Consider the following 141440-nt stretch of genomic DNA (forward strand, 5'->3'; position numbering starts at 1 on the left):
TACATGTATTTTGATTTCCCTAGTATGTAGAGCACATTTTGAGACGTTTTGGGGGACTAGATTAAAATTTGGTCAAAATGACACCCCCGGTGTTCATATATACACATATACATGAACTTATGGTAGCAATTTACAGACTATGCTTCAGACTACATACATGATTAATATATGCATGTTAAATGTATAGAACAGAGTGCGTCCCTTAACTCTAACTACAACTAGATGACTCAGGACAAATTTATTATTATTGAACAACAGTGCAGAGTTATCTAATACACGCAAACAACGATACAAACGAGACAACTGGTATTGACCAACGATACATTGAACAATAAAATATAGCTATCTGCTGTACATGTGTAGCTTATCTACGATGGCCGATATCCGCCGTCAAGTTACTCCCATTTATGTGATGCGAGTAACCTGACATAGTAAAAATCACATGACGGGTTACTCTCATGTGATGCGAGTAACCTGACATAGTAAAAATCACATGACGGGTTACTCCCGTGTGATACGGGTAATTGTTCGTAACATATTGAAGTAGGTGACAATACACATGCAAACCCATTAACATTCCAGGGTTAACACGTGCTTCACAATAACATAGCAAATCAAAACCTATCTTTGATTATTTGTGTTGCATACAAAATCTCTTGTCTAATGTCACTCAAGAATATTATATCGGGCTTCAAATTTAGCCAATTAAGCAATTTCTCTTATTTCCTCAATTCTTTTTGGAGAATAAAACCATTTCCCCTAATTAAGATTCTCGGGGAAATTGTTCTACCACATAAATATGCAAATCTACAGGAAAAATCAAAAAGAAATTCTGCTGCAATTAGTCTGTGGTCAATTCATGAATTGACTAGACTACACGAGCTCCATTGTAAATCAGGAAAAACAAAATTGCGTAGATATTCAACTGTCGCCGTGATAGCCTCTTTTGAAAGGTCTAGTAAAACTATACACTGGAATGTTAATGGGTTTTGTAAGTGTACAGTCATCTCCTTCGCGACTGTGTACAGTTACTCGCATCACACGCTAGTAACCTGTCAAGTGATTTTGCCTATGTCAGGTTACTCGCATCACATGAGAGTAACCCGTCATGTGATTTTTACTATGTCAGGTTACTCGCATCACATGAGAGTAACATGTCAAGTAATTCAGCCTATGTCAGGTTACTCGCATCACATGAGAGTAACCCGTCATGTGATTTTTACTATGTCAGGTTACTCGCATCACATGAGAGTAACATGTCAAGTAATTCAGCCTATGTCAGGTTACTCGCATCACATGAGAGTAACCCGTCATGTGATTTTTACTATGTCAGGTTACTCGCATCACATTAGAGTAACATAGTCACTTCGGCACCTGTAATTCTGACAGACCCTTCACCTCGGCACCTGTAATTCTGACAGACCCTTCACCTCGGCACCTGTAATTCTGACAGACCCTTCACCTCTGCATCTGTAATTCTGACAGACCCTTCACCTCGGCACCTGTAATTCTGACAGACCCTTCACCTCGGCACCTGTAATTCTGACAGACCCTTCACCTCGGCACCTGTAATTCTGACAGACCCTTCACCTCGGCACCTGTAAATCTGACAGACCCTTCACCTCGGCACCTGTAATTCTGACAGACCTTTCACCTCGGCACTTGTAATTCTGACAGACCCCTCACCTCGGCACCTGTAATTCTGACAGACCTTTCACCTCGGCACTTGTAATTCTGACAGACCTTTCACCTCGGCACTTGTAATTCTGACAGACCCTTCACCTCGGCACTTGTAATTCTGACAGACCCTTCACCTCGGCACCTGTAATTCTGACAGACCCTTCACCTCGGCACCTGTAAATCTGACAGACCCTTCACCTCGGCACCTGTAATTCTGACAGACCTTTCACCTCGGCACTTGTAATTCTGACAGACCCTTCACCTCGGCACCTGTAATTCTGACAGACCTTTCACCTCGGCACTTGTAATTCTGACAGACCTTTCACCTCGGCACTTGTAATTCTGACAGACCCTTCACCTCGGCACCTGTAATTCTGACAGCCCTTTCACCTCGGCACTTGTAATTCTGACAGACCTTTCACCTCGGCACTTGTAATTCTGACAGACCCTTCACCTCGGCACTTGTAATTCTGACAGACCCTTCACCTCGGCACCTGTAATTCTGACAGACCCTTCACCTCGGCACCTGTAAATCTGACAGACCCTTCACCTCGGCACCTGTAATTCTGACAGACCTTTCACCTCGGCACTTGTAATTCTGACAGACCCTTCACCTCGGCACCTGTAATTCTGACAGACCTTTCACCTCGGCACTTGTAATTCTGACAGACCTTTCACCTCGGCACTTGTAATTCTGACAGACCCTTCACCTCGGCACTTGTAATTCTGACAGACCCTTCACCTCGGCACCTGTAATTCTGACAGACCCTTCACCTCGGCACCTGTAATTCTGACAGACCCTTCACCTCGGCACCTGTAATTCTGACAGACCCGTGATCGTTTCACTCCTACTGCTTTGCACCAAAAAACCTTACTGACCCTTCAACTCGTCCCCAATAACCCTGACTGACCCTTCGGTTCGCCCCCTTAAACCCCGACAGACCATTCGGTTCGCCCCCAATAACACTGACTGCCCCTTCGGTTCGCCCCCTTTAACCATAGCTGACCCTTCAGCTCGCTCCCTTAAAACTCTGACTGACCCTTCGGCTCGCCCCCTTAAACTCGGACTGACCCTCCACCTCGGTTTTATACTCTGGTAGACCCTTCACTTTTCTGACAGGAGGCTAAGGTATTGCTAGTTTAAGTTTGATTTCGGTATCTCATGAAAGTCATTTATTAGAAAAATAAACCTGATAATTATAGATTCGCCTTTATCCATTATTGTCCGAATAGAATTATGTTGGAGTCTAATCAGGAAAACAAAATGGCTGACAAGTAGTAAACTGTAGCCCTCTAATAATGAAAGTGAAAGTAAATATAGCCTGTTGTATTTCTGATAACTAAAAAAATCTCCATCTGCCTTACTGCCGTTTAAGTAGGTTTCCCGTAAATGGCTGACTGGTAAACTGTACCCCTCTAATACTAAAAGTGAAAGTAACTGTAAAAATTTCCCATCTGCCTTACGGCCATTATATCAGACGATATCTAGCTTTATAGGTCATCCGCCACAGAGAGGTGTGTTGTTGACGGGAGTAGTGAATACTACACATGTGAGGTATACGGACAACAGGTACTTATACATTTTATAGTTCTGTGTATGTGATTCTCTCTGATGTCATACATATCTCAAGCCGGCAAGCTTTAATATGATTACAACACCCTTTGGGTCGCCCCCCTAAACACTGACTGACCCGTCGGTTCGCCCCCTTTAACACTGACTGACCCTTCAGCTCGCTCCATTTAACACTGACTGACCCTTCAGCTCGCTCCATTTAACACTGACTGACCCTTCAGCTCGCCCCCTTTAACACTGACTGACCCTTCAGCTCGCCCCCTTTAACACTGACTGACCCTTCGGCTCGCCCCCTTTAACACTGACTGACCCTTCAGCTCGCTCCATTTAACACTGACTGACCCTTCAGCTCGCCCCCTTTAACACTGACTGACCCTTCGGCTCGCCCCCTTTAACACTGACTGACCCTTCGGTTCGCCCCCTTTAACACTGACTGACCCTTCAGCTCGCCCCCTTACACTCGGACTGACCCTCCACCTCGGTTTTATACTTTGATAGACCCTTCACTTTTCCGACAGGAGGCTAAGGTATTGCTAGTTTAAGTTTGATTTCGGTATCTCATGAAAGACATTTATTAGAAAAATAAACCTGATAATTACAGATTCGCCTTTATCCATTATTGTCCGAATAGAATTATGTTGGAGTCTAATCAGGAAAACAAAATGGCTGACAAGTAGTAAACTGTAGCCCTCTAATAATGAAAGTGAAAGTAAATATAGCCTGTTGTATTTCTGTTAACTAAAAAAATCTCCATCTGCCTTACTGCCGTTTAAGTAGGTTTCCCGTAAAAGGCTGACTGGTAAACTGTACCCCTCTAATACTAAAAGTGAAAGTAACTGTAAAAATTTCCCATCTGCCTTACGGCCATTATATCAGACGATATCTAGCTTTATAGGTCATCCGCCACAGAGAGGTGTGTTGTTGACGGGAGTAGTGAATACTACACATGTGAGGTATACGGACAACAGGTACTTATACATTTTATAGTTTTGTGTATGTGATTCTCTCTGATGTCATACATATCTCAAGCAAACTTTAATATGATTACAACACACATCATACGGTGACCATATTTACATATCGGCTCACAAACAGACATTGAGACAGCCTGGTAGATTGTGGAAGTCTTTATTATCTCGTATCGCGCGATCATACAAGTTGTAGAATTTTGACGTACTGTACTAATGTATAATGCATTATACAACACAATCATATTGGACAATGCACGTGTCACTAAACTACATGTAGCCGACACAACTTGAGATAACAGGGGCTCACGGTTAGGTCCGGCCATAGAACGAATATTCATACCCTACACTGTATGAATTCCTCCCATTGCCGATAGTGTAGCAAGCGTCGATGTGATTCACATCTGGCAGTATTTAGCTGTGGTTAAAATTTTCTCGGATAAAAAAACACATGTAAATTGATGACTCTGGTATCTATTATCAATATTCAAGCCACAAACCTGCACATTACGTCAACTGTTTGACAATAAATAGTAAAATCCAAAACGATCAAGACACACGGAGATATTAGTTCAAACAAAGGTCAATTTCCTTATAAGGAAATCAAAATAAATTGATGTTAATGAGATTTCCCGCGAGATTTCAACAGAAAAACAGATTCGGAGTTATATACCTCGGTGAAGAGGTCAATTCATTCTGATATTATTTAATTACGCAAAGTATGATTCGCTTTCTTCACAAGAGTTACAAAACAGTGGTTAAATATCTCTGATTATGTATTTGCTTCATCCATATATGGATCACGGGTTCCATATTTGGGTTAGAATCCTCGCGAGAGTTCTTCGAGAAGTATCATGGCGGATCACGGAGACAACTCCGAGCAGTATGATATCAGAATATGCGAATTAAAGATTTCTAGATTAGACGGTAGGCTAATACATTGCAAAATTGTATTAGAAATGTTTAATTATACGAACTATTACTCCAAAGTTTTTCGAGGTTCACTGTTTTGCTACATTACGAGCAATGGGAGGGAATCGTAGCTCTTACGACGACCATCTGTCAGAAATTGTCCGTCCGTCGTCCAGAGCTACGTTATCGCAGCTAGTCCGGCCAGAGAACCATATACAGCACCGCGCCGAAAATGTCACCATTCGAATCCAAGATGGCTGACAAAAATAGAAACGTCACTTTTAAACGGCGGTTACTCACCAGATACAGACGGAATGTCCCTAATACTTCGTTATACTGGCCTCTCGGATGATCACTTCCCTACAACGCCTTGGCAAGCTGTTATACTGCTTCTATACATACATTTAAGGCCCATTTCCCCAGATACGTCAGAGTTCGGACGTTTTTGACATACTGAAGCCTCAGTTTTAAAGCCTTTTTCACGAGGAGTCAAATGTTTTTGATAGGAGTTAGGTCAGGACTCTGTGATGGTCATTGTAACACAGGTACTCGTTTGTAGACTGTGATCGGTCATCCGTGTTTCACACAAGCGCGATTAGTGACAAGAAACATTGTCTTCCTGAAACAGGTAATGTTTGTCACCGATATTTTGTATTTGAGGGGGAGGGAAGCTAGCGCGCCGCCATTTTGTTTGGGTGATGCTGGGACATTGAATTGGACCAGCAGCCTACACAGGGACTTGAGAATGTATTACAGTCTACATGTATTTTGATTTCCCTAGTATGTAGAGCACATTTTGAGACGTTTTGGGGGACTAGATTAAAATTTGGTCAAACTGACATCCCCGGTGTTCATATATACACATATATATGTAACGTACCAAGTTCTACTTGGATCCATGTATGAACTTATGGTAGCAATTTACAGACTATGCTACAGACGACATACATGTACATGATTAATATATGCATGTTAAATGTATAGAACAGAGTGCGTCCCTTAACTACAACTAGATGACTCAGGACAAATTTATTATTATTGAACAACAGTGCAGAGTTATCTAATACACGCAAACAACGATACAAACGAGACAACTGGTATTGACCAACGATACATTGAACAATAGAATATAGCTATCTGCTGTACATGTGTAGCTTATCACTAAATATGACAGCTATAAATCACCAAACAGTACATGTGCATACGACACGGTACAGCCACTCGGGCCCACAGGCGCTTGCATAGAAAATGAGAATTTAAAAAAAAATATGATATCAGTGGTATGTGTACCGTGTAATACGGGCCTTGTGCTTAACAGATTACACATACCACTGTCAAATAAAAAAAAATGAAAATCACATTTTCTATGCAAGCGCCTGTGCTCGGGCCCTGCTATCTATGAGCGACGTGTCGTGAGTGCATGTAACACTACTAGCCCTACTCACAACCTACTACTTTGAACAACTATTGCCTAGCAGAGAGTGTGTGCCTCTTCATATGCCTATTAAAATAAGGCCTCCTTGATTTTTGAATAGTCGTACTCAGAACAACTAAAGGTTTTCTCCTCAATTGGCAATGTCGCAATCAATGATGTGTGACCTCCATATCGGAGACTCGAAAGGAACACGTTTTAGTTTTCGCCATGACTCCTGAAACATACAAAGTTAAAACTACTTTTACTTTTTTCAGTTACAAAGACCTCACTCATCGTCGGTAACAAAACTTGCTTGGTAGAGTAAACCATGAAACTACCCATGGAGTTTGACCGATCATAATCAAACACCATTCAGTATCAAGCGACCGTTCTGAAAGTCGAGACCCACGTCTCTCTTTCGTGACATCTAGTCCTACATGTAGTATACAACCCGTATTAGCCCTTGCTACAACTGACCCAATGTCAATATCCTTGAAGGCTTCAAATCGGATAATAAAACTACCACGACCAACGACATGTCATAGACCAGTTGTTGATCCTTTGATTGCAATGTATATCATGAATTTGATGCGAGATACTTAAATAATCTATTTCACGACACTACTACTACTACTACTACCACCACCACCACCACCACTACTACTACTACTACTACTACTACTACCTACTACTACTCCTACTACTACTACTACCACCACCACCACCACCACCACCACCACCACACTACGACACGACACGACGACGACACGACGACGACGAACGACACGACACGACGACGACGACGACACGACGACGACGACGACGTACAACGAACGTACATACGCCGACACACACGACACACGACACTACGACGAACTGACAACGACCCACCACCACCACCACCACCACACACGACCACGACGACAGACGACTAACTACGACACGACCACTGACTAACTACACGACGACACCACTCCACACCACCACACTACACAAACCAACACACTACCACACACACCACCACCACACACCAACACTACGACACACACACGAAACGACACACACGAACCACCACACCCACCCACAACGACGTACGACTACTACGACACGACTACTCACGACAACACACACACCAACACACACACACACCACCACCACCACCACACACGACACGACACCACGACGACACACCACACAGACCGACGACGACACCGACGACGACTACGACACGACACGACGACGACCACCAACGACGACGACGACAGACGACGACGACGACACACACACCCGACACCACCACGACACACCACGAGTACGACGACGACGACGACACACGAACGAAGACGACGACCACACACGAAAGAACGACCACGACCACCGATCCACCCACACACGACCAGACCACCGACGACGACGACACGACGACCACCGAGAAGACCAAGACACCACGACACGACACACCACGACGACACCGACACGACACACACGACACACGACGACCACGACGACGACACACCACGACCACGACACGTACACGACGAACGCACGACGACCACGACGACGACACAACCACCACGACCGACGACACCAACACACACGAGACACGACCGACGACACACGACGACAGACAGACACGAACGACCACGACCACGACAGACAGCACAGACGACGACCACGACCACACACACGACCACGACGACCGACACGACCACACCGACGACGACCAGACAACGAACACACACACGACCACGACACACACAACGACGACACAGAACACAGACCACGACAACCACACCACCACGACGACACAACGACCACGACACGACCCACGACACCACACACGACCACACCACGACGACGACCACGACACACCACCAGACCACCACACACGACCAACACCACGACAGACACGACGACACCGACGACTACCACACACGACACACGACACACGACACCACGACCACCACGACGGACACGACACCACACACACGACACACACGACGAACCGAGACGACACCAAGCCAACCACGAACACACGCACGACCACACGACGACACACGACACACGAACCCACCAACACACGTACACACACCACCAGAACCGACACGACCACACGACACGACGAACACGACCACACGACGACACAACCACACACCAACGACCACACGACGACGACGACAGACACCCCACGACCACCACTGACACACAGCACACACGACAACACACCACACACGACACAACATTACACACCACACCACTACAGACTACACTACACACACTACCACGACACACACACGACGAACACACACCACACAGAACCACGACCACTACACGACACACACGACGACACACACTACCACACGACACACACAGACCACGACACGACTAACGACCACGACACACACGACCACACCAACCGACACTACGACTACGAACACACACACCACACTGACACTGACACCACTGACACACACTACACAACACTAGACTACACGACACTACAGACTACACTACCACTACTACTACCAGACACACCACACACGCACGACACGACACTACACACGACACACACGTACACTACACCACACACTACCACTACGACTACACACCGACACATACCACACACACTACCAACTACACCGACACACACTACACTACTACACTACCAACCACGACGAACGTACAACGACTACTACTCACACACGACTACCGACACGACTACTACCACACACTACTACTACGACGCATACCACGACTCACACCCACTACACCAACACACGACACACACCACTACCACACGACGCACCACAACACGACAACCGACTACACCCACACACACACACGACGACGACCACACACACGAAGTACGAACGACACGACCGACGACAGACAACACCACGACACACCACACGACACACGACGACTACACCACACACGAACCAACACACACACACACACGACACCAACGACAACCACGACACCACGACCACGACACACTACGACAACACAACACACGACTACACACACACACACTACGACACGAAGCCGAGACCGAGACGAGAACGACGACGACGAGACACTGACGACGACGACAAACGACGACGACGAGACACGACACGACGACGACGACGACGACGAACGACGACGACGACACGACGAGACGACGACGTAACCACCACGAACGACAGACGAGACGACGAGAGACAGACCGACGACGCGATACGACGACGACGAAACGACGACCACCACCACGACGACGACGACTACAACAACTAATACTACTACTACTCTATACACACTACTACTACTACTACTACGACTACTAACATACTACTATAACTCCTACTACTACTACCACCACCACTTACTTACTACACCACTCCACTACTGCTACTACTAACTACTACTTACTTACTGCCTACCACCTACTACTTCTACTGCTACTACCACTACTACTACTACTACTACTGCTACTGCTACTACTACTACTACTACCACCATCACTACTACTACTACTACTACTACTACTACTACTACTATACTACTACTACCACTACTACTACTACTACTTCTACTACTACTACTACATGTACTACTACTACTACTACTACTACTACTACTATAGGGGAAAAAAGTGTATAAAATTATCTATCTTCTAGACAATCGAATGTTCTGCACAACGGAACATGAAAACAAAGGGATGAATATGAATGGAATTCTTCATAATATGAATATAACCATTACCACACCAAACGACCAACACAATGATTTTACTTTTCATTTCGCTTTCGTTTTCCAAAACAAAAGCATTCCATGGTATTTTAACTTCCGTATTCGACAACAGTTTTCAGAAAATTGACGATACATGAACATCAATTATCCGAGTCTTGGCAGTCTTACTTTATCATCATTTTCACTATTTCCATGGATAATGTTTATTTTTATTATTATTAATTATTATTTGATTGTCATCTCCAGTTGAAAGGCAGCTCACGATTATCATGTTAATACAAGAGCTCATTACATCCTCATGGGCATTAAAAATACCAAGGTGATTTCATGTTCACCTATTAGCTAATAGATGATAATCAGCTTTAGAGGTTTCAAATGATTTGCCCGCAATGTTTTAGGTCAATGAACCAGAACAATGATCTACAATCTGGTTTTATTTGGTTTTAGAAATTTTCGTGCCTCTGAGAGATATTTATCAAAATAAAAGATCAATAAATAAATGAATGAATATATCAAATCAAGTAAAATGAGGTTATAGCTTGTCTGTAAATAATACAATATATTTCATAATATATCTGTCTCACCCCTAAAACTCTTGACTGACTAACGTCAGTCAACCTTCGCCTCACACCCTACATGTATAACTCTGACAGATCCTTCGCCTCACACCCTACATGTATAACTCTGACAGACCCTTCACCTCACACCCTACATGTATAACTCTGACAGATCCTTCCCCTCACACCCTACATGTATAACTCTGACAGATCCTTCGTCCCACACACTACATGTATATCTCTGACAGACCCTTCCCCTCACACCCTATATGTATAACTCTGACAGATCCTTCGTTCCACATCCTACATGTTTAACTCTGACAGATCCTTCGTACCACATCCTACATGTATAACTCTGACAGATCCTTAACCTGACACCCTACATGTATAACTCTGACAGACCCTTCCCCTCACACCCTACATGTATAACTCTGACAGATCCTTCCCCTCACACCCTACATGTATAACTCTGACAGATCCTTCACCTCACACCCTACATGTATAACTCTGACAGATCCTTCACCTCACACCCTACATGTATAACTCTGACAGATCCTTCACCTCACACCCTACATGTATAACTCTGACAGATCCTTCACCTCACACCCTACATGTATAACTCTGACAGACCCTTCCCCTCACATCCTGCATGTATAACTTTGACAGATCCTTCACCTGACCCCTACATGTATAACTCTGACAGATCCTTTGTTCCACACCCTACATGTATAACTCTGACAGATCCTTCGTCGTACACCCTACATGTACAACTCTGACAGACCCTTCGCCTCACATCCTACATGTATAACTCTGACAGATCCTTCGTCGTACACCCTACATGTACAACTCTGACAGACCCTTCGCCTCAAACCCTACATGTATAACTCTGACAGATCCTTCCCCTCACACCTTACATGTATAACTCTGACAGATCCTTCGTCCCACACCTTACATGTATAACTCTGACAGACCCTTCGTCCCACACCCTACATGTATAACTCTGACAGGTCCTTCCCCTCACACCCTACATGTATAACTCTGACAGATCCTTCACCTCACACCTTACATGTATAACTCTGACAGATCCTTCACCTCACACCCTACATGTATAAGTCTGACAGATCCTTAACCTGACACCCTTCATGTATAACTCTGACAGATCCTTCGTCCCACACCCTACATGTATAACTCTGACAGATCCTTCACCTCACACCCTACATGTATAACTCTGACAGATCCTTTGCCTCACACCCTACATGTATAACTCTGACAGATCCTTCCCCTGACACCCTACATGTATAACTCTGACAGACCCTTCGTCCCACACCCTACATGTATAACTCTGACAGATCCTTAACCACACACCCTACATGTATAACTCTGACAGATCCTTCCCCTCACACCCTACATGTATAACTCTGACAGATTCTTAACCTCACACCCTACTTGTATAACTCTGACAGATCCTTCCCCTCACATCCTAAATGTATAACTCTGACAGATCCTTCCCCTGATCCCTACATGTATAACTCTGACAGATCCTTCTCTACATTTCAAACTTCTCAAGTTCCACTTGTTGGATTCACCTCTGACTTACCTGAAAATGATTCTGAAATGGTCCTGACCAGGTGTTGTTATTTTCGTGTTGGTCAGAAATCCAAGATGGCCGCCATAGTAGCCATATTGAAAATAATTATTTTAAACTGCTTCTCCAGTTCTACTGGTGCCATTGAGCTAAAAAATGGTTAGGATGTTAGGAAGGGGAGCTAAAAAGTGTTATTTTTTCAGCCTCGTAAAATCTTTGACATGGTAGCCACCACAGCAGCCATTTTGCAACATGATTGCGCAACCATGGTTTTCCTGAACTACACCTATTTCAAACCTCTTCTCAAGTTCTAACAATGGCATTCAGCTTAACTTAGCTACACTGATCTTGAGATGGTCCTGACCAAGTATTTTTCTGGTCGATCCAAAATCCACGATGGCCGCCATGGCCTTCTGTGCTTCTATACTTAATGTTGAATATATACTACGGTAGTGCAAGTGTCTTCAGAGCTAGATGACCGTTAAGGCCCATGGGTCTCTTGTTAACATAATGAAATAGATATTAAATAAGTAAGATTAATCTCAAATCCAGATAATGTGTCATTATTTAGGTGTATAGCATCAAGTACCAGATCAAATTAGGTTTTAGTTCTACATGCTTCTTGTTTCTGTATTCGCAGTTAAAAGTATCATGCCGAGAACGTACGTAGATAACGCATCTAACCGAAGTCTAGGAAGGGTAGGCATGTCCGTCGGGAGCATGCCTGTGTCACGTGGATCATCCGGGTCTTCATTTGGTGGCGGTGGAGCAAGTTCTGGTGGATTCAGCTTTGGAAGTGGAAGTACTGGAGGGTCATCAACCAAGACTTACGTGGATAACTCCTCTAACCGAAGTCTGGGAAGGGTAGGCATGCCCGTCGGGAGCATGCCTGTGTCACGTGGATCATCCGGGTCTTCATTTGGTGGCGGTGGAGCAAGTTCTGGTGGATTCAGCTTTGGAAGTGGAAGTACTGGAGGGTCATCAACCAAGACTTACGTGGATAACTCCTCTAACCGAAGTCTGGGAAGGGTAGGCATGCCCGTCGGGAGCATGCCTGTGTCACGTGGATCATCCGGGTATTCATCTGGTGGCGGTGGACCAAGTTCTGGTGGATTCAGCTTTGGAAGTGGAAGTACTGGAGGGTCATCAACCAAGACTTACGTGGATAACTCCTCTAACCGAAGTCTGGGAAGGGTGGGCATGCCCGTCGGGAGCATGCCTGTGTCACGTGGATCATCCGGGTCTTCAGTTGGCGGCGATGGACCAAGTTCTGGTGGATTCAACTTTGGAAATGGAAGTAATGGAGGGTCATCAACCAAGACTTACGTGGATAACGCATCTAACCGAAGTCTAGGAAGGGTAGGCATGCCCGTCGGGAGCATGCCTGTGTCACGTGGATCATCCGGGTCTTCAGTTGGCGGCGATGGACCAAGTTCTGGTGGATTCAGCTTTGGAAATGGAAGTAATGGAGGGTCATCAACCAAGACTTACGTGGATAACGCCTCTAACCGAAGTCTAGGAAGGGTAGGCATGCCCGTCGGGAGCATGCCTGTGTCACGTGGATCATCCGGGTCTTCAGTTGGCGGCGATGGACCAAGTTCTGGTGGATTCAGCTTTGGAAATGGAAGTAATGGAGGGTCATCAACCAAGACTTACGTGGATAACGCATCTAACCGAAGTCTGGGAAGGGTAGGCATGCCCGTCGGAAGCATGTCTGTATCTCGTGCATCATCTGGCAGCGGGTCATCTCAAAACACCTACGTAGACAATGCGCAAAACAGGAAATTAGGAAGAGTTGGAATGGAGCATGGAACAGCAGTGGTATCAAAATCTTCTTCATTGCAAAGTTCATCTCCAAAGACATACGTGGACAATGCACAAAACAGAAAATTAGGAAGAGTTGGCATGCCTCATGGAACAGCAGTGGTCTCTAAGAATTCTTCCCAGTCTCCAAGCTTAAAAGTATACGTTGATAATTCATTCAATAGGCGTGTTGGGCGGGCTGGTATGCCAATCGGCTCTATGCCAGTGTCGAGGAATTCGGGGTCATCTGGGGTGCCAAGTACTACAGAGAGAAAGAAGAAGGGGGCGAGGCCCAAAAAAAGCAAGAAGTCGGGGGATGTAAAAGGACTGATAGACACATTTTTTCAGGTATTTATTGTAATACAAATGGCTTGTTATTGTATACATGTATGTATATGCTGCCAAATATTTGTCACCACTTGTACTTAAAGATACTACATCTTGGAAATTCTATTAGACCCTATATTTATATTTGTCTTTCGGTTTGAAAGGCTCACGCCTTTTTTTTTCTTTTTTTTTTTTTACTTGTTTGTGCAAATTATATATTCATAATATGGGTGCCATTTATGTAATTTGGTGGCCAGCAGTGTTTTTAGATGGAAGCAATGTCGGACTGATTGTAAAGCTTTTGTGTGTTCAGTGGATATATCCTATCTCTAGGTGATCATTTATTGAAACTATTATGAAAGAAAGAACACGATGGTGAATCAGCTTGTTATTACGCGTTAGTTTGTTCCATTCAGCGTTTCTGGGTTAAACTAGAATACTTTTTATCAAATACCTTTTGTCCCTTGTCTACATCGGAGTGTCTATAAAGTCCATCTGATTCTACACAAGTCTTGAATACCATATTATGTTTCACCGTGCATTTTCTCCTTTAATTTGGAATATCTTATGTTAATATTTTGTTGATTTGAACTACAATGTTACCTGTATAACATTAAATATGCATTTCACCTTTTGCCCAGGGGGAAGATATCACAATCGACGACATGTATGATGACGCTTACTACGCTGACGAAGTTAGCGAACAAGCAGCTGACCTCATCAACCGTATGAACCAAATCCGATTAGAAAAGGAATCACAAAAGAGCAAAGGACCATTGACGTCTACCGAACTCCTTCAAAGCTATCGTGGAGAAATTATCAGATCTGAAGAGCTAGATATGGGTGAAAAGATTGGCCATGGTGGATTCGGAGATATATATTGTGCCAAATGGAGGGGAACAGTAGTAGCTGTAAAGAAGCTTAGAGTCCAGAGAGTATCGCAGAAACGACTCCAGGACTTCACTTCGGAAATCAAGATATTCTGTACTCTCGACCACCCGAATATCGTGCAGTTCCTCGGGGCTTGTTGTGTCACCCCGAACATCGCTATCGTTATGGAGTTCATGGAAGGATGTCTGTTTCAGATGCTTCACATGGATGAGGATATCTCGCTGACAGAAGACGACAAACTTAGCATCATTATCCAGATATCCCGTGGTCTTGAATATTTGCACTGGAATAACATCGCCCATTGTGACGTTAAGTCCCAGAATGTCCTGATGGCCTCCGGTGAAGCTGGTTATATAGCAAAGATTACTGACTTCGGACTCAGCATGATGAGGAACAATTCTGACACGTCTTCAACAAGGCAGGACCAGGTAAATCATATCAGCTCTCATATTCATTCTTAAAAAACACTACTGTTATAAAAATAAATGTATTTTAAAAGATTTTGATGTTATGTTTATATCTGTTGTAACTCACGTATCATGTAAGTTTACGAAATACAGAATATATAGGAGATTGAAATTGACACCAGTTTTGATAATTGATAATTTGTAATTGCGGCAAACCAGGTTGAGTTTTTCTGCTGGTATTATCTCAATTCGCAAGTAAAATTAATAGCTTAATCACATCCTCCTATCCTGGTTCAACACACATAAAGAATACGGTGTGTTTTCTTTAACTTAGAGCAATGAATAATGACGAATAAATGAATACCTCATTAAAACATAACGATTCCCTTTAAATTGTAACGATTTACCGGTACTTATACCATTGTATGTGATGACTGTAGTAACTCCCATTATTCTGAATGTAACAATTTAATGGTTAATTTCTCAATAAATTTTCATTGATTTAACATTTTTATCAACAGGTTCGCAATATCGGAACCCCTCGTTACTCCGCGCCAGAAGTACTGCGCGGGGAGCTGTTGGACCGGGCCGCTATGATGAGGGCTGATGTATACTCTCTCGGCCTTGTAATTTTTGAGGTCATATCCGAAGACGAACCATTCGATTCTCTCAACGCCAAACAAATAGAGCGTTATGTTGGAAACGGGGACGAAAAGCCAGTGTTCGGGAGTGACGTAGAAGAAAATGTAGAGGAAGATGTCAAGTTATGCTGGAATCGGGATCCGGTTGTCAGACCTTCCGCGTTCATGTTCCGTGAGTCGGTTGAAAAGTGGGAATCTCTCTACATGTGAGGCATTTTGTCGACTCTGGAACAACCTCAGCATCCCATTTCTACAAATATGATTGTTTGTTTAGTTTTGAGAAAAATCCATATATTGCAATCAAAGAAAATTTCACGATAGACAATTCCTGTAGCGGAATTCTGAGCATATTTCACTGAATCGTGTTTGTATTCAATTGTGTTTCATTTTCGTGAATGCATTTATTCGTTTAATTGATATTAGATCGTCTGTTTCCTGTATTTTGAATATAATTTAGTTAGTTTTAGTTACAACCTACTAACGTCAGTTTGTGCAATGTTATCACAATACAATCGATGGTGTTACAATTGTGATCTTATGATGTAATGGAATCATAACATAAAGTTCCTTCTGTATAATATTTCCAAATTTATAGAAACATAACATACAGTTTCTTCTGTTATAATTTTTTCAAAATTTATAGAATCATAAGATAAAGTTCCTTTACACATATGGATGGTATTGACAGTCAGCTGATATGCATTAAGTGGCGATCACAGCATCCTAGTGGAATGATTCCAGACTGAAGACTCACTAATAGTCTGAAGTAGAGACGAGCTTTATTAGAGTGCTTCGGTATCTATGCATTACTTTGAGAGGATATGGAACTTCTGTAAATATTGCTGGTTGTTTAAATAGTATAATTGGTTCTTGTTATTGGTCGAGTTTTTTGTGGAGTTAATGAAGCGCCGTCTGCTGATTGGCTTATAATTACCATTATTTGTTTTTTTATTTGGTCCAATTATTAATGTACATTTTATAAATACAGATATTCATTAGCGTTGTGGTAATTGAATGTAACGTTTCCAGGGTGAAATGTGCTTAAATACTACTTTCACTTAAATACATACGTTTACAGTCAATATCATGTAATTTGTTTTTCAAGTTCCTACTGCTTTCATTATAATGTGACCAGGTGGTGTGACCTGCTTGATTTCTTCAGTAGTATGCTTCAGTAGGTAGCACTAAAGTCCTACTGCTTTCAAAAATTATAATGTGACCAGGTGGTGTGACCTGCTTGATTTCTTCAGTAGTATGCTTCAGTAGGTAGCACTATAAAGTCGACATCAGATTTGTGCTATCACAGGGAGACAAGCATGAATATATCACAGCCTTCCCAAATACACACCCACTCACCACAGACATACATTTCACAACACTAAATCCAACATACCTTCACACTCTGGGACTGGTGATAGAGCAAATTCAATTTAAATTGGCTTATTTCTCTTTTCATAACATAATGCATAGAGAAAACATATTTACAATATTATATACAATCATTATTCGTGTAGTGTTCGTTTGTAGATATACAGCACTTTCATAATATACATAACTTGTTTTAAGGAGGACAAATAATATTATTGATTATTCTTATAAATGTACACAATTTTTTAAGTGTTTTTATATTAGTAGCATTCATAAGTTCATTAAATTTAATTACATTCGGTCGTAACCAAAAATACTTGTCTATATACAAATTTCTTTCTGTAGCTAAATTTGTACATTCAAGTAAGTAATGAAATTCATCACCAATCTGTTGACTAATGCAATGTGGACATTTTCTATCAATATATTCAATCTGGTGCCATCTGCCTGTTTCAACAATAAATTTATGATTAGTTGTTCGAAATTTACAAAGAGTGATCCTGTCTTTATCATCTAAAATATCTAAATAATCTTCAAAATTAAAATTATTTTAAAAAATTCTATAACATATAGATTTTGATGAGTTATTAACATCACTCTCCCAGTTATGTAAGTACTGGTCATTTAGTCTTAGCTTAATAACATGTCTAATCCATACAGGATTGCATTCGGATGTAAACTGGTTATTCCATAAATAGCTCATTCCACATTCGTTAAGTATAGATTTAACAAAACTGACATATGTAACAGGCCTATTTTCAATATGATGACAGTAACAAAGGAGTTTGTATAAAGTTATATTATATTTACTATCTTTAGAATGTGTCAACTGTGACCAATATGATATTAGTCTTGTTTTAACTGATATTGCAAGTGGGGTAATACCTAACTCCCCATATATCATGTAATATGGTGTACTGTTTTTTAATTCAAGTAATACATTTACAAAATTTTAAATGTACACGTTCAATTGATTGAAGATTAGTAAAACCCCAGACTTCACAACCATATAATAGAACTGGTTTAACAATCTTTTCAAATAGATCATATATACAATGGACTGCTAAATTGTGTTGTCTACCTTTCTTAATAACAGGGGAGGCCGTCATTAAATGGCCATAGTTGTTGATATGACATTAAACACTACACCAAAAATATTCATTCGATTTATCTTAATGGTGGTTATTAATTTGATCATCGATGGCTGTTTGTCCAGTTATTCTGGAACACCGATATATTGACCAACTATTTAGTTAGTGATGAATATTGACCTAGATTTGAATTTTGAGGACAATGATACATCAATCTACCAGATAGATTTATTGTGTTATATCACCTTAACCCTTACAATTTGTCCTCCTTTTTATCTTATCGCCTGCGATACATTTTTTGTTTTTCAATATTCAATGTCTTTCTTATATCTTAGAACAAAGATGAAGTTTATTTTTATTATTTTACAGTATACAGTATACACATGCTATTGATACTCGGATATTTTTGTATCTCCCATAGTTCCATTCACCAAAGTGGTACGTAAGTTTGCAGGACTTGTATATCCCATAGTTCCATTCACCAAAGTGGTACGTAAGTTTGTAAATTCTCAGCAGGACTATGGTTCACAGCATATGCCTTCTCCGCTATGCTGCATATACTGCATATTACGTTTGACAAGCAATAGTTCAATAAAACATATAATAGTATAATATATTGTTTTCAATTGTTCTTCAACTGTACATACTTTCAATTTGTTTAATGGTTTATCATATATTGTCTTTCTTTTTTTAACTTCTTTTTTGAAATATAAAATAAATATTGGGAATCCTGAACAACAATATAAAAAAAATAAGTTGCCTTTTTAAAGCATAACATTTGTTAGAATAATTTTGAAGGTTACTGTACAAAGAAGTCAGACCCAAAAGAGAGCCTTTCACTTCTTTGTTTCTTTATACTGCACGTGCTATATAATGTATTAGGACAACACGAGGAAATACTGTTAGTGCTGTGTGATGGTAGTGGGTAATGAAGTACGTGGTGTTTGTTTGTTTTTGTTTGATTTTTTTTCTTCTTTTTATTTTTTTTTAATTTTGTGTGTGTGTGTGGGGGGGGGGGGGGTGTATTTTTATTATTTTATATGTGCTTGCTAAGAGAGAGTATAACACAATCGTATCAAACTTGGTGGAAGGTGATAAACTCTATATACGCTCATGATTAGTCTGCTAATAAATTCCTTGAAATTCAATGAACCCTATATGCTTGTTTATATGATAATCGTCACTTCTCTTATTGGACTGATACCAGCTGGCCCTGTATATGGTTTTGATTAGGTATAATGTTGAATATTTGAACTTATATTAGCAGACCCGGGTTTGGTCTCATACGTTTCAGAAGGCTACTACTCCTTTGACGATAGAAGCCCTTTGACGTCATCCACCCTTTGACTATACCATCATTTTGATGACACCCGCCCTCTGATGATACCCGCCCTTCGACGACACCCTCCTTTTTTTGACAACCTCCCTTTGACGACAATAGCCCTATGACGACACCCTCCTTTTGACAACCTCCCTTTGACGACAATAGCCCTATGACGACACCCTCCTTTTGAAAACCTCCCTTTGACGATGCCCTCCTTTTAATGACACCGGCCCTTTGATGTTACCCACCCTGTGACAACACCCGCCCTTTGACGATACCCACCCTTTGACGATACCCACCCTTTGATGATACCCGCCCTTTGACGATACCCACCCTGTGACAACACCCACCCTTTGACGATACCCACCCTGTGACAACACCCGCCCTTTGACGATACCCACCCTGTGACAACACCCGCCCTTTGACGATACCCACCCTTTGACGATACCCACCCTTTGACGATACCCGCCCTTTGACGATACCCACCCTTTGACGATACCCGCCCTTTGACGATACCCACCCTTTGACGATACCCACCCTGTGACAACACCCACCCTGTGACAACACCCGCCCTTTGACGATACCCACCATGTGACAACACCCGCCCTTTGACGATACCTACCCTGTGACAACACCCGCCCTTTGACGATACCCACCATGTGACAACACCCGCCCTTTGACGATACCTACCCTGTGACAACACCCGCCCTATGACAACACCCGCCCTTTGACGATACCCACCCTGTGACAACACCCGCCCTTTGACGATACCCACCCTGTGACAACACCCGCCCTTTGACGATACCCACCCTGTGACAACACCCACCCTTTGACGATACCCACCCTGTGACAACACCCGCCCTTTGACGATACCCACCCTGTGACAACACCCGCCCTTTGACGATACCCACCCTTTGACAACACCCGCCCTTTGACGATACCCACCCTGTGACAACACCCGCCCTTTGACGATACCCACCCTGTGACAACACCTGCCCTTTGACGATACCCACCCTTTGACGATACCCAACCTGTGACAACACCCACCCTTTGACAACACCCGCCCTTTGATGATACCCACCCTGTGACAACACCCGCCCTTTGATGATGCCCGCCCATTGATGACACCCTCCATTTGACATCCTCCTCCCTATGACAACACCCGCCCTTTGACAACACCCGCCCTTTGACGATACCAACCCTGTAACAACACCCGCCCTTTGATGATGCCAGCCCATTGATGACACCCTCCATTTGACATCCGCCTCCCTATGACAACACCCGCCCTTTGACGATACCCACCCTGTGACAACACCTGCCCTTTGATGATACCCACCCTGTGACAACACCCGCCCTTTGATGATGCCCGCCCATTGATGACACCCTCCATTTGACATCCTCCTCCCTATGACAACACCCACCCTTTGACAACACCCGCCCTGTGACAACACCCGCCCTTTGACAACACCCGCCCTTTGACGATACCCACCCTTTGACGATACCCACCCTTTGACGATACCCACCCTGTGACAACACCCACCCTGTGACATCACCCGTCCTGTGACAACACCCCACCTTTGACAACACCCGCCCTGTGACAACACCCACCCTTTGACAACACCCGCCCTTTGACGTTACCCGCCCTGTGACAACACCCGCCCTTTGACGATACCCACCCTGTGACAACACCCACCCTGTGACAACACCCGCCCTGTGACAACACCCACCCTTTGACAACACCCGCCCTTTCACGATACCCACCCATTGATGATACCCTCCCTTGACCCTTGACGACACCTGCCCTTTTTCTGATCATTTACAGGTTATTTTCAGCAAAGGTCAATGTATACCTGTAAACGATTCATATGACGTTGATGTCACTGTTATCTATGGCATATGCCATATTTGTTTTACAAACCCTCATTAAGAAGAAGTTACGGAAAAGGGAAAAACTTTATTGTTGTTTTGTAGATTTCAAAAAAGCTTTTAAGTAGAAGCAAATTGTGGGATCAATTGACAAACCAGGGAATACGTGGGAATTTTCGAAAAATTCTATCTTTTTTTACGAAAATGTCAAATCATGTGTAAAATACAATGGCCAATTAAGTCCGTGCTTCCCTTATTATTCCGGACTCTTACAAGGGGAAATATTATGACCTGTGTCATTTCCTTTGTATGTAAATACTTTTGAAATTAACTTTATTAATGACAATTGTCCAAGTATTGATTACAGATGCTCAATCTTTTCTTGCTAATGTATGCCGACGTGGCTTTATTTGCTAACCGCCCAGAAGATTTACAAAGTATGTTGGATTCTTTATATGAATGTACCAGAACATGGAATCTGGAGGTCAATGTTGATAAAACTAAAATCATGGTGTTTAGAAATGGTGGACAAATAAGAAATAAAGAGTCATGGAAAATAATAGTGGCAATATAGAAATTGTTAACTGTTTTAAGTACTTGGGTATGCTGTTCAACTACAATGGGAAGTTTTACAAAACACAAAAAACATTTTGCAGAACAAGGCAGAAAAGCTTTATTTTCTTTGACAACTTCTCTAAGAAATCATTGCTTGAATGTAAAAACTTATTGTTCTATTTTTGATTCGTATGTAAACAGTATTTTATGTTATGCATCGGAAATATGGGGATTTCATAAAGCACCGGATGTCAAAGCGTACATTTGAAATTCTGTAAAAAAACAACAACTGAATGTACCTAAATCAACTTGCAATGACTTTGTTTACTGTGAATTAGGTAGATTACCATTAATTGTTATTGGAAAATTAAGAGTGTTCAAATATTGGTTAAAGTTGAAACCATCGGATAATTTGGTATTGAAAACATGTGTTAATGAAATGGTAAATGAGAATGACGTATGGATATGTAACATTAAGAATGAATTAGCCGCTTTAAGAATCGAGTATATGTTTGATTCTAATTTACCAGTAGACTATACTTTTAAAATCATAGAGCAGAGATTGACCGATGTTACAAAACAAAACATGTTAACAGATATCTGGTTCTTCGAAAGGTAGATTATATCGATATCTGATAGATAGCCACTGTGTACAGTTTTATCTACTTAAACCTATAGAAACTAAATATAAATGTATGTTAACTAAGTTTAGACCATCCTCACAAAAATTGAATATAGAAATAGGTAGACATTAAAATATTACTGGAAGAAATAGAACCTGTAACAATTATGAATTAGGTGATATCGAGGATGAGTTTCATTTTATTTTGATATGTCCATTATATACAGATCTGAGGGTAAAATATATAAGCAAATATTACTACAAAAGAACATCTATTTTTAAATTAATCCTCATTTTATCTGTTAATAATGTTAGAGAGTTGTCAAATTTAGGTAAATATCTATAGTTGGCTAACAAAGGACAAAATTGATTAGTGAAGATAATTTTATATCGAACAATTTTCATGTACATGTACATGTATTTAACACTTACGTTCACATTTGTATTGCATATACTGTTGAATTTTATATATCTTGTATACTTATAGGCCAGAGGGCTTTTGGTAAATAAATAACTTGTTTTATCAAATGTGTTATTTTCTTTATTACTTCTGTTCAAAATTATGGTGACAACGCATCATATATCGAAAGATACTGACTTCGTTTAGTTTTGCACAATAAATAGTGAAACTGCGAAAGGTGATACTTTCCTCGGCCCAAGATCTCGGGGAATATCATCTCAGGTTACCAATTCCATGTTTAACCTAAACGAAGTCAATAACTGTATAATGTTAAACGCTTAACATATGGTAATATATTGCGTATGCGTATGTTACACGGTAAACAGATTGATGGATTTCACTTTGAATGAACATTGTAAAAATAATGAATCATCACTAGTTTCGACGTTTGATATGTATTCACTGCCAGCTTTGATGGAGATGCTAGAGTTTTGGATAGTCATGGAAACCAGCGCAGGACGCCTCTTTTTCTTTCTGAATAACCCTAATTCTGATATCATAAGAGGTGTTATAATACCATGACGTCACAATAAGTGTTCCTACGTAAAGCAGTCGTTGACAGGTCGCATGTTCAGGTGTGATGTTGTTTCCATAATATACACTTAATCACGATGTGTCATAAATGATATGAAGTTTTAATTAAGGTAGAATGCCATAGTGATCTGCAGTACGTATGGGGCAAACAATTTCTTTCTGTTCTTCTGAGTGTTGGGAAAGTCTGTATACAGTAGAAAAGTGGCGAGGCCCAATTTCAGAGAGTGACATGACATTAATCCTACATGCTTTGTAGGTTAAGCGAAAAACAAAAGTAATGACCTGCAGTATAACGTAACACTGAGGACAACCAATCTCGGACATTGTTTGTCATATAACGGTGCATCATTTTAAATTATCCGTATCCTGTTAAGGTTTGATAAGCTTATTATAATACTAATGATGACTTTGTTTAAACCCTTCAAGATTCCATAACTTTTTGTATCGCTGACGAGTCCTACAAGGACAAAACATGTGCACGAAATCTAAGATGCTGTATTTACGTTTATTTTTAAATTATGAATATATTTTATTACTACGTCAATTTGGCAACATTGTTTCAGTAATATAAAGATCTACGTTATTCAAGTGAAAACTATATATATATCCAGGTTTGAGAGAAATAACAACTCGCAGGTGAATAAATGAACTTAAATAAATGCCTTACATCATTTTGTTTTCACTATAATCATCGACATATTTACGATTGTGTTCCGCCATTATTATCGTACCAATAATCATCACCTACCTGTGTCTACATCAAACAAATGGCATTACTTGCGTAAAAATCAATATAGAAGTTCCAGACGTTTTTCATTACACATTGTATAGGTATATCAATTAATATAAATGATGTTTTCGTGAGGAAATATTGTATATCCCATACGTTAAATGGTTTTAACATGTTGGATTTATTTAACACAATATGAATATCATTGATTTAGAAATCTAAAAAAAAAAAAAAAAAATCAGAGTGAAAAGTATATCATTCGTCAGCGCTGCTTATCGTCTAAAGTGTTGATACCTGTTGACGACGGTGGTACGGGAGAAAGGTTAAAGTCTATTCAGGCCCATATGTACGTAAGAACAAGGAAGTTTATACATCTCAACTTAACAAGGGATATGAGGTATGCTGACATCAACCACGACTTACAGGCGTGTGAGGATTTTCATCCATTCATCACACGACGCATCATGGCGTATCACAGGTAAACACGAAACATGTGGTCAGGTTTTACCTGGAGAACAATGCCTCTTCCGTACGAAAACGGGAGTAAGGTTACCTGGAAACTCGTCTTCATGTATAAAAAGGAAGGTAGACTTCACTTACATCACTTTAAGGAGAAGATATTGACTTCATAGGTATATGTAAATTGACTTATTCACAATGATGTTGATATGCATTCTGATAATTACAGCTCTCAGTGTATGCGGATCATTAGCAGGTAAGAAAATGTTTATTAATTCTAATAACAAACTACAAATACATACAATAATAAAACTATCATTGTCAATAATACTATATATGTTGTTTTGATAATTACATGGTGTTAGATTTTACTTTTTATTTGTTTTATACAAATATATCGTGGATATCAATAACAGGCTATGACTATTATATTCACAAGACCTGATGTAGATTTATATAATCCATTGGTTAATTTACCTACACTGTACGTTGTTATTACATACGGATTCATTTTATTGTAGAATGAGTTCGTCAGTATCTCCATTATATATACATCTTAGGGTAATTTATATTTCCGAGTGACATATAAAAACATCAGACTTTAATGAGAACATGTACACTAGGAGAATTTTATATCAAAATCAAATCTTAATTGCATTACCTATATATTATGATTATCGATATATGTGTGTTAGAGTATGATTTATTGGAATTGATCGCAAAGTAGACATCATCAATAAGTTAAGCATGTCGTGGAAATAATTTGCCATTGTCTTCTGGAAATCGTTATAAATCGATCATGTTTATTTTTTTGGTTTCTGTCTGAAAACAAATTGAGCAAGAGAAACAAGATAGCCTGCTTTGATTTTCATAGAAACTAGAAAAATGTGTATTGGAGGCACAGTTGTCTTATGGTAGTAATCGACACCAGCGCTGTGTTATATCCTTGAACAAGATACTTTATTCCGTTGTGTTCTAGTCTATTTAGCTGTAAATGATTATGTAGTAGGTCAGTGTAAGAAATGTCGTGCGTAAGCTGTAAGCGCCTAGATAGCAGCCCCGACTGAATGCTCCAGAAAGGAGTAGGGAAAGTTATTGACTGGTCACTGAATGCCAAATATCTACGGATAATAATTTGTTAACCTCTTTGAGACGGCTATGTTGCTGTGGTAAAGCGGTATATAAAACTTCATCATTTATTCATATTTATGAACGGCACATTGGTTAATAGCGTGAAATTTTAAACACCAATAATACAGTTAATACCACTAATAAAGCTAGGGACCAACAAATATATGGAAAGCTGTATCCAGGCAGGAAAAGTGGACCAGTCAGTGTTAAAATACAAAGTGCGCCTCGTGACATTCGCTTATGCTGGTCTCTCTATAGTTCTGATTAATGTCTGTTTATGCTCTCTCTTAATTGTTTTGGCGTCTCCTATGTCTAATTATTTGTCTTCCATTTTGTTACATTTTCTTCTGTCGTCCATTTTGTTTCGTTATTCCCTTTGTAATCTGAGATTTGGTTATTTTGACTATATTTTAATTTTCACTTTCTAATGAAACATCTTTACTGACATCAATATCCGCTTAATTTACAGTTTCGCCACCTTTCCCACCTTTTCCGTTCAAATATAATCCAGGATCGAGTGGTAAGTTGATCGAAATAATATTTTAAAAAATAATGATAATAACTAATCGAAGAACTGTATTATTTACTTCTTTTACCATTTATTTTTCCAACTACTGCTTTATTGACTTTGTGTTGACGAACATACATATGTATATGTTGATTTGTTATCAATCTTATAAACAGATATGTACAATATACACTAACTTCACTGGACATTATTTTATCTGATAAAGGTGAAGTCGCCGAAACATCACGTTCAAAGTCTAATATTGGTTGTGATATACCATACATTCATATTTAACAACCATACAGCACTATTTGTATAAAGTAGATAACAAATTGGAAGGTAGAAATATGGATCAACCACAAAAACAAACATATACCGTCAAAATGCAGACAGTTAAACTGCCTGTAGCAAAAGGATAGGAATGATCAATTATTTCTAAATTTAAAGCTATTTGTTTATCGTTTTAACTGCAGTGTTTTCTGTCTGTCATCTCTCATCATGATTTATATTGAAAATATATTATAATGGAACATCATATGTAATAGGCATACCTTATAAGACAGGCAATCCATACTTTCGGATCAATAAGTCTTGGTTGAAAGGATATACCGTATTTGAATTCAGTCTATAACGATGACGAAGGAGACATTTTGTCTGCGAAAAGTCGCTTTCGAATTAAGGGTGTTAGTCTCACTGCGATATAATAAATGTATCCAGTAAGATGGGAATATTAGACTTTTTATGGCGAATCAGACACTCCATTCCGTATCAGCAGAGACGAAATATTATATTTGATGACATCATAATACTATGTATGTTTTTGTACTATTTACTTATGAGAGTTATTTACCTAAATAAAATTTATGTAGCGGCGGGATATATGAGGACAATTAAGTCAGAAAAGCACACTGATGCATTTAATGCGATTTTCCAGGAAACCTAATGTAGAGTGACATAATTATATAATATTATATATTATTTCATTTCATATATTATATTATATTACATTATTATATTACATTATATTGTAAGTAAAGGGAGAGGCTTATATATCTTGTACTATATTGATATATTAAGCATTAAATGACGTCATTTTTAAGTCGAACACTAATGACAGTAAATCTACAATTGATATTAATTAGTATTTTATGTTTATATGTATAACTCACTCTGCAGATTCACGATGTCCTCAAATGGGCCGTTTCGGAATATGTGCATTCACATGCAGCAGTGGAAGCTGTGGTCCAGGTAAAATTTTCTCTAGTGTCCTACAAAGATATTTTCTGTTATAACATGTCGGCTTGGATTTGGCTTTGACGTGTTTTATTGCCATATGGCAAATCCATTGTAAATTTATTAAACATTGTATCAAAGTATCCAGTACCCTGTTATTCAAATTAATATACAATACGCCATTGATGGTTTATCACCTGGGCCCGTATTCATGGAACGATATTCATGCTTAAATACACATTTTGTGCCAAGACTCAAGTACTTTTTTGTGGTAAATCTGTTTTCTGATTTAACAATATCCCATGATTTGAAGGAATTATTGAAAGTTTTTAAGTGACATTTAATTTTGAATTTGGGTTTTATTAAAAGATATTTCACGACTTAAGCTAGTATAACGAAAGTTGGAATACATATTTCATGTTTGAGCATGATAATGGTTTCATAGATACGAGCCCTTTTGACATTTTATCAAACATAACGTAACACATTACATATTAATATCAGTTTTAGCGTCTCATTGTTTTATCTTTAAACAGCAGCAAGGTACACAGTAACAACAGCTTATCGGTATCACAGAGGATATAGGCAATTTAAAATACATAAAAATATCTAGCATCAAGATTTCCTGTTGATGATGCTAATAATTTCAAATTTCACTAATCTTAAATTTGCAAGTCATATTAAATCGATTAATTTCTTCTTTAATTATCAGGCCGAGTCTGCTGTCCAACCGCATGCGGAGGAACAACTTGCAGTAAGTTTAATTAAGGATTGCTAATTGATGGGGCCATTGATGTAATGGGCCCATTGATGTATACGTATACACCGTAATGACTCTTTGTAAAGTACGATAAGGGGCTGATTCGGAGTACACAATTTTCGGAATAATTTTCGTATTTGTTGTTCCGGTTTAACCAGAATGGCCGAATATGTCCGAGTTTGTTTGATTATGTTACCGGACATAAACAACTGGTGCATTCGTGTTCACATTGCAAGTCAGGAACATGATGTGATGCACAGATATCTTGCACAAGGTATTATGTGTTAAATGATTTAAAAGTTAAAGATAAAGAGACATAATATTTGTGCCATCATTTTGTTTATGAAATGTGCTTTTACTAGTCTGATAAATTGAGATGTAGTAGTAATGGATTTGAATGTCTCGTGAACGCTGAGGGGGGGGGGGGGGGGGGGGGGGGTTGCTGCCCAAAGAGAATTGTTGTATGTATGAGAATGAACGAGAAGAATTTCAAGTCCACCATTATAATTATATATACATATTACTATACTCACTTGTGAGCATCAAGAAATTAAGTTTATAGCATATGTTATGTATGAAATGAGATGGCGGCCATAATTGTGTAAAGTTGCAATACCTTACGATGTACTTCAATATGCTTGTGTTTTACAGAAACGCCTCGTTCCCCTCCGGCCCCGCCTCCTATATCATCTCCCTGCCCTGAAGGTGTCCCTATGCCGTCATGTACCTTTGTTCCTTGTGAGAGAGAGACATGTCCCAACCATCCACAGGCGACATGCGTGTAAGTATTTTATACGGATCGGATTTGTGTCGCTCTTGCTTTTTTGCATCCCAAATAATCTTGTCGTCGTCGTCGCGTTGTTGTTGTTGTTGTTGTTGTACACAATATATAGTGGTCATCGTTATGTGCTTATGATAAAAGCCGAGGTAGTTCGTTATACCGGTTTGTAACATGGCCGCCATTATCATGATTCAGGGACAACTATTGTGGTGGCTGCAACGCAAAGTTTTTCCTTGGCCATCGTGAAGTTACTCAAACATGCAAGAAACTGTCACCTGTTCCTACTGGTTGTAAAAACGGAGAACCTATGGTGAAATGCTTAGTAAACCCCTGTACCGTGAAAACCTGTCATCGACATCCACATGCTACATGTGTGTAAGTATATGTGTTTAGTGCTGATACAAAAATATTCTGCGGTATTGTTTTTTATATAATCCCAGCACAAAATAAAACATTCAAACACATATGAGTTGTATATAGTATAGCATACACGATGTATAATTATATTTGAAATAAACTGAATACAGACTGAAATCGAAAAAAAACTATAAAAAAATACAGATTTACACGCAAGTAAGACTAGAAATTTCGGAAGGGTTAGTCTCCTTTGCTTATTTGAAGTCACCCGCTGTGTAAATCTACGTCATATCCGGGTCATATCCGGATCATATCCGGGTCAAATCCGGGTCATATCTAGATCATATATGGGTCATATTCAGGTCATATTCAGGTCATATCTGGGTCATATCAGGGTCATATCCGGTTCATATCCGGTTCATATCCATGTCATAATTTGGCCATAACGGGGTCATATTCAGGCCATGTCCAGGTCATATCCGGGTCATATCCTGGTCATACCCAGGTCGTATCCAGCTAAGATACGGGTCATGCTCTTAAACTGAGAACCGTTTGTAGATAAAAGAACTGAACACGCCCAAATTCATACCACATAAATCTTAATTTGATGGCGTAAGTTATCAGACTGACGGATGAACACTCCTTAATTCAAAACTTTAATTTTCTTGTTTAGGGCCGACTATTGTGGCGGCTGCAACGCAAAGTTTTTCCTAAACGGACATGAAGTTACTCAGACATGCAAGAATATAACACCTTCACCTACGACTTGTAAAAATGGAGAACCTCTAGTTAACTGTCTTGTTAACCCATGTTCTGCACAAGGCTGTCCTCGCTATCCAAATGCTAAATGTGTGTAAGTATAAAAAAATGTTTGTGCTATCCAAGGAAACGTTTCCCGATTCTAAATAATTTTCTTTTTTAGAATCACTATAACGCATTGTTATTATCAAATGCAAATACATGCAGATTTCATTTCTACCCGATATAAGTACCATGACGCAATCTGTTAACATAACCACTATCTGAAAACTTATTGTTAGAATTGAAAAGTGATAAAAAAACTTATCTTGCTGGGGCTTGAAATTAAATATATGATTGGATTTTTGTTCTACAGAGCTGACTATTGTGGAGGCTGCAACGCAAGATTTTTCGTGAAAAGCAAGGAAGTCACCAACTTTTGTAGGGGATTTCCGCTATCGTACCTTTTCAAGTAGACATATAGACGGAGCGGATGTGAGGGTGGAATTAAATTGGATTTGTAAATACATAGTACCTGTATCAGACAACTTCTTAATCTCTTATTTCCCTGGGCTAACAGATTATTTTGACTGCAGGATAAAAACATGTTTATAATTATTATTTGAGGTGAAATACGTTATTTCCTTATTCTATAACATTTTAAAATAACGGTTGGCTGTTAATGACATCAAACTGTTATCAATACAAATTTGACATCTCTATATTGACCTTCATGTATGTATGTACATATTTATAGAAATACATATATCATTATTTGCTTCACTTTCTTCTAAACTATTAACCTAAATTTCAATTCAAATAGAAAAAAAAAGATGAATTATAGGTTTGTGTATGGTACAATTTGTTGAAATGAAATAAAGACACAAAAACATCATTGCGTGTAACTTAATAACAATGGATTGGGTTGCTTCGATGTCATTTCCAAGCCAAATAGTCTCGTTTGACCGAAAATTTAACCATCGAGTCCCTAACTGGAGTTGTTTTTTTGTTGTTGTTTTTTCTGATGCTTTTTTTTTTGTTTTTTGTTTTTTGTTTTTTTTTATTTGTATTTGTTTACTTTTTTTGGGTGGGGGAGGGGTCATTTACTTATTTATTTATATAATATATAATATCAATATTTATATATTGTTGAAATATCAACATACATTTATATATATATCATATCATACACTGAATATGTAACTACCGTAAAAAGCCAGTGTTCCCTGTGAAAATGCATACAATGTCACCATCCACCTGGTGCGTTGTGTAGAAGATTAAATAATTTTGTCTGTCTTACAGGCTGATTTACATTATAAAATATCAGAAAGGCAAAGATCAATCTGGTAATCGATACGTCTCATTTAAAGCGACTCTAACTGTACAATGGAAAGTAGGAAAATGTTATCGTGCGGTATGATTTATTAAAAAAAAAATCCATATAACTAAGACTTTTCCGTAATTACGAAAATTAAAAATGTCCGTATCCAGATTTTGGAATTATCTAAATCATTGCAAAAAATAACATTACAATTCAGTAGGCCCTACAAGAATGCATACAAGCGCTCGTAAGCAGATTGCTGCGCATGCTTAAGCTGAATATTATCCCTCTTCTGGCCCAGTAAATGTTATCATCGGTTGAGGCTATGTAGTTGTGTCACGATACTTATAGACTATTAATCTGTTACATCATAAAACTGATTTCCAATCGGGAATACATAGGTCTGGCAATGAGAGACAACGAGTATCATCTTCCTCGTGTGTCTCTCTTAACACTTACCTTGTAATCCATTTCTATTTGAGGACAGTAATGGCGCACGGACACCTGACCACGTGGGCACCTACGTCACTCTATTCGGCTTCCTCCGTGAAATAACGTTTAATCGTGGTAAACAATGCTTTAACAGGCGTAAACATACATCGTATATTTATACAGCATTTTTACTGTATAGACTCGAGTATTGACATATATATCTTAAACCTATTTTACCATTTATAAGAGGAAATCATCATTAAGGGAAATCTACAGTTATAGACGCTTTAATGAGTATGAGATCTACAGTTATAGCCGCTTTAATGAGTATGAAATCTACAGATATAGTCGCTTTAATGAGTATGAAATCTACAGATATAGTCGCTTTAATGAGTATGAAATCTACAGTTATAGCCGCTTTAATGAGTATGAAATCTACAGTTATAGTCGCTTTAATGAGTATGAAATCTACAGTTATAGCCGCTTTTATGAGTATGAAACCTACAGTTATAGTCGTTTTAATGAGTATAAGATATAGTTATAGTCGCTTAAATGAGTATGAAATATACAGATATAGTCGCTTTAATGAGTATGAAATCTACAGTTATAGTCGCTTTAATGAGTATGAAATCTACAGTTATAGCCTCTTTAATGAGTATGAAACCTACAGTTATAATCACTTTAATGAATATGAAATCTACAGTTATAGTCGCTTTATCAATATCAAATTTACAGTTATAGCCGCTTTAATGAGTATGAGATCTACAGTTATAGCCGCTTTAATGAGTATGAAATCTACAGTTATATTCGTTTTAATGAATATGAAATCTACAGTTATACCGCTTTAATGAGTATGAAATCTACAGATATAGTCGCTTTAATGGGTATGAAATCTACAGTTATAGTCGTTTTAATGAGTATGACATCTATAGTTGTAGTCGCTTTAATGAGTATGACATCTATAGTTGTAGTCGCTTTAATGAGTATGACATCTACAGTTATAGCCGCTTTAATGAGTATGACATCTACAGTTATAGCCGCTTTAATGAGTATGACATCTATAGTTGTAGTCGCTTTAATGAGTATGACATCTATAGTTGTAGTCGCTTTAATGAGTATGAAATCTACAGATATAATCGCTTTAATGAGTATGACATCTACAGTTATAGCCGCTTTAATGAGTATGAAATCTACAGTTATAGCCGCTTTAATGAGTATGACATCTACAGTTATAGCCGCTTTAATGAGTATGACATCTACAGTTATAGCCGCTTTAATGAGTATGAAATCTACAGTTATACCGCTTTAATGAGTATGACATCTACAGTTATAGCCGCTTTAATGAGTATGACATCTATAGTTGTAGTCGCTTTAATGAGTATGACATCTATAGTTATAGTCGCTTTAATGAGTATGACATCTACAGTTATAGCCGCTTTAATGAGTATGACATATACAGTTATAGCCGCTTTAATGAGTATGACATCTATAGTTGTAGTCGCTTTAATGAGTATGAAATCTACAGGTATAGTCGCTTTAATGATCAAGGACTGTACGCACTATTAAATTAAGTGTTTAATTGTCCAATCCATTCAGAGGTACCAATTTCTCAATGTGTCCATACGGAATCTTTTACAAACAAAGACGATCTTATTACAGTTGTACACAAATAAACCATTAATGAACCATGAACGTTTTACGATTTATTTTATATCCAGGCTCTTACATGAGTGAAATACTCATTTTCATACCCAGGTGATCATGATTGCCGCCTCTTGTTTCCATGTCAACCTATACCCGAGGTCGGTCAGATTATATTCTCGTCGGACAAAAACTGAAGGCAGCATTCTGAATTGACTTTTTTTATTGAGCAAAGTCATGTCATAATAAGTATGCACAATTTGAAACGGTTTAAAGTTCTCTGAAACAACTATTAATGATAGGAGACAAATAAATGTTGTACAGAATGATACAGGTTTATCTTTGGGAACTATCGTAGATTGACTTTCTGTACATTGAATTGACAAGAGAAAGGCGAATAGTTATCGTAAAATTTGATGATATTATGTATAAGTATTAATAATGCTTTGATATCTACTCTTGTGAGCAGGTATTGATTGTTACGTCATCTTTTTGTGAGATTAACGTCATCAATTTGTGAGAAAACGATGTAATTTTCTCACGCAAACTAATGACGTACCAATCAATACTCGCTCACAAGAGCAGATTTACTCTGCATTATGAAAAGACGGAATATTTACTTCTGATTGAGTAAGACACGTGTGCATAATATTTTCAGAAGATAAATGCAACACTCTTTGTGTAAATTCCATCTAGCAATCTTAAAAGATATTGATTCGACACATAAAATATTCATTAAAAAACGAAGATTGCACCCGAGTGTCAAAAATACTTTCTTATACACACATTGGTTCAGTGGCGTCTCCAATCAATCCTGAAACGAGAAGAATAAATATGACATTTATTTATTTGTTCGGCTAAACAGTTATGGCGGTATATATCTATTAGGATAAATAAAACGTACATCTCTGAATATAAAATCATAATAGACAGTTGATAAACAATATTTCATAAAGCTGCATCATACGGTCGTTTTAGCTAACTTTTAATACACTTTTTTATATGTAAATAATATCGGTGCGTTAATTCTTTATTGCGTTAATCTATTAAAACTTGAATTGCGGTAAAATTTGAGCTCGCCAAAATTAGAACGTTTCAAGTATCTCAAAAATTGAAACCGGTCGAAACTTACGTCCACCACTAGAGGAACGACTATGTACCCTATGTGAAGAAAATGCAATCGAAGATGAGACTCACTTTGTAATAGTCCAAGAGTTTTATTCAGATTTTTACATTTTAGAGCAGCATCGGAATTCGAGCTAGCTTTTATGAATTGTAACTCCAATATGAAAATAAACTTTTTAATGAACCGTGAAATCCTACAATTTTTAAATGGTTCCACAATATGTCAGAAGTTTAACCGAAGGCAATCCGTAATATAGAACAATAACTGGTTAACTACTTATTTTTACAATGTATCATAATGTATCATACATTTAAATGTCTAGTTTTATACCAGCAGTGTCTCATAAGCTTATCCTGACTGGGTCTCAGTTCTCAATATACACATATTTTACTCTACACTTAATAATAATTTGTCTATGATGTAAACATGTATAATTTTATATGATATGCCACGAACTGTGATACGTGACACTTTAATAAAATAAATTGTATTGTATATTGTATGCTTATCTTAACTTCCTTGGATGATCACCTAGACACCATACATTTTTTTCCATGATATCACTGACAAATTCTAGAAGGACGAGTTTCCTTTACTGAATTTTGACTATACTTGTGTTTGTTTTTGTATTATGCTCATGAAGTGAAATAAATTATGAACTTGTTAAACTGGATACAAATTTATGAATCAGTAAGAATATTAATAGACATCATCAAACATGCTGCATTTATGCAAATCATATACCTTACAACACGCAATACAATTTATACAATTTTATAAATACACAGCCTCTTTTTCAGTACGTACCAACAGCAGGTTCCAGCTGCAGTATCATCTCCCCTACCGGAAAGCACCAGGCACACCAACCGTCGCACGCGGCTGTCACGTGTGCGTTGTTGTTACTCCGGTATACCGTCTCAAGCCTACCTCCATATCCGTAGGACATCCATTGTAACTAAAACAAATAATATAGTGGATAACTTATCTGGATATTAAAGTTTCCCAAAATTATGCAATGCTGTTATTTGAAGCCTCGATCACAACCGGAAGCACAGATTTTATAATTGTGCTCCCTCTGCGTTTTTGACAGTGAGAGTCATAGAGGTTGTGGAGACAGAAAAAGGTAGCAGTCAATTTGTAAATTGGGAGCAGGAACAAAGTGTGTCGTGCTGACAGCAAGGACAGACGCAATAAGCTCTCACCAACACGAAGGAGATTCCCACGTGTCTGCTTCGTTAGAGATAGTAAGGATGCACGTACGACAGACGCACGAGTAGTAAGGAACGCTCGGTGAAGGAGCGACGCCCGTGTTGTATCCCTAAGGCTCTCTCACTTTTAACACTCGTGCAGACACGATGACCGCACTACCTCCTCTCGTGTTTTGTACATGTTTGGTTTAGGATTTACTTATATAGGTAGAATGGCCTTTATCGTTATCATATCTGTACAGTAGGAGATCCAACATGGACATACCTGCTCTTCTTCAACGTCTTTATCTTAGATACAGCTTAAGGTTCAAGTGACATTTATTCAGATTGAAAATCACTATTCTTTTGCAATTAAACAGATGTAACTTGAACAATTGTTAATATATGTCATGGCTATCTATGGGTCTTAATTTTGACATATAATTTGTTAAGCTGCCTGTTAATTTCGACAAAATAAGCTTAAAATGCAAGTTTTATGAGAACAAATAAAGCTCATATAGATCAGACATGTTCCACAAAAGAACTTCAAATAAGGTCAAATGAGAATCGACGTTTATGCTTTGATAAAATGAAATCTGGTCAAACAAGTGCTGGCACTACCTGCTATAGACACTTTTGACCATAACGGCATAGTTATTTTGTGCAATATGACTGATCCACATGAGCTTTATTTGTACTCCTGAAACATACTTTTTATGCCCGTTTTGCCAAAATGAACAGGTAGATTAACAAATAAAATGTCAAAATCAAGACACATGGAGAGCCATGATACATGCTAACATTGGTTAAGCCACATCTGTTTAATTGCAACAGAATAGTGATTTTAATCTGGATAAATACCGCTTGATTTGCTATTTACATGAACCTTATAGAGGAAGTTTTTAACTCGTAACATGTTTTTAGTTTTCAGTTTTACAATGCTGTTTTACATGTTTTGTAGATAACAGTTTTACAATGCTGTTTTACATGTTTTGTAGTTAACAGTTTTACAATGCTGTTTTACATGTTTAATAGATAACAGTTTTACAGTGCTGTTTTACATGTTTTGTAGATAACAGTTTTACAATACTGTTTTACATGTTTTGTAGATAACAGTTTTACAATGCTGTTTTACATGTTTTGTAGATAACAGTTTTACAATGCTGTTTTACATGTTTTGTAGATAACAGTTTTACAATGCTGTTTCACATGTTTTGTAGTTACATTGTAACAGTTTTACAATGCTGTTTTACATGTTTTGTAGATAACAGTTTTACAATGCTGTTTTACATGTTTTGTAGTTAACAGTTTTACAATGCTGTTTTACATGTTTTGTAGTTAACAGTTTTACAATACTGTTTTACATGTTTTGTAGTTAACAGTTTTACAATGATGTTTCACATGTTTTGTAGTTAACAGTTTTACAATGCTGTTTTACATGTTTTGTAGTTAACAGTTTTACAATACTGTTTTACATGTTTTGTAGTTAACAGTTTTACAATGCTGTTTTACATGGTTTGTAGATAACAGTTTTACAATGCTGTTTTACATGTTTTGTAGATAACAGTTTTACAATGCTGTTTCACATGTTTTGTAGTTACATTGTAACAGTTTTACAATGCTGTTTCACATGTTTTGTAGTTAACAGTTTTACAATACTGTTTTACATGTTTTGTAGATAACAGTTTTACAATGCTGTTTTACATGTTTTGTAGATAACAGTTTTACAATGCTGTTTTACATGTTTTGTAGATAACAGTTTTACAATACTGTTTTACATGTTTTGTAGATAACAGTTTTACAATACTGTTTTACATGTTTTGTAGTTAACAGTTTTACAATGCTGTTTTACATGTTTTGTAGTTAACAGTTTTACAATGCTGTTTTACATGTTTTGTAGATAACAGTTTTACAATGCTGTTTTACATGTTTTGTAGTTAACAGTTTTACAATACTGTTTTACATGTTTTGTAGTTAACAGTTTTACAATGCTGTTTTACATGTTTTGTAGATAACAGTTTTACAATACTGTTTTACATGTTTTGTAGTTAACAGTTTTACAATACTGTTTTACATGTTTTGTAGATAACAGTTTTACAATGCTGTTTTACATGTTTTGTAGATAACAGTTTTACAATACTGTTTTACATGTTTTGTAGATAACAGTTTTACAATGCTGTTTTACATGTTTTGTAGTTAACAGTTTTACAATACTGTTTTACATGTTTTGTAGTTAACAGTTTTACAATACTGTTTTACATGTTTTGTAGATAACAGTTTTACAATGCTGTTTTACATGTTTTGTAGATAACAGTTTTACAATGCTGTTTTACATGATTTGTAGATAACAGTTTTACAATACTGTTTTACATGTTTTGTAGATAACAGTTTTACAATGCTGTTTTACATGTTTTGTAGTTAACAGTTTTACAATGCTGTTTTACATGTTTTGTAGATAACAGTTTTACAATGCTGTTTTACATGTTTTGTAGATAACAGTTTTACAATGCTGTTTTACATGTTTTGTAGTTAACAGTTTTACAATGCTGTTTTACATGTTTTGTAGTTAACAGTTTTACAATGCTGTTTTACATGTTTTGTAGATAACAGTTTTACAATGCTGTTTTACATGTTTTGTAGATAACAGTTTTACAATGCTGTTTTACATGTTTTGTAGATAACAGTTTTACAATACTGTTTTACATGTTTTGTAGATAACAGTTTTGTATGTTTTGTAGTTAACAGTTTTACAATGCTGTTTTACATGTTTTGTAGTTAACAGTTTTACAATACTGTTTTACATTTTTTGTAGTTAACAGTTTTACAATGCTGTTTTACATGTTTTGTAGATAACAGTTTTACAATGCTGTTTTACATGTTTTGTAGATAACAGTTTTACAATGCTGTTTTACATGTTTTGTAGTTAACAGTTTAACAATACTGTTTCACATGTTTTGTAGATAACAGTTTTACAATGCTGTTTTACATGTTTTGTAGTTACATTGTAACAGTTTTACAATGCTGTTTTACATGTTTTGTAGATAACAGTTTTACAATACTGTTTTACATGTTTTGTAGATAACAGTTTTACAATGCTGTTTCACATGTTTTGTAGTTAACAGTTTTACAATACTGTTTTACATGTTTTGTAGATAACAGTTTTACAATGCTGTTTTACATGTTTTGTAGTTAACAGTTTAACAATACTGTTTCACATGTTTTGTAGTTAACAGTTTTACAATGCTGTTTCACATGTTTAATAGATAACAGTTTTACAATGCTGTTTGACATGTTTTGTAGATAACAGTTTAACAATACTGTTTCACATGTTTTGTAGATAACAGTTTTACAATGCTGTTTTACATGTTTTGTAGTTAACAGTTTTACAATACTGTTTTACATGTTTTGTAGTTAACAGTTTTACAATGCTGTTTTACATGTTTTGTAGATAACAGTTTTACAATACTGTTTTACATGTTTTGTAGTTAACAGTTTTACAATGCTGTTTTACATGTTTTGTAGTTACATTGTAACAGTTTTACAATGCTGTTTTACATGTTTTGTAGATAACAGTTTTACAATGCTGTTTTACATGTTTTGTAGTTACATTGTAACAGTTTTACAATGCTGTTTTACATGTTTTGTAGTTACATTGTAACAGTTTTACAATGCTGTTTTACATGTTTTGTAGTTAACAGTTTTACAATACTGTTTTACATGTTTTGTAGATAACAGTTTTACAATGCTGTTTTACATGTTTTGTAGTTAACAGTTTTACAATGCTGTTTTACATGTTTTGTAGTTAACAGTTTTACAATGCTGTTTTACATGTTTTGTAGATAACAGTTTTACAATGCTGTTTTACATGTTTTGTAGATAACAGTTTTACAATGCTGTTTTACATGTTTTGTAGATAACAGTTTTACAATGCTGTTTTACATGTTTTGTAGATAACAGTTTTACAATGCTGTTTTACATGTTTTGTAGATAACAGTTTTACAATACTGTTTTACATGTTTTGTAGTTAACAGTTTTACAATGCTGTTTTACATGTTTTGTAGTTACATTGTAACAGTTTTACAATGCTGTTTTACATGTTTTGTAGATAACAGTTTTACAATGCTGTTTTACATGTTTTGTAGTTACATTGTAACAGTTTTACAATGCTGTTTTACATGTTTTGTAGTTACATTGTAACAGTTTTACAATGCTGTTTTACATGTTTTGTAGTTAACAGTTTTACAATACTGTTTTACATGTTTTGTAGTTAACAGTTTTACAATGCTGTTTTACATGTTTTGTAGATAACAGTTTTACAATGCTGTTTTACATGTTTTGTAGATAACAGTTTTACAATGCTGTTTTACATGTTTTGTAGTTACATTGTAACAGTTTTACAATGCTGTTTTACATGTTTTGTAGTTAACAGTTTTACAATACTGTTTTACATGTTTTGTAGTTAACAGTTTTACAATGCTGTTTTACATGTTTTGTAGATAACAGTTTTACAATGCTGTTTTACATGTTTTGTAGATAACAGTTTTACAATGCTGTTTTACATGTTTTGTAGTTACATTGTAACAGTTTTACAATGCTGTTTTACATGTTTTGTAGTTAACAGTTTTACAATACTGTTTTACATGTTTTGTAGTTAACAGTTTTACAATGCTGTTTTACATGTTTTGTAGATAACAGTTTTACAATACTGTTTTACATGTTTTGTAGATAACAGTTTTACAATGCTGTTTTACATGATTTGTAGATAACAGTTTTACAATGCTGTTTTACATGTTTTGTAGTTAACAGTTTTACAATGCTGTTTTACATGTTTTGTAGTTAACAGTTTTACAATGCTGTTTTACATGTTTTGTAGTTAACAGTTTTACAATGCTGTTTTACATGTTTTGTAGTTACATTGTAACAGTTTTACAATACTGTTTTACATGTTTTGTAGATAACAGTTTTACAATACTGTTTTACATGTTTTGTAGATAACAGTTTTACAATGCTGTTTTACATGTTTTGTAGTTAACAGTTTTACAATGCTGTTTTACATGTTTTGTAGTTACATTGTAACAGTTTTACAATACTGTTTTACATGTTTTGTAGATAACAGTTTTACAATACTGTTTTACATGTTTTGTAGATAACAGTTTTACAATGCTGTTTTACATGTTTTGTAGATAACAGTTTTACAATGCTGTTTTACATGTTTTGTAGTTAACAGTTTTACAATGCTGTTTTACATGTTTTGTAGATAACAGTTTTACAATGCTGTTTTACATGTTTTGTAGTTAACAGTTTTACAATGCTGTTTTACATGTTTTGTAGTTAACAGTTTTACAATGCTGTTTTACATGTTTTGTAGTTAACAGTTTTACAATGCTGTTTTACATGTTTTGTAGTTACATTGTAACAGTTTTACAATACTGTTTTACATGATTTGTAGATAACAGTTTTACAATGCTGTTTTACATGTTTTGTAGATAACAGTTTTACAATGCTGTTTTACATGTTTTGTAGATAACAGTTTTACAATGCTGTTTTACATGTTTTGTAGTTAACAGTTTTACAATGCTGTTTTACATGTTTTGTAGTTAACAGTTTTACAATGCTGTTTTACATGTTTTGTAGATAACAGTTTTACAATGCTGTTTTACATGTTTTGTAGTTAACAGTTTTACAATGCTGTTTTACATGTTTTGTAGATAACAGTTTTACAATACTGTTTTACATGTTTTGTAGATAACAGTTTTACAATACTGTTTTACATGTTTTGTAGTTAACAGTTTTACAATGCTGTTTTACATGTTTTGTAGATAACAGTTTTACAATACTGTTTTACATGTTTTGTAGATAACAGTTTTACAATGCTGTTTTACATGTTTTGTAGATAACAGTTTTACAATGCTGTTTTACATGTTTAATAGTTAACAGTTTTACAATGCTGTTTTACATGTTTTGTAGTTAACAGTTTTGTATGTTTTGTAGTTAACAGTTTACAAGGCATGTACAAGATATTTTCACGTTTGTAGTTTGTCATTGTTTATGTCAAGCCTACATAGATACAAAATCGCGATAGCCATTCCTCCAGGTTTTGAACCTTGATCCATATCTTACACATGCTGTCATGTTGTAGAGAAATCTTGCCCGATCACTACAAATGGATCATGTATGTGATCACTCAATACTATTTCAATGTCATGAATCATTCAGACAAACATTAAACTGTTTGCGCTACTCTTTTTTATGTAACTTCCGTTTCCGGTTACGCGCCATACCTCGGGATCAACTATGAGTCCAGTTCCGGAAGTATCTATGACGAATCCGCCGGGAGCAATGCAGTTCCGGTAGTTTCGGTACACGTAGTCCCAGGTACAGCCCCCGCCAGCACCATACTTGGGCGGCTTCCATACATTCGGGTCTTCTTCCATAATGTCTGCATATGTGAAGTCATATCTTTGTACGGACATATCCTGAAATACCAAGTTGGTGTTGTTAGTTCTCAATTTAGCAGTGTGCTTCAGTGATATTTACATATTTGATGTGTCGTCACTTCCGCCTGTAAGTGAAACTGTAATGTAGTAATGTATTTAAAACGCAGTTAGAGTATTTACGAAAAAGTTATTTGCGGATACTACATTTGATGACACTGATTTATAATCTAAAATTACGATATTTTCACTCCGTGCCACTTAAACAGGGTAAAAGTCACGTGACGTGTTACAATGTGAACCTCAAGCCAATCACTCTGAATCATAGTAAAATTAGAGAAAGGGAAAACATTGATATAACTGAATTAATACATTAGACAGAATGAGAGAGAATGACAGCAGATCAAAAATGAAGCTCCCGATAATATTAATTTTATCAACATTTCTTTAATTAACGAAATCCATCAACAAGAAACTTAGAAAGCATTAACGGAAAGTAAGACAAAAAATAAGGAAACTTTAAAACTTTTCTTAAATTATGTTTATGCTTGGGATCTGTTTAAAATGCTGACGTATGTGGAAATCAAGTTCAACAAGTTCAGCAAATAAATTAAGGGTCACATAACCCAATCCTAAGGCAAACAATTTTGACAGTATGTGATTATATATGATGGCCATCCTGCTCTTTACAACCCCAAACGTTACCTGGACATCGAGCCGGATTTTACGGAAAGTAGATACAGCATCGCCGACTCTGTCTCGGAAAGTACAATAGTCGTTATCAGTACGGAGGGAGTAGTTGTAGGTGCCGGTATTAGTGTTGTGAAGGGTGACATATTCCTTGGGGTCAGGACCAGCCATCCCGCTACAGAAGACCTTGACCTTTCGACCTCCCAGTGCTCTCGGATAGATGAAGTACTCGCCGTCTTCGTATTGTCTGTTGCAGGCCTTCACTTCATGGCAGTCAGGCAGGTCCTTGTAAAGAAAACACGTAATTATTGTAATTATATTAAGTCACCTTGTAGAATTGTTATATAGAGTAACAAAGTAGTTTAGGTAATTGTTTTAGCAGAAGGATATGGTTATTTACTGAGTAAGGGGTAAGTTTAACTGCCATCGAAAACAACCTACATATAATTTCCACGTGGTTGTATATTATAAACCCTTAAGAAGACTGTAGTAATGCTGCAGTTTCTTGAAGTTGATGAATTTTGATTAACAATCACAAATAGTTTTGGAAAATAACCAACCTTAAGGAAGATCTAGTGATAATCAAGCGAGGGTTGCATTTTATAAAATTTCGTAAATGCATCGAAATGTTTCTTACACGTTTACCATAAAGTCACACTCAAAGAATGATCCTTTAAAACAGATTTTTATAACATTTCAAACAAAGGTGTTTTAAGAAATCTGTCAACAATATCCGAATCAACTATTGACTGATATCTAGAAGTTAATGTATTTTGATAGGAAGTTATTAAACAAAACTACAATTTTCAACTATTAACTGAGATTTAGTAAATTTGATGTTTTCTGTAATGTTGATCTAGGACATTTATAGGGATGTACAGCTGATTACCACTTTATTTAAATACAATAATAGGTTCTAAAGGTTTAATCATTTGAATGAATTTTGTAGCCTTGCATACTACTAGTCCAATAGGTCACTGGTCTCTGGGTTATTGAGAAGTCGCCCTCTGGCTTTAAATATCGGTCAAGGTCATTAATTTGAACAAACATGGTAGCCCTTCACTCCAGCATGCCACAGGCATAATATCAAGTCTCTGGGTCACTTCGTTATTGGGAAGCCGTTTTAAGATCTTAGCTTGTTTGGCTCATGTGACCTTTAATTTAGGTCAAGGACTTTCATTTCAGCAAACTCTGTAGCATTTAACCCTCAGCAAACTACATTGTCTCTGGGCCTCTTGATTGACGGACAACATACTGGCAGACCAGGGCATAATCTCACTGGCTCTTCGGGAAGGTGAGCTAAAACTCAAGGAGTTTACGATCCACTACATATATATTTATATGGAAAATGTTCCTCAATTAAAATGTAAGTTTGCACCTTGTGAATCGACCATCTTTATATCAATGAAGTTCAACGCTTTTTTGTGGATTACTGTCATACAAAGTGTACCCCTTAATATCCTAAATACAGAGGGTGCTGAATACATCTAAACTAAGCAGTTACGAGGTAAGAACTAACCCGCACAGGGATCTTATAAAGGGCAATACATTAACAATACCACTGTGTATCTACAGAGTATATAAGAATACGTACTTGTAACATCCGGATCCACGAGACTGATGTCGCTGGCTCTCTCACTGAGGCTACTTACAGATCCACTCATCTCGGCTAGTTTACTTGACATTTCATTCAGGTCACGAAGGAAATTCTCCACATTCATGGTGTTCTGTTGACTTTCGGATCGTTCGCGAAGAGTGGTACTTATTCTCTTCTCAAAATTGGCATGCGCAGTTGACATCTTATCCATGTTTGTTCGTACATCTCTTAGCTGGTTCATCAAATCACCAAGGTCGTTCCGTATTCGCTCATTACCTGAGTTTCCGGTTCCGGTTTCTTCAAACAACCCGTTCAGCATGTTGTTGGACTCAGTGATAAGATGCGTTTCAAGACTAGCTAAGTTGTGATCGAAGAGGTACGACCAATCAGATTCTCCTGAATTTCTCTGCATCTTTGTCAACATGGATTTACTCTTTTGAGGTTGACCTGACCGGGAGCGTTTAGCTTCAGTCAGCCAGTTACCATCTGCGATGTTTATAAGTAACAGTACAAACAAAATTGGCACTGGGCTTAAAAATAAGACCTCCATCTTGTCGTACCAGCGGCCTGGCCTCTAACTGCTGACTGCTTGTCACATCCGTTTTATATACAACCAGACATGCCAATGACTTTGACCTTAAAAACGTAAAATTTGTGCCAGGGCAGTTTTCTCCCTATAAAACATTTATTATGTGGAACACATACTTATCATCAACAGATTAATAATCTACATAGCCTCCATTTGCTCCTTAGTTTTGAAACTTATTGCAGGAACAAAATTGCTGCCTGAATATAATTCACCTCTGTACAAATGGGGCTATCTTCATATATTGTTCATTATAATAGGTATTTTATTTTATTATGTAAATAGTAATTTTTCTTTCTTCTCTTTTCTTATTTTCATTTTCCTCGAGTGGTCTCTTACAACTTTGATTATATTAACGTCTTGATATAATTGATGGCTGTGGAACTTCCTTTTTCACATTGTACTGAAACTTGTAGCTTATAAATTTAATATATATGGCAGAACATTTTCTTTGAACCTGGATTAAGAGACCACCTGTGACCTGTTTTACTGACTCCCTTGGAAGGTCACATATGACAGGTTCGATTGTATATCTTGAATATAAAGATGCTATTTGGATATTCCCGACAAAAAATCAAGTTCGCGGAAACAAAAAAAAATCAAAACTTCAATGAATAAATTCGATCGTTATAACATACCACATAAATTGCTGTAAATTACACTGACCATTTTTATTTCATTAATACGGTAGCACTAATATATTTTTTTGTGACGTCAAAAATACACTTAATATAGTGACGTCAGACAAAACGACATTATTCAGTGACGACATTACGAATTTTATATTCATAACGCTAAACAAATGGCAGTTGTTAAGATTTATTTGTTAACATGCTACAATGCAGAGCAAATGGAAACAAAATTGTGCAAGGATTAAATAAACCGCGAAATGGCCTATACTACGAGTTCACTTCGCTTTTGTGTTATGACTGCATAACATAAAACTATATCCAATAAAAATCTTATACATACAGAGAATGTAGTCTAATCTACTCTACCATGTCAAAGTCTACTTTTATGATGGACTAGTTTTTCTTAATAACTAATACACTGCTGAATCAGCAAATCGAAACCGACACTACGAACGCCGATGTCATTTTCATTTTTTGTTTGTTTACTGTTATGTTTTTGTTTTTGTTTTGTTTTTCTTTTTTATTATTGTCTATCAATTTTTCACTATTATTTTTTTTTTCATTATTTTTTCTTCTTTTAAAAAAAAAAATTGATAATGTTATTTTTTAAATAAATGCAAATGCCTGTTGCAAGCAAGATTAATTTATATATGAATTGGAACATTGGAATTAAGATTGGTCCTCATACACCTTCACAGCACTGTCACCTGAATTTCTCTAGTGTGATGATATCTTTGAAAGTAGGGACAATGTAAGATCTGCATTTTGAGCACGGAAGAGTTTTGTTTGTGTGTGAGTGTTGGAGAACTAGATATTGATAGCGTTATCAAATTTGTTGCTGAGCTTATCTCTCCATGCCTACAATCTATACCAAATAAGTACAGTTTAATGATTTAATATTGTATAGTTTGTCCACATATTTGACAAAATTATTTTTATGAAAGAAACAAATCATTGAAACCTTTATTACAAATTCAAACCTACAACAAAATGCTAGGACAAATTTCAACAGGGACTTTCTTCAGATCGCACCGTAACGTTCTCCCTATGAGCATTTCAAGTGGAAACTATCAAATTAAGTACTTATATATAACCGCTTTCATCCTTAACAAATGTTTATACACGACTACATATATCCTTGATACAATAATTAAATACTATATTTTACAACTCGGTAGTATTTGCGGGTTGCATGTATATGATATACAATTTTTAGATTCTTCTGTTTTATTTTAGGGGTTTAAGTCAATGTAACAGAGCGCATGATTAATTAAATCTAAATCACTGCCTCCGCTAGTGATCGAACCCGGGATCTCTGGCTTACTAGTCTAATGCTCAACCGATCGAGCTAAAGAGAAGATCTCTGCCACCATACTCTAGCCAAGCGGTATATTTACATATTTACATATCGAGCTAAAGAGAAGATCTCTCTAGCCGAGCGGTATATTGCGGCTAGTATTAACCAGGGTCACATCCTCATACCACCAAGAGTCATATGAGGACGTGTGTCATGGAAACAAAAACAGCCAGGGTTATATGAGGACGGGTGTTAAGAAAACGCCAACAGCCAGGGTCATGTGAGGACGTGTGTTAAGGAGACACCTACAGTCAGGGTCATATGAGGACGGGTGTCGAGGAGACATCAACAGCCAGGGTCATGTGAGGGCTGGTGTCAAGGAGACACTAACAGCCAGGGTTATATGAGGACGTGTGTTAAGGAGACAACTACAGTCAGGGTCATATGAGGACGGGTGTCGAGGAGACATCAACAGCCAGGGTCATGTGAGGGCTGGTGTCAAGGAGACACTAACAGCCAGGGTTATATGAGGACGTGTGTTAAGGAGACAACTACAGTCAGGGTCATATGAGGACGGGTGTCGAGGAGACACCAACAGCTAAGGTTATATGAGGGCTGGTGTTGAGGAGACAACAACAGCCAGGGTTATATGAGGACGTGTGTTAAGGAGAAAGCCGGTTATATGAGGATGGGTGTCGAGGAGACACCAACAGCCAGGGTCACATGAGGACGGGTGTTGAGGAGACAACAACAGCCAGTGTTATATGAGGACGGGAAGTTAGGACAGGGATTAGGGCAAAGAGAGTTGAGGCTTTGAGGGGTATGGTAATGAGGGTAGGGGTTATGGTAGGGGTTATGGTAGTGAGGGTAGGGGTTATGGTAGTGATGGTAGGGGTTATGGTAGTGAGGGTAGGGGTTATGGCAGTGAGGGTAGGGGTTATGGTAGTGAGGGAAGGGGTTATGGTAGTGAGGGTAGGGGTTATGGGTTATGGTAGTGAGGCTAGGGGTTATGGTAGTGAGGGTAGGGGTTATGGTAGTGAGGGTAGGGGCTATGGAAGTGAGGGGGTTATGGTAGTGTGGATAGGGGTTATGGTAGTGAGGGTAGGGGTTATGGGTTATGGTAGTGAGGGTAGGGGCTATGGCAGTGACGGTAGGGGTTATGGTAGGGGTTATGGTAGTGAGGGTAGGGGTTATGGTAGTGAGGGTAGGGGTTATGGGTTATGGTAGTGAGGGTAGGGGTTATGGTAGTGAGGGTAGGGGTTTATGGTAGTGAGGGTAGGGGCTATGGCAGTGAGGGTAGGGGTTATGATAGTGAGGGTAGGGGTTATGGTATTGAGGGTTGGGGTTATGGTAGTGAGGGTAGGTGTTATGGTAGTGAGGGTAAGGGTTATGGTAGTAAGGGTAGGGGTTATGGTAGTGAGGGTAGGGGTTATGTTAGTGAGGGTAGGGGTTATGGTAGTGAGGATAGGGGTTATGATAGTGAGGGTTGGGGTTATGGTAGTGAGGGTAGGGGTTATGGTAGTGAGGGTAGGGGTTATGGTAGTGAGGGTAGGGGTTATGGTAGTGAGGGTAGGGGTTATGATAGTGAGGGGAGGGGTTATGGTAGTGGGGTTGGGGCTATGGTAGTGAGGGTAGGGGTTATGGTAGTGAGGGTTGGGGCTAGGGTAGTGAGGGTAGGGTTTATGATAGTGAGGGTAGGGGTTATGATAGTGAGGGTAGGGGTTATGGTACTGAGGCTAGGGGTTATGGTAGTGAGGGTAGGGGTTATGGTAGTGAGGGTAGGGGTTATGGTAGTGAGGGTAGGGGTTATGGCAGTGAGGGGTAGGGGTTATGGTAGTGAGGGTAGGGCTTATGATAGTGAGGGTAGGGGTTATGATAGTGAGGGTAGGGGTTATGATAGTGAGGGAAGGGGTTATGGTAGTGAGGGTAGGGGTTATGGTAGTGAGGGGTAGCGTTATGGTAGTGAGGGTAGGGGTTATGGTAGTGAGGGTAGCGTTATGGTAGTGAGGGTAGGGGTTATGGTAGTGAGGGAAGGGGTTATGATAGTGAGGGTAGGGGTTATGGTATTGAGGGTAGCGTTATGGTAGTGAGGCTATGGATTATGGTAGTGAGGGGAGGGGTTATGGTATTGAGGGTAGCGTTATGGTAGTGAGGGTAGGGGTTATGGTAGTGAGGGTAGGGGTTATGGTATTGAGGGTAGGGTTATGGTAGTGAGGGTAGGGTTTATGATAGTGAGGGTAGGGGTTATGATAGTGAGGGTAGGGGTTTGGCTCGTGCGGGCCGGGGGTTATGGTGTGGGGTCGGGCTTCTGGTCGTGCGGTCGGTTCTGTAGTGAGGGTCGGGGTTCTGGTCTGCGGTCCGTTCTGGTCGATGCGGGTCGGGTTTGGTCGTGCGGTCGGTTTCTGGTCGTGCGGGTCGGGTTCTGGTCGTGCGGGTCGGGTTTCTGTCGTGCGGTCGGGGTTCTGGTCGTGACGGGTCTGGGGTTTGGTCGTGCGGGGTCGGGGTTCTGGTCGTGCGGGTTCGGGTGTTACTGGTCGTGCGGGTCGGGGTTCTGGTCGTCGGGTCGGGTTCATGGTGGTGAGGGTCGGTTTCTGGGTCTTGTGCGGTAGGGTTCTGCTCGTGCGGGTCGGGTTCTGTCGTGCGGGTCGGGGTTGGTCGTGCGGGTCGGGGGTTATGTAGAGGCTAGGTTTTTGCAGTACGGTCGGGGTTATGGTAGTAGGGGTAGGGATTATGGAAGTGAGGCTAGGGGTTATGGTAGTGAGGGTTGGGGTTATGGTAGTGAGGGTAGGGGTTATGGTAGTGGGTTGGGGTTATGGTAGTGAGGGTAGGGTTATGGTAGTGAGGGTAGGGGTTATGGCTGCGGGTCGGGTTCTGGTCGTGGGGTCGGGTTTGTGTATGAGGTGGGGTTATGGAGTGCGGGTAGGGTTTCTGGTGTGAGGGTAGGGGTTATGGTAGTGAGGGTAGGGGTTATGATAGTGAGGGTGGGGTTATGGTGGTGAGGGTAGGGGTTATGGTAGTGAGGGTAGGGGTTATGGTAGTGAGGGTAGGGGTTATGGCAGTAAAGGTAGGGGTTATGGTAGTAGGGGTAGGGGTTTATGGAAGTGAGGGTAGGGGTTATGGTAGTGAGGATTGGGGTTATGGTAGTGAGGGTAGGGGTTATGGTAGTGAGGATTGGGGTTATGGTAGTGAGGGTAGGGGTTATGGTAGTGAGGGGAGGGGTTATGGTAGTGAGGGAAGGGGTTATGGCAGTGAGGGTAGGGGTTATGGTAGTGAGTTTAGAGGTCACGGTAGTTAAAGTAGGACTCACGGTAGCGGAGTAGAGGTTACGTAAGTGAAGGTAGGGGTCACGGTCGTGAGGTGAGAGGTCAAGGTAGTTATGATGATATCACAACCAAAGGACTGATGATCGAGTATTAAACACTCCGTATTCAGATCATCCATTAAAATAGATGAAATATAACATTTTCTAGCGAAAGTGAAGGTTAGGTAGTGGCAAGTGTTACTTTTAAGTGGCGCCGGAAGGTCAATTTATCGATCGGGATATGAAGAAATGTTGTTATTATTTTTTTTCACACTATCATTTTGTGCTTGTTGACTGGCGTTTGAATAAAAGTTTGAACGACATTTCATCTCTGTAACCCCCTCGGATGGGTGACCGCTCTGTTGTATTGTTTGTTTGTTTGTTTGTTTGTTTGTTTGTTTGTTTGGTTTATCGCTCCGTGAACAGCCAGGGTCATTTTGAGGCGGGGTCATTTTATATGCTTTATACATTTCTATACATATATATCATTATGAACACCACTACGTAACCACACTCGTATTTGTACGTAATTGCCTTTGGCTGTCCTCGCGGTGTATCAATATACATATATATACAGGTATACATTACACATACAATAGTTGCCCTTTGGCAATTTGTAGCGTAATCAAAACAACAGAACGCATAGTGAAATGTAAAACTGAATATGTCGTCAATGTGAAATGTAAAACTGAATAGGTCGTCAATGTGAAATGTAAAACTGAATAGGTCGCCAATGTGAAATGTAAAACTGAATAGGTCGCCAATGTGAAATGTAAAACTGAACAGGTCGTCAATGTGAAATGTAAAACTGAATAGGTCGTCAATGTGAAATTATAAATATAAATAGTGAAATGGGCCTGAGAAAAGGTGTTATCTGTGTCTATCCAAGCTGTTTGTTTGTTGTTGTTTTTTTTTTTGTGTTTTTATTGTTTTTTGGGTTTTTTTTTTTAAATATATGTTTACACATTGTTTTCCTTTGGTGATGATTGTAAAGAATAATACACGGACAAAGCCGAATGGAGTCACATTGTTGGGAGTGATAAGTCTGCAGCATTCTGACATGTACATTCGTGTATGACCTAGTGATTGTAATGTTACCGACTTACCCTGGTGTAGGTATTCATAAAACACAGTGGCGGATACTTTTATTTTTCGTATTGAAGTTTTCTTTATTTTCTAATGTTTCGCTTGATAACATTTTCCAACAGTGATTTTTACAGTAAACGTCAGTTTCTGAAATTAAGACAGATGTATATATTAACATTTTGACGCTTAAATAAAATAAATCTTGAAAAACTAATAAACTAACTCGAATACCGTAAACATATTTAAGTCTTTCATAACATTTTTCGCTCAATATAGAAAGGCGTTTACTAACTGATTAAAAATGTCATTAATTGTCAAATAATACAACTATAATTAAAAATAACTGCTTGTTTTATAAAACACGGGTAAATAATCAGATAACATTGAAAACAATGTCCAGCTACTTTGCTCAGTCTGGAACCTACTGCCCCCAGCCATCACACTCAGTCCTGATCTAATACCATTCAAGACACACATGATGTAACTCGACGCACTTAATTTTTTTAAGATACCGATATAGATTTACATTTCCGGTGTGTGTTCGTTACATAACCATTGTAAGCGTCAATTTTGAAGCGTAGAAATACAAGCCGGACCGATGCGCACATGCGGAATTGGTGTGAATTCGCAATGAAAATTTTCGTTTCTGTTTTGATTTTTCCCCCAATAAAATGCGAATGGAAGGTGGTAGAATTCATAAAAATATAACGATAAAGAAATAAAATGTTTGAAATACGTTACTGGAATTGAATTTAAAAAATAAACGATGTTACTGGGGAACTATATTTTGTTTATTCCTGTAGCTGACAATCTTTCCCGCCGAATTGGAATCAACAGTTTAGCGATTCCATTAATTGTCCGGCTGTTACGTCTATTCGTATAACGTCGGGGAAAGAATGCTGATTTAATTTTTAAAAACATTACATAAAAAAAACTGGTTAAAATATATATACATTGTATACGGAATAGTTTTTGTATTTTATCGTTTACTGGTGTGTAAACATATTTTTTTGTACAAATATTTCAACATGAATAATGTTTCATTTAAAATGTCTGCAAAAAATGCAGTTAACACACCAGTAAATGATAAAATACAAGAATTATTCCTTAAATCAAGCTTTTAACTACGATCTTCTCCTCGAAAGTACACCAATGTATAATCTTTGGCACAGTGGATGACACATTCAGCTTATATTGTGATGACAATGATGTTGAGAATGGATAAGCAAAACATATTTCATGAAACATATGTAAATCTGATTAGATTGGATTTGACATGAAACAGAATATTATGGTCTTAGACTGGATAAACAAAAACCTATTTTCATGAAACACATGTAAATCTGATAAAATTGGAAACTTACATGAAACAGAATGCTATGGTCTTATTGCCATTGTTTCATAAAACAAAACCTACACATTCCTGGAAAATGAGATTGACATTTAGAGAAAACTTATGTTAGAACATCATTAACAAAAACACGAAAGAAATGCAGCAGCCATTTTGGACTAAACAAATACGAACCTTCCTGATAAAAATGATAAATATCTTACGGGTGATTGATTACGTCAATTAAATAAACACTATTAACAAACAGGTGATTTACAAACTTTACTCCGAGGCAAACAATCCTTCCAATCAAGTATTCTTTCCTTTATCAGTTCGCTTTATTATACCTATTCCAGCCGCACACACACTTACTTTTATGACGTCATAGCGATCAGATACAAATACATTAGCCCGTCCTGCCTATTACAACATTGGTACATAAGAGATAGGCGCCTATGACGCCTGATGGAATTAAACACGCACTCCCTTAATTGTTAATGACTCGGAGTGTTTAAAACACCTGCGGGTATATACTAGTCACAGGTTTCTAATCATAGCTTTCGAGTTTCAATCAGTTTCTATCTTTCGGCCTATAACGGCATACTTGTTGAGAACCATGGACAACTACAGGATTCTAGTCCTTTTTCTGTCCATTTTTCGTCTTAGTTTTGCATTTTACGACAGTAGCAAAAGCAAACACATCGGTAAGTTTATTGTTTATTTACCCTGTTTTTCTTACCATAATACGATATCAAGCTGGATGATTCTACATACACACTGAAAATATAAAACAAATATTTTGTAATGTTGGCAAATTATAAATGTATTTTTTATTATCATTAGTACATAGTTGTGAATTGTACGGGATGATTTTTTGTAAAACTGCCATTAAAAATAGTTGCATTTCTGATCGTCACAATCTTTGTTGAGACTGGACGCCAGATCTTCGTACAGACTATCTGCCCGTTGAAAACATGCTCCTCTACGAGCGACTCGTTTTTTGCTGTCACATAGAATAGATTATATTGAAGAGTTTATCAGAATAGATAACAGAAATCATGCAATGTCCTTCATTTTCAAGTTTATTGACCATGTCGATCGGGTATACAAAGGAGAACATGAATTGAGTGACATTTCAGACTCTTCAACGTTAGTCGGTTACCTCGATCGTACAACTTTACCATAACTAAGCTGTATGATAAATGTGATGATATCAATTTCCCAATTGTTAATTTTCCCTTTCTGGATAGTAACATCCCTGCATCCTTTATCTGTGTTGTTTATGGGTTTTCCGTGACACAGATGGTGACTACTGACAGAAACAATTACAAAAGTGTTATGGTCGACATGTGACAACATTTTGAAATATTCTATTTCATTATGCGATATAAAGTCAGACGTGTTTGAGGATTGTTGATATGCCCAGTGATTCCATTGTTACCGCCCCAACTCTCATTTGAGATTGTGACTTAAGCTGGATTTGACCTAGATTTGTATGGTGTGTCGTCTATGAAGTAGAAGACGCTTACTCTTCTTGAACATCTGGTCGTATTCTCTTTGTACCTTTCCAGAACTCTCCCTGCTGCAAATCCTTAATTTTGTTTGTATTTTGCCCTCGTTTATTCCATTCTTTTTTAATTATGGTTTCGTTATGATGTCGGTATTCTTTTTCGTTTTTGCATTTCTGTGTTGAAAAATGTATCTGGTTTTTTTTATGTGTTAGAAATATTATTATACATGAGTAGGGTTCGAGTTGATGTCCAGACATGCCATATATGAGGTTATACGTAAAAATCAGTCAATCAATAAAATATTTTTGATTTATTAATTCAATAATTTCCAATACATGATATCGACGTGTTTATAGATATATTCAAACATTGACAAAATCCCTCAGTGAAATACAATCTGCAATAATATCGAATAGAACAATAACAAAAGATGCTAATACATTTATTTATGCAAATACGATTTAGAGTTCCCTTAGAATTATTTGCATATGTTCGAAATTTATAATAATTTTCTCGATAATGACTTCCCATATCTCTTGAGCAATGATTTAAAAACATATTTCAAAATAACCGAAATGGGGATAAAATACTCCGTGCATTTAATCAAATTTAATGGATCTTAGGGATTACATCTTAAACAACAAACGGGCTTATTAAGCTTAAACAACCGTTATTACTATGCTCATTTGTGTAGACAGCCGAAATAATCATGAAACAAAAATGTTTGTCGTTTTGACAATTAAAATCATAGGATCTGTGATATTCGCGTGTAAAATATGTGTCCTGTTTTCATGGGAAAATATCTCAATGTGAGTGAATTCATGAATTAAAAAATAAACTTTCATTGTTTTGTCATGACCAAGAAGATACTGACAGTTGTGTATCGCCAAATTATTATTATCGTACCGATACTAATTATCTACCGATTTTCAGCAAACAAAAAAATATCGTAGAACCTATGTGTTTAAGTCAACAGTAAAATACCCTTTTGAATTACTCAGACGGATGTATTGTTTAATACGTTCTTGTTGAAACAAAAATCATCCAAATTAAGTGTAAAGCATGTCAATAAATTATCAATGCGCAACGTGAGGAACCACAACGATAAAAATATCACGAGGAAATATGTCAGTTAAAGATGCAGAAATATATCAATTAAAATTGCAGAAATATGCCAATTTCAAATGTAGATATATTTCAATTAAAAAATGTAGAAATATGTTCATTAATATGCAGAAATGTGTCAATAACAAATGTAGAAATATGTCAAAGATGCCGAAATATGTCAATTAAAAATGCAGAAATCTTTGTAAATATTAGTTGTAACACCTCACCACTAAATTCATGTAATAAAAAGAAAAGAAAAAATGAAGTTATAAGATATAACTAAATGATGATAGGTGACAAAAAAGATATTGTTCCACGAATTTGACCGTCAAGTCCCCTCAGAATTATTTGGACATAATTCGACATTCAGAATAATGAAAACATTTAAAAATGACAATCTAAAAATAAAAATATTTTAATGAACATTAAACACAGATGGTAAATAATATTAAATTGACATTTGTATTGACGTATTTCAATGAATATCTAACAAAAATAAATTGACTTGTTCAGTGGTATATTTTGATGAATATTTAACAAAAATAGATTGACTTTTTCAACAATGTGTTTAAATGAGTATTTAGCAAAAATAAATTCACTTTTTCAGTAATGTTTTTAAATAAAAAAAAATAGCAAAAATAAACGACTTTTTCAATAATGTTTTTAAATGAATATATTAATCAAACATAAATTGACATTTTCAGTAATGTATAAGTGAGAATATTTTAGTTATGTTCGTTATGTAACTAAGATCTCAGACATGTTGTAATCATAATCAATGAACTGCATTTTTACTCCAGTTATTTGCCTAATGATGTCTGCTATTTCCTGTTGATGTCATTGTGATCCACCATTGTTCCGCCGATATCTGTTGAGTGAATCTCTGTTTAAATATCTGTTTAAATAGACTGTAGGCTAACAGTATGGTACAAGTTATGAAGCTTTAACCATACGCCTGGGGTAGTCTATTACCGATAAAAGATCACACGGGCGTTTTAAATATACCTAACAATCATGGTCATACAGAAAATTTGACTGAAGTTTTGATATGGCAGGTTTTTTAATTTTCAATATTTGGTTTGGATCCGTTCTGATATCAAATATCGTTACTGTAATGCTAAATTTCTGTGAACAGCTAAAAAAATGAATGATTTGAGACAAAATGGTTTTTCGCTGGTATTACAAATGAATATGAAAAATAATCTAAAAGATAAATCTTTCGGATTACACAGATGATTTTAATGTATTACTGCTGAAACAAATGATTCACAATAAAACACCAAGCTATCTATGTTCCTTTGTACTTTCCTTACACTCAGATCTTCATGATTATAGAACCAGACAAGCTGCTCAGCACTTATCAGTACAGTAAAAAAACATTTTATCATAAATCATCTTTCTTACCGTCAGCTGTAGAATAATGGAACTCTATGCCTTCAGAAATAAGAGATAACCTTAATAGTCGGCAATACCTATCCTACCGCCAGAAGGTGACATATAAACAAATTATATTCCCAGGGTGTTTTAACCATGCTTCAACGACGAACGTAAAAACAAATAAAATCTGTATAGAAATCTTCCACGTCCTCCTTCATACAGAAACTTTGGAAAACATAATTGCAAATTCCCTGCACGCGATCTCGCTTACATTGCAGTACATTAAAAAATGTTCAATAGAATCTTATCTGATAGCCTGTTTTGTACATATGGATATATTGAAGATAACTTCAATTTCCTCTTCGTTAGTGAAAAACATCAAAATCCATGAGAACAGTTGATTTCAGCCCAGATACGGACTTGAACACAGATATACTACTATTATCAGGACACCAGGACTTATCTGGCGAAGAAAATGAAATGATTATTGCTAAGAGGCAAAAATTTATTTTTTATTATTCTTAAAGGTTTCACTTAAAAGAAACTGAATCGATATCATTGTTATCCCCAGAAACAAATCAAATACAAACTAGAAATTGTTGGTTAACAATTTGACGGGCTTTTCACTACTTAGCAAAAATGACCTGAAGACTTGGTATTTCCAAACATAAAAAACTATTTTAGAACACTTGATAGGTCATCTACATTCTAGTTTTGAATTAATCTGGCATCTGAGATATAACTTCTCAACAAAGGAGTTGGACGAGGGGAGATAACTCGTACAGCTGTATCAAGTTCCTAGGCCTCTTGCAATGATTGCGCAATCATAAAAAATCAAAATGGCGTACAACTTGAACCGGAAGTGCTAAATAAAAACCGAAGGTACCAAACTGATCAGAAAGACATACTGCATTCATATTTAAAATAATTTTGAAAATAAATAAAAAAAATTTTAAAAAATCTAAAAATAGCAATTTTTGACTTCGGCTATGTTGGCCATCTTGGATTCCGGACCGATCCAAAAAAAAATAACTTGGTCAGGATTATCTGAGAATCATTTCAGCCAAAGTTCAGCTCAATCAAACTGACGGAACTTGAGAAGAAGTTTAAAATGTGTTTTTAAGATGGCGGCTGCGGCATCCATGTTGGATTTCGGACCAATCCGAAAAATAATAACTCTTAATTAAAAACATCTCAGGATTAATTCTGGCATGTTTTGGCTCAATCACACTGTTGAAGCTTGAAAAAAAAGTTTGTTAAATAAAAGAAATTAAAAAATAACTCATTTGAACCCTGTGACCTTGAATGAAAATCAAGGTCATTTCTGTTAACATACTTTGTAGTCCTTTATGCAATCTTGCTATAGACCAAATACCAGTTATCTGGGCCTCTTGGTTCATGAGGAGTTGTCCTCTAAAGATTTAGCAATGATTGCGCAATCACTGAAAATTTCAAGATGGCGTACTGCCTTAACCGGAAGTGATATTAAAACACAGAAGGTATGAAAATGATCGGATTGGCATACACCATTGATTTGTAAAAGAATTTTTCAAAAAAAAAATATAACGAATTTTTTTTTAAATAGCATAACTTTGACCTCCAGCGAGCTTTTTTGTTTGACCTCTAACCTCAAAGCCGTAAAAGTATGTAAAAGTTGGCCCCAGATGAATCCTACATATATATACCTTTTAATATTTTTAACCTCATACCGTTTTTGAGTTGTGGCTATTTAAGCAAAATAAGCTTTGACGTCATGGCGGCCATGTTGGATTTTTCGACCTACTTAATTTTTATTTCCTGCACCCCTTCAAATCATTCTATAATAAAGGCTGAAAAAGAAATCTGAATAACTTTAACCAGTTTGGCGTTACAGTTTCTACAAAATGAAATGCAGAAGATTAGGAAGACTAATAATAAGAAGAAACAGAACAAAAACAATAGATCTTTTCACCACAAAGTGAAAAGCCCTAATTATGTATCAATGTATAATATTAAACAACTCGCAACATATTTTCGTTATTTATGTTCCACCAATGTTCTTTAACCTGTCAGTTCATTCCTTGAAAGTACATCTGATGTTTTTTTCACATTGTCATTTATACAACTACATATATAAATTGTAAAATGATTAAGAAGTGTTGTGTTTTGACCACTATGACAGATTATTCTGAATTTCTGAGAGAGTTGGATTGATAACGTCTTAAGCTTGTTTCCAGACCCTTTGCAAATCATGAACTGGTCTTTTTGTATTTTTGTATGAAATGTCTATGGATTAAATGAAATACTGTTTTAAACTAATAATCAAATAAATAACGCGAAAATGATATTAATATGTTACATGACGAACTTCAAATAACCACAGCATGAGGGAATATGTTAATTAAAGATGTAGAAAACCAAATTCAGTACATGTTCACTGTGATACATTACCACTAAGCCCGTCAAAATAAAATAAAAATATAAGAAGAAAATATAAATCCCTTTTAATATTATTTGTTGTGTTATATGATGTTTTTGCAAAGGTTATTAGCTAAGCATGTTAATATAGCTTAATGGCGATAATCTAAACAAACATAAAAGTTTTTCTTTTTCCTCAATATTTTTAAATGGAAAAGATATTTCCAATGATACTTTGAAACGGACAATAACTTAATTTATCCTATCAATAAACAGCGAAAGTGAAACGTTGAATATGAAAGCTTTTACAGAAAACTAGTCATCACTTATCAATTCAGTCAAACTCTACTGAACGGGTTTCAGGAGAAAGATTGGAATTATTTGATACAATTGATATATTTATATATATTCTCATAATATTATCATAAAATAAATATCACAGCAGGAAAATCTACATGTATGTTGTCCAAGAGAAAGGCCATGTTAAGCTAATGTAAGTAAAATTATATCCGTATTTCTGTCTAACCTTATATTTTATAAAGCATGTCTTTCTCCTACCTATACAGAGAGGGTGACTTTGACGGAATTGTCAAAACCACAGAGAACAAAAAGATCAGCAAGCAGCTTCCCTAGTGAGCTTCCGCTTCAATTGCAGCTGAAAGGACAAGACGTCACTATCAATCTTAAACGTCGCTCCCTCCCTAATACATTTCACTACTCTACTGGTGATGACGTCACACACAAAGTCGACGTGGAAAAGGTGAGTGGTGAATACACCATTTAGTGAACTACGTCACAGTTTCTAGTGTCCATTTAATCCAGGTATTCGATGACGTAGGCTGGGTTGGTTATTTATATACTTGCCAGCTTGTCATTTACCTATTTGGGTAACTACATTTGCAGTTAAATGCTTGTCAGCTTGTTGCCTGCATCCTTGATTGGTTTTTTACATGGTTACTAGGATGTTGTTGGCCTCATTGATTGGTTGTTCTTGGCCTCCTTGATTGGTTGTTTACATAGTTACTAGCTTGTTGTTGACCTCATTGATTGGTTGTTTACATGGTTACTAGCTTGTTGTTGACCTCATTGATTGGTTGTTTACATGGTTACTATCTTGTTGTTGGCCTAATTGATTGGTTGTTGTTGACCTCATTGATTGGTTGTTTACATGGTTACTAGGTTGTTGTCGGCCTCAGTGATTGGTTGTTTACATGGTTACTAGGTTGTTGTTGGCCTCATTGATTGGTTGTTTACATGGTTACTATCTTGTTGTTGGCCTCATTGATTGGTTGTTGTTGGCCTCCTTGATTGGTTGTTTACATGGTTACTAGGTTGTTGTTGGCCTCATTGATTGGTTGTTGTTGGCCTCATTGATTGGTTGTTGTTGGCCTCCTTGATTGGTTGTTTACATGGTTACTAGGTTGTTGTTGGCCTCATTGATTGGTTGTTTACATGGTTACTATCTTTTTGTTGGCCTCATTGATTGGTTGTTTACATGGTTACTAGGTTGTTGTTGGCCTCATTGATTGGTTGTTGTTGGCCTCCTTGATTGGTTGTTTACATGGTTACTAGGTTGTTGTTGGCCTCATTGATTGGTTGTTGTTGGCCTCATTGATTGGTTGTTTACATGGTTACTAGGCTGTTGTTGGCCTCATTGATTGGTTGTTTACATGGTTACTAGGCTGTTGTTGGCCTCATTGATTTGTTGTTGTTGGCCTCATTGATTGGTTGTTTACATGGTTACTAGGTTGTTGTTGGCCTCATTGATTGGTTGTTTACATGGTTACTATCTTGTTGTTGGCCTCATTGATTGGTTGTTTACATGGTTACTAGGCTGTTGTTGGCCTCATTGATTGGTTGTTCTTGGCCTCCTTGATTGGTTGTTTACATGGTTACTAGGTTGTTGTTGACCTCATTAATTGGTTGTTTACATGGTTACTAGGTTGTTGTTGACCTCATTAATTGGTTGTTTACTAGATTGCTGTTTTCCATCTTGGTTAGTTATATTATTACCAGCTTACTGTTTGTGGTATGTAATATTTCAAGCATTTCATAGCGTTTTCGTGTTGATGTATTTTCGTTTTAATCCTCATTTTCTATTTTCGCGTGTTACTGTCATTTTGTTTTTACCTGAATATCGAGTTTTGTACGTTGCCGTAATTTCTCTTCAACATAAATTTCCGGTTTTGGTTGCTGTGGTATTGCTTGGACCCTTAATTACCTGTTTTGTATGTTACCATTGACAGAGTTTCGGAGCCTACCAGTCGGAAGATGGCGCTGCAATCACTCTTGCCTGTGAAGACGACAGGGACCAATGTACCTATGTAAGTATAGATAGACATTGTAGACTGGTTAAGATGGACAGCGCATTGAAGTGATGTTTTACACAAACATCATTTCATATTTCACCAAAATCACAATTGTTCAGGGGTTAATATTGGTCATATCATTTTGGAGTTTCATTCGTCTATAATAACAGACAGTACTGTTTAAATTCAAATTTGTGATTTGACCATGATAGCTTTTTAACGGTAGGTTGAATTTGAAACTAAATTAGTAAAAAAAAAATTTTGAGGGCATAAGCTGTTGTACCATATTTTCACTGAAAAACAAACAAAAAGTGTTTATAACATTTCGTTAAGACAACAAATTTAGTTGCTCTTTTAAATAGTTAATTTTGTTTGTCAGCAGTGGATAAATATGAAGATAATAAAAGTAAGGAATTTTCCAACTCAAATCATGACGAATCATGAGACAACTGTCTGTTAATACCGTTTTTAACGTTGATCCATTACAGAGTGGAATATTTCCGTACGAGGGTGACTTCTATAGAATCCAGCGCCTTAGGAACAGTGATAGCGCGAGCTACGAGGTATTCCATGTGGCTAATATCGCCGACGATAGCGTGTTTCCTTTACCCCTAGCTCGTGCAGGTATGTAATTTTCATTCAGTAGACAATAGACAGAAGGATTGCTGTCATCATTTTAACACGTGCGTTATAAGCACGAATTTGCACGTGTCTTTATACATACTAGTATACCATTGCATGTTTTTTTAAATACTCTTTTAAACAGATATCCCCACGTCTTATAAGCATGTATCGGGAAGTGCCTTTATAAATACGCGCTTTGGTATGTCTTTAAACATGCCATGCATAATGTGTCAACATATTTTCATTTACATGACAATGTCATTACAGAAATATTGTAAATAACTTTCATCTTGTGACAATGGTGATACCAGCGTACATACTTAAGCGATAGTTTTGTTCAGTTTTGTTTTATTGCGCTTGAAGCGTTGCTCTAAATCACGGTAGCGAGTTTTGCATATCCTTTTACATATTGTTTCTATATAAACTAATTTTGGCGCAGACAATTCATTTATGCGGAAATCTGTTAAAATTTCGAAATGGGTTAAGATTTCAGTGTGGTATATTAAGGACGTTAACAGTTTATTAGATTACAATGTACTAACAACAACAAAACCTGTCGGGAATAACACATTTGTTCTGTCATTTATATCACGTTTTTATCTTCTGTTGCCATTAGTTACAAATATGGGCAATTATTACCTCGATGAAATATTTGTGATGTAACGAATATAATATAGATCCATTTTTTGTTGTGTATTAGCCGTTTCGTGTGTATATTTGTGAAATCTACATTGTTTTGTATAAGTCTGTACTATGAACTGGTGAGCTAATTAGCTAAAAGTAATTAAGAAGTGGAATTTCACTTGATACCGTGAGTAGATGAACATGGCCGTTTTTGTTGTTGTTGGTTTTTGGAGGTTTTTTTTTCTCTTTTTATTATTACGTTAAATTACGTTATATTTTTTTCTAAATATACTTTCACTGCCTATTAAACGAAGTCATTTTTAGTGAAAACGTTGATCTGACATGAACTTTTAGATTAAACTGTATTTTATTTGTCAATTCCAAAGAAACAATATACATGTATATACAACATATAAATTACACAAAAAGGAATCCGAAACAAGTGTCAAGACGCATAAATCAGTTGGAATTTGATAAAAAAAAAACTCAAATATATTGTAGATAATAAAAGGAAGAAAAACGTGAAAATGATATTTGCTGACATTGACATTTGGTATGGAATGATAAGAAGTGTATTGTATTACTTAGTTACAGATAAATCCAGAGAGCACTACAGGAAGAGGCGGACAGCCACAGATATAGGAGACTATTTGATCGAGGCGTACATCACTATGGGACCGGAATTACGCTCAGTCTTCTCCACGTAACTTCTCTTTACAATCTCTCATAACGGGGACATATTTCTAGATATAACTTGCGATGTTGAATTATCAGGAATCCTCAGTAAAACTTGATTAAGATTCCAGTAAATATTTGCGTAAAATAAATGTGACCTTTCAACCAAAAACAAAAGTCCTCGCATTTACACTGTACCTCAAACAGAGAACTCACCAACGTTGTTTACATTCAACTGATTCTTGAGAAAATCGGTCTTTGTCGAGGCGTATTGCTTAAAAAGGTATATCAAAGGATTTATTTATTTATTTGAATATTTATCTATTGTTGTTTTAGCGTCTTTGGCAGAGTAGCTTTTGTTCAGGGAGTATCAAACGAGGTAAGAGTTTAACATGTTTGTGTTTTGTAAAGAGTCGCTCAGCTGAATTTAGATATTAATTATCTTCCCCTAGTTTGAAACTTATCAGTATCAGTCTAGAATCAAACATGCCGTAGATACCAAAATCAACAAGCTTGATTTTACTTTCAGTTTTAAAATTCTTGAGATAGGGAGCCAGTCTTTGTTTGCATGAACACCATCCCTTACTGGTCTTAAGAGAGGACAGTGACAGAAGAACTTCTTTTTTCACAAGTGGGTTACAGTACCGGAGGGTTATCTAGTGGGTTACAGTACCGGAGGGTTATCTAGTGGGTTACACTACAGGAGGGTTATCTAGTGAGTTACACTACAGGAGGGTTATCTAGTGGGGTACAGTGCAGGAGGGTTATCTAGTAGGTTACAGTACATGAGGGTTATCTAGTGGGTTACAGTACAGGTGGGTTATCTAGTGGGTTACACAACAGGAGGGTTATCTAGTGGGTTACACAGCAGGAGGGTTATCTAGTGGGTTACAGTACAGGAGGGTTATCTAGTGGGTTACAGTGCAGGAGGGTTATCTAGTGGGTTACAGTACAGGAGGGTCGTCTAGTGGGTTACACTACAGGAGGGTTATCTAGTGGGTTACAGTACAGGAGGGTTATCTAGTGGGTTACACAGCAGGAGGGTTATCTAGTGGGTTACAGTATATAAGGGTTATCTAGTGGGTTACAGTACCGGGGGGTTATCTAGTGGGTTACAGTACAGGAGGGTCATATAGTGGGTTATTATACAGGAGGGTTATCTAGTGGGTTACACAACAGGAGGGTCATCTAGTGGGTTATTATACAGGAGGGTCATCTAGTGGGTTATTATACAGGAGGGTCATCTAGTGGGTTATTATACAGGAGGATGGTAATATGGATTTGAGTCCAATTTAATTATTTAAATGTACAAACAAGCAAACTACAATATATTATAGATATGCCATAATTTCATCATGTAATCTTGTTTTGATGATTTTCTAGGTTGACTCGATATTCCAGAGTCTTTCCTGGTTTGGTTTGGATGTCAGAGTGTACTTTCCGGGATTTGTGGAATGCGAATTTAGTACAGTAGACGTAGGTATCTTTTACACTCCACAATGACTGTACGTATCTGATACACTGACTACAGTAAATGTACGTATCTGATACACTGACTCTACAGTAAATGTCTGTATCTGATACACTGACTACAGTAAATGTACGTATCTGATACACTGACTACAGTAAATGTCTGTATCTGATACACTGACTACAGTAAATGTACGTATCTGATACACTGACTACAGTAAATGTCTGTATCTGATACACTGACTACAGTAAATGTACGTATCTGATACACTGACTACAGTAAATGTCTGCATCTGATACACTGACTACAGTAAATGTCTGTATCTGATACACTGACTACAGTAAATGTACGTATCTGATACACTGACTACAGTAAATGTCTGTATCTGATAGACTGACTACAGTAAATGTACGTATCTGATACACTGACTCTACAGTAAATGTCTGTATCTGATACACTGACTACAGTAAATGTACGTATCTGATACACTGACTACAGTAAATGTACGTATCTGATACACTGACTCTACAGTAAATGTCTGTATCTGATACACTGACTACAGTAAATGTCTGTATCTGATACACTGACTACAGTAAATGTCTGTATCTGATACACTGACTACAGTAAATGTACGTATCTGATACACTGACTACAGTAAATGTACGTATCTGATACACTGACTCTACAGTAAATGTCTGTATCTGATACACTGACTACAGTAAATGTACGTATCTGATACACTGACTACAGTAAATGTACGTATCTGATACACTGACTACAGTAAATGTCTGTATCTGATACACTGACTCTACAGTAAATGTACGTATCTGATACACTGACTACAGTAAATATACGTATCTGATACACTGACTACAGTAAATATACGTATCTGATACACTGACTACAGTAAATGTCTGTATCTGATACACTGACTACAGTAAATGTCTGTATCTGATACACTGACTACAGTAAATGTCTGTATCTGATACACTGACTACAGTAAATGTCTGTATCTGATACACTGACTCTACAGTAAATGTCTGTATCTGATACACTGACTACAGTAAATGTCTGTATCTGATACACTGACTACAGTAAATGTACGTATCTGATACACTGACTCTACAGTAAATGTACGTATCTGATACACTGACTACAGTAATTGTACGTATCTGATACACTGACTACAGTAAATGTCTGTATCTGATACACTGACTCTACAGTAAATGTACGTATCTGATACACTGACTACAGTAAATGTCTGTATCTGATACACTGACTCTACAGTAAATGTACGTATCTGATATACTGACTACAGTAAATGTACGTATCTGATATACTGACTACAGTAAATATACGTATCTGATACACTGACTACAGTAAATGTACGTATCTGATACACTGACTACAGTAAATGTACGTATCTGATACACTGACTACAGTAAATGTACGTATCTGATACACTGACTACAGTAAATGTCTGTATCTGATATACTGACTACAGTAAATGTACGTATCTGATACACTGACTACAGTAAATGTCTGTATCTGATACACTGACTACAGTAAATGTACGTATCTGATACACTGACTACAGTAAATGTCTGTATCTGATACACTGACTCTACAGTAAATGTACGTATCTGATACACTGACTCTACAGTAAATGTCTGTATCTGATACACTGACTACAGTAAATGTACGTATCTGATACACTAACTACAGTAAATGTCTGTATCTGATACACTGACTACAGTGAATGTCTGTATCTGATACACTGACTACAGTAAATGTACGTATCTGATACACTGACTACAGTAAATGTACGTATCTGATACACTAACTACAGTAAATGTCTGTATCTGATACACTGACTACAGTGAATGTCTGTATCTGATACACTGACTACAGTAAATGTACGTATCTGATACACTGACTACAGTAAATGTATGTATCTGATACACTGACTACAGTAAATGTATGTATCTGATACACTGACTACAGTAAATGTCTGTATCTGATACACTGACTACAGTAAATGTCTGTATCTGATACACTGACTACAGTAAATGTCTGTATCTGATACACTGACTACAGTAAATGTCTGTATCTGATACACTGACTACAGTAAATGTACGTATCTGATACACTGACTACAGTTAATGTACGTATCTGATACACTGACTACAGTAAATGTACGTATCTGATACACTGACTACAGTAAATGTACGTATCTGATACACTGACTACAGTAAATGTACGTATCTGATACACTGACTACAGTAAATGTCTGTATCTGATATACTGACTACAGTAAATGTACGTATCTGATACACTGACTACAGTAAATGTCTGTATCTGATACACTGACTACAGTAAATGTACGTATCTGATACACTGACTACAGTAAATGTACGTATCTGATACACTGACTACAGTAAATGTCTGTATCTGATACACTGACTACAGTAAATGTCTGTATCTGATACACTGACTACAGTAAATGTACGTATCTGATACACTGACTCTACAGTAAATGTACGTACCTGATACACTGACTCTACAGTAAATGTACGTATCTGATACACTGACTACAGTAAATGTACGTATCTGATACACTGACTCTACAGTAAATGTATGTATCTGATACACTGACTACAGTAAATGTCTGTATCTGATACACTGACTACAGTAAATGTCTGTATCTGATACACTGACTACAGTAAATGTACGTATCTGATACACTGACTACAGTAAATGTACGTATCTGATACACTGACTACAGTAAATGTCTGTATCTGATACACTGACTACAGTAAATGTACGTATCTGATACACTGACTACAGTAAATGTACGTATCTGATACACTGACTCTACAGTAAATGTCTGTATCTGATACACTGACTACAGTAAATGTACGTATCTGATACACTGACTCTACAGTAAATGTACGTATCTGATACACTGACTACAGTAAATGTACGTATCTGATACACTGACTACAGTAAATGTATGTATCTGATACACTGACTACAGTAAATGTCTGTATCTGATACACTGACTACAGTAAATGTACGTATCTGATACACTGACTCTACAGTAAATGTCTGTATCTGATACACTGACTACAGTAAATGTACGTATCTGATACACTGACTCTACAGTAAATGTACGTATCTGATACACTGACTCTACAGTAAATGTACGTATCTGATACACTGACTACAGTAAATGTCTGTATCTGATACACTGACTACAGTAAATGTCTGTATCTGATACACTGACTACAGTAAATGTCTGTATCTGATACACTGACTACAGTAAATGTACGTATCTGATACACTGACTACAGTAAATGTACGTATCTGATACACTGACTACAGTAAATGTACGTATCTGATACACTGACTACAGTAAATGTACGTATCTGATACACTGACTACAGTAAATGTACGTATCTGATACACTGACTACAGTAAATGTCTGTATCTGATACACTGACTACAGTAAATGTACGTATCTGATACACTGACTACAGTAAATGTCTGTATCTGATACACTGACTACAGTAAATGTACGTATCTGATACACTGACTACAGTAAATGTACGTATCTGATACACTGACTACAGTAAATGTCTGTATCTGATACACTGACTACAGTAAATGTCTGTATCTGATACACTGACTACAGTAAATGTACGTATCTGATACACTGACTCTACAGTAAATGTACGTACCTGATACACTGACTCTACAGTAAATGTACGTATCTGATACACTGACTACAGTAAATGTACGTATCTGATACACTGACTCTACAGTAAATGTACGTATCTGATACACTGACTACAGTAAATGTCTGTATCTGATACACTGACTACAGTAAATGTCTGTATCTGATACACTGACTACAGTAAATGTACGTATCTGATACACTGACTACAGTAAATGTACGTATCTGATACACTGACTACAGTAAATGTCTGTATCTGATACACTGACTACAGTAAATGTACGTATCTGATACACTGACTACAGTAAATGTACGTATCTGATACACTGACTCTACAGTAAATGTCTGTATCTGATACACTGACTACAGTAAATGTACGTATCTGATACACTGACTCTACAGTAAATGTACGTATCTGATACACTGACTACAGTAAATGTACGTATCTGATACACTGACTACAGTAAATGTATGTATCTGATACACTGACTACAGTAAATGTCTGTATCTGATACACTGACTACAGTAAATGTACGTATCTGATACACTGACTCTACAGTAAATGTCTGTATCTGATACACTGACTACAGTAAATGTACGTATCTGATACACTGACTACAGTAAATGTACGTATCTGATACACTGACTACAGTAAATGTCTGTATCTGATACACTGACTACAGTAAATGTACGTATCTGATACACTGACTACAGTAAATGTCTGTATCTGATACACTGACTACAGTAAATGTACGTATCTGATACACTGACTACAGTAAATGTACGTATCTGATACACTGACTACAGTAAATGTCTGTATCTGATACACTGACTACAGTAAATGTCTGTATCTGATACACTGACTACAGTAAATGTACGTATCTGATACACTGACTCTACAGTAAATGTACGTACCTGATACACTGACTCTACAGTAAATGTACGTATCTGATACACTGACTACAGTAAATGTACGTATCTGATACACTGACTCTACAGTAAATGTATGTATCTGATACACTGACTACAGTAAATGTCTGTATCTGATACACTGACTACAGTAAATGTACGTATCTGATACACTGACTACAGTAAATGTACGTATCTGATACACTGACTACAGTAAATGTCTGTATCTGATACACTGACTACAGTAAATGTACGTATCTGATACACTGACTACAGTAAATGTACGTATCTGATACACTGACTCTACAGTAAATGTCTGTATCTGATACACTGACTACAGTAAATGTACGTATCTGATACACTGACTCTACAGTAAATGTACGTATCTGATACACTGACTACAGTAAATGTACGTATCTGATACACTGACTACAGTAAATGTACGTATCTGATACACTGACTCTACAGTAAATGTCTGTATCTGATACACTGACTACAGTAAATGTACGTATCTGATACACTGACTACAGTAAATGTACGTATCTGATACACTGACTACAGTAAATGTCTGTATCTGATACACTGACTACAGTAAATGTACGTATCTGATACACTGACTACAGTAAATGTCTGTATCTGATACACTGACTACAGTAAATGTACGTATCTGATACACTGACTACAGTAAATGTACGTATCTGATACACTGACTACAGTAAATGTCTGTATCTGATACACTGACTACAGTAAATGTCTGTATCTGATACACTGACTACAGTAAATGTACGTATCTGATACACTGACTCTACAGTAAATGTACGTATCTGATACACTGACTCTACAGTAAATGTACGTATCTGATACACTGACTACAGTAAATGTACGTATCTGATACACTGACTCTACAGTAAATGTATGTATCTGATACACTGACTACAGTAAATGTCTGTATCTGATACACTGACTACAGTAAATGTCTGTATCTGATACACTGACTACAGTAAATGTACGTATCTGATACACTGACTACAGTAAATGTACGTATCTGATACACTGACTACAGTAAATGTCTGTATCTGATACACTGACTACAGTAAATGTACGTATCTGATACACTGACTACAGTAAATGTACGTATCTGATACACTGACTACAGTAAATGTCTGTATCTGATACACTGACTACAGTAAATGTACGTATCTGATACACTGACTACAGTAAATGTCTGTATCTGATACACTGACTACAGTAAATGTACGTATCTGATACACTGACTACAGTAAATGTACGTATCTGATACACTGACTACAGTAAATGTCTGTATCTGATACACTGACTACAGTAAATGTCTGTATCTGATACACTGACTACAGTAAATGTACGTATCTGATACACTGACTCTACAGTAAATGTACGTATCTGATACACTGACTCTACAGTAAATGTACGTATCTGATACACTGACTACAGTAAATGTACGTATCTGATACACTGACTCTACAGTAAATGTATGTATCTGATACACTGACTACAGTAAATGTCTGTATCTGATACACTGACTACAGTAAATGTCTGTATCTGATACACTGACTACAGTAAATGTACGTATCTGATACACTGACTACAGTAAATGTACGTATCTGATACACTGACTACAGTAAATGTCTGTATCTGATACACTGACTACAGTAAATGTACGTATCTGATACACTGACTACAGTAAATGTACGTATCTGATACACTGACTCTACAGTAAATGTCTGTATCTGATACACTGACTACAGTAAATGTACGTATCTGATACACTGACTCTACAGTAAATGTACGTATCTGATACACTGACTACAGTAAATGTACGTATCTGATACACTGACTACAGTAAATGTACGTATCTGATACACTGACTACAGTAAATGTCTGTATCTGATACACTGACTACAGTAAATGTACGTATCTGATACACTGACTCTACAGTAAATGTCTGTATCTGATACACTGACTACAGTAAATGTACGTATCTGATACACTGACTCTACAGTAAATGTACGTATCTGATACACTGACTCTACAGTAAATGTACGTATCTGATACACTGACTACAGTAAATGTCTGTATCTGATACACTGACTACAGTAAATGTCTGTATCTGATACACTGACTACAGTAAATGTCTGTATCTGATACACTGACTACAGTAAATGTACGTATCTGATACACTGACTACAGTAAATGTACGTATCTGATACACTGACTACAGTAAATGTACGTATCTGATACACTGACTACAGTAAATGTACGTATCTGATACACTGACTACAGTAAATGTACGTATCTGATACACTGACTACAGTAAATGTCTGTATCTGATACACTGACTACAGTAAATGTACGTATCTGATACACTGACTACAGTAAATGTCTGTATCTGATACACTGACTACAGTAAATGTACGTATCTGATACACTGACTACAGTAAATGTACGTATCTGATACACTGACTACAGTAAATGTCTGTATCTGATACACTGACTACAGTAAATGTCTGTATCTGATACACTGACTACAGTAAATGTACGTATCTGATACACTGACTCTACAGTAAATGTACGTATCTGATACACTGACTCTACAGTAAATGTACGTATCTGATACACTGACTACAGTAAATGTACGTATCTGATACACTGACTCTACAGTAAATGTATGTATCTGATACACTGACTACAGTAAATGTCTGTATCTGATACACTGACTACAGTAAATGTCTGTATCTGATACACTGACTACAGTAAATGTACGTATCTGATACACTGACTACAGTAAATGTACGTATCTGATACACTGACTACAGTAAATGTCTGTATCTGATACACTGACTACAGTAAATGTACGTATCTGATACACTGACTACAGTAAATGTACGTATCTGATACACTGACTCTACAGTAAATGTCTGTATCTGATACACTGACTACAGTAAATGTACGTATCTGATACACTGACTCTACAGTAAATGTACGTATCTGATACACTGACTACAGTAAATGTACGTATCTGATACACTGACTACAGTAAATGTATGTATCTGATACACTGACTACAGTAAATGTCTGTATCTGATACACTGACTACAGTAAATGTACGTATCTGATACACTGACTCTACAGTAAATGTCTGTATCTGATACACTGACTACAGTAAATGTACGTATCTGATACACTGACTCTACAGTAAATGTACGTATCTGATACACTGACTACAGTAAATGTCTGTATCTGATACACTGACTACAGTAAATGTACGTATCTGATACACTGACTACAGTAAATGTACGTATCTGATACACTGACTACAGTAAATGTCTGTATCTGATACACTGACTACACTAAATGAACGTATCTGATACACTGACTACAGTAAATGTCTGTATCTGATACACTGACTACAGTAAATGTACGTATCTGATACACTGACTACAGTAAATGTACGTATCTGATACACTGACTACAGTAAATGTCTGTATCTGATACACTGACTACAGTAAATGTACGTATCTGATACACTGACTCACAGTAAATGTCTGTATCTGATACACTGACTACAGTAAATGTCTGTATCTGATACACTGACTACAGTAAATGTACGTATCTGATACACTGACTACAGTAAATGTACGTATCTGATACACTGACTACAGTAAATGTACGTATCTGATACACTGACTCTACAGTAAATGTACGTATCTGATACACTGACTACAGTAAATGTATGTATCTGATACACTGACTACAGTAAATGTACGTATCTGATACACTGACTACAGTAAATGTCTGTATCTGATACACTGACTACAGTAAATGTACGTATCTGATATACTGACTACAGTAAATGTACGTATCTGATACACTGACTACAGTAAATGTACGTATCTGATACACTGACTACAGTAAATGTCTGTATCTGATACACTGACTACAGTAAATGTCTGTATCTGATAGACTGACTACAGTAAATGTCTGTATCTGATAGACTGACTACAGTAAATGTCTGTATCTGATACACTGACTACAGTAAATGTATGTATCTGATAGACTGACTACAGTAAATGTCTGTATCTGATACACTGACTACAGTAAATGTCTGTATCTGATACACTGACTACAGTAAATGTCTGTATCTGATACACTGACTACAGTAAATGTACGTATCTGATACACTGACTACAGTAAATGTCTGTATCTGATACACTGACTACAGTAAATGTCTGTATCTGATACACTGACTCTACAGTAAATGTCTGTATCTGATACACTGACTCTACAGTAAATGTACGTATCTGATACACTGACTACAGTAAATGTCTGTATCTGATACACTGACTACAGTAAATGTCTGTATCTGATACACTGACTACAGTAAATGTACGTATCTGACACACTGACTCTACAGTAAATGTACGTATCTGATACACTGACTACAGTAAATGTCTGTATCTGATACACTGACTACAGTAAATGTACGTATCTGATACACTGACTACAGTAAATATACGTATCTGATACACTGACTACAGTAAATGTACGTATCTGATACACTGACTACAGTAAATGTACGTATCTGATACACTGACTACAGTAAATGTACGTATCTGATACACTGACTACAGTAAATGTATGTATCTGATACACTGACTACAGTAAATGTCTGTATCTGATACACTGACTACAGTAAATGTACGTATCTGATATACTGACTACAGTAAATGTACGTATCTGATACACTGACTACAGTAAATGTACGTATCTGATACACTGACTACAGTAAATGTACGTATCTGATACACTGACTACAGTAAATGTACGTATCTGATACACTGACTACAGTAAATGTCTGTATCTGATACACTGACTACAGTAAATGTCTGTATCTGATACACTGACTCTACAGTAAATGTCTGTATCTGATACACTGACTACAGTAAATGTACGTATCTGATACACTGACAACAGTAAATGTCTGTATCTGATACACTGACTACAGTAAATGTCTGTATCTGATACACTGACTACAGTAAATGTCTGTATCTGATACACTGACTACAGTAAATGTCTGTATCTGATACACTGACTACAGTAAATGTCTGTATCTGATACACTGACTACAGTAAATGTCTGTATCTGATACACTGACTCTACAGTAAATGTCTGTATCTGATACACTGACTACAGTAAATGTACGTATCTGATACACTGACTCTACAGTAAATGTCTGTATCTGATACACTGACTACAGTAAATGTACGTATCTGATACACTGACTCTACAGTAAATGTATGTATCTGATACACTGACTCTACAGTAAATGTCTGTATCTGATATACTGACTACAGTAAATGTACGTATCTGATACACTGACTCTACAGTAAATGTCTGTATCTGATACACTGACTACAGTAAATGTACGTATCTGATACACTGACTCTACAGTAAATGTCTGTATCTGATACACTGACTCTACAGTAAATGTACGTATCTGATACACTGACTCTACAGTAAATGTACGTATCTGATACACTGACTCTACAGTAAATGTACGTATCTCTAACATGTGATTTTGGCATACCTTGCATATCTCAAATTTCTTGATTTTTATTTCACTTCTAGACCACGTACTGTCGAATGTTCAAGTCCAGTGATGACAGAACGATTCCGGAATCTAATCTCCAGTACGCCGAGATTTACACAGGACTATTCAACTCTGGTCAGGACGCATATCTTGGCCTGACACAGTCAGTACAATACATCCGAGAATTTCACACCATTTTTTTTAAATGCTTTTGGTGAAATCTGCTGTTTTGAATATTAGAACAAATATTATACTTTCTTTTTATGCATGCATTTTTGATGTTAAACGGACTAAATTTCAATAATGTTTTTTCGCGATTTTATTCGCTGGATCGAGCATTCCGACATAGCCGTAGATACAGCCAGCTCTTTAAAACTTATTTACATACAATCTCTATGTGACATGAAATTCAAGAACACGGTTACTAATCTGGGAAATCGACACGTTTTGTTTATTTGACATTTGGCCTAGAAATATATGGCGTGTCGTTGAGTAGAGGACGATTTTTATATCAGCGGAGCGTGTTTTATTTTATTATATATATATATATTGTCCCTTATTTCGAGTTAAAATTTGATCACGATATAGATAACATGCCAGAATCGTTGGGCTGACGATTGACTGACTTAATTATTAATGAACGATATATATAAATATTGAAAATATGTTTCTATATTGTTTCGTAGTTGTGTGATATTTATTCTAAATTTCCAGATACATGTATTTTTTAATTTTGCTATTTGTATTCGCAATTTTATATTCAAAATATCTTATTGTTAATTACTAAAGATATTTCGAGTTTTATTCAAATCCGAATAAAATGTATTTGTTGAAGAATCAGAATGTTCCGTCATCTCCACAATGCTACAGTATTTTACATACTACTTATTGTCAATATATCCTACGTGGTTAAATGTGATACCAACTGTTCAATCTGTATGTATTGAATGGAAAATCCCGTTTCCAAAGTAACAGCCAATTTTGGTTGCGAATAAGGTTATACAACATCACATGTTACTGTGTCGGGGATCAATCTATAGCAGGCGCTAGGAAATTTCACCTTACTGAGACACAATGTCAAATGTGAGCCAGTATTTATATACTGTAGGTCCTCTGAACAATCCCTACAGCGCCAATAAAGAAGTTGATATCGCAACGGTATCATACTACACTTATATACCGAATTTCATCAAAATCGAACAATATCTATATCGGCGCTCGGCGCACCGCCTCTTATACACAAAAATACGTTTTTCGAGAAACAGACAGCCTTTTCAGTCGCGAGACGCCATTGTATTTCACACATATAAACATTAAACCTTATAAAAATTTTACAGATATGATATCACAACGGATGCCGGAGATTCAACCATAACTTGTAAGTATACATATTATAACAACACACCCATAACTTGTAGTTATACATAATTATAACAACACACCCATAACTTGTAAGTATACATAATTATAACAACACACCCATAACTTGTAAGTATACATAATTATAACAACACACCCATAACTTGTAAGTATACATAATTATAACAACACACCCATAACTTGTAAGTATACATAATTATAACAACACACCCATAACTTGTAAGTATACATAATTATAACAACACTCCCATAACTTGTAGATATACATAATTATAACAACACTCCCGTAACGTGTAGATATACATAATTATAACAACACTCCCATAACATGTAAGTATACATAATTATAACAACACACCCATAACTTGTAAGTATACATATTATAACAACACACCCATAACTTGTAAGTATACATAATTATAACAACACACCCATAACTTGTAGATATACATAATTATAACAACACTCCCATAACTTGTAGATATACATAATTATAACAACACTCCCATAACTTGTAAGTATACATAATTATAACAACACACCCATAACTTGTAGATATACATAATTATAACAACACTCCCGTAACTTGTAAGTATACATAATTATAACAACACACCCATAACTTGTAAGTATACATAATTATAACAACACACCCATAACTTGTAGATATACATAATTATAACAACACACCCATAACTTGTAGATATACATAATTATAACAACACTCCCGTAACTTGTAGATATACATAATTATAACAACACTCCCATAACTTGTAGATATACATAATTATAACAACACTCCCATAACTTGTAGATATACATAATTATAACAACACTCCCGTAACTTGTAGATATACATAATTATAACAACACTCCCGTAACTTGTAAGTATACATAATTATAACAACACTCCCGTAACTTGTAGATATACATAATTTAAAAAAACACTCCCATAATTATGAAATATTTAATTGATGAATTTATGAGGTTAATATCTCTCCCTTTCGGTATTTAAACAACTGCTGCTGGTATTTTCATTTCCCTGTTGCCCCATCTTGATTTTTGCATGTAAACAATGTATACTTATTGATTGTTTGCCCCTTGTATCAACAGTTCTTAATACTGCAGTTTAATATGCTTAATTCTGCATGTACTCTATCTGTACTAAACATAAATAAAAGAGTTGCTATGCTGTGTGACTGTGTACAGTGATATTGATCGATATTTATTTATAGATACTGCTAACGCGGACTCCATCTGTAAGACGTCTGCGCCGTTCGGTATTGTTGAGTACGGATCCACTGCCTTCCCTGCGTACAATTTAGCAAGGACACTTGGTACAATGTGAGTATTGGTAAAGGACATGTACTCACTAGATGATAAATAGGCTAACATATGTTGTCCCAAAGTGAAAATTTTATTTATTCAATTTGACAAAGAAGAAATTCCAACTATTTGCATAATTATGTAAAATGGACTTATTTAAACTTTGACCTTGTAAATGTCTATGTCATCAATTGTGTAAAATGTTTTGTTGATAGGAGATAGCTTCATATGTTGTCATAACTTGCGCCAAATCCTTTGTGCCTATTTTGGACAATAAATATGTTTAAAGTCAAAGTCACGGTAGGCCAGCCGCGTGCTACCTCGAGTAATTACGGTATACTCCCGGGTTGGGGTTAAACATATATATATATAGGGAACGTGTGTATGAAAACATGTTGATATGAATTACTATAATACAAAATAATGACGGTTCATTTTGAGGACAGTGTATGACGCATTTTATTTAATCATACAGGTTAGGAATCTCTGACGACTCATCCTGCGGAGAGGACGGATCTGGAAAAGTTATGGATGAGCAGTCGAACCCAGAGAGGATACAGTTCGGAGTCGGATCCGGTAACTCATGGAATTGGACAAGCTGTTCGGCGAATCAGTTCGACACCAGACTTAAGTAAGTTATTACGTGATACATATAATTAGGAGTAATCATGGTGGTAAAAACCGAGTTCAAAAACCACATCTTCAGGTTTTAATTCATACATGTAGAACTGGCTATCATTGTATCATTGTACGCATATGCCTTTATATAAATGGATATGATGAAGAACTATCAGATTGGTCCGGTATCACTATAAGATTGGTCCGGTATCGCTATAAGATTGGTCCGGTATCACTATAAGATTGGTCCGGTATCACTATAAGATTGGTCCGGTATCACTATGAGATTGGTCTGGTATCACTATAAGATTGGTCCGGTATCACCATAATATTGGTCTGGTATCACTACAAGATTGGTCTGTTATAACTATAAGATTGGTCCGGTATCACTATAAGATTGGTCTGGTATCACTATAAGATTGGTCCGGTATCACTATAAGATTGGTCCGGTATCACCATAAGATTGGTCTGGTATCACTATAAGATTGGTCTGTTATAACTATAAGATTGGTCCGGTATCACTATAAGATTGGTCCGGTATCACTATAAGATTGGTCCGGTATCACTATAAGATTGGTCCGGTATCACTATAAGATTGGTCCGGTATCACTATAAGATTGGTCCGGTATCACTTTAAGATTGGTCTGGTATCACCATAAGATTGGTCTGGTATCACTATAAGATTGGTCTGGTATCACTTTAAGATTGGTCCGGTATCACTATAAGATTGGTCTGGTATCACTATAAGATTGGTCCGGTATCACTATAAGATTGGTCTGGTATCACTATAAGATTGGTCCGGTATCACTATAAGATTGGTCTGGTATCACCATAAGATTGGTCCGGTATCACTATAAGATTGGTCCGGTATCACCATAAGATTGGTCCGGTATCACTTTAAGATTGGTCCGGTATCACCATAAGATTGGTCTGGTATCACTATAAGATTGGTCCGGTATCACTATAAGATTGGTCTGGTATCACTATAAGATTGGTCCGGTATCACTATAAGATTGGTCTGGTATCACCATAAGATTGGTCCGGTATCACCATAAGATTGGTCCGGTATCACTATAAGATTGGTCTGGTATCACTATAAGATTGGTCCGGTATCACCATAAGATTGGTCCGGTATCACTATAAGATTGGTCCGGTATCACTATAAGATTGGTCTGGTATCACCATCGTTCTTCTTTCTGATGGTGTTCTCCTTAAATGTTAAAGGTCACACTTAAGTTATGCCAATTGTATGTCCTTAACTGTCTATTTTTAGGGCTTTTCACTTTGTGGTGGAAAGACCTATTGTTTTTGTTCTGTTTCTTCTTATTATCATTCTTCCTAATCTTCTGCATTTCATTTTGTAGAAACTGTAACGCCAAACTGGTTAAAGTTATTCTGATTTCTTTTTCCGCCTTTATTTAAGGATTGATTGTCAATTTTGTTGCTTGCATGGACTGATGAAGGGAAGTGAACCTCGTGCAAATGAAGTGAACTGCGAAGCAGTTCATGTACCATTTGCACGAGGTTCACTTCCCTTCATCAGTCCATGCAAGCAACAAAATTAACAATCAATCCTTATATTTACGTTAACCAAATTTAAAACTTCGCCACCAGATTGCAAAATTCGGTCGCAACAGTGTGACGTAAGTGCGTCACTTTGTAACATTGTTATACTTATCGTACATGTGTGCACAGTAGTGGAACAGCAGACAGTCAACTATTCTCGTCGCCAAGGCAACACAAAATATAGTGCCATACACGTTTTGATTATTACGATGTTGATACACATAGATACGATATTTTCAAGGTAAAATATTCATTTGTAACAAATATTTATGATATTGTATAATAAAAACTTAGCAATACCCATATAAATACGAATTTAAAGTGCATTGTTGACAGTATAGTATGTGTGTGATTTGGTCACTCGAGACACAGGGACTCGGTTAAAAAAATGATGTGATGCAGTCTAATAACCGGGATATTCATAGCTCGAGAAAAAGTGTAACAATGTGGATTTTAGTCGCAGGTTAGCTGGTGATGTACATGGTGTTCTTGAAATATTGGATTTCATTGTCGCACTGGCGTTTTGGGATGTAATTTCTGATAATAGTAAGTAAAGAAACATTGATTTGAAAATTGGCGGTATTCGACGGCCGGAAACTTGTGTCCTCCATATGTTTAGATTGAGTCAAATTACGACAATAATGTGTCCCTGTTCTCGATATAGCATACTTCTGTTACCAGTCTGTTTTGTGTTGTTAAATAGTGTTAAAATTGAGGTTTATTTTCTGTGACCATTAAAATAGTATCAAGGCATGTCATTCGAGATACAGCTAACGTTAGACCTACTGCGCTACGTAGGTCATGAGCTCGGTGCTATCGGGGGTGTCAGTGTTCTGTCAGATCCTGTTTTCTAAACTGTCTGCATTATACTGGCATTTTTATTAGCACATAAAGCGGCTATTCCACTTGTGTTTATATACGTGTATAACAATGTTACACAATTCACAAAATGAAAGTGCATTCAAGTCTGAGGCGGTACAGAACTCGATCGCCATTGTAAATTCAGTGAATGTATTCACACGCCGGCAAGAAAGTGATTCGTCTCTCAGAACAGAAGCACGCGACCCCAAATCTTCAACGGGAAATGAAGTGAAATCAGTTTACTATGTTCATTGAGGCGGAGCGAAGTGAAAATGTAAATATTATAGAATGATTTGAAGGGGTGCAGGAAATAAAAATTAAGTAGGTCGAAAAATCCAAAATGGCCGCCATGACGTCAAAGCTTATTTTGCTTAAATGGCCACAACTCAAAAACGTATGAGGTTAAAAATATTCAAAGGTATATTCATGTAGGATTCATCTGGGGCCAACTTTTACATAATTACGGCTTTGAGGTTAGAGGTCAAACAAAAAATTAATCCAGAGATGTTTCTAATCAAGAGTTATTATTTTTCGGATTGGTCCGAAATCCAACATGGATGCCGCAGCCGCCATTTTAAAAAAAACACATTTTAAACTTCTTCTCAAGTTCCATCAGTTTGATTGAGCTGAACTTTGGCTGAAATGATTCTCATATAATCCTGACCAAGTTATGTTATTATTTTGATCGGTCCGGAATCCAAGATGGCCAACATAGCCGAGGTCAAATATTGCTATTTTTTTAGATTTTTTAAATTTTTATTTATTTTCAAAAATTATTTTAAATATGAATGCAGTATGTTTTTCTGATCATTTTGGTACCTTTTTTTCAATAGCACTTCCGGTTACCGAAAAAGCAAATTTTGAAAATTTCCTTTGATCTTTTCAGTTTCCCGCCAAAAATGTTTAAGTCGAATTACGTCAATCAGGATGACTTAAATTTTAACCATTGTGACACACAAGTTTCTCAAGCTGCCCTTAAACACTTAATACAAGTTTCCTCATCATTGAAAAAACAAAATGGCTGTTATTACCTCATTTCCGGTTTTTATTTTAATTGCTATAACTCATTAACGGTTTAATGTATGTTATGCAGAATAACATATAGAAAAGTTTTATTGGGAAACATTTTTTCTGTAAAACTTCAACTTCCGGTTTAATGGAGGGTAAAATGTGCAAAAGTGCAAACTTATGAAATTTCATAAATGAAACTTCTTCTAAAATTCTACAAGGCCTAGAGACCTAATATTTGGTATGTATAGCATGTTGGGATGATGTCCTATCAGGCTTGTTACTATAGTTGACCTTGACTTTCATTCAAGGCTGTTATGACCTCACTTCCGGTTTTTACCTTAATTGCTATAACTCATTAAATATTAGACAGATTTTATTCATTTTTGGATATGTTGTGTAGAATAATTAGTAAAAAATAACTGTATCGAACATATTTCTGAAAAACAATAACTTCTGGTTTTATGGAGGGTCAAAAGTGCAAACTTCTGAAATTTCATAAAATATACTTCTACTAAAATTCTACAAGGCCTAGACACCTAATATTTGGTATGTAGCATCCTTGGATGGAGGCTTACATACGTTGCTACTGTGGTTGACATTGACCTTCATCTAAGGTCACAGAGATCAAATATGTTTAAACCTTTAAATGACATGTTCTCACTATCAAAGAGGCCTAGACACCTGTTAACTGGACTGTAACATGCTGGGATATAGGGCTACAAAGTTTGTTGGGATAAATGACCTTGACCTTAATCCAAGTTCACAGGGGTCAAATATTCCAAAACTTTAAAATAATACCTTCACAAAAACCAAGAGGCCTAGATGCTCTATTATGAGTCTGTAGCATGATAAGAAGAAGGGCTGCGAAGTATGTTGCAATTTATTACTTTCTTTCAATGTTAAGCAAGTCGTGAAAAGCCCGTCAAATTGTTCATGACAATTTCTAGTTTATTATTATTATTATTCTCTTGTGAAAAGAAAGCAAGAAATATACTCGACTCAACCGAGACGTACATAAACTGGTTCTACCTGACCTGTCTATCAGCCGATTAGCTCGAACTTGACAACAAGCAAGCTTAGTTTTAAGTTAAACTGTAGGAATAGTGACCGCGATGTCTCGCGAGTCCTAGAGAGCATCATGTCAAAGCCAACTTTGATGTTTCGAGTTACGATTCACATAAAAGATCTCTAGACCCCAAGTCAACTGGACACAGTGATGACACCTGACTAGACGATTTGATGCCGAAGATTACGAGTTCCAGGCCTGATCAAGGCACGAATCATAAACTATTTTAAAGTCTTACATTGTCGTTGAGTTTCCATGCAATGTATCTAATTATCAAACACATTGCATCATATATACAATGTGTAGCTGATCCAAAGGTTCTAATTAAATCACACAGCTCTTCCATCCTCTTTGTGGGCTCTTCAATTAATTCATTGAAGCCAAAAGTAAGGAATTCCAGACGATTAAGTCAGGATGATGAAAAAAGCTAACAGGAAGGGGCGTTAACTCCATAATTGAATTAGTTTCGTAACTTACAGATATTGGATACTTTTAAAAGGGCAGAATATCCCTGGGAAAATCTTGGGCCGATACAATTATCATTGTAAATACTTTAATGTTACATACAGAAGAAACATGAACTCTACCAACAGAGTTTACTTCTCAACATTCTCACAGAATTCTCAAAGAATTGTACAAAAAGACACAGTTAAACAATAGATAACTTCAGATATATGATATACATTGTATATGAATCAACGAATTGAGAGGCGAACTTTAAGGAATATTCTACAATAACTTAAGTATATAAAACTTCTACAGGTCTCAGGGGGCTTGTCTACAGAACATCGCCCAACCCGATTACTATGACGACGACCGACTTGTAGGGAGCGCTGGGAAAGCATTCTTTACAGAACAGCAATGCCAATTACGTTACGGATCGGGTTCCACTGTTTGTGTGGTGAGTACCTCATGTATGCTTCTCGTAAAACTGCAAATAATATTGCTTAAGTTGATGTTGAAATAACAGTGCATGTATAAATTTAGATCTAGTGACCAAAGATTAATCAACCAATATTAAAATAATTGTGTGGTCCAATATACATAATTATCTTTTTGGTATTATCGAAATGATGGTTAATTATAAAAAAAAAAATAGAAACTTATACACCAAATTCTATCGAAAAAGAAGTTAATGTGTAATGTAGTTGCTAAGCAATGTGTTTTGTATGTCACAAAGTCTTACCAAGAGAGTGCCTAATGTTTACTGCGTCTTGACTTTATTTTCATTGGCTCCTGTCGACAATTTGTAATTAGTATACCATATTTTCATTGACTCCTGTCGACAATTAGTAATTAGTATACCATATTTTCATTGGCTCCTGTCGACAATTAGTAATTAGTATACCATATTTTCATTGGCTCCTGTCGACAATTAGTAATTAGTATAACATATTTTCATTGGCTCCTGTCGACAATTAGTAATTAGTATAACATATTTTCATTGACTCCTGTAGACAATTAGTAATTAGTATACCATATTTTCATTGGCTCCTGTCGTCTCTAGGCTATATTTGGTCCCTTTCGACACTCTACATCACTGTACTATATTTTCTGTGGCTCCTATCGTCAAGCTACATCTAAAGACCCTATTTTCATTGGCTCCTGTCGTCACTTTTCATCGTTTAGACTATATTTTTATTGGCCCGTCTCGATTAACTACATATCTAGACTATATTTACATTGGTTCCTCTCGACACTCTACATCTCTAGACTATATTTTCATTGGCTCCTATCGTCACGCTACTTCTCTAGACTTTATTTTCATTGGCCCCTCTCGACACTCTACATCTCTAGACTATATTTTCATTGGCTCCTGTCGTCACTCTACATCTCTAGACTATATTTTCATTGGCTCCTGTCGTCACTCTACATCTCTAGACTATATTTCCATTGGCTCCTGTCGTCACTCTACATCTCTAGACTATATTTTCATTGGCTCCTGTCGTCACTCTACATCTCTAGACTATATTTTCATTGGCTCCTTTCGTCACTCTACATCTCTAGACTATATTTCCATTGGCTGCTGTCGTCACTCTACATCTCTAGACTATATTTTCATTGGCTCCTGGTCACTCTTCAACATTATATTCTATTTTCTTTGGTCCTTGTCGACACTTTGAAAGGTTATATTGTAGTACACAGATGTCTGCTGCGTTGCCAGTTGGTTGAGTTCTTGAATTGTGATTGCTTTATTGTATGATTTGTAAGAGGCGAGATATCTTTTAAATTTATTTGAATAACTATTTGCTCCATAAAATCTACGTTTACACTGCCTCACTTTTAGCATTCTGATTTAGCGTTAGTTCCTGTGAAGACGACTCTGTTCCTGAGATAAAACAAAATCTATAAAATGAATATTTGCGCCTACTACTTGCCGTTCCCCTGTAAAGCGAATGGCAATTACTCTTTTACAGTATAATCTGAATAGGTGGGATAGATGTAGATGTTTCAGTATGATTACACTATAAAAGCGTCCGTCAGTGTCCCCATCACCAACCTTACTGTGTTAAAATAACGTTTGCTCTATTTACAGAGGCCTTCTGATGATGATGTGTTCTGTACAGATGGTGTCACATGTTTAAATAGCACCTCGGGAACCTGCATGAATCTATTTGTGTTCGAGGGGACGCCCTGTAAAGAAATACCAACCACATACAATTATGTGAGTAATTCATACAAAGATAATCCAATAAAATTTCTATTTTTGGTTACAATATTGGCGTGATCATTTAACTTATGTTTAGATCAATATTTAAAATGAAATTGTATATGGTTGCTTTGAGCTAGCATATCGGTAAACTGTCAAAACAGAGTTTAATCTTACGCAACCTATCTTTAAAAAATTGTCCAATCAATAATGCGTATTTTAAATGCATTTCTTTATTTGTATGCTATACTACTCAGGTGTGCGAGAAAGGATTCTGTGTTGTGGAATCTACCACTCCCACAACAACAACTACCACAACAACCACAACTACCACTCCAACAACCACAACCACCACTCCAACAACCACAACAACCACTCCAACAACAACCACAACCACCCCGACAACCACAACTACCACTCCGATAACTACAACTACCACTCCGACAACCACAACTACCACTCCAACAACCACAACAACCACTCCAACAACAACCACCACCACACCCACAACAACTACCACTCCAACAACCACAACTACCACTCCGACAACCACAACTACCACTCCTACCACTCCGACAACCACAACTACCACTCCTACCACTCCGACAACCACAACAACCACAATAACCACTCCAACAACCACAACCACCACTCCAACAACCACAACAACCACTCCAACAACCACAACAAGCACTCCAACAACAACCACCACTCCGACAACCACAACTACCACTCCGACAACCACAACTACCACTCCGACAACCACTACTACCACTCCGACAACCACATCTACCACTCCAACAACCACAACTACCACTCCGACAACCACAACTACCACACCAACAACTACAAGTACCACTCCAACAACAACAACTACCACTCCGACTACTACAACTACCACCCCGACAACCACAACCACCACTCCAACAACTACAACTACCACTCCAACAACCACAACCAATACTCCGACAACATCAAATACAGCCACAAGCACATCTCCAACTACTTCCTGGAAAGCCCCAGTAACCAAATCAACACCTACATCGATGCCTTCTACAATTTCCAGTTTATTCTCCTCCTCTTTTCCCTCGTCATTATTCACAACAAACTACCCTGTAAGTGGTACTACAAAAGGCAAAAGGCCTAAAAAGCCTAAAGGCATTCTGTACGGCTCTAGCTTTTACAATACAATTACCAAAGCCTCTCAGGGATCAAAAACTTACACGCGCATCTATTATTAAACCTACATGCCGCATTGCACTGGGGTGATACACTTATACACGCATCTACTATTTTACTTGCATGTGATCTTTGCATAGGGGCCTAACACTACACAAGCATCTATCATTAAATCAACATACAAAATGAACCTGCCTGTGACCTTGTAGTACTTTTTTAGTATGTCAATCATTTCGTCACGTTGCATTACATTACATAATATACAAGTCCTTCATTCTCTTATTCACTTCGTTTAACCCTGACCCTCATAACTGAATAGAAAAGCATTCTACCTTTTCTACCTCAACCTGTGCCGTGCACCAAGTATCATTTTAATAATGCCTCCACCACGTCTTACTCTACTTCCAACCCTACCACCTACCACTAGACCATCAGTCCAGTATTCTTTGTATCTACAAATAGTCCACGCCCTACCACAAGTCTTTAATTCTCACCACTAATTCGTCAATCCCTACCCCTAGTCCTTAATCTTCACCACTGATCCGTTAATCCCTACCATTATTTATATCCCTTCAACTAGTTTATCAATCTTGTAGATCAAGCATCTTCTAATAGCCCTAAGCCCTCTCGTTAATCCTTCATCTCCTTACGACATATTCATAAATCCCTATCACTATTCCTTTAAATACTACAAGTAACCCCTATGACTGGTCTTCCAACCTTTACATTGAGTCATTTCTTCTCTACCAGTAGTTCTTTAGCCCAATGACAAGTATTTAACCCCTACGCCTAACCACCCAATATCTGCCAGTAGTCATTCGTCCCCAACCGCTACTTCTTCAAACAATCCCGCTAGCCTCTCAATATCTACCAGTAGTCCTACGTCAACTGCTTCTTCAACCCGTCAAGCTAGTCCAACAAGCCGTACATATAGTCATTCAATCCCTGCTAGTGGTCATTCGTCCCCTGCCACTTCAACACCTGTTTCTAGTCTATCAACCTAAGCCACTTTTTTCACACCATTACGCTAGCTTCTTCTTTTTTTCAATCCATAACACTAGCTTCAAGTCCTTCTCTAGCGCATTTCATTCAATATTGCCATCCTCAAACGTCCAAGGTTTCCGAGAGGTAAAAATCCCGAGAAAATGTCGTAACAAGTTACATACCATGGGGTTTTGCGTATGTGTCTAGAATGTAAGGATGGTGATGACTTACGAAGAACAAACGACATTTCTCAGAAGATGATTGTAATAAAGGTACAACATTTGCAATCTATTGAAAGTACATTTTGTTTTCTGTTCGTGTTGATATTGATTGAATACAAATTAATTGAATACTAATTAATTGAATACTAATTAATTGAATATTAATTAATTGAATACTAATTAATTGAATACTAATTAATTGAACATTAATTAATTGAATACTTATTGTTTGAATACTAATTAATTGAATATTAATTAAATGAATACTAATTAATTGAATATTAATTAATTGAATACTTATTGTTTGAATACTAATTAATTGAATATTAATTAAATGAATACTAATTGTTTGAATACTAATTAATTGAATACTTATTAATGGTATCATTTTAGGGTATTCGTACTCTAGCATTGAAAGTGACTTTTAAAAAAATAGGAGTATTGAAATATGTGAATAGAAAAATCGATTAATAGATTTAGTGAATTCTGAAAAATACTATAAAAATAAATTTGTATCTATATAATATTTTATTCAAACCAAGATGAAAAATTCTAAGCATCGCTTCCAGTGCTTGCAAGCTGAGCAAAATTGTGAACGCAGAAAGCGACAGAAATTAATACAATCTTAATTTTGTGTTGGGATATGACGAGGAAAAAAAAGTAAAAATATCGAGATGGGGGATAACGTATCATGAAAATATACCAAATTCCACTGAATGCATTAATGTATTATAATGCAAAGGATTTCCTTTAAAACAAAAGGTTCCTTTACATGCGAATTCAAACATCCAAACTTCTTATAAATACTGCAATGATTGAGGGGTGCTAGAAAGCTGACATGAAAATTCGTTATTAAACGACAGACAGTAATGCATCCTGCTATTTTAAGGGATCTTTTTCACGAGGATATAAGTATATCACATGAAAATATATGTACAAGAGAAAACTCATAACTTCATAAACATTCTGTTCACTTCAAATCGTCAAAAATGAACCTTTGAAACATTTGTACTCACTTCTGAATTTTAAGAGTACAATATTTCAATTAATGAGTACATAAATTGTTATGTAGACAGAAAGTTTGATTGAACTGCTATGATAGTTAAAGTCGCAATAAGGAAATACTAGTACAACATCTCGCACTACAATTATGACGTCATGACAGACAAGCTATTGATGACGTTTACCATCCATTAACTCAACATTCTTTCTAGTTTATACCGTGGCATTGCTATGGAAACACTTAAATATATAGACGTCTCCATTATTGATCAAAGGTTGTTTGTGTTACACACTGTTATATAATTTCAATCAAGTTTTCTCGAAAATAAAAACTCAGCATTGCAATGCATTATAAACTTAACCCCAAACATTTTGTTTTAATTCTTGAAACCAACATTCACACATTTACAGCAACTATCAAAATAAAAGTTTTGGATTTCCAGATCATCCATCGTTGTTTCCGTAGTCTGATCCAAATCTGACTTCAATACGACTGCTGTTGTCAGAACCCGGTCGGTCATACAGGTACACCCGACACAGCCGAGGGCCTGGCTGAGGAAAACAAGATCAGAGAGGGGGGAAAAGACCGCGTTACTAAGTAAGATCTGGTAACGGGCGATGAATTAACAAAAAAAATAAACGGTTCAACTTCAGTATCCGGATATAGGTAGCAGTGTACAGTAAAAATGCCAAATTCTGAAAAATATGGCACATGTTTTAGATATGTAAACATTGCCAGTTAACCTTACATATAACCTCTAATAAAGTATATATATTTGAAAACTGTACAACATTTGCAATTTTAATAGAGCTCTGAAGGATAAGTAAACTGATATTTTCTGTGATTTTTAGAGCTGTGAATACCATGGTAACAGCTTAACAAATTCTCAAAAATTGCTAAATATTATGATATTTGACCCAAAATGGCACAATTCTCTACACAATTTTTTTTCTGAAACCTATTTAAAATTAGATATCTCTATCCCAAAGACAGAATTAATCTTGTTTGGACATATGTTGTAAATTAAGTTTTTCCGCTATCTTACCTTTTCTGTGGGCTTCCATTTTGCGCTGTAGGCAAAACTAAATTTCCTGTGTAAACACACGTTCGGAAAATCCGGATATTTAAAATCCGGAACCAATTTATTGATTTTTGTTTTAATAAATGTGAAGCCTGTATGTACTACTTCATACTGAATATACCAATTATAGTGTACATTTATTTTTTCATTTTTTATGCATATCATAATACAGGAGTTATTTGCTTAACAAAAAAATTGCCCATGGCCAGGCTGTCTTACTGTGGTGTGCTACCTTATACATCACTTTTTCAAATTCTAATTTTACTAAAAACCCTATGAATGTCTACAGCATGTTCCGACGAACAAAATGACATATCCGGTTACTGTGTATCTTTAATAGTCACCGAGTATTGCTGATTTCCCTGAGAGGTGTATTTTGACAACTTTTTCTCCCAATCCAGTAATAAGGGGAGGTAATTTTAAAGATGAAAACTCCCATAATTCTGTATATCTCTTGAATAAAGTTGTGTTTTGAGTTGAATGTGGTACTTTGAGTCTCTGTGCATGTAATCAAGCAAAAAATACTATACAACTATCAAATTTAGCCTTGTAATATGACGTCATAGTTGTCATGACGTCATCAGTAACTATGACGTCATCAGATGGTATCTATGACGTCATAAATACTCAATGGTGTCATAATAAATAACCAAATTCCTTTCCAAACCTCAGCTTAGCAACGCATGCAATATTCTAACTGATAAATCATGACATGACATCCAAGATTTCAAAATGTCATGCCTATGGCATCACAACCATCTGTTTCCACCCCGGTTATTCAGATATGTACCAATGATCATATGAAAGTGTCCGCTGATCCCATTTTATGCGGAAAATGCTATTTTTTCTGCTTTACCGAAGGAAATGACAATAATTGACAATATTGTGTCAACCGTACACTCAATCAATTGAAATTACATGCTTACCATTGTATAAATAAACTGAAAATAATGGTTTCACCAAATATTTCAAAAAATAACACTTACTGTAACAGTTTCCATGGATACGGGGTAATAAATCAGGTAAAACAAACCAGAATTCAGTCTATATGGTTTGTTAGATACCCAATAAGTTATATTGGGTTTGTTATAAAACATAGAATATCTTTTCAATTTACACTGACTCATTAACATTATGCTTAATTAACCCACCCTTAAAATGGGTAGATATGCGAGTTACCTCCCTTGATTCCTCTAATATGACAAGCCAGATAATAAACAAGTTTTAGATTGTTTTTATGCATTTGTGAGCAATAATGAATTAAAATGAAGCTTAATCAAGCATAATTAAGCACAATTTCCAAAAAATAACATTTTTCAGCCCTTATAAGGTAGCAGTGTACAGTAAAAATGCCAAATTCTGAAAAATATGGCACATGTTTTAGATATGTAAACATTGCCAGTTAACCTTACATATAACCTCTAATAAAGTATATATATTTGAAAACTGTACAACATTTGCAATTTTAATAGAGCTCTGAAGGATAAGTAAACTGATATTTTCTGTGATTTTTAGAGCTGTGAATACCATGGTAACAGCTTAACAAATTCTCAAAAATTGCTAAATATTATGATATTTGACCCAAAATGGCACAATTCTCTACACAATTTTTTTTCTGAAACCTATTTAAAATTAGATATCTCTATCCCAAAGACAGAATTAATCTTGTTTGGACATATGTTGTAAATTAAGTTTTTCCGCTATCTTACCTTTTCTGTGGGCTTCCATTTTGCGCTGTAGGCAAAACTAAATTTCCTGTGTAAACACACGTTCGGAAAATCCGGATATTTAAAATCCGGAACCAATTTATTGATTTTTGTTTTAATAAATGTGAAGCCTGTATGTACTACTTCATACTGAATATACCAATTATAGTGTACATTTATTTTTTCATTTTTTATGCATATCATAATACAGGAGTTATTTGCTTAACAAAAAAATTGCCCATGGCCAGGCTGTCTTACTGTGGTGTGCTAAAATCATGGAGGTTGTTTTGTAATTATCTGGATAGACAAGACTTTATGTATGATTTAAACATCGTGCATATCACAAAATTACGACGAATACCTGATATATACTATTATGAATACAAAATAATAACAAGTTGATGCAATCTAGAATAAAATAAAAGTTTGTTTACAAAACCGTCAAGCAAAGAACTGACGCTAGAGGTCTCGCACAGCTTTTTACACCTGGACTCCTACGTATATTTATTTCCAAATTTCAAGACCCTACTCTATTCTCGTATACAGAAAGCACTCATTCTATGTGTAATTTACTCAGCTACAAACCTAAAAAAAAAAAACACATTTTCTTAAGGGACTTGGCTCAGGAAAATTAACAGCTGATTGGCTGATTTAGTTGTGCGAGACCTAAACCCACTTAGACTGGATTACTTGCCTTAGTACCATTTCTCTCCGCTAGACACTGCTCATGAACACTGTTGCATCTTTAAAGCGAATCCTAGCTGAGAGTAGGAAAACTACGACAGGTAATTCAGTCTTTAAACCCACAGATCACAGTGTTAACATTATACAATAATAAACAATGCGCATTATCAGTAATCTCGTCATAACAGGAGTAATTAGATAGATTCAGACATGTGGAAAGGAAAAATGGATACATTATTGTAACATATAAACAGAATAATTAACAGGGGCTAATAGTTATATTATTCTCGATATGGTATAGCAGTTATTGATTAAAAAGGAAAAAAATGTCGTATTTATTGAAATGATAAATAGGTAGGTAATCTCGTAGGTAACACCAAGAATTGTCAATTTATAAACTAAATATTATATATCATTAAAGATAACGAGCAAATCTAATTGAATATCTGACATGAAGGAAGAATCTGTTAACGTGAGCTTTATTGAAGTTTGGCAAATTCCAATTCTTTTATCAGATTTCAAATAAAGTCAGTTATATCCACATCCAGTCATCTTGATAGTGTTATAAAGTGCTGAGGTATTTCAAAGAAACCGCTGTTCACTGTAAAAAAAAAATACTAGTAATATGAAACAATTTTAACATGGAATAAGAAACTTTAAAAATCAAATGAAATAGTTACCTGCAGTTTTCGATTTGAAAAAACTGTCTTGTATTTGTAAGCTGTATCAAAGTCCTGGAATGTCCTTCTGTAGTTTTCAACGTAACCGGACTAATATGGTAGAAATTGCTGGAAGAGAAAAGACGTTTTGCAAATGATAAAAGTCTAGAAATGACTAAATGCATGTCACACTTCTGGTCTAAGCATTGTTATCAAAATTCATGACTAAACTAAATAATTCCAAAGAGAAACTTTTAAAGCATGTTATAAGGTAGAATATCCAAAACTAAGAAGTGCTTCATGCCATTTTGAATGCATGACGGTAGTTTCTGATAACAAATACATATACTTACGAACAATGATATTATTAAGGAGAAAAAAATTATATTATTCAAATCTATCAAAATCCTAATTATATTCAGAGTATTAAAACATAACATGCAATCTATGACCAACTTGTTTAGAGGAGTAAATATAACGAGGCGAATAATGGCCGTTTTGTTAAGAGAATTGAACTTTACGAAACAAACTATGACCTACTTGTTCAGACAAGTAAATATTACGAAACAAATCATTGTCTACTCGTTCATAGATATAGTTGACATGTTTACCTTTTGCCTACTAAAGATAATAATTCATTACGACGTTTATCTACATTGGAAGGCAAAGTAAAACTCACATCGAACACAATATCGCCACAAAGTACAAAGCTTAAAAATATTCAGAATGCCTGCAACCCTGATACCATTGCGTATGACATCGGTAGAATAAAACATGACACTTTTAAAATTCATAGATGATATCTAACAGTATGTTCAGTAATACCAAATACATGTATATTTCACGAGTGGGGCTTATATTTTAAGTGCTGAACACTCCTGGCAAATATCAAAGTACTGTATAGCATTTTATAGCGCAATATACCGGGTCTGCTTTTAATTTCCCCAATTGTCTTTTGTAAGCGTTGTTATGATTGGTCAAAACAGAAAAAGTGATATTTTTCACTCGTGAAAAAAAATCACTTTTACAGAATGAATAATTTTCGATATTTCAATGGTAAAACTGTAATAAATAAATATATTACTTACGACACGCAACATCCATGATACAAAGAATTGTCTGCATACGACCTTGACGACCTTTTCTCTCGTACCCTAGAGGTACTGGGCAGCACACCTGTGATATTTGATCTCATTATGTTTGCTCGGACGGCATGAGGCTGCATAATGAATGGAGGCTGTGGCTGAGGTCTTGTAACGCCTTCTATGATTGGAGTGGTATTACATGAAACACTACACTTGTTGTCTATGCTGATAAATCGATTCACTGGTTTTAAATCCTCAAGATTTGATTTGATATCCGTGAAGTCAGTTTCTTGCTCTGTGGTACGGAACATTCCTGGATAGGCAGACATGAGTGCTTCCGAACTCACTATTACTTTCACTGGTCCGTCCGCTTTACTGTAAACAAAGCTTACATTGAGTACTGCACAAACATTCTGTAAATATTGTAGTTCTGATTGCTCCGTTTTAAATCCTACGTTGGGAAAGCTAGAGTCCTACATTGTACTATCTAGAAATGGACAATTAATAATCAAAAGAGAAACTGAAACCATTATCTGTTCGATTGTAAATAAAAATTTATGTCAAATTATGTAATGTCCTTGATTTCAAGTTCTGAAGTATTCAGAGCAAAAATATTATTTATAAACACGACAATGTAATTTGTAATTTAACACTGCAAGATATCAAAAAACAGATTACGCTTGATTCCGGCTTAACTCCCTTAGTATCAGAACGGTGACAGCCGCAGTTGTTGTCATGATGAAGAATACAAGTAAACCCACCTGAAAAAAAACATAAATATTGATGAAATTGCTGTATTTTCTGGTGTCGCTATTTAAACGTCAATGTGATTTATCATTCCATGAACACATACATATGCTCTTTATGGTGCCATTCCTGTTAAACGTAAACAGTCTATCTCTTCACCTATTATTAAAGATTACCATACTGTTGTTTTTTTCTATGACTGTCGTTAGACCAATTTTTCTCAACGCTCGCTCGTGGATGAGATTAAGGGACCAACGCAGCTGGTCACGAGATCTCATTCACGAGCGAGCGATGAGAAAATTGTTCGAACGACAACCACTGAAAAAATGGTATGACTGTCTTTTTATAATTTATTTACTACTCATATTTTTTCTAACGATTGTAAACAATAACAATGTCGACTTACACATGTTTCCATAGCAACGAAGCACATGTTGATGTGTTTATCGTCTTTTATTGCCAAGGCGACCTTCCGAGTTATATTTAGTGTTCAATGAATTTAATAAAACAAAACGAAATATGCATAATGCCAATTTACATATACATTTTTATGAATCCAGTATTTTTTTTTATCTATACGTCAGATAATTTAATTTTAACTCTAATGTATTCACTGTCAATCACACGAATTCGTCTTCCCTTCGACAGAAATGTCACAGTACTTGCAGTTTCCTATCAGATGTTTTTTCTTTCTAAAGTTCTTCTCAAGTCGGACTTTGTTTCATGGAACGTAATACATACAGTATATAAGATCAGACTGGAAGACTTACAAGAATTTTGTTTGTATGATATGTGACAGGTCTTTTCTGGACTTCAGGTACTTGCGGCCGCCGATAATTCCTAGCCCCACTTGCTGGTAAATGGTCTCCCTTGTACAAATGAACGTGGTGGAACAGCGTGTCTGGTTGCCATTCCTGTATATGAGAAAATCAAATATTTAAATACACCAGGTATTGCTATAATGTAAACAATATAAGTGTGATCATGATATAAAACTTTTAAACAAAAGAATTCCAACAAAAACAACAGAGAACAACGATATTAAAACGAAATGGAAATTCGGACTCAAAATCTACAAAACCAGGGCAAAATACGTACATCAAATATATGGTAGCACACCACAGTAAGACAGCCTGGCCATGGGCATTTTTTTGTTAAGCAAATAACTCCTGTATTATGATATGCATAAAAAATGAAAAAAATAAATGTACACTATAACTGGTATATTCAGTATGAAGTAGTACATACAGGCTTCACATTTATTAAAACAAAAATTAAGCTGTTACCATGGTATTCACAGCTCTAAAACTCACAGAAAATATCAGTTTACTTATCCTTCAGAGCTCTATTAAAATTGCAAATGTTGTACAGAATTCAAATATATATACTTTATTAGAGGTTATATGTAAGGTTAACTGGCAATGTTTACATATCTAAAACATGTGCCATATTTATCAGAATTTGGCATTTTTACTGTACACTGCTACCTATAGATTTGACCCCAAAAAGGTAGAAGAATACGAATACGAGGGATGATTGATATGTTGTGAGCCTCGTGTTGAAGGAGGTCCTCAGGGATGTTCTTTAAGACCTACTATTCTCTGACTATATAGGGCCGTGTACCCAAGGACTGGTCTCATTTGGTTAGTTTATATCGACGAGGTAGCACTCTGTAAGTAAACAATGGCAGCGGTTTTTGCAAAATTGACAAAATTGGTGAAAGAGCAGTGATCCAATGTTTGCATCAAAAAAGTTGAACACCGAAGGATATCCTTAGTGATATGGTAGTAACACTAGGAAAAGATGTCCCTTCATATGCTACAGTGAAAAGGTGGGTGGCGGAATTTAAGCGCGGCCGACAGAGCCTTGAGGATGAACCCAGTCCAGAAATGGTCAATAAAGTTCATGATACTTTTACGACTGATAGACGAGTCAAATGTATTTTACAGGAACGAATTCATAGGATCTTTCAATTAGAAAGCATTCGGCCCAATGGGTGCCAAGTCTTCTGACAGTTGATCAGAAGCAGACCAGGCGCACATTATCGCGTGTCAATCGTAACCTTTTGAGGAAGATCCTGTCAGTCAACTTTCTTCAGAGATTGGTCACTATGGATAAGACATGAGTCCACCATTTTACCCACGAGGCCAAACATTAATCGAAACAATGGAAGCATCTTGGCTCTCCCCGCTAAATAAGGCAAAGACTTTTCCATCAGCTGGGAAGGTTATGGCCTCGGTTTTCTGGGATGCAGATGGTATTCTGCTGATAGATTACTCCAAAAGGGACATTCAATCATTGACACATACTGTGCTTCACGTCTGAGGCAGTTACGGGGAAATATTAAACTTAAGCGCCACGGAAATTCCACTTAAGATGTGTTATTCCACCAGGACAATGCTCCTGTTCACAAGTGTACCATTGCCATGGCTGCCGTTCATGATTGTGGCTTTAAATTGATTGAGCATCCGCTTTATTCACCTGATCTCGCTCCATCAAACTGTCATCTATTTCTAAAACTGAAAACAGCTATTTCAGCCACCCACTTTCCGAAAAGGAGTTCCATAGAAGTGGCATTGAGGTCCTTAAACACCGCTGACAAAAGTGTATAGATATTGAAGGGGATTATGTTGACAAATAATATAATTTGGCGGCAAAATTCAAATCCTTCAAAATGATGTTCACAACATAGCAATCAGCCCTCGTATAAATCATTTTAAAGGGTCTTACATTTCCAAAACAAAACTGGCACAAAAACAAAAACAAAAACAAAAAACGCAAGTTCGGTTTTTTCTAATGAAACTTTTAGACACATGGTCTTAATTCAATTCAATTTCACACTCGGTGCTCAGAAAATATTATCTTTAGTTTAAATTCAGTCGACCATAACCCCGCTCGACACTGCATGTTTTCAGTATGTTTGTCAAGAAAACGAGCATCCGGGGTACTTTTGAACCATATGTGATGGTAAAGCATTACAAATCGAACATTGGAAAAGTGTTACAAAACATTTCTATTCGAAGCGATGGTACATCGAAATGCCGAGATTGAGTGATGTCGACAAGGGTAGGGTCATCGCTCTGATAATGCAGTGCAACGTCATGTAGTCCAGAAATATGGTGTACATGAGATAAAAATATCCCGTTTAGCTGGGCGTCACAGAGCCATAGTGAGATTGGATGACCGTCCTAGGAGCGGACGCCATCGCATTACGTTGCGACATCAAGAAAGAAGCATAACGTCCCCTGCACCTCTGTAACCGATTGCAGACGGCGACGGAAACGGTATGTCAAGTTGCCGGTACTCATGGTCGGCCAATGTATCCAAGAACGGTTAGAATCGGTTGCGGAAGATTCATCTAAGGCCACGACGTCCCTATGTTGGTCTGCCACTTACGCAAAGGCGACGCCAACGTCGAAGGGAGTGACTGCTTCCATATACACCTGATCGGTTTCGTTTGGTCGATCCATTGGAGACGCGTGGTGTTCACCGAGTCTCGCTTTACGTTATACAGGTCAGAGGGACGACAACGTGTCTACCGACGTCGTGGTGAGCGATATTCTGACGCTTGCGTAATGGAAAGCGACAGATTCGGGGTATGTTATGGTATGGGCAGGGATATCTCAAGGCGTGAAAACACCTCTCCTGGTTATCCAGGGTAATCTTACAGCAGAAAGATATCGGGATCAGGTCTTCAGACCACATTTTCTTCCTCTTTTTAATCAACATAACCTTACGCTGCAGCAGGACAACGAGAAGCCCCCATGTTGTTAGGGTTTGTCGTGACTCTTGATTGGCTACCACACATTCCAGTCCCCAATCGAGCGTTTGTGGGACGAGCTAAAAAGGAGGGTAAGGAGGCGCGTCAGCGTCCAATATAACGTCGCTCAACTCACGCAGACCCTTATTCAAGAGTAATATGATATCCCTCAAAGGGCAATAAACACACTGATGGGGTCAATGTTAAGGAGAGTAAAAGCAGCGACTGATCCCATGGGTGGGTACACGCTACTGATTTTTGATCAGGAAACTGCGTAGAATACCCTTGTTTTAACGGTATTCACGCAAACACCGTCTGTGATAGGACAACAAAAATCATCAAAATGTATTCAGTAATGATGACGTAATTGAGAAACCTACACCATGAACACACCATCAAAGAATCATGTAAAACAATAACTATCGAAAACAAACCTTTTTTACCGCGCTAGTATATTATAAAAACATTATCACTTAAGTATCAGAGATATTTTTTCATACAATAATAATAATACTGGATCAGAATTTTTTTTTTTTTTCTAGATTATCCACATTTCACCTACAGTATTTTGATGAACAATGGAGGTAATGCACTTAGGTCCAATCTAATTAACAATTAAACGCTTGGTAGATTGTATTTATTGTCAATATCAATGCAATCTGGGCGACAGATAAATAGAATGACGCCGTTAGGACGTCATGAATATTTATCTGTCACCCAGATTGCACTGATATTGACAATAAATACAATCTACCAAGCGTTTAATTGTTATATTTACATTAAGATACGTTAAACTTCACTTTCTCTTTGCTAAATCTGGGGTTTATGTTCAGCTATTCCTCTGTTTGTCTATTGAAAGAATGGCACATGTGAAATCGATTTCATTGTAGTGCTTTGTTTGCATTCAAATTGATGTGTAATACAAAGCCTCGGCGTGACTATGATCAACAAAGCACCAAAATGACGTCATAATTACGCGATTGTTCTAAGTCGAAATCTTTGTTAGGTTTGATTCACCCGCAACTCATTGCCAAACATTTTTTTGACGCTGACGGAAGTGACGTCATGCGATTTGGCCTGCATTTATACGGTGATCAATACCATCTGGTTTAACACAGGAGTAATGGGAGACTGACACACAGAATGTAAATATTTAAGTATTGAACTGCTTTCATTTGGTTATGGGCTGATGAATGCCAACTAGACAAAGGCAATTTTAATGAAGCGCGCTAGCGTTTCATGTTGAATTTACCTTTGTTCAGTTGGCATTCATCAGCCCATAACTTCCAAATGAAAGCTGTTAAATACTTATATTTACATTTGACAACGAATTTGAAAGACTATATCCATGAATTTTATCTGATAATGAATGAACAACTTATTATCGTCAAAGACGGAACATCCTTTTCAACAGCCATCTTTCGTTATCGCCGACGTGACAATTATGACGTCACTATGATAATGACGTCATAATAAAAATTTGGAAGTTATGGACTCATAACTTCCAAGTGAGCTTGGTAAAGTTATATAGTAGGGCTGCAGTGTAAATATAAATATTTAAAATTATACTTGTAATTCCCGTTCCTCTACGGTACGCTGCAATATATTGTATCGCAGTGTATCATAGAGAAGCGGAAATTACAAGTATAATTTTAATTAGATTGCACTTAGGTCGAGCTGGGGGGTTTTTTCTTTCTTTTTTTTCTTTTTTTTTTTTTTTTAATTTCCTTTCTGAATCTCCATACTTTTGCTCATAGTATCAATATAATTAATTAATCCTAGAAGAACGAAGCACCTGTGTGGTGTTATATTCACATGTGTATTTTTGTACAATCCATACATAGGACAGATATGCCCGTCGTTACTGACCAGCACGTGTATATAACGACTATATATATATAAGTATGATCGATATATCTACAAACAATAAGACGATGATTGACAGTTTTACTACGATAACTGGTGTTTTTAGGTGTGACGGTACAAAAAGCTATACCAGAACATTGATCATATACGACTATACAAATGCACACAAGGAACATTTCTAAAATATTTGAGAGTAAGAGCAGAGAAAAAATGAATTAAACTCAATCATACAACTGTTTCGTCCTGCTAGGACTTGGCAGTGATGCTAAAGGTTTATAGTTTTGGTAAATAGTAGGAAATCGAAAAATAATCAAAATATAGCCATTGGTCCACATATCTTTAAAGGTTGATGTTGCTTTCTTCGATATTCGTATTCCATTTATTGACGTTTATTTTGAACATTTATATTGTTAATAACATATTTTATCAATAAATATCAATAACAGTATTCTGTTTGCAGGTAATTACATAAATATCAATAATAACAGTACAGAAAAAAAAACATATATTTCTTCGATAAAAAGATCATTTTAATGGTATGAGACAAACACATTTGTGAAATCATATTTTTTAAGAATTTCCTTGCATTCCTTTATAATATCAATTGTTTATTGACAATAAGTGTTTGTCATTAAAATATCAAGCTCAGATAAACTCAATCAATGATCGAGAAGAGTTAATATATTCACTTTGCTATATCGTTGAGCCTGCCTACAATATATATACGATAATAATAAAAACTCTAAAACACAATACTTGTTGCTATGCAGGCTGTTTTGGTTCCTCCCCCTTTACTCATAAATAATAAGTAAACATATTTACATATTATGTATATTCGCTCAACATCTAACCGTGTTACCTATATTTTATATTTGTTACATAAAACTTAGTCAATATATGTTATTATATACATTACAGTACGTACCTGAGAGAGTTTGGGTCTTGTCCACTGTTGCCTGGGATCCATCACGTACAGATTTTCCGGCCAGGTGAACACCTGAGCTGTTTACACCTGTGTGACCTGTATGCGCCGCAGAAAGATGCATGCTACGACTTCTGAAAGTTAACCGGAAGTCCAAACAAACTCTTTGAGGTATTTTCGATATATCCAGCATTGATAAAAGGAATGTGCTTTTTACCTGACAACAATGATTTAATTAGGAATCTTGCAGACAATCATGTATTGTAAAAAATGAATTCATAGCATCACAGGAGGAAACCGGAAGAACACCAATGATCGCAGAAAATAATACCGTCAACCCTTTGTTAACTGACTAGGCCTAGAATGACGAAACAAGTGTATGATGTCCCCAACATCACTGACGAGTCATAGAAGGACAAAACAGCTGTATGATGTCCCTAGCATCACTGACGAGGCCTAGAATGACGAAACAAGTGTATGATGCCGAGTCATAGAAGCACGAAACAGCTGTATGATGTCCCTAGCATCACTGACGAGGCCTAGAATGACGAAACAAGTGTATGATGCTCCTAACATCACTGACGAGTCATAGAAGGACGAAACAGCTGTATGATGTCCCCAACATCACTGACGAGTCATAGAAGGACAAAACAGCTGTATGATGTCCCCAACATCACTGACGAGGCCTAGAATGACGAAACAAGTGTATGATGCTCCTAACATCACTGACGAGTCATAGAAGGACAAAACAGCTGTATGATGTCCCTAGCATCACTGACGAGGCGTAGAAGGACAAAACAGCTGTATGATGTCCCTAACATCACTGACGAGGCGTAGAAGGACAAAACAGCTGTATGATGTCCCTAACATCACTGACTAGGCCTAGAATGCCGAAACAGTTGTGTGATGTCCCTAACATCACTGACGAGGCCTAGAAGGACGAAGCAGTTGTGTGATGTCCCTAACATCACTGACGAGGCCTAGAAGGACGAAGCAGTTGTATGGTGTCCCTATCACTACTTTCATTTCCTAAAACAGCTGTGTGAAGTCCCTAGCATTACTGACGAGTCCTAGAAGGAGGACATAGTTGTGGGTACTGTAATTATATTACTTAATTCTTATTTAAGGACCTGATTCACTTTTCTTACGTGTGAACTAAAGGCAAGTCAACAATGTCAACAAATGTCAGTTGAGGCGAGAAAGATTATTCACTCTGTCTAAAACCAATATTTTAAAACTTTTGTTAAAAAATTCCTAATTATTCTTCATAAATTATAAAATAAATTGTAAATGGAGACTTCCACATTATCTCCCTACATTCACACTGATTAACATCCCGTCTCTACTCTTCTTAAACTCCCATTTCCAAAAAATAAAATTACTTTATTTAAATTAAAATGTCATCTTCTGTAAATATTTATATGTTGCATACTCTTATTGGGAAAGGGCTTCATATAAGTCGGAAAGTTCTGCACGATCCATGTTGTATATTTATAACACAATAAAAATATGTTTAAATCATAAAAACATTTTGTGGCGAGTCTCTTTGTAGTATAGCTGGTTACTCCGTCACGGAACAGCATAAGGGAGATAAATCTTATTAAAAAAACGGATTGGTATTAGACATAATTTTTTATACATGTATCCATCGGTCAAAACCGACAACAATCGGCAAACGTCGGCACTTTCCGTCAATAAGAAAATATTTGACGGAAAATCACGAGGTTTCCGATTGCACAGATAACACAAAATGAGATGCATATAATACAAATTGTATACCAATAATTAAATGATACACTATCGTCGGATACCGGAAATAAACATTTTCCGGAAGTTGACAGATTCAAGGAATATTAGACTGCTATCTTGATGTACTAGAATACCTCTGATGTCTAATAGATAATGATTTTGATGGCTTTTTCAGGTTTGTTTTGAACCAACTTCAAATAATAGTGTTTACGTATGCAGGAGGATTAGATTGACACCAGGTATGTAACTCAAATAAAGCAGAGCCTCTTAATATGTACGTTGGCTAATTAATGTTTTTGTAATAAAAAGGTTTGATAGGAATCACTGAAAAGATGTATTAAGAATGTAAAGTCTAGAAATAACTACCACGAGATTTTAAAATCAAATTGTTTATGGCTTGTCTTGAAATTACAAAAGCTCGTACTTTTTTTCTAGAAGAAACTATGGATTGATATTTGTTCAAAACAATCTCAGTTTCACGCAAGTAATCAATTTATTTATCTAGAATTATTATTTATGTAGTATAACACAAATGTATTTTTTATCAAATGTATTATTCACATAGTTATTTATTCGAGTGGTCGGTCGGTCGGTCGGTCGACAGGTCGGTCAGTCGATCGGTTGGTCGGCAAACAAATGTTATACCCAGGGTAAGCATATTTCTTGTAAAATTACAAATAATTCTAAAAACAATATTGAGATAAAATATTCCTTGCGTATATCAAATTTCCATCATAACATTGCAGCTAGCTGATTCTGGTCATGTGTCAATCAATCTACTCTCTTTGTCTTGTTATACAATTGATATATATTGTTTGACCTCTTGTTGCACACGTAAGTGTGTCAGAGTGAAATAAAAAAAAATCTTGAAAACTTGAATCTTAAACTCACAGGATGTTTCGGGCGATATGTGACAACTTTACGAGAAGTACTGGTACAGAAAGACTCGTTCCCATAGAAACCATAATCCACGCCAATAGTATAGACCTGCTACAGGTGGTGGTACAGAGACGAGAGGGACACTGGTCCTGGCACAAATATGTGTATACGCCTTACGACTTCAAAGTAAGATCTGTACACAAGGTTTCCAATCAGAAATTTACTCTGGTAATGCTTCTAGTCATTTCGTAGTATGTCATACGGCAGTAATGCCTGCATCCATTAATATCCTTCGACGCCATCGCTCAATATTTTGGAATTTGATCATGGAAATATCTTTACCTTTATAGTCTCGTTCATAATAAATGGTTTTCGTGTCTCGTTCATAATAAATGGTTTTCGTGTCTCGTTCATAATAAATGGTTTTCGTGTCTCGTTCATAATAAATGGTTTTCTATTATTTTATTGAGCCTTCAACTAAAAAAAACACAATAAGCATTTTGTTAAGCTTTTATTTCAGGCAAAATTATGCTTTGAAATGATGCTAAAATGATTTAGAATATATACAATACTTTTTACCTCTAATATTTACCTGAGATGTAATTATGTGACGAGTGTCAGCTGACCCAGCACTTATAGTACCCATTTAGTTTCGTATATACTTTTTAATTACAGATAAAGAATATTTTGGTGAATTACAAAAAGACAATGAAGATAAAGAAGAAGACCTCTGATTTCTGCACGTGGAGCAGAGAAATAGAGGTGACACTTGGCGGGAAGATGGGTAGAGCTATATTGGCCGATCTGGGTGACAGGAATCTGTCTCCAAAAGACACTGTTAGGATGGAGGCAAACGTTGGCGAGACCGTGATGGACAAGATTAACCCAAACAAAATATATAGAAAGCTTCTTGGAAGGTTAGTTCATTCATTCATCCATTAGTACTTTCGTTCGTTCTTTTATTTATTTATTTATTTATTTATTTATTTATTTATTTATATTCATTCATTTATTCATTGATCCTATAGATTCATTTGGTTCAGGTAAATGTTTTGGCATTATTTTCTAAAATGACTTGCTAGTGTTTTGGTTTATCTATGAATTGAACATCTAAATCCTATTTTAAAGGAAAATCAACTTGGACCACCCCTGGGTACAGCAAGTCATCAAAGACAAGAAAAACGTCATCTGTGTAGTCCAGTCCATTGTCAAATTGGCTGGAGATGCTGAAATAAAAACCACTTCCATCAAAAAGGTATATTGAAAGTCAGCACTAAATCTACTTAAGGTTACGCTTCACAAACAATTGATAATAAAAGATTTATTTTTTTGATAATCCACTCCTCTATATTCCTGTTCCATGTAAAACAAAGAACTCGAGAGCCCATTTTCTTGAAGGTTAAGTTGCTATCCACATACTTACTTACTTACAAATTAAGCCATGCTTATCAGAGTTGTGGCCCTTGAAGACAGATTTGCTTAAACCGTACTCCCCCTTCACGCGTGTCTACAATGTATACAGGTATATGTCTCTGTTGCTTTTTGTGATATTTATTTCCATTGTTCATAAGCGATATAGACCAGTTATCAGTTACCAGTTATCAGTTACCAGTTAGATAGTAGGAGTTACGTTTCTAATACTGCCTACAAGAGTTATGCCCCTTATTTATTGATGTCTATCGGCGTTGTTTCCCTTTGTTTCCTGTCTATCTTGTAATCTTTAAACAGACAATAAGTATAACTATGACTTTCATGTGTGATATCAAATGTATTTCCCTAATATGTATATAAAACTATTAAAAGTTATCTCCCCTTACACCACGTAGTTTCATATGAGTTATGTCCCTTCTGTACACAGAAGTCAGGCGAGGAGGAAACATCAGATAAAAGTAAAGATTTGGGACTAGTGAGCGGTACTCCAATAGCCTACAAAGTGATAGCACTACAGGTGGGTGCCACTTCCGGTGTCGTCGTGCCCTGTATGGGTCACGGGGTCAAAGGTGGCTTCATGGAGGATTCAAAGATCCTGGGAGTCCCAACCGAGGGAGCAGTGGACGACTCATATGAGTGTGAGTAAAGTTGTGTTAGTCTGGAATTTATTTCTATTAAATATGATTAAATTCAAGAGGTTTCTTTTCCGTGTGCTTTATCGTCATAGTGCAGAATAAGGGATGTACAGTATATATAATTAATAATATCATATTTAATGTGGATTTGGTACAAAGCATTAGATTGAGATGGTGAGAGCCGCCGTTTTGACTGATTGACCATTGTGGACCTCTGGTGAGGTTGATATGGAATATAAAATATTAACCTCGGTGAACATTTGATTTTATAACGCTGGTATAACACCATATCATCTTAATCAAAAGTTAGACGTCATAAATAGAAACACCAGGTCTATATCTCAAAATGTATACCTCCAAGTTATCATATTTTAGCCAACGAGAATTGAAGAAATTCGGACTACATGTATATCTAATCAAGCCAAAGGTGGAAATTTGTGTAAAAAGTTACTCGAATTTAAAATGGCGGCGATAAAATGTGAGAGTGAATTGGGAAATACAAGTAACTCTGTTACCAAGCTGTCAGATAATATTTGAATTGAAAGTAAAAACTGTTTTGTCTCCCGGCGGAAGATTTGGTATGTATGTTTTAATTTGAAGAATTATTTTATAGCAATACGAACTAGATTTCAACTTTCTTCAAATACAATATAGTTTCAATTCTATTTCTTTGGGGTTTTTTTACAGCCAAAAGTGAGGATGAAGATGAAAATGAACCTAAACCCCCTCATCCAAAACCGGAACCGGAAACGACCGCTGAACCTGTAACAGATATTGCGCAGACTAATGAAGGTGAGGGTATACAGCAAGCTGTAGAAATTGTTAACTCAGATCACGTCACACCGTTTCCGTCAGCGCCACCTATGCTACCACCAGACGGAGCTGTTCATATCGACCCGTCTGTGGGGGGACCACCTGATGACGTCCTACCACCTTACCCTCCACTAGATGGCGGCCAACCACCTTACCCTCCACTAGATGGCGGTCAACCACCTTATCCTCCACTAGATGGCGACCAACCACCTTATCCTTTAGTAAACACAATGCCAGGAGCCCCAGATTTTACCGGGGAAATGCAGGCTAGTTTGATACAAGAATTTTCATCTAAACATATAGATGAGTAGTTCAAACTAAAATCTAGGAATATGTATACATCTATGAGATAATCAGTTTGTGTCCTGGCGCGAAACAGCGCTTGGACATTTTTTAAATAGTTAGTCATTTAAAGTGATGCTGCAGAATACAATTAAATCCTAATGCATTGCATAGGTTCTTAGATTTGTTCAGAAGTGACATCGGGCAACACGATTCTGTTTCGTTATGGGTTCATAACACCCAGGGAACTGGCATAATACTAATTAATCTACATAATGTCGGCTTTCATAAACAGATGTCATTCAATCTTTGTCATTGTACACTCGAGAACAATCGATTTTTCCGTATTTTCTCGTTTATGTATTTTTTTACGGAAAATGCCGAAAGTTTCCGATACATATATTACCCGGAACAAATATACATTATATCTTTTCCCTTAAAAAGGTAATACTGTAAGTGAACCTTTTTCTAACCAATTAGACGATTATTACAGTGAAGTATGTAGTTATATAATAATGATTTTTTTTCATTTCATTTTATCATTGCTGATGTTTCAGAGAAATTTGTGAGAATGCTTCCATTTTTCAAAATAAACGCAACTGATGAAATGATAAATGATTTTTGTTTTTGTCCTTTTTTTCGTTTTATTTTTCATTATTACTCGTGCCTTATGGATTAAATTCTTAGTTACCTGCTAAATGATCCACATACTGATTTATGTATATTACTGGAATCCGGTAATTATCATACCTTTGGGAAAAAATAGAAAAAAAAGAAATTGGAAAAGCCATTATTTCCTTCCGACGTGAGCACGATCAGTTTTGTCAGACAATAGTGGTCCGCTACTTCAGTATATTCTATACTTACATCAATACCAGCCTTCAAGATTACTCTGGTCGTCATGGTAACAAAGTCAATATTTATAACATAATAAATTATACGAATTAGTGTGAATATCATTAAATGAATAAACCGTGGGAATTAGCTTTCGGAGATGTCAGTTGTTTCTCTTACTGATTTGATTCGAGATTTCAGATACTTTCGTTTTTTGTTTTGAATGAGATTTATCATTTAAATTAGAGATCGTTTAGATTGATTACTTGATAATTATTGGATAAATTTAAAAAGTTACGCCGTAGTTTACAGGGGTTAATATGATTTCCTCGTAGATGTTCAGATTTCGGGAATGCAGATTTAATAAAAACAATATTCCTGGTGAATGTAACAATTACTTGAGCGTAATAAGAGTTATCTCCCTTCTATTAAACACAAAATTATATAGCCAATAAATTGTAAAGGTATCTGTACTGCATTCCGAGCTGGGTTGGTTATCTAGATCGTTTACAAAAGAAATCAATACGACAACATTATTCCTGCTACTAAACATGCGTTCCTATATTCGCATTCGAAGCTGACGGTACCGGAAATGACGTGATTGCCTCACCAGAGGAGATAGTTGGTGTCCTCCACCCAATATTGGACTTACCGGAAACAGAACGACAATCGTTCACTTCCGTTCTCAACAGTGTGCTGCCAGAGGATATTGAGATACTGGATAAAATTGTAAGATGCATCACAGTCTTGATAGTCATTCCAAATATTAAAAGTTACCTTATTGATACATCAACCACTCTCAAAGAAAAAAAACAGTCATAGAGAAAATATGAAAAACCGAAAAGGCGAAAAAAGACTAAAGGCGCCGAAGTAAAATAATAATGATTATTGAAAACGCAGAACCAAAGTAAGAATACACTAAAATTGAAACAGTCATACAGAATCCTCAACTTCGTCCGAGATAATTATGAAGGAAATTATAATTTTCATTCCTTTTATTCCTTATATTGAGTATATATTATAATTTATTATCGATTGTTTCTATGTACTGCTTCAGTTTCTTGAGGCAAAATTGGGCACGGAAGAAGGCCACGTTATTAACATTGGGGACAAAGCGTTCATGGACAGAGACTTGTGTCTCGTGCTGCTGAGGCTGGTCGGATTTACTGAGAAGGTACAGTTATTCAAGAGCGAAGCCGATTTTGTCATATTCTTGTTGGCAATAACAATAGAATAACTTCATGAGGCTAAGAGAGAGAGAGATGGATAGACACTCTAATTTAATTGATATTACGTTTCATATAATGTGACGTCATTGATATCGATATGCCATATGGGATTTATAAAAGACAGGCTGTGTACAATTCCGCGACTTAAGTAAATATGTCAATTTGATAACATGTAGTCAACCGTGACGACTACGCAGACTGTTATCGATTTGATGACAACATTTGATGACATGTAGTCAACCGTGACGACTACTGACTATAATCAATTTGATGACATGTAGTCAACCGTGACAACAGGGGACTATTGTCAATTAGATGACGAAATCAACCGTGACGACAGAGGACTATTGTCAATTTGATGATATGTAGTCAGCCTTGACGATTGCGACTATTATAAATTTGATGACATGTAGCCAACCGTGACGGCAGGGGACTATTATCAATTTGATGACGAAATCAACCGTGACGACAGAGGACTATTGTCAATTTGATGATATGTAGTCAACCGTGACGACTTGGGACTTAATTTTGATTTTAATCAATCTTTCTTCTTCAAAAGAAGCGTTCATAAGTAATGTTTTTAAGTTATTTTTGAAATAAATAAGTTGACATGTTTCTTTTGTTAATAGAGCGATATCGAGTTGGCCGTGTCCGATCCTTCATCCGCCATGTTTAAAGCTTGCAGTCACGTGATCGGAGCAATGACGTACTTTACTATGGAACTGCTGGAGCTTGTCCGCGCATGTCTTCCGGAAATAGCGTCAAGTCTTTTGCTAGTGGTAGGAAGTAGTTGTTTAGCATGCCTAAGTATATAAAGTATCTATCGATCAACAATCTCACAGTCCCTTTATCTGACGTGTATCGAGTTGGGAATCGCTTACGTCCTGTTAACACAATTGGGTCGTCAAAGGTTGGTGTCGCTGATGAACGCTTTTATAGTGCTACTATACTGACTTACCAGACCGGAAGCGAGACGCCCCGCCCTGTCACATTACAACAACTCGGGCGAGACAGTCACATTACAACAACTCGGGTGAGACAGTCACATTACAACAACTCGGGCGAGACGCCCCGCCCTGTCACATTACACCAACTCGGGCGAGACAGTTATTCTTACCGTCAAATTTAAAATTGAACAGGAAGTCTCGACCATGGAATAGAATGCATAACCTTTTAGCGAATTCTCGACTAAAGGTCATAAGAGAGGTAGCGTTTTATATCAGTTTAATCATTTAATTTAACTGTATTGACATTTATCCCTAACATTTGAAATCGCGCACGTGTTCTATAATTCCGTAACATTTTGGACAGATCGGTTTGGTCTCAAATTTCCTGTGGTTGTTATATAGTGCAGACGTTTGGGACGAAGTAACGAGACTTGTCGGATTCACCATAGATATATAAAGATTAACCTCACAAATTGGAATAATCCGTATACCATCACATAAAGTTCCGTGACTCTTTGTAAAATGACATTCAAGAAGAATGACTTGTGTGTTTCCTAAATCGTTTGCCATCCATGCACAATATGATATCATTACACAAAGAATTTCAAAACACAATTATACATGTATTTGATTGACAATGAGAACACCCGTGATATCTGTCTTGTGGGTTATTCCTTCGTTCGGATACCAGAAACATGCACAATTTCCTTTGGTGAAATCTATGTCCGAACGATGATTATATGAGTGTTTGTGCCTACATGTAATAAAAAATGTACAAGAAAAAGGCGTATCGCATACAAATATCGTATGTCTTTGCGGTAATTAGTGATGCTTCGGGTCGAATCAAGAATGTTCAGGACCTAATACCCGAAGAACTTTGGTTTATCTTGAGAGTAAAAATGTCTTCTTACGGTAAAATTATAACTTTAATAATTGGAAAAAATACATGTTTTCAAGTACTTTGAATTTTGACGACCTAAACTTAATCAAAACCAAGGAATGCCCCTTCAATATCCTTCTATCACAATGTCATTTCCGTTTCAGTTTGGGAAGGCTCTGAAAGGTGAAAAGTCTGTCGCAGTAGAAAATGTCCAGACACTGGTGGAGAGTAATGTTGGAGGGGAGTTATTACAGAGAACGAACATCCAGGCAGGTTCCGACTCCGCTAGTATCCCGGATGTAATTCCCGACATCCTGGACAAAGTATTCTGGGTGTTATTCGCGATCCAGGGAACTTCGGATGTTACCGCTCTTTGGTAGATCATATTTCAACAGGCCTACTGTTGAACTCTTCAAACCGTACGAATCTAGTTCTGTCCGCTATATCACTAACTATCGTGTCATATTTATTTTCATTTATGATCGATTAACATGTTGTCTTATTTTGTTTTGTATTTTGCTTTTCTGCTTTTTTGTTTTTGTTTTGTTCGTTCGGGGTTTTTTTTTTCTTCTTCTTTTTTTCATTTTTTCAGGAAAATAATAATATCAACATTACAAATAGGTCTCAACCTCAGAACAATACTTTGCGATGTTTTGATATTATTGAGCATGCTAAAGTCATTAAAACCTGCGTGTACCGTTGTATGATGTTACGGAGTAGAAGTTATCTCGCTTGTCATTACCCATCTTCGCTAACCAAGGGTAATTTCCATTTCAGCGAAGATGGTCATTACCTGGGTATAACTCTATACTTCAGGTTTAAAGTTTCGCGTTATTACGGATAAGTTTCGCGATATTGTAGTATTGTGCGAAAAACTACCGAAATGATTCCAACTGACATTCGTCCACGGACTTGTTTATATAGTGTTCAATTATATCTCGAGTAATACTGACTTACACTTGTAAGTCTGTCGTCCACGTCACACGTATTATAGTAACATGGAGGCATTCATCAGTAGGTCGCAACTCTGATATAATATGTGTCACTCTAAAGTGATAAACATGATACCAGAGATATATACACGGCCGTCTCTGATGATACTGAGATAAAATGATAGCATTAAGTCTGATATCAAATAAGTATAGTTTATTTTAACGACCGGAGTGGTGGTGAGTGGAGAGGTGGGAGGACTGGGTCGTGGGGCCGTACTGGAGGAGGTTGGGGACTGGGTCCGGGGAGGGAGAGGGTTGGGAGACTGGGTCCGGAAATAGGAGTGGTGAGCTGGATCCGGGATCGGAGGTAGGGGGAATGGAGGCCGGGGATTGGGTCCGGTGAGGGAGAGGGGTGGGAGACTGGGTCCGGAAATAGGAGTGGTGAGCTGGATCCGGGATCGGAGGTAGGGGGAATGGAGGCCGGGGATTGGGTCCGGTGAGGGAGAGGGGTGGGAGACTGGGTCCGGAAATAGGAGTGGTGAGCTGGATCCGGGATCGGAGGTAGGGGGAATGGGTCCGGTGAGGGACCATTTCAGGACTGGCTCTGTTTGATCATGGTTCTCCAAATGTTTGACAGCTTCAACACGATAAGCGAAAAGTTTGTTTATTAACTATTTAACAATTGAATTTCTACTGGAGTTTGGCTCATTGGAACTACCAGATTGTTCTGTTTCACTTGTCCGATTATCTCTGCGTCTAAATTCGTTTCTAATCTCACATACGTTTAATCAGCACCAAGTCCGCGGATTTATGATAATATATAGGTCTCAGAAATAATTATACAGTCGATGTAAACAAAATTTATTGTAATACATAGATAATCTGTATTCATATCGGCTGTATACTAGCATATGGCATGTGGTAAAAGTTCAATGCTAATGAACGCAGACCCCTTGTGGCGTTATAACACGGCTCCGTGACATGGCCCACCTAATTAATTCATCAGGCTCCAAATTTATCAGGCCGATGTAAACAGTTGTGTTAGCGGAAACGGAAGTGTTACATAACGACGTGTCACTAAGACCCGTTGTCGATGTCCGTAGAGATAACATGATAATACCCCCCCCCCCTTACAGGTGCCCCCTAACAAACAGTACCTCTTGTTGAGCAGCAATCTCGACAAAGAACCCCACTCGGCCCTCCGACCGATATCCGTCTATAGGGGAGGATCGCTCGTTATCGTGATAACGCGTGTCACGGAATGACCGGTGGTCAGTGTCGCGGCGTTCGATATGTCCAGCTGGAATTAATCAAGTCAAGACATTTAATTTAAAGTCGCATATTAGGATAACATAGTAGTATTTGTTCTGTAGTGCTATCCTTGTGATATAGGTAGTAAATATGATTGTAACCAATCACAGAGACACGTCATTATATTTACATATTTCCCTTCTTCAGCTTAGTAAACTCTGACTGTGAATATATTAGCATATACGCAGTGAAAAAATGCTCAGTGGATTAATAAAGCGGGGGAATCGGTAACATAATTATGACGTCGTCTATTTGTGACGTTATCGGAACGTCAACTAGATGGCGCTATTTTTAAAGGAATAGTAATCGCAATTTTAGCGTTTTCTCCAGTTACGCGATGGTCTCTCCACAAAAAACTAACGCCAAGTGAGCATTTTGTCAAGAACTTAAACTGAATATTGCGGAAATGGGTGCATATGTAACTGCTCCTCGAGGTAAGCTAACAACACATGGCTGAAGCGTACAGTTCTAAGAGAACATTTGACCACCTCACTGCTAAATCTGTGTCAATACCCGCTCTGCTTGACAACCATAGTTAATCTGAGACGGAAAATTGTGGATTGTGAATATGTCAATTAATTAAAAACGTAAAAAATATTAAACAAAAATGTTGAGTTGTTTCTGGTGTTTTTTACGTAGATTCACTGAAACTATATGTTACCAACGTCGCAACACACCATGGATTTTAACGATTGTTTTATGTTAATATAAGGATTGGACCTTATTTTGACTGCGTATACGGTAGTATGCCCGCAGTTGGCAACGAACATACCCTATGGAGCGCTAACCATAGGAAATATTCGCTGCCCACTGCGGACATACTACCAATCATTATTACTACATAACCGATTAACTGGGAGTAACTATACACATTCGTGGGGCAGCATTCTGTATGATAAACGGATGTAAATCAACGATATAATTACGTCAACAGGGGCTTGGCACGATTTTATAAATGATAGTCCATATATATATGTATTATAGTGACTATATTCACTATAATACATTATATATATATATATATATATATAAAACTTAGTAACACAAATGACGATGGAAGACAACTTTTTGACTCGTGCCCTGACCGGGCTTCGAACTCACGATCTACGGCACCCAATCGCCTAGCCAGAAATACCCGCAGCTTATACCGCTGCGCCACATCGGCGTTCTTAAAATAGAACGTTTCAATATATATATGGACTGTCATTTATAAAATCGTGCCAAGCCCCTGTGATCTCGTCCACCTTTATGATGTACAGAGAAATCCTATCATACAGCATTCAACGTATAATACAGTGTATCAATCAGGAGGACAAATTATAAGACTGTTTTACAACTTTTTTTATAAACTTCTTCGCAGATTACGTCAGATTTTGATATGATTAGCTCTGAAAACTTGTGAATATTTGGCCGTATATAATAATATTTTTGCAGCACAACAAGTCGTGACCGCTTGCATAATACTTGATTGCAGACATTGTGAATTCACAGTATCAATACATGTACCACAGTTCATGTTACAAACACACAGTGATCGCATATTATCCTCTGTTAATACAATACTCTAATGTCTATTATGACTGCATCCGGAACCCCTCGGGTTTTTGTTCAAAATACACATGTACTTTTATTTTGAGGGGGGGGGGGGGGGGGGTGGACTAGATTCCCTGCCGTAGTTTTTCTACTCTCCGCTAGGTTTCGCTTCGAAAATGCAATAGTATTCATGAACGCAGCCTATTCTGCTTCTGCATTGCCCCTCGAACTGTAAAACCGCTCTCTTTTTATCCTCCTGTCAACTACTTGTGTCCGATCACTTACTGTCCCGCGAGCTGGGTGCCTGATTCTATCGAGATGTCTACCAGATCCTTATGTTCTAGTTCTAATCTAATCAGAAGACCGTCTACCAAACAATGTGAGATAGCACGAATCCTACCAAGCGATAACATTGCCCTATTCCGGAACGTGACCAAACTGGTTTCTAACACCAAACAACCGCAACAATTACTTATAAGTATATTAATCAATTTCAAGCCTATGACTGTGTTACAAAAGTGAAAAAAAGGACATCGCAACAAATAATGAAATTCGTGACGTATTTCATGGGTATGACTCAGTATGTACATATTCTATTTTGATGTTCCATATTATTTCATCAACCAGTTTTCACTATAAATTTGTAATTATTTGATCTGAACTTCCAAAGAATCATTATCATTAAAGTTTTGTTGTTTTTTTTTTTCAAAATTTCAATCATATTTCTAAATATTTTAACACACAATTTTCGAAGAATTAAAAACATCACTTTTCCAATTTTGCAAAAATTGATCGTGTAAAATCTGATTGACAGTTAGTTTTATGCAATGTAAATTCAAATTTCCTGGAACTGGGAATTCCAAACAAATACATCAATCCACATTCATTAAGAAAAACTCATATATGGGATTACTTTGTTTTCGTTTTCAAAGACATAAATTAACATATTATGCATCACAAAATTGAGTTTGTTTTCGCTAAACAACATTTTTGACCAATGACTTATCACTCTAGTTTGTTTTCTACGATGCCGTAAGATGTTCATGTAACGTAATGAGAATGACAATCTAGATTTTAATTAGATTGCATCATTTATTACATTGCTATACATTTCTACATTCAATATAATTTGCTCATCCACACCATTATTATCAGTAGCGTCGCATTCAATGAAATAATTAAAAATCGTATCAATTTATTTGTGCTTTTGATTTTTTCTTTGTACAATTATTTCAACAAAACAATACAATAATCTTAAGGATACACTTCATGGAAAGGCGTTTAGTCTCTTTGTCAACTTCCTTTAAAAGAGGCTGTTTTTAAGATGAAGATATAATACAAATTAGGGTAGACACATTTTTATTTTGCTATTCGCCCTATACCTTAGACTTGCTTAAGTCCACAGACAAAAGTGTAGACGAGTCTATGTAATATTTACAGTAGACTGGCCACCAGACCCTAAGTTGTTTCGTTAAATGTTGCCAAGCTAAATTCTAATACTAGATTATCTGCCCCTAGTTTGAAACTTAGGTAACTTAGTTATCAGACATATCCTAGGGATCAAAATCATAAAGCTCAATGTTATTTATAATTTTAAAATTCTAGAGACAGGAGGCCAGTCTATATTTACAGATACAAACTATGTATAAACACATAAAGTAGTCAATATAGTCAGAGACGTATATATACGTCTATGATATAGTGTAGACAAGCTGAACAGCTGATGATGTGGGTTTTACTCGATTTAGGTTAATTATAATCATCTCAACTCGCGACGCAGTGGAAACATAATCCGGGACGAGTTAGGTGGCATGCCCTCCTCCTTGGGACCGCCTATATATACATGTAGAGGTTGTCATAACATCACAAATCCGTTGCTATAGTAACGAGATTGTCGCTCTATTGATTACGTTCACGTGATAAACTAAATTGTTTCGCACATAATTTGTCGCTGTTATAGACCTGACACAGACCAGTGTGTCCTTGGTAATTAATACGGTGTTTGTCCGCAATAAACAACTTACTTTATATTATCATCGAATTATTTCTATCTAAATCGAAATATTTTACAACAATAACGAAACTGATATCAACTTATATTAATTACACTTGTTAATAAGGACAATCGGAGGGTGTAATGTAGATTGGAACGTATATATGTTATATATAGATAGACATCAGTGGAAGGGAAATGGCAAGAATTTAAAGTGGACAAGGTAAGGAGAGATAAGGAAACAGCATACTTGCCAACTTTCCCGATTTAGTCGGGAATTTCCCGATTCCAGACACCCTGCCCCGTCTCCCGATCGTATAGATAAAACATAGTGTATTCTCCCGATTTTGGAGAATATGTCTTGATAACCCCGTATGGAGCCCCTATTCATCTTGTTAGATTCACTTAGGCCTATGACAGGTAACGCTTGCTGGCTGGTGAAAGGCATATGTGTGGGGCATTGGTCAGTTAACTGACCTCAGAGACCTGCTCACAGACCGTAACGAAATTCTGACACTTCACTGGCTGCAAGGGGTGACAATACCCCGATAAATAAACAATTAATTAAAACCAATTAAGCTGAGGACGCGTGGTGAAGGTTTTGTAGCAGGTCAGTCATGGTTGATTAAACGCTTGTAAATGGCTTCGTATACTGCCTTTGATGTTAAGCGCATAAACGACCTCTACTTGACAGTATATCTCGGACAGAAAAAGTGAAAACAACACTGGCAATGTTATCAACGGAGTATCAAATTTGACAGATTACTTATTGAAATGTTAACTACATTTAAACATTGGCTGATCTTTAGATAATTAGCACAAGGAAATAAATTCACAATAACGACCATATAGGCCGAAGGCCTGGTTGCCGGTAGGTAACGTCGTTTCAATCACTGTAGCATCAGCATACTTCGTGTCAATTAGCAGAGACTTATTTTGGCAGAAACTTTCCCAATTCACATTTTGAAAGACAGAAACATGTCCACAAATACTCACTTTCTTAAACTAAATACTGTCATGTTAAAACTTTGAATTTAAGTATCAGTCCCCACCTACAAAGTACTGAGTTGTAAGCCTATATAGTGATTACAACGGCTGGTACAGCCCTTTTTATTTTATTTTTTGTATTATTGTCTTTGTTGTAATCCAAAGGAAACATTTGAAATTTCATTCAGATATTATATTGTACTCTAGATATTTATCGTGACAGTTTAGGTATTTTCTTTTGAAGTTTACTGCTGGAGAGAAAGCTTGATAGAAAGCGATATCATTGTGATAATTTGCATTTAATTGACTGACATCTATCTTACAACATAATTTTCATAACATATCTAAGTAAATACTTTTATTTAGAGTGAACAGTGAGTTAAATCATTTCCAGAAATAATTAAAAATGATGTAATTTTGCAGTTTTTTTTTTTTTCTTGTAACTTGTTGCTTAAAGAATTATCTTTCCAAACTTGAATAAAAAAGATCATTGGCCAAGCTTGAAATAAGTTTTTTCCCACCTTTTTTTCAGTGAGGGAAGGAAGCTTAAGTGTTCATGCAAGGAATTTATTTTCCAATAGCAAATTATCTCCCCTTAGTTTTTGTTTGCTAAATGTGTCGCGCGTGAAATGTGTTTTCCGGTCAAAAAAATGTCGCCCACGCACTTTCTCCCCCATGAGAATTTTAAAAAGTTGGCAAGTATGAAACAGGGACGTCCCTGGTGTAAATAATCCGTCCAGAAAAAAAACCAAAACAAAACATGAGTAGATTGGAAAAAAAGTCCTCGTCGTCAAGGGACTTGGTGAACTTACTGTACACCTGAATGTAGGTATATACAAAGTAGTTTGCTGTGATGTTGATATAAATGTATACTTATCTAATACACTGATATTGCAGTTATCAATATATTCAAAGCCATAATTCATTTTATATTCCACACTAAAACTATAATGATTACAAACCGCTCGGAGAATTAAGCGTTTTCATATAGAAGGTTTGCCCGCCACCAAACATCTCATGTTTGTGGCCAGAGGGAACTCGGGGCTTTTTATTAAATATCAAAAGGTCTCGAGGCCTTCATCTGATAAACTGTATAGGTTATATCTACAAATCAGTCTAAATGGAAATAATTGAATACTATTTATATTGCATAATCTTCTGTTTGTTTGTTTGTTAAATGTAGTTGACCGACCGCCGCGGGGCTAGACCTTTCACACACTACCCTGTGATAATAATGAGTTCCCATTACAGTCAGTCCAGCAATGATAACCCACCTTGACACATTGTCCGTATCCCGACTCGCAGCCTAATTATTGGACGCGGTCTGATAACCGACCCAGCGGTGGTCAGTCCTTCAGGAAATATTAGGCCAGGACCCATCTTATCTAGAGTAAAGACCTCGAGTGGTGATCATGACAACAAGTCACGTGGTACGGTAAATTAAACACTGCATCACATAGTCATCCTGTGGAGTATTACTATTAGGAGTTAGGTTATTTCAGTTTTGAGTAAACAAATACAAGCTTCACACCAATAACAACCGTTATTTTGTTGGTACCGTCTACATACAAAATAAAGTATCTGAATGATGCTTTTGAAATCGAAATGTTTGAAATAAGCTGTTCAGACTTGCTCATATAATGTGTGTACATCATACTTGGTACACACGGGTCTATATATAGGGTTTCTACCACACAGGTCTATATATAGGGTTTCTACCACACAGGTTTATATATATGGTTTCTACACACAGGTCTATATATAGGGTTTCTACCACACAGGTCTATATATAGGGTTTCTACCACACAGGTCTATATATAGGGTTTCTACCACACAGGTCTATATATAGGGTTTCTACACACAGGTCTATATATAGGGTTTCTACACACAGGTCTATATATACGGTTTCTACCACACAGGTCTATATATACGGTTTCTACCACACAGGTCTATATATAGGGTTTCTACCATAAAGGTCTATATATAGGGTTTCTACCATAAAGGTCTATATATAGGGTTTCTACCACACAGGTATATATAGAGTTTCTACCATACAGGTCTATATATAGGTTTTCTACCACACAGGTCTATATATAGGGTTTCTACCACACATATCTATATATAGGGTTTCTACCACACAGGTCTATATATAGAGTTTCCATCAGTGCAGGTTTAAAGGGTTTCCATCCGTACTGGTCTAGAGGGTTTCCATCAGTACATGTCTAGAATGTTTCTATTCTTACAGGTCTAGAGGGTTTCCATCAGTACAGGTCTAGAGGGTTTCCATCAGTACAGGTCTAGAGGGTTTCCATCAGTACAGGTCTAGAGGGTTTCCATCCCTACAGGTCTATAGGGGTTCCATCAGTACAGGTCTAGAGGGTTTCCATCCGTACATGTCTAGAGGGTTTCCATCAGTACAGGTCTAGAGGGTTTCAATCAGTACAGGTCTAGAGGGTTTCCATCAGTACAGGTCTAGATGGTTTCCATCAGTACAGGTCTATAGGGTTTCCATCAGTACAGGTCTAGATGAGTCCATCCATACAGGTCCAGAGGGTTTCAATCCATACAGGTCTAAAGGGTTTCAATCAGTACAGGTCTAGATGGTTTCCATCAGTACAGGTCTAGAGGGTTTCCATCAGTACAGGTCCAGAGGGTTTCCATCAGTACAGGTCTATAGGGGTTCCATCAGTACAGGTCTATAGGGTTTCAATCAGTACATGTCTAGAGGGGTTCCATCCATACAGGTCTAGAGGGTTTCCATCCCTACAGGTCTAGAGGGTTTCCATCCATACAGGTCTATAGGGTTTCCATTCCTACAGGTCTATAGGGTTTCCATCAGTACAAGTCTAGAGGGTTTCCATCCCTACAGGTCTTGAGGGTTTCCATCAGTACAGGTCTATAGGGTTTCCATTCCTACAGGTCTATAGGGTTTCCATCAGTACACGTCTAGAGGGTTTCCATCCCTACAGGTCTTGAGGGTTTCCATCAGTACAGGTCTAGAGGGTTTCCATCAGTACAGGTCTATAGGGTTTCCATTCCTACAGGTCTTGAGGGTTTCCATCCATACAGGTCTATAGGGTTTCCATTCCTACAGGTCTATAGGGTTTCCATCAGTACAAGTCTAGAGGGTTTCCATCCCTACAGGTCTTGAGGGTTTCCATCAGTACAGGTCTAGAGGGTTTCCATCAGTACAGGTCTAGAGGGTTTCCATCAGTACAGGTCTAGAGGGTTTCCATTAGTACAGCTCTAGAGGGTTTCCATCAGTACAGCTCTAGAGGGTTTCTATTCATACAGGTCTAGATGAGTCCATCCATACAGGTCTAGAGGGTTTCCATCCATACAGGTATAGCTGGTTTTCATCAGTACAGGTCTACAGGGTTTCCATCAGTACAGGTCTAGAGGGTTTCCATCAGTACATGTCTAGAGTGTTTCCATCCACACAGGTCTAGAGGGTTTCCATTCCTACAGGTCTAGAGTGTTTCCATCAGTACAGGTCTAGAGGGTTTCCATCCATACAGGTCTAGAGTGTTTCCATCAGTACAGGTCTAGAGGGTTTCCATCAGTACAGGTCTAGAGGGTTTCCATCAGTACAGGTCTAGAGGGTTTCCATCCGTACAGGTCTAGAGGGTTTCCATCAGTACAGGTCTAGAGGGTTTCCATCAGTACAGGTCTAGAGGGTTTCCATCAGTACATGTCTAGAGGGTTTCCATCCACACAGGTCTAAAGGGTTTCAATCTATACAAGTATAGATGGTTTTCATCAGTACAGGTCTAGAGTGTTTCCATCAGTACATGTCTAGAGTGTTTCCATCAGTACAGGTCTAGAGGGTTTCCATTAGTACAGGTCTAGAGGGTTTCCATCAGTACAGGTCTAGAGGGTTTCCATCTGTACAGGTCTAGAGGGTTTCCATCTGTACATGTCTAGAGGGTTTCCATCAGTACATATCTAGAGGGTTTCCATCCCTACAGGTCTAGAGGGTTTCCATTCCTACAGGTCTAGAGTGTTTCCATCCATACAGGTCTAGAGGGTTTCCATCCGTACATGTCTAGAGGGTTTCCATCGGTACAGGTCTAGAGGGTTTCCATTCTTACAGGTCTAGAGGGTTTTAATCAGTACAGGTCTAGAGGGTTTCCATTCTTACAGGTCTAGAGGGTTTCCATCAGTACAGGTCTAGAGGGTTTCCATTAGTACAGGTCTAGAGGGTTTCCATTCTTAAAGGTCTAGAGGGTTTCCATTAGTACAGGTCAAGAGCGTTTCCATTAGTACAGGTCTAGATGCCCTACCCCTTGACACTGTTCCTCAATGAGACTGTCTGTTGGTGCCGTTCCTCAATGAGACTGTTTGTTGGTGTCCCCCTTGACACCGTTCCTCAATGAGACTGTCTGTTGGTGTCTCCCTTGACACCGTTCCTCAATAAGACTGTCTGTTGGTGTCCCCCTTGACACCGTCCCTCAATAAGACTGCCCGTTGGTGTCCCCCTTGACACCGTTCCTCAATGAGACTGTCTGTTGGTGTCCCCCTTGACACTGTTCCTCAATGAGACTGTCTGTTGGTGTCCCCCTTGACACTGTTCCTCAATGAGACTGTCTGTTGGTGTCCCCCTTGACACCGTTCCTCAATGAGACTGTCTGTTGGTGTCCCCCTTGACACCGTTCCTCAATGAGACTGTCTGTTGGTGTCCCCCTTGACACCGTTCCTCAATGAGACTGTCTGTTGGTGTCCCCCTTGACACCGTTCCTCAATGAGACTGTCTGTTGGTGTCCCCCTTGACGTCCCCCTTGACACCGTTCCTCGTATAAACCCTGGCTACAGTACTCAAGTTGGGAATTGACAATATGACAAACCTTCCTGGATGCAGAAGATGTGTCATTCAGTTCGTTAATCTGTTGTCTATATATAGAACAGTTTAGCGCTGCACTGACCGACAGGTTTCCGACCCTAATATTGACTGCTAGACGTTACGTCGTCTGTCTTGGTAAAAGGATGAAAAAACGATCTAATTCAGCCTCTAGTCGGTAGCGTATCTGATGTTTTCATACATAAATATGCACCATGGTAACGTGATCATATCAAACGAGAGCATGTCTTACATACAACTGAATGACACGTTCAAAGTAAACGCCGCATGCGGGGATCAAAAGGCCCATTATGTAATGGTTTTGAAGTAGTGTTGTGTTAGGGTGCAAATGTTAAGATGTCTGTCAAAGCGATGCCGGTGAAAGTGATTCCAGACGATGTAAATGTCTAAATGCCCATAGTTTTGTAAGGGAATCGACGACAAAATGAGAAGTTGTTTTATTTTCGGTACTTTTTCTGTTTTATTCTTTTGTAAGGGGCCGCGGTGGTCGAGTGGTTAAGGTATACCGACACTTTATCACTAGCCCTCCACCACTGGGTCGCGAGTTCGAAACCTAATTGGGGCAGTTGCCAGGTACGGACCGTAGGCCGGTGGTTTTTCTCCGGGTACGGCTTTCCTCCACCTCCAAAACCTGGCACGTCCTTAGGTAGCAGTGTACAGTAAAAATGCCCAATTTTGAAAAATATGACACATGTCTTAGATATGTAAACATTGCCAGTTAACCCTACATATAAACTCTAATAAAGTATATATATTTGTAATCTGTAAAACATTTGCAATTTTAATACAGCTCTGAAGGATAAGTTAACTGATATTTTCTGTGATTTTTAGAGCTGTGAATACCATGGTAACAAAATGCTCAAAAATTGCAAAATATTATGATATTTGACCCAAAATAACACAATTCTCTACACAATTTTTTTTCTGAAACCTATTTAAAATTAAATATCTCTACCCCAAAGACAGAATTAATCTTGTTTTGACATATGTTGTAAATTAAGTTTTTCCGCTATCTCACCTTTACTGTGGGCATCATTTTTTCGCTGTAGGCAAAACTAAATTTCCTGTGTAAACACACTTGCGGAAAATCCGGAAATTTAAAATCCGGAACCAATTTATTAATTTTTGTTTTAACAAATGTGAAGCCTGTATGTACTTCTTCATACTGAATATACCAATTATAGTGTACATTTATTTTTTCATTTTTTATGCATATCATAATACAGGAGTTATTTGCTTAACAAAAAAATTGCCCATGGCCAGGCTGTCCTACTGTAGTGTGCTACCTTAAATGTCCCTGGCTGTTAATAGGACGTTAAACAAAAAAAAAGTTCTTTTGAATCTCTCAATTTGTATAGAAAGATGATAATGTCTTGTGTGTATTTTGTATAATTCTTTGATATATTGATAATGATATATTGTGAGCCTCGTATTGAAGAATTTGAATTTTGCCGGACGTATTGTATTATTTTTCAACATAATCCCTTTCATTTAGAACTCCTGTTTTCGTCTGTTCAGAAAGTCATCCACTGCATGCTAAGGTTAGGGTTAAGGCTAGGGTGGCTGAAATAGTTGGTTTCAGTTGAGGAAGTAGATGAAAGTCTGATGGAGCGAGATCAGGTGAATAAGGCGGATGCTCAATCAATTTAAGCCACAATCGTGAATGGCAACCATGACAATGACAGACTCTTTCACCCTAACCCTAACCAATCTTGTCCATTCTAGGGGCCGCGGTGGCCGAGTGGTTAAGGTGTCCCGACACTTTATCACTAGCCCTCCACCTTGCGAGTTCGAAACCTAGGTGGGGTAGTTGCCAGGTACTGACCGTAGACCGGCTGTGCTGTTGTGGTTTACACAGAATAGTTCAGCTAGATCCTAATACTAGATTTTCTTCCCACATATCAATTTTATTTATAATTTTAATGTTCTTGCGACAAGGGACCAGTCTTCACGTTACCCTAATTACTCTGGGCCTGTTTTTCATTGGTTGTCTATTATGACGTCATAATATGAACAATGACGTGACGCCGTGCATTGGAAATGGCACAATAAAATGTTGCCTCCATCTGATTTCACCACCACATTTTGATTTTAAAATCTGTCAAGATGTAAGTTCTCTGAGTTCTGTGATAAACGATATATACATTATTTAAAGAACGAGACTTACAAGTAGAACATTTGCAATAAAAATTAGACTCGTTTCACAGAACCCCCTATATTTTAAAGCACTGTCTAGGTTGGGGAGAGTTTTCCCTGTACATTGTAAACATCGGAGCGAACTGGAGCGGATACGTTGAATGTTACATATACAGTACACAATTAGAAAACACCCTGACTAATAACACTCCCATAGGTCCAAACCTTTTCTCTCAGGTATGCGGTCACGCGTGGTAGGCAACAGGTGCTGATAACACTTCGATTTACCTGTAGATAGAACAGGGCGGTGTGTAGGCGAGTTAAAGATGACTTTAAAATCTACACAGGTGACATCCAGGTCTGAAACTTATCAGGGAAGATCACGTACCGGGAGATTGTTATGGACGTTGGACCTGTTTTCAGTCTGTGAGAAGTTGTACCTTTCTGTGACGGTCAACAGTATGACGGGCTTACCGATAAACTAGCTGATAGGAGACTACCAGAATATAATATAATATAAATATATATAGGTAAAGAAATGGGTTATCAGTATTTGTCCTCAGATAACTCTTCGTCATTTTTGATTGCTTAAGCATTTCTGCATATGTCATGTGAGAAGATAATTTAATGCTTGCTCAGGTCACGTACAAATACGCCAAAATCCATTACAAGAATATTGGGCATAGTTGACCCTAGCCGAATTACCTCTGGTCATGTCTGGTGTCAGGGCCAGAGGAAAGTCGGACTAAGTTGACCTATATCATTAAAAATTCCGAATTATCACTGGTTTACCATCATATGTAAATGTTTCAGCTTTATACTCGGAAACGAGCCTTGAGACACTCTCTGAGAGACGAAAACGAAGAAAATTAAGTCTATTCTACAAAATGGATAGGAACTTAACTCCACATTATCTTAATTCTCTTCTTCCTCCAAATGTCGGCGATACTAACAACTACATCTTACGAACTAACAATATTACAGAATTCCCCACTACAGACTCTCCCTTACTACCTCCTCCTTTATACCTTCATCTCTACACATGTGGAATGACCTGGATGAATCTACTAGATCATCTCCTTCCTTGGCAACTTTTAAAAAAAGTATATCCAGGTCTGATGAAGATAAATACCCAACATTTTATAATTTTGGTGACAGAAAGACAAATATTATCCATACTAAATTACGACATAGATGCAGTGCATTGAATTATGATTTGTTCCGTGTAAATCTCATAAATAGTCCAGATTGTAGTTGTGGAAATCGTTGCGAGAGTGCCTATCATTATTTCTTTGAATGTGAAAAGTATGTAAATTGCAGAGGCATTTTATTTGACAATTTAAGAAACTTAAATATTAATATAACATTGAATACTTTATTGTATGGTAACAATCTGTATGCCGATAATGTAAATCTAAATATTTTCAGACATGTGCATTATTTTATAAAGTCCAGCAAAAGATTTTAAGATATGCATTCGTATTATATATACATGTATATAATGTGTTATATTTCATTAATATTGTCTAGGCCAATAGATATTATACTGTATTTAGGAGAGGGCGTCAATAAGTTGACATAACTTGTGCCTTATCCTTTTGTTCACTTAATTGACAATAAAATATGTTTAAACTAAATTAAATCATTACAGGTACAAAATGTAAGTGTTACGTACAGCTCTGTAGAATTGGATATCGCAATAAATTCGAGTATTGCATAGATTATGCATTTTATACTAATGATTATATTTGAGCACGTTTGATTATTCCATTACCATAGATTCAGTCTCATTATCAAACCCATTGATTTCTCAGTCCACTTTAAAACCATAAACATATATAACATATGACCTAATATGTGTTTCTGGTAAAACCTAAAATTCTGAAGATTGGTCATTCTGAACAAATACATATTAGTGAATAATGGCCTTGTGATGTGATGTCTGAAACCAAAATATAAAAGATAAAAAATAAATAAAAATCTTGAAATAATTTTAAAATCTTAAAAATTGAATACCTGTCATATTGCTATTTTTACTTATTTAAAGGCCACTTGAACTTGTCATAGATAAGTGTGTGATATTCACAACTTTTTCACATGCGTAATAAAACACATATAAACTTCTATCCGAAATTGCAGACTCTGAAATTACTGAAACGCCATTTGTACACAAAAATGTCATTGTATCGCATTGTTAAATCGTAAATCTCGAGCTGTTGAAACATCCGGTCATCGCTTGTGTTGGGTTGACGATGACGAACATTTATGGACCGACACAATTCTTATTCGTAACTAAAGCACTTCAGTATTATAGAAAACGTTTACGTTTCGATGAATATATATATATAGTAATATATTGGATTTATTTTTTCTTGTGTAGTAAGCCGACTATCTTCGAGTTTGTTACAACTCTTGATTTTCTCTTGTATTAAGCTGACTATGCGTGAAGTTTGAGTTTGCGCCCACTTCGAGTTTGCCCTGTCGTGTCAATACAAAATGTAGCTTCACTCCTTAATTTATACAAAACGTTGTTACGCGTTTTACTGGGAACCTTTGTGTGGGCGTTACATTACTGGGGAAATACGTCTTTAAAACGGCCAGATAATTATGAGAATGGCCTAAAAGCAGCGTATGGAATATAAATATCTATATCTTACATATACAGGCGGTGTTATTGTTTGTGTAGATAAAATTTCCGAACAGTGTAAGATGAACATGTGCGTGACGCACAACTGTTTTATACATGTGTATAATGGGTTTACACAACAAAACTACGCTAACAGATGTACGTTTCACATGGGTTGCTTTCAAACTTGTGATATCGGAGAAAAAAGTCTAACATACACGCTAATTGCCACTGGGACATTTCAAACTGGATTTGAAATGCAAGTAATATTTTACTCATTCAAAACTTGTAAATACGACACACATTATATTTGTTCTGAATCCGGATGCGCCTTTGGGGTCAGCGGGACGCTTCATAAACTAATTGGTGTGCCTGCTGGCGCTATCTTGTCATGTGTAACATCCCAAGGGGCAAATTCCTCCGATGCCACAATGAGGCGCTCACGGGGTTTTCTTCGCCTGTGTCTTTATTATCTCATAATTCATCAAACTTCTGTTATCTCACCCCTTACTTAACTGCAAACTTTCCTTTTATTTCTTGTCACGTGTCATGATTAAATCAAATAAATATTTAACATTCAGCACAAAATTGTCATTGTGTTAAATAAACTCCCAAACATACACCTTTCGTGTCCCTCTCAGAAACAAGCTTAGGCTATATAAAATAGTTGGCCAGTACGCATGCTCCGTGCATCAGCAGCGCTTCTAGAAAGGCGTGGCATACACACTCGGTCAGACACACGACAGACTGTCACTATAAGCTTGTATCTCGTCAGACGGAGAAGCTACACAACTAATACTCAAAATGGGAGAGTTTCAACATGGTCTCTTTGGATGTTTCGACAACATCGGTTTGTGCCTGGTATCATATTTTGTGCCATGTTATCAGTTCGGTAAAAATGCCGAAGCTGTGGGAGAAGGGTGTTTCCTTTGCGGGCTCGCATCAATGGTGCCTTTAGTTAATTTTTACGCGGTGATGAAAATCCGTGGGAAAATCAGGGAAGCTAAAGGTATTGACGGCTCAGCTGTGTCGGACTTACTTACATGGTGTTTTTGTGGAATTTGTGCGCTAGTACAAGAAGCTCAAGAGGTCCAGGGAATGACTCCACAGGCGATCGCTCGAGAATAAGTAAGGAGACAAATGAACTATTAACTATTCGAATATGCATGCATCCATTTTATGAAAGTTTACTAGTATAATTGTATCTTTTTACTGCTGATACTGACGTGCCGGGTCTGATCGATCAAATTAAAAAGACTTCTATGAATTTTGGACACACCTGTACAAATAGCCTTGTACATACTACCTGACTTTTTGGAAAAGCAGAATTTCGAAAAAATTGCAAAAATAAAACGTTGCTAAGTTTTTTGCAAGTTGTTTTGTTGCAAGTTTGGGCAACATGTTGTGCGGATGGGAATGATGGACGATCCAAAACCTCACTGAAGTGCCTCGCATGGGGAAACATGACCTTACTTTTATGCATGAACTTGCGAACTTTTGCCGACATCTGGTTGTCTACAAAGCCGGTGCTTCGTTAGACGGAAAGCTAGACTGAGCCCCCGTTATTTTTGGAGGAACCCCGAAGAGTTTTAAAATTAAATGGCAAGGATGAATAATGCAGACAGATGAATTCGTACAGTGCTTTGAGATAGGTTCGTTAACATGATTTATGCGTTGTGATTGGTTACGTCATGAATTGGGATGTGCGGTGTTAATTTAACAAATTTACGTCAGCTTGGAAAGTCAGTCACTTTGCTAGGTAAGGATGCATGTGTGTGTCTACACACGGGATACCAACACGGCCGAGCTTTAACATCTGTTGATCAGCAGTAGTATATCGATCGTACTGTTACACACCCCTTGAAGAGGAAATTCGACAAGCCTGTTACCATGGAAACACTCTGGCAAACTATTATAAGATGTTATCATTCAAAGTACGTGATAATGTTCGACTGGAATTAAAATGGAAGGTGATCTCCAGTGGATTATACATTAAACAAATTTTAAAAAAAGTTTGGCAGAAAGTGTGTCAAAACATCTGCGACACTTGGACCGGAAGTAATTATTTCCCAGAACTCTTCTTCGTAAAGGTACAATTAGTGCATCGGGCGTCAGTAATTTGTTTGTCGTATGAGATGGGACGATTAGTCATGCGCATTACATAGTCTATACTTTAATATACTCTTATATATAATGCATGTACATTGATTTTAGCCAAAGCTATCTCGTTCTTCCTATAAAATAATAACAGTATTATGTGGTCAGCACATATGCGCTCATATTTTAATGAATAACAAAATCCGAGGCCTTCATTTTTCTGTTCATGACAAATTTCTATTTTTAAAGCTTTTAAATGAAATAAATTTAGAGAATTTTACGAAATACTTTAGAAAATTAACAAAACAATGCTGATATTTTTCTGCTCGTCATCTTTATAGTTGATTATGCAATATTTTAATTTCATGATATATTTTTTATGAATGTTTTCTTAATGATTTGTTTGTACATCTTGTAAATCTGTCTACTTTGTCATGACGGGAGTCCAAACTGGAAACGTAACCATGTACGTCACCTCATGTACGGAGGGACATTTTATTAATAAATTACAAAATTGTTATAAAATTTTGTGAATTTGTATTATTATTTAAACATTTTTGCTGTTTTACTCGCGTTCAAAACTCAACGTCATATTGTAAAAATAGCTGAAATAAAAAGCATTATTGCCAGCCTAAATTTACTTCAATATATCACTGATGAAGTTAGCATACTAAGGGATTCCAAAACCGGTGACTGTCATCTTGTTTTCAAAACTAACACGTTAAGTCATTTTTTTTAATTCCGCAAAGTAATCTTAATAATGAGATTCTCTGGTACGAGTCGGAACGAGTAGGATTCGTGATTCCATGTTACACAATTCATATACAGAATGTACATTCGTGTTATAACAATGTAGCTTCGTAATTTTGTTTTTACTTAAAAAAATAGTCATTTTCGCCTTCATTTTATGTGTTAATACTTTGCGTATGAATATCGGTAATGAATGAGAACGGAGTGAAACGCCGCTTAATTTTCAAACCGCCATGTACATGATGTACATGATAGAAATAATGGTTTGAACCTATGAAAGTGACGGGGGTGCGCTAAACTACCTCAGAAGCTTACAAACACTTCAGCTAGTACGAATTAATATATGACGTGGGTGTTGATAAATATAGCGTAGTACAATATGATTGTCGGCCATTTAGATATGATACGCATCACCCGGAACTCCTCGGGGGGATTACATTTAAGCGACAATACCCGACGAGTTCAGGATGACATATCCGTGTGTTTTGTACTGTTCTGCATGGTTCCTGCTACCAGTGATGTATGTGGGTTTTGACTTGTGTCTTTACATCAGTAACATATTGTACTTACGGGATTGCTATTTCCGGTACTTCCTGAATGACCGATTTCTGATCAATACACAATAACATGGGTCTTTATTGGTCAATTAAGAATTTAAAAAACATCTTGAGGGTAAGGTTTGAAAACTAAGTGGGATTGAGAAGTTTCCAAAGGTTTTGTAAGAGATCAAAGTTTCAGGTTATGACTTTTGAGGTTTAGTCCGAGAGAAAGTTTCAGGTTATAAGACCGAGATTAGAATTTTTATATTTATCCCGGGGAGTTTGAACCATTCTTCCTGACTGTCTGCTTCACACCTGGCCGTAAATCATGATTATCCATGACATGTAATACCTTGATAAATCGGGTCCTCTTAGCCTACGTAATACAATATCGAGAAAATATCAAATTTCACACATAAAACATTTTCCCTCCAGATGGCCATTCCTTCTTTCACTGACATTATAGGATAATCTAGTGTCAAGCTTGACCAGGAAAATACTATAAATAACCTTATCTAACGGTTAGATGCGATAATATCGAAAACGAGGCTACTGTGCAACCTTTGTTTGGTTGAAATTATACATCGGTCCCGTCAATATTCCAGTAGCACTGGGAGCTTTATTTTCATTTCAAAAACGACTTTCTTCAAAGATCGGATGTTATTTTTATTTTTTTTAAGATAGATTTTCATTCATTAAGCCCTTATTGATATAGAATATTTCGACGAGTTAAATCGATCAGGGATTTCCATCTGTATTTATGTAATTACGCATTTTTTGGAACCAAGAGAAATGTGAACTATATTTACGGAAAAAGACGAACTTAAATTTGCGTTTTATTCAATTTTAAAATCAGAAAAATAATTTGCTTCGGCGATGACCATCTTAAAATATGCATCTCAGCCTTGGGACTAAATATGGCTAATTTTGGTTCCTGGTACAGTACTGTAGTCATTTGGTCCAAGAAACCATAGTAGGCATACATTATGTATATATTATAGATTGGCGGATGTGTGGCTACCATGCATCGTCGTATACCGGAAGTTACAATATCACACATCGTCGTATACCGGAAGTTACAATATCACGCATCGCCGTATACCGGGAGTTACAATATCCGATTTAAAGTATCTCTTAATGCTTGACAGAGATGTAAAGCCTATCGGAAATCGTGCAAGTCCATACACTTTTCTAGACTGCGAGTCATCGCATCAATTGAATGAATGTGTTTTTTATGTTCTTTAGGTCAAAGGTCACTTTTTTAAATCTAGTAAGACAATAGAGGATTGTTTCGAGAGACCTTATAAAATTACTGTAAACATGCCTATCTTAAAACACGTGTGTAAACAAGGTGCTTATGGAAATATATGTGTAACCTTTCCCTTTCGAAATGACGTCATTTCCTTGACGTCGACCCGCCAATAAACGACTATGTATACGTGCGGCAATCGTATCGGTAGAATAGCCAAACATCCAACCCATACAATTATACGATAACATATTTTGCAGACCTTTAACCTGGTTTTAGTATATAACGAGTACTCGCAATACAGGCCTTTCATTTAATATTAATTGGGTTGACCTCTGACCCGTTCGACATATGTTGTATCGATGTGGCATTCACTCACGCCGATTTTATTGTGCTTCCTCACTGAAAACTTATATGTAGAAAATGGTCCAGATAGAAGCACAATACATAATAGGCATCCACATTCTCCCTATAGGGCTGCTCCAGCTACACACAAAACAGATTATTTTCGAAATATCGCGTGCACCCTGTATACTGCCGCACATACACCCAGCAGGAAGGACGCTTTACCGGGTCGACAACCCTGATATGACAACCAGTCAGTGTCAAGGGAGACGTCAGGCAAAAGAAAATTGTTGCGAAAATAAGCTGAAAAAATAATATTCAAAATTAGTCGCCTCTACCGAAGTGGAGACAATGCCAGCTGCTAAAATGAGAAAGCATGAGAGAAGAGAAAAGGCAAAGCATGTCAAAAGTTTGGTATTTTGACCCTCACCCACCCCACCCCCTGCCCCCTCGACCCCGACTGTACTAGGCACCATTTGCTGCAGTGGGATCCTGAATGGGCGTACCTAATAAGAAAATACTCATATAATTTCGTAAACATTTGACCTTGATATTGGAGTTATTATTCTGACCTTGAGCTTTACGTGACATACTAAAAGTGGCACGAGACACTCGTATGAAGTGTGACAACTACAAGTCAGAGGGCCGAAGTTCATAGGAACATACTTGACAATCGGAACCATTGATGTTACAGTAATGACGGCTGTCTCCATGAGTCCTTGGTAATCAACTTGTTAGCTTGACGTAAAAACGGTAAAAAAAAGTCTATTATATAACTATTACTGTATTCAAATGACAGTTTGAAAATACTTCGTTAAGCTGTTCAGGCTTTTGGTAACCAGACCAGGATTATTCATGAACTGACTTAATAGATAATGTAGGATATTATTAAATAATGTTTCGATCATATGTAAAACATATTTGAAATATACGATATACGATAGGATCGAGAAACTGTATTTAACAAGCAGAGAAATATTACAAAAACATATCACAGAAAGCTAGTATATATTCAGCGATAGTTTGGCCCACTGTCTCTAGAGTATCAAAGTTATAAATAAACTTGAGCTTTATGAGTTTGGTCCCTGGGATATGTCTGATTCAAACTAGGGGCAGATAATTTAGTATTGGAATTTAACTTGGTAATTCTTGATATTTTCACCTTAGGGTCTGGTGGTACAATCCACATAGCAGCATAAACATAGACATCAAATATACTAAATTTAGGCAATAATAGTTGATGAAAGAGAAACATTTATAAACTTAATGTAAATCGGATAGATTTACACACAGACTTTATCAGTTCAGTATCACTAGTACTACTTAAGGATTGAAATTTAATTACATTAATTCTAGAACAGAAATAATATCATTAATAACACCAGCAGGGACATACATAGTAGGTATGTAAGTACGTACATAGTAGGTATGTAAGTACGTACATAGTAGGTATGTAAGTACGTACATAGTAAGTATGTAAGTACGTACATAGTAAGTATGTAAGTACGTACATAGTAGGTATGTAAGTACGTACATAGTAGGTATGTAAGTACGTACATAGTAGGTATGTAAGTACGTACATAGTAGGTATGTAAGTACGTACATAGTAGGTATGTAAGTACGTCCCTGAAACCAGTGACGTTTCTTTTACTATAATTATAATGATGTAATGAATTGATAGGACCGACACTTACATATGGTACATGTAGTGTAATAATACTGTAAACATTGACGTAATACACTATTGTACACAATAATAATGTAAGTTAATGGTCCAGTAAGTGAAAGGTATTTTTGGAATAAACAAACACTCGTTTGCTCCACACATTAAAACAAAAAACTGAAAGATTATTTAAGTGGTAGAAATCAAATTGTATATTTACGTGACGCTGTCTCTTACACAGGTTACATAAAAGCTGGTGTACCACAAGGTTCTGTTTTAGGACCATTTTTATTTTTATTGTATATCAATGACATTTGTGAAAACCTATTTTCGATGTCTAGAATGTTTGCCGACGACACTTCACTAGCATATTCTTCAAATAGTGCTGCAGAAATTGAACATTATATGAACCGCGATTTAGCAGTTATTGATAACTGGTCTAAGAAATGGAATGTGAATTTCAACCCTAATAAAACTGATGTGGTTCTTTTTAATGGCTCTTTAGACAGATTAGATGTTCAGTTGACTTTTAATAATACCACGCTTACGAACAGTGCTACACATAAACACTTAGGAGTAACTTTTAATGAAAATGGTAAGTGGGAAACACATATCTCCAATATTGTAAGATCAGCCTCTAAGCATTTATCTGTTTTACGAAAATTGAAATTTACTGTAAATAAAGAAATTTTATCTAAACTGTATATTGTATTCATCAGACCTATTTTAGAATATGCGAGCGAAGTGTGGGATGGTTGTAATTATACAGACTGTGATAAATTAGAAAAAGTCCAACTAGAAGCCGCCAGAATAGTTACAGGTTTGCCTTTATTTGCAAGTAGGGTGTCTCTATATAATGAAACCGGTTGGGAAAAACTTGAAGACAGACGGAAACAGAGAAAGTTGTTATTGTTTTATAAAATACAACAAAATTTAGCTCCTTCATATCTACATGATATCGTAACCAATAGAGTAAACGAAATCAGTAGATACAATTTGAGAAATGGTCAAGATTACATTATACCCATGTGTCGATTAGTCTTGTATGAAAAATCATTTTTACCTAGTACTATTAGAATGTGGAACTCGTTAGACATCTCTACCAGAAATATAGAATCATCACCAAAATTTAAACAATCTATTACTGGAAAAGACAAACCTGTTACTAAACTGTCTATAGGCAACAGAAAATTTGACATAATACATACTAGACTTCGTCACGGTTGTAGCACTTTGAATGCAGACCTTTTCAGGTGTAATTTAGTTTTATCACCAGCATGTAGCTGTTCTTACCCATTAGAAAACCCATTTCATTACTTTTTTCAGTGTACTTCATACAACTTTTGCCGTGATATATTTCTCAGAAAACTATCCAGATATGATGTAGTCGTCGATTTAGATGTACTATTGAACGGTTCTGTTAATTTAAACCAGACTGATAATGATAGTATACGTTTATTTGTACAAGAATATATTAAAAACACTAACCGTTTTGCATAATCCAATCTATTAGATGTATTCAGTCTGCTACAACTGAGTATTTTAAATAAATTTCTTATTATATACTTTATGTAACTGCTTTTTATATACAATTATTTGTTCAAACCCTTGATAGTTAATATATTTATATCCTATAGGTATACTGTCATACAAATGAAATTTTCTGCATTATTGTTGATATTGGGAATACTTTATAGTATACTATCTGTATAAAGTAATGTTTTGTTTTGTTTTATTTTATATAATATTAGATATGTACATTAATACCATCTGTTTACAATTAGCTGCCACATATTTATTTAATATTATTTACCATTGTATACTATTGTATGGAAGAGGACGTTTATAAGTTATATAACTTGTGTCCAATTCCATTTGAATTATTTCAAATAAAATATGTTTAAACTAATTAAAACAAAAAGAACAACCAGTTGCGATGCATCTTCTACACGAATTCCATTTTGTATACATACATACAAAATGATAGCTCACGAACTCGTGGTTTTGTTTCCGTGCGGTTTACTTAGGGACTGGAGGTACCTTTAGCCGTGTTACTAAGCAACCCGGCCGTTACCGGCACAACCTCGCTGTCTAATAACCAGACATTCAAACCAGCTGTTGGCGTGTAACACATGTTTGGAACATAACCGTTCTATTTTCATATCTTTCTTCTGTCCTCTCATCGTACATGTTTATATTAGTATAACGATTTAGGTGTAACAGCCCGTATCCAGGTTTTCATGTAGATTTTGTATAAATGTCCTATGCGTATTTGGTCTTGTCAGTATAGTATCTGATCAGGTTCATTTCCAAAATGATCAGAACTGGTTTCTAGACTGTGACGACAGTGTTCCTACAGAGAGTATACCGTGGGAGTGTGGGGTTATCAATAGGCGTTGTAAGTTTCTGATCGATGAGGAGTATGGGTCACTTATTGTCGGTCGGTGTCTCCACGGATGGCGGGGCCACCTAATAGGAGCTACTTACCCTTTGTACAACACACGACACTCATCAGTTTACATTCCTAGTGTGTATCACAGGCACCTGAAAACAATTTAGATATATCCTTTAGTCATAAGGACCTGAGAATATGCCAAAGTCTAGGTGTATTTGGAACTATTCTAGCCACAGGGACCTGTTAATTCGTTTCAGCCTAAGTGTATTTTACCTGTCCTACCCACAGGGACCCGATAATTTGTTTCAGCCTAAGTGTATTTTACCTGTCCTAGTCACAGGGACCTGCTAATTTGTTTCAGCCTAGATGTATTTGACTTGTCCTAGATACAAGGACCTGAAAGTAATTGATATCCTAACCACAGGGACCTGGAAATTTGCTACAGGATGGGTGTATAAATAAAGACCTTTCCTTGTCGCAGGGACCTGCGAATTGATTAATTGCAATCGATTTGTACTTGGACATATCCTAGTGTTTACACATTTTTTGGATGTTTCGTAAAACGTCTAAAATGCACTATACACACTGGCACATGACCAAGGCTGTTACGATGGTACAGAGACGTGAAAAACAAAATTATCAGACTAAGATCTATGCTGAAATGTATAGCCTTTAGAAACTGTATCGGGTAAAGGGACAAATTTGTTGTTAGATTTTAATCTTGTGTCTCACAAAATCAGTGGCGAAAAGAGGATAAAACTGCTTACATCCGTGTCACGTGACAAAGTTTGTGACGAAATTGTTACTATATAGGACTAAGACCACAATTGATTTTTCACAATATGTTTCATTGTAACATATAATTTTAAAACAAATTCCCAAAATCCAATAGCCAACTTTAATCTTCTTACCTGTCAAGAGTATTGTCTAGGGAGTAAAACGTCAAAAAATCAACATAGCATGTTGGCCTTTTCCTTGAGAGAATCGCCTGCTCGTATCTAGACTGGCCCCCTGTCTCTAGAATATTAAAATTATAAATATAATTGAGCTTTATGATTTTGATCCCTAGGATATGTCTGATTCTAGATTTGTACACTACATTTTCTTACATTAATCCGGCATTTACAGGGATAAAACAGTTAAAAAAGTTAATTTCTCCTGTGAAATAACTACAAAGTTCAATCAAGCAGTCTATGTATAGATTTGAATAAACATATAAAATTTATTAATTTACATCTAAGTTGAATTGTGTACAAAGCAAGTAAGATAGACGTATTATAGTTTAATTTTAATTTAATGCAGAAACTTTAAGAATCTTTCTCTGTACTACATCAACCTGGTGTATGAGTGTTGTTTGATATGGTGACCATATTTCAGAGCAGTATTCTAACTGAATACGTACCATACTTATGTACAGAGAGTGGTAACAGACACGTTTGTAAATGGCTAGACTGGCCTCCTGTCTCTAGAATATTAGAATTATAAATAAAATTGAGCTTTATGATTTTGGTCCCTAGGATATGTCTGATTCTCGGGGAGTGCTTTTCCAGATTTGACCAGACCCTAAGTTTCAAACTAAGGGCAGATAATCTAGTATCAGAATTTAGCTTGGCAATTCTTAACAAAAAAAAACTTAGGGTCTGGTGGCCAGTCTAGCTCGTGTCATCAACGTCAAATATCAACTTCCGGGTCAAAGGGTAGGGGTAAATACAGGACTTGTCACACAGCACCCTGCGCCAAAAATGAAATGCACAATATACAAAATTGACACAGTAAATGTTAGAATGATATCTCTAGATTGTTTCAACACCAATTTTGTACACAAATACTAAGTTCTAACAGGCATAGTATAGTTTTTACAAAATCACCTAGATTTCTAAGGGACTTCATTCAACTGAACCCGGAAGCATTTAATTGTGGTCTTAGTCGTTTTAGTGTCCCATTCCACGTGAGAGAGTTGAGCGATAGGTAGGGTGTCCCGGTAACGTTGAGCATATACAGCATCGGGCCACGCTATCAGTGAAATCCCATTATTCATCAACCCTTCACAACAACAGTTAATTTACATAATTAATTTATTGAATTAATCCTGGTGTGTCTCTATAAACATACTTAAAGTAAAGAATGACAATGAGTCAGTTTACTGAATCTTATAGCTGCCGTTCCGGTAGTGAACACAGGGGACTGATGTATGATTGATAACGATAAAATTGTTAACGCACAGGGGTATGGTGTGATTCATAACGTTACATTAGTGAAGGCAATGAGGCTTGCCAGCGGCGACAACACAGGGGTATGGTGTTATTGATAACGTTACATTAGTGAAGGCAATGAGGCTTGCCAGCGGCGAGAACACAGGGGTATGGTGTTAATGATGAGGCTTGCCAGCGGCGACAACACAGGGGTATGTTGTTATTGACGAGGCTTGCCAGCGGCGACAACACAGGGGTATGGTGTTATTGATAACGTTACATTAGTGAAGGCAATGAGGCTTGCCAGCGGCGACAACACAGGGGTATGGTGTTATTGATGAGGCTTGCCAGCGGCCACAACACAAGGGTATGGTGTTATTGATGAGGCTTGCCAGCGGCGACAACACAGGGGTATGTTGTTATTGACGAGGCTTGCCAGCGGCGACAACACAGGGGTATGGTGTTATTGATAACGTTACATTAGTGAAGGCAATGAGGCTTGCCAGCGGCGACAACACAGGGGTATGGTGTTAATGATGAGGCTTGCCAGCGGCGACAACACAGGGGTATGTTGTTATTGACGAGGCTTGCCAGCGGCGACAACACAGGGGTATGGTGTTATTGATAACGTTACATTAGTGAAGGCAATGAGGCTTGCCAGCGGCGAGAACACAGGGGTACGGTGTGATTGATAACGTTACATTAGTGAAGACATAGAGGCTTGCCAGCGGCGAGAACACAGGGGTTTGGTGTTATTGATAACGTTACATTAGTGAAGACATAGAGGCTTGTCAGCGGCGAGAACACAGGGGTATGGTGTTATTGATGAGGCTTGCCAGCGGCCACAACACAAGGGTATGGTGTTATTGATAACGTTACATTAGTGAAGACATAGAGGCTTGCCAGCGGCGAGAACACAGGGGTATGGTATTATTGATGAGGCTTGCCAGCGGCCACAACACAAGGGTATGGTGTTATTGATGAAACCACATTACGTGAAAGCTCAGGCGCCTGCCAGCGGTAATATCATAGGGGTATGATGTGATTGATAACGTTAAAGAGAGGGGTACGGTGTGTGATTGGTTACATCCATTGGTGAAGGCACCGGGGTCTGCCAGCAGGCATAACATAGGGGTCTTGATGTTTGATTTATAACGTTACATTATATTACTCACAGGCGTCTGCATCTGATTAGTATTTATTGGGGAAAATATAACACCCTTAGTATCCCTACCTCTGACTTTTCAAAGTTGTTGATAAGGTAGGAGAAGAGGTTAATATTTGTTTTGCTATAAATACTTACCAGATGAAGACGCCTGTGCATTAGTAAACGCTCAGGGGCTTAGCAGTGTGTCCAATAGTTATCAGAGATATACTCACTAGAAAAATTAAGACAGAGCAGAACAGTAACGGAGACCGAATAGCTTGTCAACATTGCGTGTAGACACTTGTGATGCTGTTGCGTTTTTTTATCAGGAGCCCTGGTAAGGATTTCTCCAGTCGCTGTGAACAATAAGTACATCACTGCTGTGTCGAATTCGTTGATAATATATGTCAGTCCTGCTTTGATAGATCACACGGTCCCGCGGTCCTTAAGATATGTCGGGAATGTCTATTTTTTTCTCACACTGGTCGATTGTTTTTCTCTATTGCCTGAGAATCAAGGAGATGTATGTAACCTTTTAACAAAGAGTGCAACTTGACACCACTTCCCTTGCCGCCCTGATAGATAATGAGGCTCACTATC

At 37.0% G+C, this 141440-nt stretch overlaps 7 protein-coding genes across 9 annotated transcripts; 5 read left to right on the forward strand and 2 right to left on the reverse strand.

Moving 5' to 3' along the window:
• The first annotated feature begins 4058 nt into the window (after positions 1-4058).
• LOC117317389 (uncharacterized transmembrane protein DDB_G0289901-like) lies at positions 4059-20097 on the forward strand. Its single transcript, XM_033872194.1, has 5 exons — positions 4059-4221; positions 13062-14572; positions 15193-15870; positions 16371-17668; positions 17757-20097. Exons 2-4 carry the CDS (start codon positions 13073-13075, stop codon positions 16698-16700), a joined length of 2508 nt encoding a protein of 835 aa, XP_033728085.1. The 5' UTR covers positions 4059-4221; positions 13062-13072; the 3' UTR covers positions 16701-17668; positions 17757-20097.
• Positions 20098-25510: 5413 nt separating this feature from the next.
• On the forward strand, positions 25511-31925 carry LOC117317687 (prestalk D11 protein-like). Its single transcript, XM_033872560.1, has 8 exons — positions 25511-25755; positions 27100-27150; positions 28315-28386; positions 29084-29125; positions 29783-29912; positions 30108-30287; positions 30943-31122; positions 31384-31925. Exons 1-8 carry the CDS (start codon positions 25698-25700, stop codon positions 31481-31483), a joined length of 813 nt encoding a protein of 270 aa, XP_033728451.1. The 5' UTR covers positions 25511-25697; the 3' UTR covers positions 31484-31925.
• Positions 31926-34606: 2681 nt separating this feature from the next.
• Positions 34607-46029, reverse strand: LOC117317688 (A disintegrin and metalloproteinase with thrombospondin motifs 9-like). Its single transcript, XM_033872561.1, has 5 exons — positions 45433-46029; positions 43854-44123; positions 42996-43190; positions 36335-36482; positions 34607-35215 (listed from the first exon to the last, which is right to left on the reverse strand). The coding sequence occupies exons 1-5, from the start codon at positions 45439-45441 to the stop codon at positions 35178-35180; spliced, it is 660 nt and encodes a 219-aa protein (XP_033728452.1). The 5' UTR covers positions 45442-46029; the 3' UTR covers positions 34607-35177.
• Positions 46030-54237: 8208 nt separating this feature from the next.
• On the forward strand, positions 54238-102518 carry LOC117317646 (nucleoporin NSP1-like). 3 transcript variants are annotated; one of them, XM_033872508.1, is made up of 14 exons: positions 54238-54371; positions 60626-60819; positions 62306-62383; positions 62857-62992; positions 64205-64319; positions 64628-64670; positions 65675-65767; positions 76072-76196; positions 77371-77411; positions 78649-78757; positions 79215-79370; positions 84624-84762; positions 86398-86526; positions 102405-102518. In XM_033872508.1, the coding sequence occupies exons 1-14, from the start codon at positions 54284-54286 to the stop codon at positions 102477-102479; spliced, it is 1521 nt and encodes a 506-aa protein (XP_033728399.1). In that variant the 5' UTR covers positions 54238-54283; the 3' UTR covers positions 102480-102518. The 3 variants fall into 3 exon arrangements, with proteins under 3 accessions (XP_033728399.1, XP_033728396.1, XP_033728397.1); XM_033872505.1 differs by lacking the exon at positions 102405-102518 and adding an exon at positions 86769-88965; XM_033872506.1 differs by lacking the exon at positions 102405-102518 and adding an exon at positions 86769-88965 and having other exon boundaries at positions 64211-64319.
• Positions 89185-102518, reverse strand: LOC117317647. The gene is made up of 6 exons (XM_033872509.1): positions 102412-102518; positions 96631-96774; positions 95792-95874; positions 95117-95488; positions 94050-94157; positions 89185-90449 (listed from the first exon to the last, which is right to left on the reverse strand). Exons 1-6 carry the CDS (start codon positions 102451-102453, stop codon positions 90275-90277), a joined length of 924 nt encoding a protein of 307 aa, XP_033728400.1. The 5' UTR covers positions 102454-102518; the 3' UTR covers positions 89185-90274.
• A 1576-nt stretch (positions 102519-104094) lies between these two features.
• Positions 104095-108813, forward strand: LOC117317648 (formin-like protein 2). The gene is made up of 6 exons (XM_033872510.1): positions 104095-104396; positions 105051-105222; positions 105712-105953; positions 106165-106291; positions 106895-107105; positions 107790-108813. Exons 2-6 carry the CDS (start codon positions 105052-105054, stop codon positions 108224-108226), a joined length of 1188 nt encoding a protein of 395 aa, XP_033728401.1. The 5' UTR covers positions 104095-104396; position 105051; the 3' UTR covers positions 108227-108813.
• A 147-nt stretch (positions 108814-108960) lies between these two features.
• Positions 108961-112635, forward strand: LOC117317649. The gene is made up of 4 exons (XM_033872511.1): positions 108961-109760; positions 110089-110205; positions 110890-111039; positions 112252-112635. Exons 2-4 carry the CDS (start codon positions 110152-110154, stop codon positions 112465-112467), a joined length of 420 nt encoding a protein of 139 aa, XP_033728402.1. The 5' UTR covers positions 108961-109760; positions 110089-110151; the 3' UTR covers positions 112468-112635.
• Positions 112636-141440: the final 28805 nt, after the last annotated feature.

This window comes from Pecten maximus, chromosome 19 (assembly GCF_902652985.1).
Source record: "Pecten maximus chromosome 19, xPecMax1.1, whole genome shotgun sequence".
In the NCBI taxonomy this organism is placed as follows: Eukaryota; Metazoa; Mollusca; class Bivalvia; order Pectinida; family Pectinidae; genus Pecten; species Pecten maximus.

What these genes read in the sequence shown, in the direction of transcription:
- LOC117317648 (XM_033872510.1), top strand. Translation starts at nt 105,052, where the DNA reads ATGTTTCGGGCGATATGTGACAACTTTACGAGAAGTACTGGTACAGAA. An exon ending in AAACCACTTCCATCAAAAAG is followed by an intron (nt 106,292 to 106,894) that starts GTATATTGAAAG and finishes TTCTGTACACAG; the next exon opens with AAGTCAGGCGAGGAGGAAAC. An exon ending in AGTGGACGACTCATATGAGT is followed by an intron (nt 107,106 to 107,789) that starts GTGAGTAAAGTT and finishes GTTTTTTTACAG; the next exon opens with CCAAAAGTGAGGATGAAGAT.
- LOC117317687 (XM_033872560.1), top strand. Translation starts at nt 25,698, where the DNA reads ATGATGTTGATATGCATTCTGATAATTACAGCTCTCAGTGTATGCGGA. An exon ending in ATATAATCCAGGATCGAGTG is followed by an intron (nt 27,151 to 28,314) that starts GTAAGTTGATCG and finishes CTCACTCTGCAG; the next exon opens with ATTCACGATGTCCTCAAATG. An exon ending in CAGTGGAAGCTGTGGTCCAG is followed by an intron (nt 28,387 to 29,083) that starts GTAAAATTTTCT and finishes TTTAATTATCAG; the next exon opens with GCCGAGTCTGCTGTCCAACC.
- LOC117317688 (XM_033872561.1), bottom strand. An exon ending in GACTCATAGTTGATCCCGAG is followed by an intron (nt 36,483 to 42,995) that starts GTATGGCGCGTA and finishes TATTTGTTTTAG; the next exon opens with TTACAATGGATGTCCTACGG. An exon ending in GCAGCTGGAACCTGCTGTTG is followed by an intron (nt 35,216 to 36,334) that starts GTACGTACTGAA and finishes TTCTCGTTTCAG; the next exon opens with GATTGATTGGAGACGCCACT.
- LOC117317646 (XM_033872505.1), top strand. Translation starts at nt 54,284, where the DNA reads ATGGACAACTACAGGATTCTAGTCCTTTTTCTGTCCATTTTTCGTCTT. An exon ending in TAGCAAAAGCAAACACATCG is followed by an intron (nt 54,372 to 60,625) that starts GTAAGTTTATTG and finishes CTACCTATACAG; the next exon opens with AGAGGGTGACTTTGACGGAA. An exon ending in CAGTTCGACACCAGACTTAA is followed by an intron (nt 79,371 to 84,623) that starts GTAAGTTATTAC and finishes AAACTTCTACAG; the next exon opens with GTCTCAGGGGGCTTGTCTAC.
- LOC117317647 (XM_033872509.1), bottom strand. Translation starts at nt 102,453, where the DNA reads ATGGATCCCAGGCAACAGTGGACAAGACCCAAACTCTCTCAG. An exon ending in ATCATACAAACAAAATTCTT is followed by an intron (nt 95,875 to 96,630) that starts GTAAGTCTTCCA and finishes GTTTTTTTTCAG; the next exon opens with GTGGGTTTACTTGTATTCTT. An exon ending in TTTCAAATCGAAAACTGCAG is followed by an intron (nt 90,450 to 94,049) that starts GTAACTATTTCA and finishes TGTTTTCCTCAG; the next exon opens with CCAGGCCCTCGGCTGTGTCG.
- LOC117317389 (XM_033872194.1), top strand. Translation starts at nt 13,073, where the DNA reads ATGCCGAGAACGTACGTAGATAACGCATCTAACCGAAGTCTAGGAAGG. An exon ending in TGATAGACACATTTTTTCAG is followed by an intron (nt 14,573 to 15,192) that starts GTATTTATTGTA and finishes CCTTTTGCCCAG; the next exon opens with GGGGAAGATATCACAATCGA. An exon ending in CTTCAACAAGGCAGGACCAG is followed by an intron (nt 15,871 to 16,370) that starts GTAAATCATATC and finishes TTTTATCAACAG; the next exon opens with GTTCGCAATATCGGAACCCC.
- LOC117317649 (XM_033872511.1), top strand. Translation starts at nt 110,152, where the DNA reads ATGGACAGAGACTTGTGTCTCGTGCTGCTGAGGCTGGTCGGATTTACT. An exon ending in TGGTCGGATTTACTGAGAAG is followed by an intron (nt 110,206 to 110,889) that starts GTACAGTTATTC and finishes TTTTGTTAATAG; the next exon opens with AGCGATATCGAGTTGGCCGT. An exon ending in CGTCAAGTCTTTTGCTAGTG is followed by an intron (nt 111,040 to 112,251) that starts GTAGGAAGTAGT and finishes TTTCCGTTTCAG; the next exon opens with TTTGGGAAGGCTCTGAAAGG.